This window comes from Lygodium microphyllum, chromosome 23, assembly GCF_053477565.2.
Source record: "Lygodium microphyllum isolate KBCC chromosome 23, Lygodium_microphyllum_v1.1.10, whole genome shotgun sequence".
NCBI lineage: Eukaryota > Viridiplantae > Streptophyta > Polypodiopsida > Schizaeales > Lygodiaceae > Lygodium > Lygodium microphyllum.
Window position 1 is genome coordinate 127700662 of NC_141157.1, and position 144179 is coordinate 127844840.

At 43.5% G+C, this 144179-nt stretch overlaps 1 protein-coding gene across 6 annotated transcripts; it reads right to left on the minus strand.

Annotated features, from left to right (window-relative positions):
* Positions 1-52447: 52447 nt before the first annotated feature.
* LOC148016730 (nudix hydrolase 11-like) lies at positions 52448-116894 on the minus strand. 6 transcript variants are annotated; one of them, XM_087664184.1, is made up of 4 exons: positions 116477-116893; positions 93592-93734; positions 93385-93464; positions 52448-53002 (listed from the first exon to the last, which is right to left on the minus strand). In XM_087664184.1, the coding sequence occupies exons 1-4, from the start codon at positions 116775-116777 to the stop codon at positions 52750-52752; spliced, it is 777 nt and encodes a 258-aa protein (XP_087520310.1). In that variant the 5' UTR covers positions 116778-116893; the 3' UTR covers positions 52448-52749. The 6 variants fall into 6 exon arrangements, with proteins under 6 accessions (XP_087520310.1, XP_087520312.1, XP_087520311.1 ...); XM_087664186.1 differs by having other exon boundaries at positions 52450-52947; positions 93385-93504; positions 93631-93734; positions 116477-116889; XM_087664185.1 differs by having other exon boundaries at positions 52454-52947; positions 93385-93504; positions 116477-116879.
* Positions 116895-144179: the final 27285 nt, after the last annotated feature.

Below are 144179 nucleotides of genomic sequence, written 5' to 3' on the forward strand. Positions count from 1 at the left end.
TGGACTTGCTAGAGTCAAAAGGATTTGTCAGCCTTGGATTGGTAGGAAGATATTCTCTCTTCTCTAAGTGTGCTTTCTCTCTCAAAGGTCTCATAGCACAGTTTGTTGATGGCAAGGTCCAACTTTAATTTACATGTGTGAGGATACAACCACCTGAAGTGTCACCAACACACATAGAAGTTTATTTACATGTGTGGCATGGCCCTTAATAGCCTTTTAAGCTGGAGTGCTTGAGCACACAAGTGACTAGGAGCTCTCCTCTCGAGTCACATGCATGTGGGTCCACAACAATTAATGCCTCAAGAAGTGCACATGGTAGCAAATATGGTGTCAAGCTATCAAGTCAATCATTTCAAATTATTCCATGTCTTGTTGATAATTTAAATCTCCCATCACATCCCCACTTGTGCATCTTAAATGGATACTTTAATGTAGCTCTCTCTTTCTTTTCTCTCCTGTCTCAAGTGATCTTTCTATTTTCCCTTTCCTCCCCTCCTTTGTTTTTTCTCTACTTTTTTCTTTGTGCTTCACACTCAAGCTTCGAGTGCTCGAGTTCATTACACACTCAAGTGCTCAACTCAGCCCATAGGATGGGTTATACACAGAGAGCAAATTTCTACTCTATCTACCTCTGTTCAAGCTTCATTTTTTCCCTATTTCTCTAATGTACTTAAAACTTGAATGCCTTACACAATATCTCTATACCCAAATGTTATCAAACCTCCTTTTCTAACTTAAATTCCAATAAAATGAAATGCAATAATCGGCACAATACACACTTTTTCATCAAACAAGCATTATCCACATTGTTTCATTTCCAAATCTAACCATGCTTGTTTCATACCTCACAAACTCCTATTCCTACACATGGTGGTGGAGAAGCAAGTGACTTGGTCTAATGATTCTACTTGGGTCCTAACACTTGAACTAGAATTGTCAAGCTACCTATGTACTCAAAAATGGGACAACAATAGAGCTCATATTCTTTCAATAGTTCAATCTTCTTTAGTGGACTAGCTCTCACCTATTCGTGTTCCTCTCTAATCCAAACCAAAAAGTTCGCAAGCAAGCAAGGACATTACCAATTTCGAGATTGTAATAGGCATACATTTATGTTGTATGCAATCATAATCAATGCAACCCAAAGTGGAGATGGTCTCATAATCGTTTTATGTTCACTTCCACCTAAAGTACTTGATCAATGCTTACTTTAAGGCCCAACCATCACCATAATAAGGGATGAAGAGAAGATGTTGATGATGCCAATGATGATAGTGATAGAGACGGAGAAGTAGATGAATGATTCACCCTTGTTGGCTCAAACAATATTTTGAATATCTACTTCACCTTCCTAGTATTGACATACAAATTTTTGGTTTCTCCTTCTAAGCATGCTTCTCATAGCACAAAGCATCATGAAGTTCTCATACATTTACTTGTAAACTAGTTCAAATAATCTAGCTAGTAAGTTAATCATTGTGGTTTTCATACATGTAAAGATTGAGCAACTATAATGTCATGTATTCTCCTTTGCTAGTCTTTTATGGAGACCTAACATGTGTAAGATGAGTATAGCATTGGTTTGCAAACAGGGTTACTGATGCTAATATGCTACTTTCATAGTTTTTATTGAGACATTTTTAAAGTATTTGAGGATTTTAGTGATTCTAAAAACTAGCCCGAATTTTGTAAGTGTGCTATTGAAATTTTGGAAATATTAATGGACAAGTCATAAGGGTTAACTCAATAGTGTCCAACGAAGAGAGGATTATGATCAAAGTCACAGAGAGAGAGAGAGTGTGTGTGTGTGTGTGTGTGTCTGTGTGTGTGTGTGTGTGTGTGTGTGCGTGCATGCGTGCGTGCGTGCGTGCGTGCGTGCGTGCGTGTGTGCGTGTGTGTGTGTGTGTGTGTGTGCATGCTTAGGTGTGCAATGTATGCATGCACATGCATGTGTGTTAGAATGCTTTATTGTTGTTTTCACTTTGAAAGTCACAACTTTGAATGGTGGAAAGAGAAGCCACACTCCATGAGTAAAGATTTCACAAAATTACACTAGAAGAGTGAGATGTTCACATCTCACCATATTTCTTTTGCACCTATATGGCAGTTGGAAAGAGATTGTGGGCAAGTTTTTTCACAAATTGCCATTCTCACTTCCAAGTTTAAATGAATTCAACTCAAAAAGACCAAAAAACATAGATCATAACATCAATACAAAACCATTACAATATATATGTAAATATATATGAATATCTAGTGTGATCAAAACACATAATAAACCATTATACCACCATGTTTCTTTTGAACCTACATAGTAGTTGGAAAGAGATTATCGATTTTTTTTTTGACAAACTTCCATTTTCACTTCCAAGTTTAAATGATAAGATGATTCCAACAAGCTAATTTATCAAAGAATACGTAAACGAGACTAGATCTTTATAAGTGTGGTTCAACATAAAGGCCTTTCAGACATCAATGTCCTAATAACATTGCATAATCTTTCTTCTTTAGGCCCATTTGTTCCTCTCTCTCTCTCTCTCTCTCTCTCTCTCTCTCTCTCTCTCTCTCTCTCTCTCTCTCTCTCTCTCTCTCTCTCTCTCTCTCTCTCACATCAAAATCATCATTGAGGTCACACAACCAGCACTATGTTTTTTATAAGTTAATCTCTCACAAATGATAAGGGGAAGGAAAAATCTATTTGATGGCAAGTCATCCCCCCTTTTGTCTAGCTCCAAGTCCTATCATCAGGTGAACCTTTCTTATGTCTCTTGTAGATAGGCATGCATTGGAGACAAGTCTCACAACAAGGATAAGTGGCAAAGGGATGGCACAATGGCAAGGAAGAATATCAATGATGGGTGTGGCACTACAACATATAGAGCCAATACTGATGTTTAAAGCAACGGAATTATTCATGCAAAAAATTACCTCCATCATCTCGCTATAAACATCGATACATGCATCACTAGAAAATTTTCGTCATTAACATCGGTATTTACATCAATATCTACATACAGTAATACAAATACCAATGTTAATAGCCATGGTTATAGTTTTTAATCTTCATAGTACAAACAAGTATGATGACAAGATGGCATTCTACAGTACTAACTACATTGACTTATAGGGAGGAGGAATAACACTAGGAAAAACTATCTATAAAAGTTACTAATGCAAGCCACATACAATGAAGGAGAAATGTATATAGAGAAAGCTAGATACAATCAATGGAAAAATCATATATGGAGTAAAAGGTAAAAACGAGCGTCCCATCATCATCCAATAGCTCTCGTCCCGAGGATACAATGGATTGTCAAAAGGAGTCTCCAACATAACCAAAGATCAATCCAAAGTACACAATGCATCAGAAAAACTAAAAATTGGAACCATGAAAGAGGCATGACTTATCGAACCATCACGTGCATATAGCTTGTTGATAAGTACAGTAATACCATATCCTTTTGCATATCAAGGATCGTGATTTATGATATCCCAAAACCCCCTATATGTGGAGATATCCCCTAGAACCATTCCTAAAACAAGGAGAGGAAGCCCGCAGCTCCCAAAGCATCCACCAGTCTAGTAAGGCGTCCATGACCCGCCTCCCTCCGCGGCCACAACCTAGAGCCTTGCCTCTGCATGCTAGAGATAAAAGCATCAAAGTGTGCTGAGGCAAAACACCCAAACACTGATTGAGAAAACTCCGCATCAGTTATCTCCGTGAAGCATGACATCTACTGATCTAAAGATGTATGTGTGAAATACTCATACAGCTCCTCATCTGTGAACTGTCGACTCATTTTGCTCTCTAGACCATTTATAGTGACATGCACAACATATAGAATTGATATTAGCACATTCAATATAAGGGTAAAAGTGAAGCACAATAACATATATTTGCAAATCAATATCTCCATGCAAGTAAGTTGTTTTTACATCCGTTTGATACAACTCTAAGTCCAATATAACAATGAGAGCAAAAAGCACATGTAGAGTGGTCATCTTCACAACAGGTGAGAAGACCTCTTGGAAGTCAATCCCTTCCTTCTATGCATACCCTTTGGCAACCAGTCTTGCCTTATACTTGGGTTTCCCATCAACTATCTTTACTTTGTACACCCATTTGTTTGGAAGCGGCTTCCTTCCCTTGGGCAATGACACAAGATCCCAAGTATCATTTGCATATAGAGATTTAATCTCTTCTTCCATAGCTAGCTCCCACTTACTGTTGATTTCGCATGATTTGGTCTCTTTGTATGTAAAAGGCTCACCCTCATGTGTAAGCATCACATAATGCAAGGAGGGGCTAAACCTATGTGGCTGCCTTCTTACGCATGTAGAACTGCCTACCCAATGATCAACATTTTCAGGAATTTGGTCTACATTTGGAGGTATATTATTTTTAGCATTTATTGGCTATTGTAAGCCATTTTTAGCATGTTGTTCATGCTATATAGCACCTTCATTTTCATTACCAACACCTGCACTTTCATAATCAGTAAGTCTATCTTGATGTCCATGACCTCCTTGTGCTCCTATTTGCTGTCCATCATCATCTGGCTCAAAAATAACCAGATGAAAGTACCTTTTAGCAATTTTGCCTCATTAAACACAACATTACGGCTACGAATAATTTTCTGCGACTAAGGTAACCACACTCTGTAGCCAAATTCACCCTTATCACCATAGCCCATGAAGATGCCTTTAGTGGATTCTGGGTCTAGTTTATTTCTCAGCTCATCTCGAACATGCACAAAAGCATCACGGCCAAATATGTGTAAATGGTCATATGAGACTGATTTGCCACACAAAACCTCTTCAAGGATGCCATTATTTAAGGACCTGTTTGGAGAGCAGTTGCAAATGTGAACTGCAGTTTTGAGTGCCTTTCCCCAAAATTCATTAAGGAGATTAGCAATGGACAGCATGGACTACACTCTTTCACATAAAGTCCTATTATATCTTTCAACCACCCCATTTGAAGAAGGGTTATAAGGGGTTGTAAGCTCCCTCTTAATTCCATGCAAGTCACAAAAGGACTTGAATTCAGTTTGATGTGAACTCACCCCCATTATTAGTTCTCAAGCATTTCATCTTTCTACCTATTTGAGTGGTCACAAATGCATGAAAAGTTTTAAAAATAGTAAACACTTCACTTTTCTTTTTCAATAAGTATACCCAAAACTTTTTGTAAGTCTAAGACATTGGACTTACGAGAGATGCCAGAGTAAAAGGGAATTTTTAATTTGCTTTCCAAACTGACACTCATTACAAAAGTCAAGTTTAGAGCCTTTTCCAAAGAGGTAAGGACATCAAGTCCTTTCTGGCTCATATGGCCTAATCTCTTATGCCATAACTCCAAGTAACTGCAAATTTTAGCAACTACAAGAAACTTTCCATTCAAGGCTTTACAGTGCAAACAATACAAAGTGCCCTTCTTGGTTCCTTTTGCAAGCAGCATGGAACCCTTTTTCACTTTCCACAAACCACCACCAAGCAGTGTAGTGTAACCATGCAAGTGAAGCTAACCAACAGATAGTAAACTCTTTTTAATACCAGGCACATATCTGACATCTTTCAACACAAGCTCTTGACCATTGTCTAAAGACAAGTGTACAATGCCAATCCCACAATCTCACTATGCCTAACGTGTGAAACATGTGACAGACATGCGATATGAATAAAAAGTGTCTAAGAACCTTTTGGGACACCATTTGACCATGCAGGTCTTATAGATATCTGTAAGCACTACACTCTAGATATATTTCCATGGACTCCTATTCTCCTCAAAAGAGCACACAATCATTAACACATGTATGAGTGCTATTGTAATCCATACCTAGCTTTCACAACACTTGTCACGTATCACATGAGACTGGGATATCATATTTTCAAAAGACACGATGTGCTATTTTAGTAATCTTTAAAAAATCCCAAAATATTGAAAAGATCAAAACATTTTCTTATATAGTTTTTTTAAAAAGTGTATTATATACCTGAACAACTCAATCACACTTGCATCGCTCCATGTATACTTTGCCTATATACTCAAGAGCACAAGGAGCATCTTTAAGCAAGATACCGGATACCCATCGTATAATGGTATGGATGCCTCCTCTCTCAATGGATTAGATGACTCAACATCCATGGATAGATGTATCTATAATTGCTTCCATCTCAAACTCCAAGATTTGAGTAAAAGGTCTGATAAGTCCCCAATATCATCTCCAACAGAGGGTGCACTAGACAAAGTGTCCTTTAGTAGGTTTATCGACTCGAATACTCCCTCTATTGCACACCTATGGACTCTTCTTATCGGTCAGACTACATTCATTACTTGTAATGCTCTATGAAGATTTTTCATAGACGATTAATATTATTGAAAATGCAATCAATTGAGCTTTGATTTTAAAGCATAATTAGTGCATACTTTGCTCATCACTAATGCAAAGTCCAAGATCACTTGATTAATGATTTTCAACTAAAACTAGCTGTAGTGGAACACATAGTCTATAAACAAGTGATGTTTTCATTGCATTACAATCTTGCACTGAGTGCAAGGACATGGGACACACTAATTGAGATATGTCTCTTGATCTCCAACATCGTAGCCCTTGTCATTGGTCATTTTTTCTATATAACGAGCAATACATTATTTGAATTGTCATGATCTCCAACATCATGGCCCTCCTCTCTCTCTCTCTCTCTCTCTCTCTCTCTCTCTCTCTCTCTCTCTCTCTCTCTCTCTCTCTCTCTCTCTCTCTCTCTCTCTCTCTCTCTCTCTCTCTCTCTCTCTCTCTCTCTCTCTCTCTCTCTCTCTCTCTCTCTCTCTCTCTCTCTCTCTCTCTCTCTCTCTCTCTCTCTCTCTCTCTCTCTCTCTCTCTCTCTCTCTCTCTCTCTCTCTCTCTCTCTCTCTCTCTCAGATACCCAACCAAGAGCCTACATAAAAAGATATCATCAAAGACATTCATGGTGTGCATTTCTTTAAAATTTCTAAAGCAATGGATCTTTTCAAAGCAAATCTCACTGCCTGCTAGGCCAATGATGTTGAGATTTTGGACAATTGAATGCCTAACCATCAAATAAAGAAGGCTTGACTTTGTCATCTCATAATAAAAGTGCAACCATACTAACTTATCAATAGACATTTGTATAAGTTAGGCCAACATGGCCTGCTAAGACCATGCGTCTACAAGTATGGGATGCACAAAGTTTTGACTAAAGTGCATGTAAGAATTGCGCCTGGGGGGGAGATGGGAGTCATTTTGATAGAGACTCTATGGCTTGGAAGATCTTGCAATCTCAATATTATGGAGTCTCTATTATTTCAACACAAACTCCACAACTCAAAAGATCTTACAATCTCAATTGTGGTGTCCCATCCTATTACTTAATGCTACAAAGTTTGTGAAACACAGTGATGAATGCCAACGTACAAAAGTCTCGAACAGAAAAAGGACAAGATAGAGCTAACTCAAATAATTGCATAACAACCCTTTGAGAAGTAGGAGATAGATTTCGTCAGAGTTATAAGTTCTACAACTCAATATTCACAACATAGATACATTATTATTGCAATTGATTACATGACCAAGTGGGCTAAGGCTAGAGTCATGTGAAAGAACAATGCAAGAATGACAGTTAAATTCTTATGGAAACAAGTAATCTCTCGATTCGGTTGTACCATTGAGATCGTATTGGAAAGCAAGATGTAGTGTTTGTCTTAGTACATTGTATGATAAGGTAATGAGGTACTCTAAACATTTTTAGAGAAACAAATCAACATTGTGAGCCTTCTCCATTGACTTTCAATCTGCCAAAGATTCTAACTAATATGCTGGTTGGGATTTTCCTACCCAACCACATTGTTTTTGTTCTTTGCAAATCTATTCCTTGAAACATTAATCCAAAAACATGAATGATGATGAACCAAGATAAACTAAATCTCCTTGATATTCTCCCAATCTTCATTATAACTTTGATTATCTTCAATTACCTTTAACTTGAAGACCTGGATGGTTCCATCGTTAGGATTATCTCAATTTATCAACCCATTGAGATTAGGTGATGGAAGCTACCCTCCTACCCACAAGCAAATAGTCAAGCTAAAGCTACCAAGAAAATCATGATCTATGTGTTGACCAAAATAGTTTGGACCTCTCAAAGCGATTGGGATAATAAACTCAGAGTAGTGCTGTGGGCATACCAAATAGCCTACAAGGCCAAACTCCCTTTAAATTGATATATGGCACTAATGCGATTATGCCAAGTGAATTCTTTATCCCAAGCTTTCAAGTAGCTATGCAAGAAAGGTAGAAAGCTCAAGAGGCTTAGACCAACCACTTGCTAGAATTGAAACAATTATCCAAAACCTAATTATTGGCAACACACACTATTATCAATGAGAAAGCACAATGAACGATTGGGTTTGATAAGCACGTCAAACAAAAAGATCTTAAGAAGAGTGACCTTCTATTGCTTTACTCTATCAAAGGGCATAAGAAGAAGATGAAATTCAGAGGCCTAGGTGCTTTTCATATACATGCAATTAGTAGGACCACCAATATTGAGCTTGAGACACTTGACACAACGAAGACATAGGCTTTTTCGTTGCACCTAAATCAAAAGACACTACCCACCAGTGCACCCACTACAAACCCCCAATGGCACTATTGTCTATTTCCATAAGGGCTATTAGAATCACTAAGCTTAACCCCGGAGATGAAGACCTGATACCCACCGCTTATCTTAAGATCATGCCAATGGAAAAGAAATCACACACAATCAATGCCCTAATTGATGAAGTTACTGATTATAATGTTATGACATCTAATGATTGGACGACAAGCATTAGGCAACCCCCACTAACTCCGAACCAAGGTGAATCTATATGGATAAACCTCTTACCCATTGTTGGAAAAATGTCAAATCATGTTGACTGTCGAGATTGAAAGTCTATCAATGATCTTCTATATGTTTTCTAACACTGAAAGAGTTGGAAATGAAGTATTGTTGGGATGCCTATTTAAACAACTAACCAAGTGTGTGGTCAATTTCAAAATGCAACACATTCACTTAAAGTTACCCAATGTCAAGGTTGGGATGCCTATTTAAACAATGAACCAATGTGTGGTCAATTTGAAACTGCAACACATTCACTTAAAGTTACCCAACATCAAGATTATCACAACTTTCAACAAGGGTGCTAGGGCTTCAACCATGAAAGTTGTGCCACCGACACCTTCAACATCTTTCACTACACCTCTCATGAAGGATAGCAATGCTCTCCTCAAATATCTACTCAAAGCTCAAGCAACCCACAACAAGCCAATCAGTTGTACACCTAAACAAAACTACAAACCACCAAAAGTGGATTGCGAAGTGCCATACCAAGCATAATCAAGATGGATGGGTCCCTAAGGACCTACTCAAGTCACATGGTTATACTAGAAACAAGCATAATCAAGATGGATGGGTCCCTAAGGACCTACTCAAGTCACATGGTTATACTAGCAACAACAAACGGATATGGTTGACCAAGATTTCATGTGTCACTTCTATAGTATCCCAACCGCCTAAAGTCAAAATAATCTGATTTGCATGGCCAAAAAAAGCACCACCACAACTACCAGTTCCGCATGATATACCTCATCTAGTCTACAAGAGAAAAGAATTACACCTATCAACAATTTGTCATAAGTGGAGCAGCAATGGAAGCATAAACATCAATTGTAATAAACTGCTAAAACACAAGACAAAAAAGAAAGGGAAAGAAAGAACACAATACAGATGAAAACTCAAATGTATGCTCGGGAAATGGAATCCATATATCTAACATGAGATAATTGCATACAATAGTGAGTCATTGGCTACATGGGCATCGGCACTGGCTCCTCTCTCCATGGAATCTCCATGTGTAATGGTGGTTGATGAGTAACTGAGTGAGGAGGAGGAGCTTGAATATATAGGACAATAATATGTCCTCGACATGATTAGGTCAACCAGCATTTAATGCTAGTCAGTCGGCAATAAATGCTAAATATGACCAAAATGAAGACCATAAAAATGCCTAATGTGCCAGCCTCTATATGCACAAACTCACAGATGAGCTGACATATCGGCTAACCCAATTGACCCCACACAGAGTCCACACTTCAAACAAACTGCAAAGAGACGTAGATCACTCATCTGTCAAATTCAAATGTTCCCATCATCGCACCAACCACTCCTAACAAAGAGGCAAAGCCTCAGCAAAGCTTACTACTAGCATTGTGCCCCAACCTTAACATCAAGCCCAGCACCAATTAGTAATTATCGAAAATCATTATAACTCTAACGATACCCTAGAACCATGGATCCTTAAGCAAGGTTCAACTATGGAGGGTGACCTAAACATGCTGCTCTTGCAGCAGTATGGCAAAATAATGATGACAAAGCCCAAGCAATCATCAAGCCCAACCAATAATGATGGCATCGTTTGAATAGTGGGAATAGAAGGCCTTTCGTCAATAAGTCGATTTGAATAGTGGAAATAGAAGGACTGATGAGGCCTGTCGTTCTACTCTTGAGTGTCTTCTTCTTCTTCTTCTTCTTAATGGTCTTCTTCGTCTTTGACAATTGCAAGGTAGGCCTTTTGTGATCTTTTCCTGGCATAACAAAATGTTTCATATGCCGAGTTCTTTTACAAGAGTCACAAACAATGTCTTTCTTCCCTTTGTACTTGTTATTGACATAGAGAACCTATTCTTCCTTTGAAGTGCTTGCTTCTTCTTTACCTTTGAGCTTCTTCTCTTCCTTAAGGAGTGATTCTTTGATGTCTACTAGCTTTGTATTTGGCATATTAATTAGTGTGGTGGAGACATTACCAAATTCTAGAGAAAGACTCTTGAGCAAGATTCCAATGCATATGTCTTCTTTCATTTTTAAGTTAATCCCTACAAGTTGAGTTAGCAGACTTTCCATATAATTAAGGTGAGTTGCAAGGGATGTAATAGCCTTTATATCCAACCTAAAAAATTCAATCAACAATCCATATTTTGAGGATTTAGATTGGGCACCAAACAGCGTGTCCAGTTGTTTCCCAAGTGGTATAAGATGTATCACATGTGTCTACATGGTGGATATAACTATCATCAAGCTGAAGCTTGATGATTGCTTGGGCTTTGTCATCATTATTTTGACATACTATTGCAAGAGCCGCATCTCTAGGCCTCTTCTCTTAGCCACTAGTTATTGACCAAAGGCCCTTCTTCATCAGGATCAAGGATCAACTTAATCCTTATCTGCCAAGTGTGGAAGCCCATTCCTTTTAAAGTGACATGACAGTGAATCTTTCCCCATACTACAAATCAACACCAAAAATCTCAGATCAGACTAGCAAATGATTTGCTTGGATGTGTCAAGAAACACAAGTGCTAAGAATCACTAATGAGCATCAAAAGATACTATGCTTGTTGAGCTTGATGTTAAACTTTGATGGTTGAATCTTCTCGTCCTTGGCTGATTTGATGTGGCAATCTTGTTGGAAACTGAGTGGTACATTAGACCAAAGTGGCAATGGGTTGGTTGAATTGAGAGGAGTGAGAAAATAGAGTGAAAATGGAGTGGAGAGATTAAGTCATTAGCTAGAGTTGAGCGGACCAAAGGTTGTGGGAAGCTGGAAGAGTAGTGAGCTGAGCTGAATCATGTTCACCACGGCTCTGATACCATGTTGACAACCACCGATCCTTGAGCAATGTTTAGCTATGGAGGGTGAAAGTAACTGACAAGAGACATGATGACTAAGACAAGATACATTGACTGTTACTCAAGTAAATTAGGTTTCAAGATAGATTAGCTTGGACTCATAAACACAATCTTAAGTAGAGAGAGACAAGATTGAAAGTACAAAGTATAATAGCATTGCATTCAAATGATATTCAAGTACATTACTTTATAGTTCCATGATGATAGCACTTTCCCACACTATGCCTATGGGATACAAGCAGCTTCTCTTAGGCTGTTGCATGTCCCTTGCCCTACTGCTCCATACAAATAGGCTATCTTAGGAGTGTGATTGCATAAATCTCAACAATCCCAGCTCCAACCATGGACAAGACTCAACCAATCATACTATCAGTTAAGCTAGCCCAATAAAATCGAATCTACCCTTAGGCCATGACCTTCTTATCAGCATCTCAGTTTTGTGAAATACCAAGCCTTGGTTTAGGGTTTGCCCCATTTTTTCTTTTACATGTCATTTTCTCTCCCAAGATTAGTCTTCTTAGGATGGAACACTGGACGCGATGATTTGCAGAACGTAATACTTCTTCGCAGACAATCTCTCTTAGAACTAGCTACATGTATGGTTGCAAATACCTATGATGACATAGTCGCATATGTTTGAAGGTTGGATAATGCCTTCACTTTGTTTGCACACAGCTATGAACAACTTCACCTAGGCCTTCTTGGTGAGAACACCGCAAATGATGTGGTCTCGACCTTGCTCATGCAAAGGAATTTGAATTAACATTTACTAAGACCTCCTTGATCGCTAATGAGCTCATTGCAACCCAAATAAATCCAAGCAAAGCTTAAAAGGATACCTAATTACCTCCTTCAAATGTAGTTATGTCGAGACAATACCTCAGGATCTCGCCAACCTTGATCGACTAGCACAATTGGAGTCCTTGTTTTTACAACGATGGTTTACATTATGAGCATAGTGGAAACGAGTGGGTTTGCCAAATCATGACCAATGCCGAGAAATGTTGTGCCATAAGGATGCCTAAATATGATCCCACTTATGTCACTTCCACTTCATTTTCGATACTTATATTACCGTGTACCAACTTTTAGAATATAATGTAATGATGCATCTATACATGGACTGAATCCTTAGCAAGGAAAAGCTCCACATTGCCAGTCGAATAGATTCAGGTGATCTCCTCACCAATGTCCTAACCTATATCACCCATGTCAATATTCAACCACATGATATGGATCATTATGTTGCATTACAATACAATCCTCACTTCTACGATTGGTTGTTGAAAAAGCAGCTAGACATCTCTCTATATATAAATAAGTACTCTTGCACAGCAAGGTTATAGTCAAAACACACACTACACCTCTCCCATCATCTCATTCATGCAATCTTGAAGAATATTGTAATTGATTAGAAGGGGGAAGAGACTTTGTAAGACTTTGCAAAGTTGCTTCTCTTATATGCAAATTTTTAAGTATAGTAGAGGAAGTATTCATAGTGATATATAAATATATTTTTTCTTACATGTACTTTTCTTAATGAATTCTTCTTAAATCCCACCATAAGGTGTTGTTAGATTTCGGACATGGCAGACCAAGAAAAAAAAAGCTACAGAGGAAAATATCACCAAATTACTGATACCATTTGTCGAGAAATAGCAAATGGATTACAAGCTGAGAATGGAGGTCAACGGATATTACAACTTGCAATAGGTAGATTCATAATCTAAAAGAAGTGCTAATCAAGATTCCAAATGCTAGAGAGATAGTGGATCAATGTGGGTTAAATATCTACATGGTAAAATCAGAAGGAGGGGTAAATTATGAAAAGCACATGAATTTTCTCATGACCTAGGATCTGAAGGGGATGCAATGGCAGTGGAGAAGAAGAAGTGGAAGATGTGGGAGAGAATAGCACACACAATGTAGGTGTTGTGCAACTGAACTGACAGCCTTATTGCACTATCATATTATATATGAATAAAGAATGGGCGGTCACCGTGTACACGGGCATGCCCAGAGGCCTTTTACCCCAACAACCTCCCACTAAAAGGCCAATGTGGCTGGGGAGTGAAAACAAAGAAAAGAAGAAAAAGAATAGACAAGGTGAGAAATCATGACATCTCACCCAACACCCAATCGGAAAGCGAGATGTGCAAGATGTGTCGAGAACCTCTATAGAAGAAGAGTCAAGCATCCCCGAGTCCATGACATCTAGGAGATAAGCGATCCCGCAGCTCCATACAATGGAGCAATCCAAGAATGCTTCTCATGAAGCAAGCACAACTCATCAGTGCATGGCTGTAAAGTATCAGAGTTGTGCATAGCATCACCATAGCGCATACAAGACAGCGGAGAGCAGTCAAACTCTCCAAAGTCAATCACTGAAAGAGAGCCAACATCCCGGACACTTGTCCACCAACGAGGTCTCAAGACTACATGTGGCCTCAGCGAAGCGGAAGACTAACATATGGCTGGCTATTCGGCCTACAAAACTACAAGAAAACGGTTCTCATGAGCCTGCAACGGGTCTAGTAACTGACCACCAATATCCTGACCTTGACTGCTATGCATAGCTATGTCATCTAGGCCAATGGAGCCCCAAGAGGAACACCAAGGAAAAGGGAATTATCTTGCAAGAAAATCTATCTTGTAACATCAACAAGCTTATTTATTATGTTTTATATGATCACAATGAAGAAAAGAACACCAGGCACAACAAATCTTCATGCAGCATCATGTAGATCTCCCACGGATTTGATAGAATCAACCATATTCTTCAATATCTTCACAAAATCCATCCATATAACAAAGAAAGCAAAGGAATACACCATCTTTGAATGGAAATACATCACATAGTATTCATCTTCAATATCTTCATAATCTTCTCTCTCAATCTCTCATATACAATCACTCTGTTTTAGTAGAATTGGCTATCTCTAGCTCTCTCTCTCTCTCCATCAATAGTACATCATATCCTCACTACAATCTCTCATAATCACTCACAATAATCCTTCTTATGTCATGGATACCCCTCCCAAGAGGTATGTCTGACATAAAGAGTCACCAGAGCCACTACAGTGTCCTTTCATAGCTCACTACTGTCACTTCACTCCAGTCTTTACTTGAATCTTCAGCAGCTACTTCTTTCAGCTCTTTTGCACTTGTATTCACCTCTTTCCAAGGCTAGAAAACTTTCCCAAGCTACACTCTCATCCAACAAAACACATACAGAAGCATACAGAACAGTCACATTACAGTACCAGAACAGCTACAGTACAGAACAAAACAGAGACAGAAGCTCTACAGAAGACCTACAGAAGGTTACAGAAGGTCATCAAAACCTCATAATTCATACTCAAACCATTCCAAACTCTCACAAACCATTCAATAAGCTTTCACAAGATCTCAATCTTCATCAATCAATACTCCATCCCTCCTTACAGAAGACAATCAGAACAAAACAGACAAAACAAAAGCTATACAGAAGGTATACAAAACCAATCAGAACCTATCAGAACATCATTGAACCTCATATCTCCACTGATAAAAATCATGAACTTCCAAAACACAATCAATATCATCCAAAACACTCTCAAACCACTTCCAAACCAATCAATCATCTCATAAAATCATCCATTCAGCTCTCAAAAACAACAAAAATCAGCCAAAAAACAAGTCATTTCAACACTCAACATATCCCCACACTTAATAAGGAAGCGTCCTCGCGACCCAGGAAAAAGGGAATACAAGTTCAGTTAAAAGCTCAACTTTGATCTTCAATATCTCTTCAAAAAAAGTCCATCCAACCACGACCCCAACTTATCACCTGTATCTGATATATAAAAATACAACGAAAGGAAAACCCTTTATACATTAACACTTCTTAGCAAACTAGAAATCACAACAAACTTATAAAGGATATAAGAGGTTTCTTCGTTTTCTTCTTCATCAGCATCAACTTCTCCAACCACGACCCCATCACCACAATTCTCCAAAATGTAACTCGCACGAAAGCCAATCCAATAGGAAACCACCACGTTCTTTTTACATAAATTAACCCACAACACAAATACTACATACAACACAACCATCTGAATGACTCCTCCAAAAAGAGAGATTTTCATTAAAAATCATCCACCATACATTGGAAAAGGTATCAATGAAGATGATCTCTCTTGAAAGATTGATGATTTCGGAAACGATCCATAGACAAGGATTCATCTACAAATGTTTTGGGAGGATTCTGAAAAAACTGAAGACAGCACATCCTTTCCAACAGGACAAGGTATCTGCTAGGCAAACAAAGGGCATGAAAATACAATATATCCAGCTGCTGGGAATCAATGCTCACATTGACATTCATGCACAACTTTGGAATAGGCTTGGAATCATTATGAGAGTGCCTATGCATATACGCCAGGTACCAAGCAAAGTGAGCAGTTAATCTCACTGAAGGATCTGCAGACTGTGAATACTGTTGAGCAAAATGAATATAGTTCTGATAAGCTTGACTGGCAGCTGTCCATTCTCCTGGAATTACTGGCCAGTTTATCTGAGGTCCTGTAAGGGAATCATTCGAGCTCCATCCCCTTCTTCTGGAAATCTGATGATCAAACCCGTCATAGCCACTAACCAACTGAGGTGGTTGAGATATAGAAGTGTTAGGAGACGGAAGTGGAATAAGGAAAAGTGGATGAAGTGAGGGATAGGCAAAATCATAAAAGGAAGAAGAGTTTAAAGAAGGAGTGGTTGAAATTTGTAGGAAATCACTTAAGAAGGGTGTTAACTGATAAATAGGAAAGGTGAAAGGTACATGAATGGATGGAGAAGGACATGGTGGAGAAGGGGAAAATACTCTATCCTCAATAAAGGAACAGTATATAAAAATGGGAATTTGAGGGAAAGAGGAAGGTTGGAAAAGAAGGGGTAAAATAGTTGTGGAATTGGATTGACAAAGGGAAAGATATATATCATATCGGTGAGCCATTTGTTGGTAATACAAGAGGGTAGGAACAGAAGGTCCTAAGAGAGATCTTCTATGATAGGCATAAAAAAAGATAGAATCAAACGGATTATGTTTTGAAAGATAAGCTAAGAGATCCACCCTCAGTTGATTAGTACTCTGGGCATAGGTAGGGGCTGTGTTCTGTCTTTGATTCAGGACCACAGAATCAATCATGGTATGCCAGGAATTATCAGGACAATTAGACACTTTGGAGGAGTAACTCTGGAACATGTCAGCTATGCGCAACTCCAAATGGTTGACATACAAAATAGCTTGTAGAACCACGTCTCCCACATACCATGCCATATCCACTTCATCTGGAATTAACAAGTCTCCTCGGAGATACATGTAGGACATCAACACGGTATCTGTCGTGACAGAATCTTCAAACACCATCCTTACCACCTCTGTCAGCAACTCAACAGACCAAGCCCCACTCTATCCATCCTCAGGAAGAGGTAAATCCATCGTGTAAAGCTTCATGTAGAAGGCCAACTTCTGTAATTGGTAGTGGACAAAGAAAGAATAGTCTGGTGGAACATATTCCTGAAACTGCTCAAATGTAGACCATAACAAATCCATTCTGGATTGCAATCTTTCCACTTTATCTTGGAAGAGAGGACACAAGGTAGCCTGTCTCTGAAGAGCAGCCAAGTCCTGCTGTGAGAGAGAATGAATCAAGGGAACATGAGGGCTTGGAGGAATAGACCGGGACTCTGCCAGTTGATCTTGCAACTGCTTGATTTGGGAAGCTTGTGATTCCACTGTGTCATTAGTAGTCTGTAAGGCTGAAAGTTTGTCATCTAAAAGAGTTTGAAACTCCTGCGCTTCTTGGGACATCCTCTCCTTCTCCTCTGAAAGGCTAGTAACCTCTGATTGAGCCTCTGTTAATTGAATCTTCAAAGAAGAGATCTCATCTCTTTGGGTTGCAACCAGTTGGGTTTGTTGCTCCATCTGCTTAAACAAATCTGCTAGGGTATCCTTAGCAGAGGCTAACTCGGATGTTGCCTTATGCAATTGGTCCTTAGACTGCATCAGCTCTTCATAAAAGGAAGCGTACAGCTGTTGAACACAGGCTGTCACTGATAATTCAATGGAACTCTGAATGTTTTTACAGAGGAAAGGAATTGCATCTCCCGAGACTAGACTGTGTAGTGAGGGAACTGATATATCCAATGAACCTTCTCGATGTGCTCTGAATAGGTTATTACAAGTGAGATACCCAGGGAGATCACTGCCAGAGGTAGCAAGAATGGGAACTGAAGGAAGAACTGAAGGAGCTTTATCCGCTACCCGCTTCAAGCGTTTGCGCTGTATGACCAGGGGAGGCGGAGAATCATCATCCTCTATATCAATGGGTGCTGACTCATCTGAAGGTGGAGGAGGAGGTACTGGATCTGATGGAGGAGGTGGAGGCACACTCTTCTGTAAACCTGAGTAGGTCAAGAAGGCAGACAAGTACGATCCATAGGTGACATTGGTAACATTACCCCTGGTGACTTTGACGAAATGTTGATCCATTTTAGTAAGGAGGTAAGTGCTCCAGTCAATAGCGACTCCTTTCAACACCATCCTTGAAGCTGTGAAAAGCTCTTTGGACAAGTACTGGGATGGCGTTTTGGCAGACATAAACCTGTCCTGGAGAAACTGACAGACCATCTTCCACACAGGATTAGTGATCATGGAAAAGGAAACTCCTGAAGAGTTGATCACCTTCTTAACATCCAGCATTTCCCTTGTCTGCTTTTGTAACAGCTTCAAAATCTCTTCATTAGAGAAAAGCTGACGAGTGGTAACAAAAGGTTCACCTTTGGAGGGAAGAGACAGAGCCTTCCCTAGGCCTCGAGGTGTCAAAGTCATAGAAATACCCTGGACCAGTCCCGACTTCTTGCTGTAGGAGGCCAAAACTCGTCACACAACGATGGATCCTCTGGAAGCAATGGAAAGGAGGTAGCCACAAAAGCAGCGAGTCCCGCCTTCGTGAGAGGCTCAAAAGTGAGTAGGGAAGAGTAATCCCTACTGACTAGTGGGACATACTGGATAGGGGGAGGAGCGTAAGAAGGTGCCATTCAGATGATTACACACACACCACAAATACAGACAATCAAGGAGAATGCCTGCAAAGCAACAAACAAAAAAACCAAGGATAAGAGAACAACCAAAACGATAAAACGTGACTCGACCAACTATCCCCAAGCAAACCACAGCCTAGAAAAAATTCGACATGACCTCTAGACATATGCGACCGAAAGCTTCATGCTATGCAACATACAAACACCCAAAACCCCGTATCAGGCAATAAAGAAAAAAAACTACACACCGTACCCTTAACCGTAACAAAGACACTAAACCAAAACATCACCACAACCTACACACATCAAGACCACAACTTGTGATAAATCGGTGTTTGACCATGGAAATAACTCCAAAGAATGCGCATACCCATCCCACGAAATGGGTTCATTAAAAAAAGGAATTTAAGTGCAGTGAGGGGGAATTAATTTAATGAAAGGTTCATTGTAATAAATTATTAAGAAATGGGTGAATTTTTATTAAGTGATAAACCTTAGCAAGAAAACGGTTGTTCCTTCTTAAAAATTTTAATTACGCGTAAAATCGAAAACGGGCACGTTCACCCGTGGGACGGGGCGTGCGAAAATACATAAAAATAAAGAAAATTTAATATCTCCCAATCCGGACGTCAAAACGAAATGACGTAAAAAAAAAGTGGGCAGGACGGCAGGGGGAAGACAGGGAAAATGTGCAACGGGAGTTCCAGGGGAAAGACAGGGCGTTCACGTGCAAAAAACAGGAAAAACGGATCCAAAAATGCAATTAAAAATTAATATCAGAAGATCCGTGCATCGGAACGAGGTATAGAAAAAATAAAAAATGCGCAGAAAGACGTGCCCGACAATCCTATCACATCAAAACATAGTTCCGACTAAGGTAAGACGTGTTCACGTGGAAAAAACCCTAAAAACAAACCCGAAAATGGGATCGAAAATTAATATTGGACGAACCGTTCACCGGAATGACATATAATAAGAAGGAAAAATGTCCGCAGAAAGGGGTGGCACAGGGTTGTCATGTTAAAACGTAGTTCCGGTGGAAGTAGGAGGGGTTCATATGCGAAAAACACCAAAAATACATCCGAAAACACATTTAAAATTTGATAATAAAAAATCCAGAAGGCGAAAGAGGGTGGAGGAAAAAGGAAAAAGGTGGGGGAAGGCACGAAGGACACGGCTGTCAAATCAAATTGGAATTCCGATGCAAACAGGGCAGGTTCACATGGAAAAATGTCAAAAAGACGTACGAAAAAGTCCTGAAAAATCTGAAAATTAATATTGGACAAACTGGGCATTGGAATGACTCGAAGTAAAAAGAAAAAATGTCAGGGAGAAATTTTTTGTCAGGGCTATGACGTCAGATCACGGTTCCGAAGCAAGCAAAGCGTGTTCATATGGAAAACCGCCTAACTGGCGTAAAATGCTTCAAAAATTAATAACTCGAAAACCGTGCACCGGAACAGGGGTAGCTAAAAAGGAAAAATGGTCAGTTCAGAGGGAGGAACATGGCTATAAGGTTGGATTTGGACTTCGGTGAACGTAGGATGCGTTCACATGGCAGGACCGCAAAATCAGGGAAGGAAGAGAAACTGTAAGGGAACAGCCCCAAGGGTGGGTGCAACATAGACGGATGGATTGGAAGGGACCCCATTAGGGTAAAAGCAAGGCATGGCAGAGAGGCACTGGCAGGTTGAAGCATATGCAGAAGGGTATACAATGTAGACGCGCAGGGACGCGTCCCCATACTTAAAACCTTAACGGATAGGGTTAACCGAGCAACAGGGACCTAAGACCACGCCACAGACCATCCACGAACGTCCCCACACTTGAAACATGAACGTCACTGAGAAACAAAAGTGGTAGGGTTAGAAAACTTGGCCCATGTTGTAGAGAATCAAGGTTGATTGTCGATGGCACGTCCTGTGTCTTTGTCGGCTGCAGAAGGTACCAAGGCATCTTCTCGGCACACGTCCTTCATAGCAAGGACCATGCAGTAGCACCCAGGGAGGTAGCTGGTTGAAGGGATCGCAGGAAATTTGTCGATGATAAGAAATGTTGCACTCAACTCACAGTCACTCAAATGAAATGAAAGAACTGTCACTTGCCCCATGACTAATATCACTCGAGGAATAAGGATTGAAACCCATATCGCATACCCGATTTAGGAATCGACAAGGGGATGGTGCAGAAGGAGTATGCCAGGGTGCACAGTTGATGGTGCATTAGTGCGTCCAACCCATCGTAGAGACCCATCTCGTGGGTGCATAGGAAAACGGAAACATACCTGACTCCAAGTGTCGTAACGTCCCTCAATCTCATCTCTCAGTAATTGATTGAAGAAACTCCAGTCACACTCAGTCCACCCTCTGTCTCACACTCTGTTGATAGATACAGGAGGGCAGCCCTGTCCTGAAACCCATTAATGTAATCCTCACAGTCACTTGTGCAAAGGTTGTATGCCTTGTGCGCATTTGATGGTGCAACTGTGCATCCCGCCCTGTGCCGGCATACTGTGCGAGAAGGAAGGCCAGGGAGCCTTATAATGTAGTGCACAGAAACAAATGGTGCTTTGTGCATTGAGAGGCCCATCCCGTGCGTGCAACACTTCATTCACACTTCTCACCTCTCATTTGATTTGAAGGAAAAAGACTGGTCTCTCGCCCCACCCTCTGTCTCACTCGTTGTTGATAGTTACAGAGGGCAACCATACTCACGTCCCCATCTGGTTAGGATGAAAGTTCACGTCACTCGATTATTTGTCGATGAAGATCGCGTCGTCAGTTGTTGAAGAGGCATACCCAGGGAGGTAGCCATCAAATCGAACGTTGTGTTGGATAGAACATGTCGTCTGCTAGAGGACAGTTAGACGTTCTGCAAAAAGACCCAGGACATAGCGTACCAAGGGAGGTAGCTTCGGAACTGGATCCTAGAAATTTCAATTGATGAATCCACTTTCTGGACTGCTGGGTGTTGCCATCTTTTCCACAGCCAGCTTCTCGCCCAAGGGTGTTTGCCACCTTTTCTTGGAACGAGGCCTGCTATGACAGGGAATTGCTTCCTTTTCTCCCATAACAGATTTTTTTTTCTTTTCTTTTTTTTCTTTTTCTCCTACTCCCGAGGGTGTTTCCACCTTTTCTCGAATAATATGTCGGTATGACAGGGACCTAAGTCCTTTTCTCCCATGACCGATATGTATATTTTTTCTCTTTTTGTTTTTGTTTTTTTTTTTTGAATTAAGCAAGGGAATGGTAGAAATACCACTTGTCAGAACCCATCTCGCCACTGTCGCTGGTGGAAAATAGAGGATAAGAGATCAAGGCTGGAAGGTGGGGTTGAGGGGACAGAGGGTTGCGTCCACCTCATCAGGAGTGGCTGAAGAACGGCTATCAGAAGTAGCATCATAAGAATGATAGTGCCACGCCAACGAGGGAAAGGATCAAGTGACCATGATTGTCAAGATCCCCAAGGAGGGAAGTACTTCTTCAGGCGATATCCATTGATCAGAAAGGGATCATCAGAGGCATCAACGGTCTGCACTTGGACAGAGCCATTAGGGTTGACGGCAAATACCTTATATGGGCCCATCCACCGCTGTTGGAGCTTGCCAGGAAACTTGCCAAATCATGAATCATAGGCTAGAACCAAATCACCTTCTTTAAACTCCTTGTGCTTGATGAAGCTGTCATGATAAGCCTTGCGTCGAGCTTGCGTGGCTTCCATGCACTGTAGAGCCATCCTACGAGTTTCGTCCAGACATTCCAAGTGCAGAAGACGGCGTTGTAGTGAATCATCGTCCCCCAGACGCTTTTTGATAGCCACTCTCAAAGAGGGTAATTCCAGTTCAACAGGGAAAACAACTTCTGTACCATACACCATCTGAAAGGGTGTCTATCCTGTTGTTGCTTTGTGGGAGGTTCTGTACGCCCAGAGGGCCTCTGTAAGTCGATCATCCCAATCACGACGATGTGCGGCAATTGTTCTTGTCAGAATCGAGCAAAGGATGCGATTGGTGACTTCGACTTGGCCGTTAGCTCTGGGGTAATAAGGAGTGGACTTGCGATGGCGGATCTTATACAGCTCTGTCAACTCTTCCATGACTTTATTAATGAAATGAGTGCCTCTGTCACTTACCAGCTCTAAGGGACTGCCAAAACGGGTGATGATATTCTCATACATGAACAGGGCCACGCTGTTACCATCGTCCCGCTTTAGGGCTTTAGCCTCACACCACTTTGTGACATAATCCGTACATACGAGGATGTATCAGTTCTGCTTCCTTCTGGTGGGAGGATCGATTGGGCCTATAAAGTCGATGCCCCACTTCTCAAACGGCTTCAAAGGAAGGATAGGTTGCAGTGGCATGGCACTTGTCTTCGTAGGTTTTCCCATTCTCTGACAAGCATCACATCTTTTACAGTAATCATAGGCATCCTTATGAATGGTAGGCCACCAATATCCTACTAGCAGAGCCTTCTTGGCTGTAGCTTCTCCTGCAAAGTGGCCTCCATATGGCTCATCATGGCAAGCCTTCAGAAAAATCCCAATCTCATCTCCTGCAGCACACCTTCGGAGCACTTCATCTTTGCCTTTCTTGTACAATGCACCACCTAGCAAGGTGTAGGGGGCTGATTCTAACATAAGCTTCTTTCTCTCTCGACTAGAAATGCCGGGAGGGTATTGTTGGGTTGCCAACAGATTGGCAATGTCTGCATACCAGGGAGTTACAGTTTCTACCAGGAATAGGGAAGCATCAAGGAGGTCTGGATCATCCTGCTCCTCTTCTGCAGTTTGTGGGATACGCGACAGATGATCAACCAGAACATGGGAATGACCAGGCTTAGTAATTACCTCAAAGTCGAACTCCTGGAATAGAAGGAGCCATCTCATCATTCATCCTTTCACATTCGCTTTGTTCATCAGGAAGGATAGGGCCTCATGATCCACATAAAATTTAAAGTGGATGGATAGGAGATAGTGGCGGAACTTTCCAGGGCAAACACCATTGCCAAGCACTCCAGCTCTGTCACTGTATAGTTTCGTTCCCTATCAGTGACTTTTCGGCTTGCATAATAGATGGGTTGATCCAGCTTTGAGGAGCCCTTCTGGTAGAGGACAGCACCTAAGCCTTCAATAGATGCATCAGTATGTACATGGAACTCCTTCGTCCAATCAGGAGGCTACAGAATGGGTGCCTCAATCAGACACTGCTTCAGAGTGTTGAAGGCTTTGTCACATTCTTCCGTCCAAACAAACTCTGCATCTTTCCTCAGAAGCTTGTGCAAGGAGGTTGCCTTTGTTGCAAAATGGGCTATGAATCTTCTGTAGTAACCCACATGGCCTAGGAATCCCCTCAATTGTTTGAGGTTGGTGGGTACTGTCAGAGCTGCGATCTTTTCGATCTTTGCAGGGTCTGTTGATATCCCTTGTGCAGAGACAATGTGGCCCAACAGAACTCCAGAAGAGACCCCAAAGATGCATTTGTCGGGGTTGAGGGAAATCCCATACTCCCCGCATCGGTCAAAGCATTGTTCCAAATGTCCCTAGTGTTCACGGATCAAACTATAGACACAGAAGTCGTCCAAATATACCTTAATAAAGTCATGCAGATGATTTTGGAAGGCGGCCATCATGACTCGCTGAAAAGTAGCAGGGGCATTACACAGTCCAAATGGCATCACTCGGTAAGCATAGGTCCCCCATTCTGTGGTGAAGGTTGTTTTGGACTGGTCTTCTTCTACTATCTGGACTTGGTTATATCCACTGAATCCATCCAGAAGGGAATAAAGCTCATGTCCTGCCACTGTGTCCAACAGTTGGTCTGTGAAAGGAATCGGAAAGTGATCCTTCTTCGTCTTGGAATTGAGCTTGCGGAAATCCACACATATTCGCAATTTGCCATTCTTCTTGGGTACAACCACGATGGGTGAAACCCATTCACTATTTGCCACTGGATAGATGAACTCGGCTTCCAGAAGCTTCAGCAGCTCTGCTTTCACCAATGTGGAATAATTCGGGTTCATTCGCCTCTGTCGTTGCTGTACTGGCTTGGCATCAGGCTCCAAGTCAATATGATGTTGACATATTGTGGGATCAATCCCCTTTAGGTCTTTGTAGGACCATGCAAACACGTCCAAATTTTCTTTCAACAAGTTGTACAAGGTTGATAACTCCTCTTCTGGGAGGTTGCTACCCATCTTCAAGTGGCGTTCAATGCCTTCTGCATCCACAAAGGTTAACTGCCTTTCATCTTCTACTTCACGGATGAAGGTCCCACGGACTGCTTCTGGATACAGATCCGACTCCTTCAAGGAAGTGATGTCCTCTTCTGATGTCCCACTAGACCCAACTCTTCTTCTTTTGGTGGAGACTTAGGTTGCTTCTTGAGATGTTGAAATGGGATTAGAGCCGTTTTGGGTTTGGTTTCAAGATTAATTACCTCTTGGATCGAAGACTCATCTTCTGATGACACATCCAGGAATGTCACATAACAGGGATCCTCTAATACCCGTTGGGTTTGTGAGACTGGTGCTTGTTGGCACGGTGCATCATCATCATCTTTCTTTGGCAAGGATAGGTGAGGACGGTAAGAGCCACTGCTGAAAGACGGCTTAGTCTTCTTAATCCATTTCTTATAAAGATTTTGCATATAAGAAGATCCATTTACCAGACCAAATGGTACCATCGCCATTCTGTCCCATAGCATGAGCTCGTCTACTTCTGATGCTTCTGAAACTTCTTCTTCATATGTAACCTCTTCAGGTGGGATAGATTCTTCTGGCTCACTTTCATAACCTTCTTCGTCCATATCATCTCCACCCTCTTCTGTTTCTGTCTCTGCTTCTGCTTCTGCCTCTGCTTCTGTCTCTGTCTCTGTCTCTGTCTCTGTCTCCGTGGGAGCTCTGTAAGAGAAGAACATGTTCTCTGTTTCATCTTCTACCTCTGTCTCTGGCTCTGCTTTGGCCATGTAACAGGGAGAGCAGTACATCCATGCTTCTATCTCACTGTCAGAAGTGATTTCAGAAATCGTTCCTGGTTCAGGCAGAAAGTATTCACCCATTGATAATGGCTTTGCATCTCTTGGGAGTTGGCTTACAGTATCCACTGTTAAGAAATGTGCCACTATTTTCTTGGGAAGGATTTGTTTGACAGCATCTTCATCTACTGATGTTCCATCTGTAGCCTCATTAGGCGAGTCAGAAGATAATTCCAAGGAGGTGGATCCATGTCCCTTTTGAGCACCATATAGCTTCAGCACCACTTTGTTGGGTCCTCTACCCAAGGTCAAGGTTCCTTTGAACCAATCCGTCCTTGCTCGGGCTTCAAAAAGCCATGGTCTATCCAGTAACAGAGGGTAGGATATACCATAAGAGTTTGGCCTCACCACCAGATAGGTTAGCCAATAATCTTTTCCAGCCACTGTAGTCTTCACATATGGGAGAATGCCCAAAGGCTTGATTCTGCTCTGATCCGCCAGTCTGATGAGCCATTGGGTGGGTTGCACACCTTGTAGGCCTAGATCCTTCATTGTTACATCCGTCATAATGTTCACTGATGAACCTCCATCAATCAGTGCATTTGCAATGAAGCAGCCTTCTATCCACACGCCAGTCTCTGGGGTACCCGGATCTAGGAAGGCGTTAGCCACATCCACTTCTTTGACACGCTCTGGAGCTTTGTTGGACTTTGCTGCTGCTGTTGAGGGAGCAATCCTTAAGCCACATCTTCTTGTCAGTATACTTTTAAACCTTTTTCGGCAACTGGGAGACAACATCAATAATTATCGGAATGTGAGGTTTGGTTTAAAGGTATCTAGATCTCTGACCAGATCGTATTCCTTAATAGGATCCACTGGCTTCTCTAATCGGTTAGGGAATGGGGCAACACCCATTTTTATTTTCCCTCTTTCTTCCAACAGAGGCATCATGGGAACTTCTTCTGCCACTTGTGGCACTTCCTCCTCTTCTATCTCCTGGACCTCTGGTCCTGTCTCTGAATCTGTCTCTATAACTCTCTGTGGCACTGTAATGCTCTGTATGGCACTGTCAGGATCTGTTCTGTTCTGTGCTTCTGGTGGAAGATCGAACTTCACTGTTCTGGCAGGAGGATTGTTTTCTTTTTGGATAGGTGGTTCCTTCTTCTTTGCACGTGTGATGGCAGCAACTTCCAATTCCACTAAATTGGAGGTAGGCTCTTGGGCCTTGGCCAGACTATCAGTAGCACTGTTTTTCACTGGCTGGACTTGGACAGTCTTTTGCAGTGTAGCCTTCTCCTTTGCAACGACTGCATAAGGGCTTGTAATCAACTGACCTTCTAGGATTTGGACAATTTGGTGAAATGTGTCCCTTTTCTCCGCATCTGTAACACTCCACTTCTAATCTCTGACCACCCCCAGACTGTCTTCCTCTGTAACTTTGTGAGGGAAACCTCCTTGGACCGAAATTAGGACCAAACTCTCGAGGCTTGGGTCCAATATCATGTGTTGTCATTTTGGATTCCAGCAAGTTGAATCTTGCATCTTCTTCCTTTCTTCTCCTATCATGCATCTCTTTCAGAGAGCAAATGTCCTCTGTATGGTTCTTCCGCAAACAGTAGGAACAGAAGGCTCCAGGAATGGTGGGTTTTCGTGTACATTCAGTGGCTAAATGGCCTGCTTGATGACACTTACCACACCAAGTATTTGACCGCATCGCATCTCTTCCTGCTCCTGCCACATTGGATATGCTAGCGGTATTCACTTTCAGCGTCTGTAGCTGCTCTGTAATCACATCCATCAACTCCTTTTTTATATTTGCAACTGAGTTGGATAAGTAATCCTTCAAGCTTTCTCCTCCTGAGGTACTGGCATTAGGGTTTTGAGGAGTCTCTGTAATCACTGCATAAACAGATTGGGCTGGTGCAGAGGGATCTCTGTTCTGATTCTGATTCAGAGCTCCTGTTTGAACTGTTGGCTGTTGGCTCCAGTTGGTAGGGTTCCACTGTTGCTGCTGATTTGGCATTGAGGAAATTGGTTGGGACCATTGTTTTTGTGGTTGAACCATCATTTGAGGCATTGATTGTGGCCACTGTGGATTTGGTGCACTGTACTGTGATACTGGGGGCATCTGTGGGTAAGGGTAGGGGACTGTCCCTGAAACTACATTTGGTGGGTACACATTCCTGGCATCATAGGAGGTAGGACTCCTCTTCCTGGATTCATCGCCAATCTAGCTTCCACTTCATCGTACAGTCTTGCACCTTCTGTTGCAGCTTGCAGTGTGGCTGGTCTTTGCAGCTCCACAAACTTACGGACTTCTGGTTGTAATCCTCTGAGAAACACCCCCTTCTGAATACCATCATCTAGATTATGGTTAGTCCATCTCTTCAGGATGGATTCTATTCGTGAGACATAAGCTTCTACTCTTTCTCCAGAGGACTGACTTAGGTTCATAAATTCCTCTCGCATCCGCTCTTCAAAACCTTCACGCCTGAATTTAGTGAGGAATACCAACTTCAGGTCGTCCCATGTGCCAAAAGTTCCTGCTGCTTGTCTCTCATACCACTGAAACACCGCGCCCTTGAAAGTGGCGGGGAATATTGCTAGCCAATGCTCAGGGTTTCTGGCATTATTAGCCACACATGCTACTATAAACTCTGCTACATGAAGATCGGGGTCTTCATTGTACTCTCCCTTAAAAACTGGCAATGGAACTACATTGGCTGGCCTGTCATCAATATTTCCAGGACGGATCTGGCTTGGAAGTGGACCTCCAGCAGGAGGAGGAAGGGCTTAATGTGTCATTGGGACTTTTGTAAAGAGTTCTGCAAGGGCGTCAAAGGCGGCTTCTGCTGCGAGCTCGTTCTCGGCTCTGATTTTTGCTTTCTCTCTTCTCACGTACCTCTGGACTCGTTCTAACGCTTGCCTCTTTATTGTGTCATTCATCAGGGGGTTGGCTCCACTATGTTGTTAGTGCTCCACAGAGGGTTAACAGAAGGCTTCAGTCTCTGGAGGACTCTCTTGCCAACATTTCTTCTACTTCTTCCTTTTCAACGTCTCTGAATTCTGCTTTCATGCCACTGCACAGAGGAAGGTATTCAGTTCTGAAGATGTCAAAATGCATACGTCTGAGCATTGTGGTGGTGCCATCATCATAGTAATGCCAACTTCTTATGGTTTCAACAGTGTATATTGTGAAGAACACTCTGTCTACCAACTTCCAATGGGTTGCTAATTCAACAAACAGAAGATTATCAGTGCACCAAGCATCCCACGTATCTTGCTGTTGAGCATCCACGAACAAATTCCAACTCTTTTCCTTCTTGTCCTTGTGAACCTCCACAGACCAAGACTCCTGAAGCTTCTTCACAATCTCCCACTTGATGATGTCAGGAAACTTCTCAATGAATGTCAAATCTTCCATGTATGGTCATTCTCTCTGTTTCTGCTCTTCAGTTTATTTCCAAACAGTTTGCCACCAAGATGCAAGTTTCTGCTGCTTCAACAGGAAGAGGAAACTGTCCACCACATAGAGCATGCATCATGATGGTGATGTGTTTCCGCCATTATGGGATGAACTTCTTGTGGAAAGTGGCTTTGATTATGATAAATTCCAAATCTTCAGTGGAAAAAGGAACTTTACAAACATCCATTGAATTCTTCTCTTCTTGGCAATGCCATTTCCTTCATTTTCAGCCTCTTCTGGTACTTGTTGATGGCAAGGTTCCCCGGCTGCGCACCAAAAACATGGAACCCCAAGAGTAACACCAAGGAAAAGGGAATTCTCTTGCAAGAAAATCTATCTTGTAACATCAACAAGCTTGTTTATTATGTTTTATATGATCACAATGAAGAAAAGAACACCAGGCACAACAAATCTTCATGCAGCATCATGTAGATCTCCCACGGATTTGATAGAATCAACCATATTCTTCAATATCTTCACAAAATCCATCCATATAACAAAGAAAGCAAAGGAATACACCATCTTTGAATGGAAATACATCACATAGTATTCATCTTCAATATCTTCATAATCTTCTCTCTCAATCTCTCATATACAATCACTGTGTTTTAGTAAAATTGGTTATCTCTGGCTCTCTCTTTCTCTCTCCATCAATAGTACATCATATCCTCACTACAATCTCTCATAATCACTCACAATAATCCTTCTTAGGTCATGGATACCCCTCCCAAGAGGTATGTCTGACATGAAGAGTCACCAGAGCCACTACAGTGTCCTTTCATAGCTCACTACTGTCACTTCACTCTAGTCTTTACTTGAATCTTCAGCAGCTACTTCTTTCAGCTCATTTGCACTTGTATTCACCTCTTTCCAAGGCTAGAAAACTTTCCCAAGCTACACTCTCATCCAACAGAACGCATAAGAAGCATACAGAATAGTCACAGTACAGTACCAGAACAGCTACAGTACAGAACAGAACAGAGACGGAAGCTCTACAGAAGACCTACAGAAGGTTACAGAAGGTCATCAAAACCTCATAATTCATACTCAAACCATTCCAAAATCTCACAAACCATTCAATAAGCTTTCACAAGATCTCAATCTTCATCAATCAATACTCCATCTCTCCTTACAGAAGACAATCAGAATAAAACAGAACAAAACAGAAGCTATACAGAAGGTATACAGAACCAATCAGAACCTATCAGAACATCACAGAACCTCATATCTCCACTGATAAACATCATGAACTTCCAAAACACAATCAATATCATCCAAAACACTCTCAAACCACTTCCAAACCAATCAATCATCTCATAAAATCATCCATTCAGCTCTCAAAAACAAAAAAAATCAGCCAAAAAACAAGTCATTTCAACACTCAACAGCCAATAAGTGCCTCATTTTCAGCATAAACAGCTTGCTGTAATGGCACTATAGCTGCTATAAAATTAGCTAAAGTGTACTGAATGCTCGTGAAGAGGCCTGAGAAGTGTCTGCGTCTCATAGAAGACAGCATGACGGCTACGTATGACCTACTGGGCATCCAAATCCCATAATCTGTAGGCCTTAAAGTCACCATCTCCATAACCAAGAAGGATACATCTACGTGATATAGGCTCACGTGGCATGCGTACAGATGCCTGGCAGCCAAACATCCTCAAGTAATCATAGAAGGGATGCATGCCATGCCATGCCTCATGGGGTGTAATACCATCCAAGGTGAAGTACGACATCCTATTAACCAAATAAACTGCCGTCATAAGGGCCTCAGCCCAAAAGCCACAAGACAACCCAGCTGTGGTAAGCATAGAAGCAACCTTTGCCTATAAGGTTAGGCACATGCCATGAGCAATCCCATAATACCGTGGGCACAATAAATCAATGCATTACTACTAACAAGAGGTCTGAAATCTGGGAGAGAGAGCATGACTATCATAATCCATCTGCAAGCACCTAGGCCTACTACCAGCAGAATCCATAAACTTGTCAAGCATAACTGCAGCATCCTTAATATGTACCAAGGGAAAATCCCAAACACAGTGGGTAGCATGATCAACAAAGGTCACAAAGTACGGCGCTCCACCAAGTGACTGGGAAGGCATAGGTCCATATACTGCACAATGTACAAGATCTAGAGGAGCATGCCTCGTACGATTGGCATAAGCTAAGGGGGCTTTGCAAGGACCAAGAGTACAATCAGGGAAAGCTTCAAGATCTGTAAGTGACATAGGAGGCAACAATGAGTCTAAACAAGACAAGATCTCCATCTCTCTGTGGTGCATACGGTCTAGGCGATAATGCCATAACAATGCATGTGGTATCCGGATAACTGCAACCATAGAATCTCCCACATAAGAGACATGCACTGGATAATGAGAACCAACTCTAGAACCTCTAGCCAAAACCAAGCAACCACGACAGATCTTCCATGACCTATCCTGAAGAGAAATAGTATATCCTACATTATGCAACTAACTAACTAACATCAAGCTCTTAGTGAGCATGGAAACATGTAAAACATCCATGTGTATAAGAGAAGTTCCATAAGGCAAAGCCAGGTGTATATCGCCTATATCAACAATAGCATAAGATTGCTCAAGGCCCAAATCAATACATCCATCAACCTTCATGTAAGAAGAGAACCATGTTTTATGAGGAGTAACATGACAATATGCCATAAAGTCCAAAAGCCAATCAAACGCATAGGTCTGGTCACTGAGCAAGTAAGCTGTAGGGAAACAAGATGATAGGAGTACATGTTCAACTGCATCATCATGGGTAACTACATGTACCTCACTACTAGTAAGAATGGTAACACCTGCTCCATCTGTTGTATCTCTGACTCTCTGCTCATGTCAAGTCTATCTCTGTCTCTGCTGCTCTCTAATCCGTTTAAAACATTTTCTTTTAACATGCCCAAGCTTTCCACAATGGAAGCATACAACATCTATAACTGCAGAACCTATAGAAGACGATGAGGAATCCAAGTCATCATGAATAGGGCTATCCATAGCATCCACGGAGCTCAAGGAGTCGAGGGTTATCCCTCCCAATGGAGAAAACCTACTCATAAAGACAATCATCTGCAAGTACATCAGCGGTAGAAGCATGCTGCAAAGGCTCATGAAACCTCAATGGATAGGAGGACAAAAAGGCATCAACCAAGGATACAAAAGCTTCCACATGAAGAAGAGTTGTAGCCAATTGCATGACATAACCAACCACAGTATGGTAAACCATAAGATATCTGTCATAAGACCATATGGTATTTAGCCATGAAATCAGCCCATAACCATACGCGTATGCATAGCTCTATAGTACATCATGCCACCTAGGAACATCCAAGTCAAGTAAAGACCAACAAGTGGCAAAGCATCCTACAAGAGTCAAGCTCCAAGCCCAAACACATGTACAACATCATCCATATAAGTGGCTTTGTAAGGTATACAACAGTAGACCATATGCATAGATGGGTAAACATCAAGAGCAACTGCTCTCTGACTTATATGGGCAAAAGCAACCCAAATAGCATAGAAGATAGGCAACACAGAAGCAACAAAGCCATAATTGCTAAACCCAAGCACTGTCAAGAAGTTCACTGATCAAAGAGTAACCCGCAAAGAACCAAGCATCAATGAGCAATGAAAGCTCAATAACCAACTGCCAAGATAATGGAGCAATATGTATCTGCATCCAAGTAAATCCAAGATTCATAATCGGGGCATTAAGGGCCAAATAGTATCCAAGCTGCATAAGTGATAAGCCAATCAAATGCAAACTACTTCACAAAATTCTCAAATGCAAGTCGATTCAAGCCCAAACATCTGCCATATTGTAGCCATAAACCTTGTCAAGTGAAATGTCAGTTCCAAAGAAAATGATAGTGAACCAAGAATTGAGCTCTACTCTTTGCTCAAGAAGCATTCGGGAGCATAAACATCAAAGTGGCATCATCCAAATACATCAGCATATCATCTCGAGTAGTCGGGAGCACCCGTAAACCATTGGCATAACCAAACTGGAGGTAAAATAACTTGTCAACCAAGGTACCATAAATCCCAACCAACAACGAAGTGTCTGTATCCAAATCAATGCTCAATAGCTCTCAAATAGCATATCCGAGCATAAACCATGATGACCAAGTATCAATGCATCCAACACGACACCCGAATGTTAACAAAGAGCATTATGCATAAGCCATCCCTAATAAAACCTTGCTGCCCAAACAATATACAGCAGTAAATCCCTGCATAAATCAAGCTATGGAAGCTCAAACCAAGTCCCAAAGTATCTCAAAACATTGGGCAAACATCCCCAAAGCATTTGGACATCAAATACCAAGCCTCAGGAGCATCACATAAGCTAAGAGCATGACATTTTCTTGCTATAAATCAACTCAGATCTATTATAGAAAATTTTGTTATTAGAATTTGGCAAATCTGACATCGCCATTGCGTCCGGAGCATGCCAAAACCCCAAGTTAGAGTCTTACCTTGCCTAAATCAGGTTCCGAATACCCGAGATATGAGAAAAAATAGAATTTTTGAGCCAGATTTTGAAACAAGCGCAAAAAAATGTGAGTTGCTACTATGAGGCCTGCTGGTTATGCTAAGGATAAGGGGGCAAATGGGGGCATACAAGGTGCCCAATGAAGCCAAGGAACACCTACAAAGAGTCTATGAGGGCCAAGAAGAGGCGGGAGATGAAATATTACCTCGAGGGAAGAAGCCATCGATGGCATTGAAGCCAAGGAACACCTGCAAAGAGTCTATGAGGGCCTAGAAGAGGTGGGAGATGAAATCTTACCTCGAGGGAAAGAAGCCATCGATGGCATTGAAGCTCCAAGCTCTAGGTCTTCAATCCGGGCTGAAGTAATATCGGGCCAAGCTCCACGATCAAGCTCTGATACCAGTTGAAGGGGATGCAATGGCAGTGGAGAAGGAGAAGAGGAAGATGCAGGAGAGAAGAGCACACACAATGTAGGTGCTGTCCAACTGAACTGACAACCTTATTGTACTATCATATTATATATGAATAAAGAATGGGCAGTCATAGTGTACACGGGCAGGCCCGGAGACCTTTTACCCCAACAGGATCTTGACAAGCACAGTGGATCAGTCAAAGGTGAGTGATGGCAATGGACAAAAATTTGTGAAGATCCCTCTTATTCTAGCAATGGTCCATAAATCCCTATGCTTGCCAAACAAGGAGAATAGCCCAAAAAGAGATGTATTTGCAATGCTTGGGATGGACAAACACAAGCTATTTACCAATGACAGTGCAAGCTTGGTGGACATTCCACACCAAGTTGTAAGAATTCAAGTAAATATATGCTCACTTCTCAAGTAAGTCTATACAAAGTCTATGAGGAGCAAGATCCAAGTAGCAATGCTAGAAAGTGTGGGTACATGTACAATGGATAATAAAAACCTCAACGATTTTATTATAAAAACCTTGACAAGATCAACAGACTTGTCCTCAACGACCCTACGTATGAAGTGATACCTCACCTCAACCTGTTTCGTCTTCGCATGGAAGACCGGATTCTTGGCTAACTGAATAGCACTCATAGAATCAGAATGCAGTGTAGGGATAGCATCAATACCAAGGTCAGCAACCAAACGACCCAACCAAATGGCCTCCTTGCAAGCCTCAGTGGCTGCAACATACTCGGCCTCTGTAGTAGAAAGGGCCGTGCATTTCTGCACCCTGAACATCCAAGAAACAGCACCTCCAACATAGGTGAATACATAACCGGAAGTGGACTTCCTACTATCTGCATGTCCTGCATAATCAGAGTTAGTGTACCCCACGACTCCTGTATCCTGGCTGCCATAGCATATACACATATCTGCAGTGCCCTTCAAGTACCTCATGATACCCTTCACGGCATCCCAATACTTCTTGCCAGGTGTAGCTATATAGCGTGCCACAACACCAACTGCAAAGGAAATATCTGGACGAGTGGCGATCATGGTATACATAAGACTACCCACTATGGATGCATAGGGAATCTTGGCCATCTCGGCCCTCTGCTCATCTATCTGCGGACAATCAACATGTGATACCTTCACATAAGAAGGCAATGGACAGCAAATAGGCTTTACGTCCTGCATGCAGAAGCACTCAAGGACTTTATGAATGTACTTCCTCTGTGACAAGTAGATGAGTCCCTAATGCATGTCGCGTCTAATGTGCATACCAAGTATGTGAGAGGCCTCTCCCAGATCTTTTATCTCAAAGCTCTTCTTGAGCTGAGCCTTAAGAGCATCTAGCTCATCATGAGCTTTCCTTGCTATCAGCATATTATCCACATAGAGTACTAAAATCAATAAATAACCATCACGAGCTTTTTTCGTGTAAAGACACGGATCCATAGCACTCCTGCTGTAGCCCTGTGACTATATAAAGGCATCAAACTTATGATACCACTCCTTAGGTCCCTGCTTCAAGCCATAAAGACTTTTCTTCAATTTGCACACTAGGTGCTCCCTGCCAGGTTCTGCAAAGCCCTTAGGCTACTCCATATAAATCTCATCATACAAGTCCCCATGTAAGAAAGCCGTCTTGACATCCATCTCGTATAAATCCAAGTCAAGCTGAGCAACCAAAGCCAAGCCTAAGCGCAGGTAGTCATCTTAACCACATGATAAAAGACCTCATCAAAGTCCACACCATGCTCCTGCTTAAAACCCTTTGCTACCAATCTAGCCTTGTATGCCGGCTTGGGGTGTCCAGGGATACTTTTCAGCTTGTACACCCACTTGCATGGCAAATCCTTCTTGCCCTTATGCAAGGAAACCAAATCTCAAGTGTTATTCTTATGCAAGGAGTCTATCTCAGACTGCATAGCCCTCTCCCAAGAGTGACTGTCACCTCTGTGCATAGCCTCATCATAAGTGAAAGGCTCTCCTGCATCTGTAACCAAGACATAATGCATCGAGGGCTGAAATCTATCAGGTGGATGTCTGTCTCTAGTAGACCGTCTCACGATAGGCTCTAATACTTGCCCAGATGCATGTCCAATACCCTGACCATGAGCATCTACTACAGGTGTCAACTGGCAGTGCAGGAGCTCTCGGCTCCTCTTGAAATATGACCCTGCGGATCTCAATAACTCTCTCACGCTGCCTATGCATCTTGTCTTTATGGAAGACTACATCATGACTGCGGATGACTTTCCACGCCTACGGATCCCAGAGACAGTAACCCATCTCTCCTGCATTCCCATAACCAAGGAAAATGCATTTGATACTCTTAGGATCCATCTTACACCTCTTGTCCCTCGGCACATGGCAAAATGCCTCACATCCAAAGACACAGAGACGCGCGTAAGAGGGAGGTTTTCCAGTCCATACCTCCTCTGCAACCTGGAAATCCAAACCACTAGAAGGTGATCTGTTTATGACATACACAATTGTATTAACTGTCTCAGTCCAAAAGCTCTGTGGTAGGCCTACATGGCTAAGCATACTACGTACACGCTCCTGGATGGTTCTATTCATCCACTCAGCCAAACCATTCTAGGGGAGGGGGGTGTAGGGGGCGGTCAACTGACACTTAATACCCCTCTCATCACATAACCAGCTAGAAGGTGATCTATTTATGACATGCACAACTGTACTAACTGTCTCAGCCAAAAAGCTCTGTGGTAGGCCTGCATGGCTAAGCATACTGTCAAGATTGTGGGAGAGAAGGAAGGAGTCTCACTTGTAGCTTTCCTGCTTGCACAATGGGGGAATACGCACAAGGTGGAGGCTCAAAACAGTTTTCCTCTTCTTAGTTGTGTAAGCCAAAAGAACTCAAGTACATAGAAATAGAAGAACCCTATATATGGGTCTCAAACCAAACTCAACTAACTAAGGTGGCATACTAACTGAGCCACGAACTAGAGTAGATAAGGATAGCTGTCATCTAGCTATTATTCATGGGCGGTGTACCAATCGCATCTGCAACTGACAAGTCGGTGACATAAATGCACAACGGTCACCCTGGCATATCACGAGTGGAGCTCGATATCTCAATACTCCCCCTCGAGCTCAATCCCAATTCCTGCACACCAAGCAGGTCTCTGAACTTGCGCAGCTTCTCTGCGCCCAATGCCTTCATGAATATGTCAACTACATGATCCTCTGTGCTGACATAAACTAGATCAATAAGACCTAGTAAAACCCTCTCCCGCACATAGTGATAATGTACCTCAATGTGCTTTGTTCTAGCATGATAGACTGGGTTATTTGCCAAGTGTATACTACTCATGTTGTCACAATAAATGACAACTGGCCCATCTGTAGGCTGATGCATATCATAAAGTAGCTTATGCAACCAAGCTACCTCACATGCAGCCATTGCTGCGCCCTTGTACTCAGCCTCTGTGCTCGACAAGGCAACTGTAGGTTGTTTCTTGCTGCTCCAAGTGACTGCAGCACTCCCAAAAGAGAACACATATCCACTGGTAGATCGTCTATCAGAAATACTACCAGCCCAATCAGCATCAGTGTATCCATGCAACTGTATCTGAACCCCAGTCTCATAAAATAGTCCATACTGCAATGTGGACTTCACATACCTGAGTATGTGTCTAGCCGCATCCAAATGCGGTTTCCTTGGAGCCTACATAAACTGACTTACCATTCCAACAGCATAGCTCAAATCTGGCTTGGTAATAGTCATATAAATCAAACTTCCTACTATGCGTCTGTACATAGTAGGGTCTTCCAGAAGCTCACCTGCATCTGCGCTCAGCTTCACATTCTGCTCCAAAGGAACTGAAATAGGCTTACAGCCTGTCATCCCATATTTGGACAGCATGTCCAATCCATACTGCCTCTGTAAGAGCCATATCCCACTTGGTGATCTAATCACCTCAATGCCCAAGAAATAACGCAGCTCTCCCAAATCCTTCATCTCAAACTTCTGCTTCAATAGCATTTTCACATGAAGGATATCTTCATCACTGTCACCTGTCATAATCAAATCATCAACATAAATGACAAGTAGCATAATACCTTTCTCCATTTTTCTCACATAAAGTGAGAAATCTGCCTTGGAAATCTGAAAGCCAATAGTGACAAGATACTGTCCTATCTTGTCAGACCATGCTCTAGGTGCTTGCTTCAAGCCGTACAATGCTTTCTTCAACCTGCAAATAAACTCGGGATGAACAGCATGCACATAACCTGGTGGCTGCTCCATATATACCTCTTCTTGCAAATCACCATACAAGAAGGCATTCTTTACATCCATCTGATGTAAAGACCATTCCTTTGATGCAGCCATAGCAATGACTGCTCTTACAGTTGCCATCCTTGCAACCGGACCGAATGTTTCTTCATAATCAATGCCATATGTTTGTGCATACCCCTTGACTACTAATCTTGCCTTGTATCTGTTCACAGAACCATCTACATTGTGCTTCACCTTATAAACCCACTTACAGCCAATTGCATTCTTACCTTTAGGCAAAGGTACCGATTCCCATGTAGCATTTGCTTCCAAGGCATCCATTTCTTCATCCATGGCTTTTTCCCATTTTTCTTTTCCCATGGCTTGCTCAAAAGAAGTGGGTTCTGGTTCCTGTATCACTTTGACCATATATGCATAGTGAATGGCTGTAAATCCATCATATTTCAGCCTATCCACAGGATACCTAGCTCTGGTAGACCTGCGCAAAGTAGGTTCACTCCCAGGTGCTCTCAAAACATCCCTGGTCTTCCTTACTCCATGTGTAACAATAGAAGGAATACCCAACTCATCATCAATGCTCTGTTCTGAGCCACTGGATTCACCATCCACATAAGAGTAACCTGCATTCACATCAAACATGGGCTGATCTACCTTCTCTTTTCCTTTTCGTGATACTTGCATACCACTATCTGCATTGCTTTGAGAAGATTCTCTTGATCTGAATCTGCCTGTCCATGGCGAAGAATGTGAACCACTGCTAGAGGACGCTCCAGGTCCACTAATATTTTGTGACTGCTGCTGTGAATTCTGTGCAGCATTACCATTTTGTGCATCTACATCATCAATCACATTTACTGGTTTATACCAGCTACTCATCTCATCAAAAACAACATCTCTGCTCACTGTAAACTTACGAGTAGAAGGGTTATAGCATCTATACCCTTTCTACTGCAAGGAGTAACCAATAAAGATGCACTTCTCAGCTTTTAAAACCAACTTGGATCTCAACTTATCTGGCACATGAACATAGGCAATGCAACCAAAAATTTTCAAATGAGAAATATCTGGTTTCCTACCAATATACCTCTCCTCTGGAGTCATTCCATGTATTGCTGCAGTGGGAGTCATGTTCATTATGTAGACTGCTGTAGCAACTGCTTCAGTCCAATAAAAATCTGGCAGGTCTTTTTCATTGAGCATGGCACGAGATACCTCTCCAATATGCCTGTTTTTTCTTTCTGCAATTCCATTTTGCTGTGGGGTATGACTGCATGAATATTGCTACTTTATGCCATGCTCCTACAAGAACCTTGCAAACTCATTTGAGAGGTACTCTCCCCCTCCATCTGACCTTAGGCATTTTATTTGCAGGCATGTTTCTTTTTCAACCACAACTTTAAGAGTTTTGAAATGCCCAAAAACTTCACTTTTCTTTTTCATAAAATACACCCAAGCTTTTCTGCTATAGTCATCAATAAAAGTGACAAAATAATGACAGCTTCCAAGAGATGCAGCTTTAGTAGTCCACACATCAGAGTGGATTAATTCCAATGGCTTCTTACTCTCTTGAACATGTTTAGGAAATGGTTTCCTTGCCTGTTTTCCAAACTGACAAGCTTCACATATCTTATGCATTTCTGCAACCTTGAATTTTGGCAATCCTGCAATAATATTTTGGGTCTGCATTGATGTAAGTCATTGTACATTAACATGACCAATGCGTTTATGCCAGATATCAATATCTGCAACTACACCGGTCCCATGTGCAAACATTGCTGCACTCAATTCAGGCATGTCTGCATCCAATGTAAATATTCTGCCCTTCTTCTTTCCTTTTGCTATCAAGCGACCTTTATTTTTCATATCCTCAACAAAGCATCCGTGGAAATTAAATCTGACTTGCAAGCCCTACTCAACCATTTGACCAACAGAAACCAGGTTCTTGGTGATATTCGGAACATGAAATACATCCAACACGTATTTCTTGTTCCCATCCTGCATAGACAAAGGAATATTTCCAATCTGCACAATAGGATGTGCAATATCATCACCAATCTCCATAAATCCTGATTTTTCCATTTTTCTTGCATCCTGCATCCATTCTGCATGACCTGTCATGTGGTTTGATGCACCTGAGTCAACATACCACACATCGTTACTTTCTTCTGCACTTGTTACAGAATTGGTCGTGCTGCACCATAAACAAATGCTCATTTCTGTCATCACCCTGTCTACTAGAAGATACATAATTTCCTTGTTGCAGTTTTTCATTCATGATGTCATTCTGCTTTTTATAGCAGTCTTTAGCCATATGACCCATTTTACCACAGTAGTAGCATTCAACATTGCTGTTTGCATTTTGCCCTCTTTGCCATCCACCACGACCTCTTTGGCTCCCCCTGCCTCTAGAGTTACCACGTCCTCCTCCATAGGACTGGTTTTCTTGAGTTTGCTGCATATTCTGATTTCTACCATGGCCTCCAGATAGGCCTCCTCTACCTCTGCCTCTACCTCTTCCAGCATTTGAGTATAAGACAGCTTCTTTTGAAGTTCCTCTTGAAGAAGATGCACCACCATTTCTCTGCTCCTCAGAAATTAGAAGAGCAATCAACTCCTCAAAATCAGAAAATCTTTCACGGACGGAAATGGATGTTCGGAACTGTGCATAATCCTTTCCTAGACCATTCAAGGTCACAGAAACTAAATCATCATCTTCCACTAGCGACCCAATGGAAGCAAGTGCATCTGCAATCTTCTTCACCTTCATGTGGTAGTCATTGATGCTCATATTTTCTCTTTGCACATTATGCAACTCTTGCTTGAGCTGCATTTTTCTGGCTTGCATATTTGTGCTATACATTTTTGACAAAGTATCACATGCCTCCTTTGGCGTACTTGCATCCTGAATTTGCACAATCATAGAGTCTGAAATACTGATAGACAACCAGTACATAACTTTCCTGGCTCTCTCATGCCATGCTTTAAATGCCTGCATTTGCTGTTAATTGGGAACATCAGGAAGAACTGGTTCTTCTTCATTTCCTGCAACAAATTCCCAATATCCTTTTCCCATAAGGAAATTCGTCATTCTAAACTTCCATGCTTGGAAGTTGTTCTTGTCAAGCTTTTCAGTGACAATCTGTGAAAGAGAATCAGACGCCATTACAGAACACTCCAAAAAATTCTGTCACTGTAAAGAACACACCTTCAGCCTCACAAGGGCAAATCTGCAAAATTGACGAAAGTGGTATTTGACCACACAGTCACTTCCTAGTGACGATTTTGCATCAACAGGCAACAAGGATGATTCTGTAACTCCCAATGTCTCTGCGCACAAGCATACGATGCAATTTTTACAGTAACTTTTCACCGATCTGTAGAACAGTGGTCGCACAGCATAAAATAGGGTCTTTTCCTGAGTGCGTGCAAAAAACTTCCGCCTCCAAAACAGGCCCCGAAATGGCCTCAAATCAAAAAAACAGGGTCGCCGAGGGCTAAAGCCTGCACCCGCAGCATACACTGCCCTCTTCCTTCACCGCAAAGGGCGTCTCAACTTGAGACAATGCACTCTTGCAATTTTCGGCTATGCTACCTGCAGAGATCTGCTCCCAAAACAAAAAATGAAAGCAACACTGCTCCTCTTACCAGAACACCGCGAACTTGGTTTGCTTTCTTGAGCTCCTTACCACGAACAAGGCTCTGATACCATGTCAAGATTGTGGGAGAGAAGGAAGGAGTCTCACTTGTAGCTTTCGTGCTTGCACAATGGGGGAATACGCACAAGATGGAGGCTCAAAACAGTTTTCCTCTTCTTAGTTGTGTAAGCCAAAAGAACTCAAGTACATAGAAATAGAAGAACCCTATATATGGGTCTCAAACCAAACTCAACTAACTAAGGTGGCATACTAACTGAGCCACGAACTAGAGTAGATAAGGATAGCTGTCATCTAGCTATTATTCATGGGCGGTGTACCAACCGCATCTGCAACTGACAAGTCGGTGACATAAATGCACAACGGTCACCCTGGCATATCACGAGTGGAGCTCGATATCTCAACACATACTGCGTACACGCTCCTGGATAGTTCTATTCATCTGCTCAGCCAAACCATTCTAGGGGAGGGGGGTGTAGGGGGCGGTCAACTGACACTTTATACCCCTCTCATCACATAATTGTTTAAAAGCACGTGAGACATACTCACCCCCATTATCTGTTCTTAGGCATTTTAGCCTATACCCAGACTGGTTCTCAACCAATGCAAGCCATCTCTGAAACACAGTCAAGACATCGGATTTCAGCTTTTTCGTGAAAAATCATCTATGAACGTAACAAAATACTTTGCACCACCCATAGACTGACAAGGCATGGGCCCACAAACATCCGAATGTACCAATGCCAAGGGCTCACTCATGCATGGCCTACCAGACTTATTATGCGTAGACCTAGTCTATCTGCCATAAAGACAATGCTCACATGAATCAAAACATGCATAATCAAGGGGCTGTAAGTACTGCAAACTAGAAAGCATTTTCATTCCCTTCAAAGACATATGGCCCAAACGGGCATGCCAAAGAGATACATGTGGGATAGAACCCACAGAAAAAACATGATCAAAGGAAGAAGCGAATACAATCAAGGGATAGAGGCTGCCAACCTTGGCACCTCTCGCAATCACAAGTTTGCCACGAGTGATCTTCCATGCAGAGTCTCCAAAAGATACATGATAACATGCGTCATCAAGCTGTCCAACTGACATGAGACTGTGTGTCAAAGTAGGTATATGACGTGCATCCTGCATAATAAAACTGCTGCCAAAAGGAAATTGCAGTCTAACATCACCAATGCCCACAATATCAAGAGAGCTGTCATCACCCAAGCGCACAGAACCCGAAACAATACGGTATGAATGAAAACACTCTCGGCAAGATGTCACATGAAAGGACGCACTTGAGTCCAAGAGCCAACATTGTACATACATAGTGTATCTCTGTCATCTGTGAAGCACTAAAAGAAGCTGCAAGGATACAATCATCATCAACATCCTCAGGCTGCATAACATTGATCTCTTCAATTTTAACACTGGACTTTGCAAGCACTATGCTGTGATCAGAAGACCTATCCTGCACTTTGTCTTTCCCCTTATCTTTGCGCCTTTCATTGCGCATTTCATGGCATTGTGGCCTAATATGGCCCTTTTTCCCACAATGGTGACAAGTAACAGCTGCATTCCTGCCACGGGATTTGCTACGTGACTTCTCACGAGACTTGGACCGAGATTTCTGAGAATCCCGTCCACGGCCACCACTGCCACTGCCATGCTTTCCATATCCATGATTCCTGCCTCTAACTGTCATAGCATGCGACACACGAGAGGCATCCAAATTCTTACGGTTAACCTCTTCCTGCAAAAGAGCACTCTCAACATCAAATAATTTCAAGGTAGTAGTAGAGGCACATAATGCAGTGTGGAATACATCCCATGACTCATTAAGAGTACCAAGCAAGAAAAGAGTGACATCCTTTGCAAAAGTGATGTCCTGCAAAGTCAAGTTCTTGAGTATAGCATGGAACTAGCTCAAGTGAGCAGACATAGTCACATTCTCCTTCATGCGCAGATCCATAAGCTGCTTCAGCCAATACATCTGACTCGCTGGACTTTTCTTGTCATAGAGATTCTTGATTTTATCCCACAACTGCCATGCACTCTGTTCCTTCTCAAATACATTGTAATGAACCTGTTCTGTGAGAGATAATACAATAGTAGACTTGCATAACTCATCAAGCTCAAGCCATTCCTCATCTGACATAGTTGCAGGAGGATGCCTGCTCAACCTCAAAGGTTTGATCTACGATTTCTGCACCAACGCCTGTCAAATCTGGCTCTTCCAATAAGAGTAATTCATACCATCAAGCTTAGTGATGTTGAAAATAGCATGATTAGTGGACAAACTCGCCATAATGCAGGCTGGAAGACTGTAGACAGTTCAAAACTGCTTGTTGTTTACTTCAGAAAATGACCAAAAAATCACCAAAATTGAGAGAAAATGACGAGAAAAGTGTAACCAAAGCTGCTGCCCACCAAGTACTAGTGAAAGTACAATATTTCAGAAATCACCAAAATCGAGAGAAAATGACGAGAAAAGTGTAACCAAAGCTGCTGCCCACCAAGTACTAGTGAAAGTACAATATTTCAGAATATTTCAGCATGAAAAATCCATGTCAGTCCAGGGTTATATGCTTGCTGTAATAAATGACAGCAGGGTACTGTGAGAAGCAATTGCTGACCAAATCACTGCACCAAGTCAAGAAATGACAGCCAAGACATAACCAACCATAAACGGGCATAAATCAGCACCAAACAGTCATCAAGACCCTGAGCAAACATCCAAACATGTCACCAAAGCATCCGTCAGTGATGAGTAGGTATACCCCCTGGACAATAGGGCAAAGTATACATAACACTGGCAAGACCTGACACCAGTAGGTGTATACTCACAAGAGTGCAAAGCCCAAGCTCAGTTCAAAAGAAACTCCAAGATATCAGTGCATGAACCATGCAACATTTAAGTGTAAGAGATCCCAAAGTCTCAAGTATCTGCAAAATGCTCAAAATAGCATAAACCTCCTCCTCAATGTCAGTCAAGCATACAAGATGCTCCCACTGGCACAAAAGGCAGATAAACGAGCTCAACAGCTCAAGCAAACCAAGTCAAAGTACCAAAGACAGGTAACCAAGACAATGCCTCAATAGCATCCCAAGTGCATGATGGCTACAAAGCAACTGTAGGTAGCATCCATGAGCAAGACATACATCCCAATAAATATCTCTGACAACCAAAATAACAGCCAATACAAAATTTCGGAATAGCAAATGAGAATCCAAGCCAAGTCTTCAAAGAGCACTAAAGCTCAACAAGTACATGGTACACTGTGCCAAGACAAATGCATCAAGCCATATGCGTCGGGTAAGCATGTACCCAAATAGCATATAACTGTTAAAGCACTGACTACTGTCAAGCATAGACCAATGTCAATAAGTACAGGCTGAAACAAGCTCAAGCTTCCAAAAGCATCTGGATCCAATGACAAGCTCGAAGTCGTCCATCGATGATCAATACACCATAGTATAACCCAAGACATACATCCGGAACCAATAGGCATATGTCAAAGCATGAAAGATAGCTTCAGTCCAAGAGTATTCATCATGCATTTACTATTATTTCTAGCCCTACAATTAGGCCAAAATCATAGCATTACATGTAGCTTAAATCCCCCAATCAATCGACATCAGTAGAAGCATCACATAAGCCATAGGCATACAAATACATGCTGTCTCAGACCTGAAATGTGTTGTAGAATATTTTGTCATCAGAATTTGGAAAATCCGACATCACCATCGCGTCCTGAGCATGCCAAAACCCCAACTTAGACTCTTATCTTGCCTGAATTGGGTTCCGAATGCCCGAGATATGACAAAAAAGAGTGATTTTTGGGCCATATTTTGAAACAGGCGCAAAAAAAACGTGAGCTGGCTGGGGGGGTCTGTTGTCCCACGTGTCAACAATGGGGCCCAAATGGGGAACAAATGGGGGCCAAAGAAGGCCTACACCAAGCCTCAGCAAGCCTTGATAGGCTGGAAGCAAGATCCAGGTGAAGGAAGCTCCAAGAGATATGCGATATGGCTGCCCACAACCTGTGAAAACCCTGTTTACCTAGACCTGTGGACTAAAGTAAAACTGTGAAATAATGAAGCAATACCTCAATGTCAATGCCCTAATGGTGTCTCAATAGGCCGGGAAGAAGCTCGAGAAGCCGGGAGTGACAGGAGCTCAAGAGAATGAGCTATGGCTGCCAGGAAGGAGACCCAATGCGAGTGGGGAGTCGATGGGAAGCTGACAATGCCATGAGCCAAGCTCCAGAGTCGGAAGCCGTGCTCTGATACCAATTGAAAGGTGAGAATGATCGAAGCTTGCACTCGAGAGCTATGGCGGGAGAGCAAGAGCAAGAAAGAGAGAGACAAGAAATGGGAACTCCAACAGTCACAATGTGTGACCGGGCCCTCCTTTATTCAAACTGTCACTAAAAGAATAAAGAATAAAGTGACGGTGAGGGGCGCCCGCCACCTGGAGTGTGCAGTGGCAGTGACTATTAGTGTAGTAATACACGGGCGGCTAGGCAAAGATGCCTTTACCCCCAACACTCAAGAGATCTAGAAGAACAAGAAATCAAGAAGCAATAGCTCGAAGTGGAGAAAACTATCAGAAGGCTTGCAACAACAAGACAAATGTTTAAGACTAACCAAGAACCCAATAGGAGAGCAACAACTGAAGTTCCCATGACAAGTTCAACTAGAGAACAGGAAGCAAATCAACTTGAGCTCACAACTACTATTCAAGATTAGGTTCAGTGCTGGAGTGACCTCCATAGCTAAGAAGCAAGAGATTCCGTGATCCACAACACGAGAGCCTAGAGACCTAACAACAACAACCAGAAATATAGCTAGCAAAGCCTAAATCAGCCACATCCAAAAATGAAGAAAGGGAAAATGCTATCAGTAGCGTCGACCAACAAACAATGAAATGGCATGTTGAAGAAGAGAAATTTTTAGAAAGAGCCAAAGAATAATCTAGGAAGAAAGAAGAGGAATGAAGGCTGAAGCATCAAGAGGAGAAGGAGCAATTCAAAAAATAAGAAGAGGAGGACATAACCCTAACCATCAAGAGGTCAATGAGTTCAACCCTTAAGAGTACAAGATTTGGTATCAATGAGCCTCAACTTGGTAAGCTCATCAGAATCAGGTACTAGTACTGCAAGTCCTTTCAAAAGGTCGTTAGTCATAGGCAAAGGCCAAGCTCCCCTTGAAACACCCCTTTCATCAATTGTGGTAATCACATCTCTCATCTGTCCCCATAGCAAAAGACCTAGCTAGAAGCAAACTAGAGAGCATGGTTTATGAGATCACTATACAAGTTGTTACATTATCTTAGGCGAGACCAGAAGAAGCTACAGACATAGGCATGAAAAGATCAATATTTGCGAGTGCAGAGTGTGGTTAGAGAGCACCAAAGATGCCAAGAGTGAAAGGATCATCAACTTTCCTACCTACAGCACAAGGTTTTGAAGACTACAATAGAGGAAACTATTGGATGAGGAGAGAAAGACAACATTAGCCACACTAGAAAGAGAAAAGAAAGCTCATGTAGCACATCGACAATAGAAGATGAGAAATCTTTGGTCTAAAGAGAGAAGTGACCATGATAAAAGAAATCAATGACAAGGAGAAGTCATATGAAGAGTTATAAGAACAATGTGAAGTCGAACAAGAAAACTGTGTGCAACTTGAAAGTCAGTATACCCGAGCAATCAAGGAGAAATCCAAGGTAGAAGGAGAGCTAGAAGAGCTAAAGCAACTACAAGGGCAACTGGTGAAAGAAAAGAAGGAAACAAAGCAAACAAGAGAGGAGGCCCAACATAAAACTAGATAGCTTGTGGAGTTAGAAAATGAAATAGAAAAAATCATACATAACTATACTTAGCTCTAAAAACAACTAGACTACGAAATGCAACAAAGAAAAATCCTGAGCCAAACTTGGAGGGAATAATAAACCACGCTCAAAGTTCTCACAAAGTGGAAAATAAAAGGGCTAGAGCAGGCAAAGGAGAAGATGAATTGATGGGAGGAAAGAAATATCAACACCTTGCAAACCCTAGCCACCTGCTTATCTCAAACTAAGTGTGAAAAGAACTTGGCAGTTGAGAGGGCTGGAGTAATAAAGGAAGTAATACTGGGTCAATAACAAAGCTTCAGCAACACGCTGCTTGTTCCCCAATTGGAATACATGATGAAAGAAAAGAGCAGGTGCTACAACTCACGAAATCTAGACTGTCAACAAAAGATCTAAGGTTGATTGGGTTGGTAGCCAGTGAAGAACCCATTCCAACTCCACAGAAGAGCCACCACCATCACCCCTTGCAACCAAGTTAGACTAGGAGCAAGGAGAACCTAAGGAATGGCTATCCCCATAACTACAAACCACCACAAAAACTAAAAAGGCACCTGCTCCTTTGAAAGGAATTACAAAATCCATAAAAAGAACAAGGGAGAGGGTGGAGATAGGTAGAAGAAGGCACACTGCCACACCCCAACTAGTATCAAAGATACCCTTTCCACAGAGAAGGGAGTATATCTAAGTCAATTGGGATAGGGAACTCAACATGTGGGAGATGTGGAAGGCTCAAGAATTTCCAATACAATTCTCCTTCAACTTTTTTCGTGAGCGTAAAAATGTGCTATCACTTACACTGTGATGAAAAAGGTAATTCAAGTATCCTCAAGTCTAGGAAAGAAATGGCTGGAGCAAAATACTCAAGATCCTAGAATGTGGAAGCAAGGATCCGCCAACCATTGGCAAGACAAAGTATTTGAAGTACCAAAGACTATGAAGGGCTAAGAATCCCAATCGACACAAACAAGAAATATCATGGATGGCACTATGGAAGCATGGGTGGCCTTATGTAGTTCACTATCCTTTGAATAAGGAAATCCCAACTACATGCATTATCCTAGAAGGCACGAAGTTGACTACGACTCTGCAAAGCATGGCAAGTTTGATTTTCCCCTAGTTTTCAATGCCAATACATAAGCCAAAAGACAAGGCTTAGGTTCCACAAGAAGGACTCGATTCCCTCTTTCAAACGGTTCATATAGGACTTCTCAACTTATTCGGACCCTATTTTATCACCATGTGTAACTACTGAAGGTTACTTCTCCAACTTCTTAATCAAAAGAAGGCAGCAAAAAAATAAGGTCTATATTCACTCTTATTTTATATAAATGTAGGAATATGTAGATATTCCATGGTAAGATTGCTTCTTCGAGCTACACTGCTACCGGCATATTACTTTGAATTGCTAGAGGATATGAATGTTAGTCGATTCACCACTTGCAACCACCTCTTCCTCCCACCAACATCCCTAGATGCAAGGGCAACACTAAAGACCTATATGATGAGTAGATCATGCTTGGAAAGATCACCACGGCCACTTCCTCGACCAACACGAAGGAACCAAAGGGAGCCACATTGAAGTTATTATCATTTATTTAAAATTTTTAAAGAGAAAAAAAGATAAAGATAAAGATAAAAGTAAATAAAAGTCTCACTCATAGTCACAACACCTAGGGAGGTTCCAACCCCCTAGTCCTTCCCTAACTCATAGACTCAATACACCGCAAGAGCAAGATATCCCGAGAGCATTGGTAGACTTGTCACCCTGAGCTTTGCACATCACCTCCCCTAGCATCAACTAGGTCCTCAAGTGTGGAACAACACTAAGCTTTCTTAAGGTTCTACCCATCTCCTAATTGTACTCACATGTGCACAACTGTCATAATGCAAACAATGTAAATATACACCCTTAAGAAGTGCACAAATTCTTCTATAATGAGAACTCCGCTTGAAGATCGGCTTGACTAAACCAACGATATCAATGGTCCCGTCATCCTACTCTCTCTCCTTTACCTCAATAGTAAGCCAACCCCTAAAGAACCAATCAAGAGCCAATTCCATCCACACCAACAATGGTCTAAAATTGCAACATTAATAGTGGTTACCCTCTACATGACCAACCAACACCGGCCACACATTGATACCGACCAAACTATAGAGTGCCATGGGACTGGCACAAGTCTATGAGGGGGATAATATTAACACCTTCTAAGAAGACAAGACAAAGAAACACTGAGCTTTGCAACGTGCCTCCTCCAACACCAATTGGATCCTCAAGTGTGGAACAACACTCTAAGCTTACTTAGGGTTCAACCTATCTCCCAATTGCACTCACATATGCACAACAGTCACAGCACAAACAAGGTAGACACACATCCTTAGAAAGTGCACAAATTCTTTTGTAATGAGAACTAAGGTTGAAGATCGACTCAACTAAAATGACGACATCGGTGGCCCACATCATCCTGCTCTCTCTCCTTTACCTCAACAACAAGCCAACCCCTAAAGAATGAAGCAAGAGCTAATCCTATCCATACCAACAATGGCCTAAAATTGCAGCATTGATAGTGATTACCCTCTACATGACCAACCAGTACCAGCCACACATTGATACCTACTAGACTACAAAGTAACATAGGACTGGCGCAAGTCTAGGAGAGGGATAATATTAACCTCTTTTGGGAAGACAACAAACGAAGTGCAAAACTGAAATTATTTTGTAAAAGAAAGCCGTACTTCCGTGTAAATTGTAAATCTCGAGTGAGGCATAAACGCAAGAGATCTTAGCCTAACAAGTCAAAGAAGAGTTGTAAAAATAAAAAAATGCATGCAAGATAAGAGAATACCAGTCTAAGCCAATGCAATGAGAGGGTACCCAAGAAAACTAAGGCCATGTATAAAAGCTAAAAAGTGAATAGATAAGCTCATTCTTGTGGTTCGCAATCTTGTGAGTTCTCTTCTTGCTTCTTGCATGCAACTTGCTTATGTGAGAGTGAGAGAGAGATTGAGAGAGAGGGAGTACGAGATAGAGTGAGGGATCAATGCAAAAGAAGCTCTTGCTTCCTCTTCTTATTCTCTACGGAGCTTGCACGACGATTGAAGCTATGGCGATGGAGCTCGCTTGAGGTGTGTTGCTTGGATCATGGAGCCATCAACTATCCTTTGGCGGAAAGACTACAACAAGAAGGTAAATTAGTGAGTTCACAACATTTGTTTAGAGAGCTTACAATGGTTATGTGAGGTGGAAATAACCACATTGTTCGAAACAATTGCAACAATAAGCGTTCCATTAAGTCAAGCATGAATGGCTTGTGAAAGCGACACCAATTATCTTTACATCCATGGAGATGTGTGCTTTAAGATTTGTACTAAGTTCGAAGAATCATGCCTCCTTACATAATGCGTGAACTTTGGTACCTTCTAAGGGTTATGAAACCCCTCTATTTCTTTTTCCATCTTCACAAAAACCTCACGTAGCATATTCATTATATGTGGAGGAGTTGGTAGACCGTTGAGTATTGTAAGATAAAGGCAAGGTGCAAAATTCTCTTAGATCCATGTCACTTGTTGGGAAATCATGGAGTGTTGTTAAAATAAGGTAATGGCTAGGTGCAACATTTACTTAAATCCTCAAAAATAACTCGATAAGTTTTGCAACAATATTGCACACGTGAGCAAGCATATCCAACACTAAAACAATTAGACAAGGATAACATTGCAAAAGTGCATGATTAAAGCAAACACTCAATACTATGCTACAAAAGAGTTGATTCATATATACATTTAACCACTATGGCGTTTCATCATATGTTCATCCACCATTTCAAGGGTTACTCATAAACATTAACTTTTGAGTTACTCATATCGTCACTTTATTTAAGCGATACTTTATTAGAATGTAAAAAGATAGGCCTTCGTGATAATCCTTGTATTCTAAAAAGAATGTAAAGAAGTTATCCTTTCTCATCTTGCGAAGTTGGGCGCAATAGCACTAATAAGCATGAAAAGTAGTGTCAAATCCGCCCACTTGGGCTCCTAACGCTAGGAGGAAGGCTTTTCTCCCCTCACAAACTATTCAAGTCACACGGTGGGGTGAGGGAAGAGAATGCAAGGTGAAATGTAGGATCTTCATAAATCAATTTACGTTGAATGGCCGTGAGATTCCAACAGTGAATAAGGAAGTAAAATGATTCGATAATGTTGTAAGCGCTGTGTTAGAGCTTGGAATTCCGGTGAAGTTGGGGGCAAGGAAGCCCCATCAACCCGCCTGGCATCGTGAGCTAATTAATAAGGGGAGTGGGGTTTCGGGTGTGACCTAGCTCTTGAGTACACCGGTGTTGACATGCACCAATCACATCGCGCTGCACTCTTCATCATCTTCTTTCTTTTTAGATTAACTAAACGACATGCATCGCGCTGCACTCTTCATCATCTTTTTTCTTTTTAGATTAATTAAACGAGCATGTCGCGAAAGACCTCGCAAGCAGATTCATTTCTTTTGTGCTATAGGACATCGACTTTTCTGTCAAGCCTACACGCGACTTATGTCCATTCGAAGTAAAGCAAGATCAGAGAAACTTTGCTTTACATACTCACATACCATAAAATATGGTTCAGAACTTCAGCTACATATTGACTGTACAATCTGGTTCAGAACAGCAAGCATGCTGTAGAGTAAGCACGTGCTGTCCAATGGAGTAGATAAGCTTGTACCATTCAACAGATACTAATAAAAACCTTTAAAACTCAATGTCATAAATTACATGCAGAGGAGGCATATTTGAAGAACTCAAAGTCGAGGACCTGGAAGATATGGATGCAGCTTACTGAAGATGGATGGCTGTTGATATACAACTGAAGCACACCTTATCAAGATTGCAGCAGTCATTGCATAAACTACAAATCTCTCGCCACTTGATTCAATGTCAAAGTAATGCACCTCATACGTGAAGCCCAACCACTTTATCTCCTCAATACGGTGCTTGTCCTGCACGCCATTTCCAAAAACTTCGGACCTTGAGTTTGGTCTTATTGAGGACCACCTTGATGAAGATTCATGGTCCACATTGATTCAGTAAGAGCAGGAAAAAAATGGCTACACAGCATCATCTGATTTGGCAACAAAAAAATCAACTGATTGGGAAACAAAATGCTCAAAATCACTTGACTCGTATTTTGGCGGCTACTTTCTTCCAGCTTTTCAACAAGCTGGTCACACAATCCTGACCCTAGCATAGAGCTCTCAGCTCGGTAGCTATTGCATCTACATACTGACACATGCAATGATGCATCTAAAAAGGATGGCCTTTTATGTATGTGGTAGAGGCCTCACAACAATACTGCATCGCGAATCTTGCTCACAATTCCACACAGGGGATATAAACTAAACTTTACTGTATATGCTACATGGCTCCAAGTTGAAGAGACCAAGTATCCTTCCATTGGTTTCCCATGGGGTTTACCCCAGCATAGAGCTCTCAGCTCTGTAGCTATTGCATCTACATACTGACACATGCAATGATGCATTCTAAAAGGATGGCCTTTTATGTATGTGGTAGAGGCCTTACAACAATACAACATCACGAGGCTTGCTCACAATTCCACACAGGGGATACAAACTAAACTTTACTGTATATGCTACATGGCTCCAAGTCGAAGAGACCAAGTATCCCTCCATTGGTTTCACATAAGGTTTTAACCCCAAATTGGAAGTTGAATCTTAATATCCATGATCAGGACACACAAATACTTGTTTACATGACTTTCTCTCTTAATTTGTCCATCATGACTTCTCTTCGTAGAGACATTTGGATATATGAGCATATAGTGCATCTCATTGAAGGACTAATTAACAAAACTAGGGGGTACATGTACTTGCTGTAACATTGTTGACTAGTATAAGACAGAAATACAAGGGTGTGTTAGAATCCGATTGGGTGCACTAAGATGCCTCTCACACTAGAACTACATATAAAAGCCCATGATATGTTATGAGGGCATATTCACCAAAGTCAAGTGCTCAGTTTTTGCCACATGTCATCGTTAGGTCAGCAGACCATTGTCCACCATGAGGTCGTCCACCTTTTTTCAGTTTGAATGCCTTAATATGCGCCCACACTTCTACATACTTCAGTTCACTCTTCAATATCTTGTGCCTAGGTTCACACTGGACAGCTTGGGAGCCTTGGTCATTTCTACCATTCTCTTGCATTCATTCACCTTCCATTGTTCACTCCTTTGTTTCCATCATGGTAACAAAGTGGCGAAGTGCAGAGTTCATCCTCGCCTTTGAAGCTTCTGTGAACATGTTTGCCAATTGTTAGTGGAAGCATTGCCATTCAGATGTGCCTCATTCTTGTATCAGGAGGCCTCATAGTTGATAAATTGATCATGTACACTGGTGCAGCTACTGCTGCTGCTACAGAAAACACAGCAGTTCACTGCCTTGAAATGGACAGACCAGGTCAAATAGGGATGGTTGTCAGTCACATCGAAATGCTACCACAGTCAGGGCAGGTCTGAAATCTGCTGCCACAAACAGTTGTTGGGGTTGACAGAAGCACTTAACACTGGTGATGTTATCTAAACCCTTCTTTTGTGTAGTTTTCATCTCCTTCTACCTTTTGTGTAGTTTTCATCTCCTTCTACACTTTATTTTTTAACAGAAATCCCCCTTTTCTCTCACTGATCACCCTCTCTCCAGCTATTTTCAGCCCTCCCAGCCTTCCCTCACTGCTGCAACTGCAACAGCAGTGCTGATTTTTACTGCAGCAGCCCCATGCATCATCACGAATGCAGCATTTCACTACAACAGCCTGGATGACATCACTAGTGCTGTGTTTTCTAATAGCACGACAGCAGCACCACTCCAGCACCTGCATTTTGTAGACCAAGCTTGCATTTTGCAAGCATTATGTTATCCACCTCTTTCAGATTTGCATTTTGACTGATATGATGACATTTCCCTTTTCTTCCCAATATCAAGTTGACTCAAAAACATTGAGATTTGTGAAAAGTTTCCATCACCATGCATTTTGAGGATCATTCACACTGGGAGTTTATCAAAGGCTCCACCCCACTGTCAAACAAGGATGACCAGTAAGCGGCTAAAAAATTTCAGTGTTGTTGAGCAAGTGACCTTGGCTGCCTCATCTCTGAGGATGTCTTTGCTAGAACAAGTAAATACAAGAATACTCAATCTCTTTGGAACTATTTGAAGGATAGATATGTTGGAATAGACAGCCTCACTGTTACCAACTAGGGGAGATTCTTGTCAATTTCAAGCTACGACCGCGAACCTTACATAGCAGATGCAACATTTGATTAATTTGATGGTTCAACTAGACCAGTAGAACCTTCAAGGATGAGAATTATGTGATGCGACTAAGACTAAATGATGTTGAGAATCAAGCTCGTATCTACTCTACTGACATTAGACAGCTCTAGCTTAGCTAGACTAGACATGTGTGGCCTCATTAATAAGTTGGGTAGGCTTAACTCTAGTTAGTCACCGTGGTCGGTTAGACCTCTCTCTTTTATCACTATTGTCGACTTAGTGTGATGCGACTGATGAAGAATAATGGAAGAAGATGACTGACAGAGCACACTACCCTGCTCTTGCTCCAACCCTTTGCCTCCCTTTCTCTCCTATCTTTTAACATGGTATCAAAGCGTGGCCTTGCGGGAGCTGGAGTGTAGCTGGGAGCTGAATGTGGACTACAGCCTGTGAAGGAAAATTTCCTGCAAATGGACAGCCATAGTCTCAGGTAAAAGGCATGCATTTGATGTGTCTCTTGGTCAAGGCCCATTGAGGCATTCAAAGTGGATTTAGTGGCATGTATTGATGCCTTGGGAAGTAATCATTCTGGTCAGAAAGCACACCAACAGATCAGTGTAATCTAAGAAGAGCTGCGCCTGTTTTCAGATTGTATGTTTGGGCAGCATCATAGCTCTGAGAGATTGCTTTATTGGTGATTAATGTATGGTAGATGTTGTCTACCTTGTGGAGCTTCCATTGGCTGCATTGAGTGCTCATTAGAGCTCATCAGTGTGATCAGTTTCAGCTTCAGGGATCAGCGTGAACAGGAAGACTGCTCCTGTTTTTTTGCCTGCTCAAACAGTTAGATTACAACTCCTATATGGTGCTCAAGACATAGGTAATTGATGTTGACTATGGGCCAATGTTTGAAGCAACTTTGGCACTATTGAGTAACCATTATAATCTTCATTATAAGCAGCAGACAGTCCTCTGAAATCAGCATGAACAGCAGTATAAATCCGCCTATTTTCCTGGAGACCTTCTGAAATATTCAGCTTTCTATGCTTGATGGGAAGCACACTTAGACATTGTGCAAATGGTTGGCATTGACCTGGCACCATTTTCATGTGTTTGAGCACTTTTGGAAGTGGTCTGAAGGTATATGTTAAAGACTGTGCTGTCATTTTGAGACAGACTCTCTGGGTTTTGAATGCCTTTACCCCTGTCACAGTTTGGGGCAGACTTGAGAGTGAATTGCACTCATTGTGGTAGACAGTTTGGCTTATTTTCGTGGTCATATTGCTGCAGAAATCTTACTCAGTTTTGGGGCTGGTTGTGCACTCATCAATCGGGGCTGTAATGTCCTGCTTGACAAAGATTTATACCTGATGTACTTGACTGAAGACTTGAGTACTCTGACTGAAGTACTGATGTATGTAACTACTGTTTTGAGCTGCCAATGTATGTGAAACACTGCAGAGGTTGCAAGTAAACAAGTAGTTGTGTGACTAAGCAACAACAGAGATATGAATGCTCGTGTTTTTGAGTCACTGAATGTGATCTTTATAACCAGCATTGATCAGTTCTGACATACAGTAAATTGCAGCTGAAAGCAGTAGAAAACATGGACAGCAAAGTCATCTGCATTGGGAACTAAAGACAGTAGGTATGTCATATGATTAAACTGAACTGGATACAGAGAAACTGCCTATGTACATGTGTTGCTTGAATGTTATGCAAGTTTTTTGTTAGTGAAAAGACATCTTGGTCTGGAGGGAATCAGACATTGACAACTTGAATATTGCAAGAAAATACATAAGAGTTGCAAACATGGCAAATGTAGATAGGACAAATAATATCACACAGATAGGGGGTGAAAAGCTGGATAACAACAACTATGCAATATGAAAATTTCGCATGGAGAATTTCCTGATTGGAAAAGGATATTGGGATCTTGTTACAGGTGGTGAAGCTAAACCCAAGCTTCCAGAAAAGAATCCGACTGCTGATCAGCAAAGAGCACATCGTGCTTGGCTTGAACGAGCTCGTAGAGTCTTGCATTGGCTCTCATTGTGTACTTTAGATGCAATGGTCATGCGAGTCATGAACTGCAGTTCACTGAAAGATGCATGGGACATATTGATGCGGTACTATGGCACTACCACTAGTGCTTTAAAAATCCAACTGAAACAAAAATTTAATACTATGGATAGGAAAGGACAATCAATACAAGACTATGTTACAGAGATAAAGACCATTGCTGATCAGGTAGCATCTATTGGAGCTGATGTAGAGAATGAAGACTTGGTTGCACTAACCCTGAATGGCCTTGGACCAAAGTACAAGTTATTTGATACATCTTTTTTTGCAAATAAAGTATGGCTAATTATATTACTTCAGAAAAAAACCTTGAATACAAAGAATTGCTCATGCTCAACAGACCAAGCTAGAGCTGGTGAAAGTCACAGATACATCATATATACAAGCCTCTCAAGGCGGTCTGGGGGGGATAGGGGCAAGAAGCCATGGAGGGGAGTGTATCGCCATCTGGAGCTACCTGCCTGCATCACGAAGAACAGGTCCTGGCCGCCCCAAGTGTGCATGAAATGACCTCGGAGCTCCCGACAAGCCCTAGACTCGCCCTGCACCTGATCCCATCAACCTTAAAGGGAGTGGATAATGGAGATCTAGAGCTCTGCTAAGGTCGCCTGTACTAAAAGTCTCGTTCCGCCGAAAGCCACCTGACACCGAGCCTTCCAGATATGCCAACCAGTAAGACTCCCTATGATTTCCCATACCTCAGAGCAGTCTGCTGTGGGCTCCACTACTTGGCGGATGGGTAGAGCCTCTAAACCCACCACTGCACACGACCCTACCTCGATAATGAATATCGTATCTTGCATCCCGGCCTCATACAAAAGGTGACAGCCCTGGCTGACCGCCTGCCAGCAAAAAGCACCCCAAGAGATACATCCAAGGCTAGGTGCTATGCGGCGCAAGATGCGGTATACTCCTCTCCATACGAGCTGTGCCGCCTCACACGACCAAAGGCAGTGCTTTGGGGTTTCCATCGACTGCTGTGTGCAGCACTCTCCCTCCTTCTGCATCTGGGCAAGCCAGCTCCCCACTGCCAAGCCTTCATGTGCCACCAGCCATAAAAAATACGATACCCTCCTCGGCCTTCAGCTGTCCCATAGGCGGTGCCAGAAGGTCCGTCGGAACAGCTCCGTGATGTCCATGTCCTCCTGCATCAGTACGTGTCTGCTAATCCTGGCGGTGTACTCCAAGAACCTTGGTGGCTTCTTGGCGACCGTAGTGGCCAGCCAAAGCCACTCTCCCGGATCCCACTCCAGCTCATCAAGTGGCCTTTCTTCCCAAATCCACAGGCGCCACTCCCTAAGCTCCTGCCAAAAGACCAAAGGGTCCAACTGCCATGTCTTCCCCTGAAGGCCAACCACCCGGATCCTCTTCCATGAAAGGACAACTATCCCCTCGTCCTGCTGCCCTCTGTCAAGAGCCAGACCCCCCCCCTCCTGTACTGTGAAAAAGGTCCCAGGTGGAGCGCCACCCACTCTTCCTGCCACCTGTAGGGGGATGCCTATTGGTGAAAACCTAGCGGCCCATACCTACCCAGGCTCTATGGGCTCTCAGATCGAGGGAGCAAGCCACTCCTGAGGTATCGTTGCGTCTATCTCCCTTCTCCTCAGCTCCACTCCTCACTGGCAGCCTGACACTTGCTTCAGCACCTCCTCGTCCACCATCTTGTACACCTCCCGCCATGTCCTGACGGTACGAGCCAGGCCACCCTCCCAACCAGCCCACTAAATGTGGGGGCGCTCGCCAATCTGTGCCCCTTCCCGGTCCCTGACCTAGGGGTTCCAAATCACCGGCTGATGGTCTATCTCCTCCTGGCAGCCTAGGGGGCTCTGGATAAGGGCCTTACGGAGGCCCTGCCACACACGGAGCAAGCTGCATAGGAAGGGTGATCTAGGGGGGGTTGATCTAGGCCAACGTGAAGATCCATCTCAAGGACGGCCTCCACTCACCGCCAAGCCTCGGTCTACAGTCCTGAAGACCCTCCTGGAATAGGACCTTCCAGGTCTATCCTCCCTGTGTGGGGCCGCAGACAAACTAGCTTGCCTAGGAGGGCCATACTCTGATACTCTGGGTCTATGATCCCAAGCCCTCCCTCTGACCGATGTCGTATAATGGTCGCCCACGCCACCTTGGCCCTGGAATCCCTAGAGCCATCTTACCCAGACCAAAGGAAATTCCGCACTAGGCGGCGAAGCTGCATTACGCAGGAGGAAGAGAAGCACCAACACGAGGCGATGTACCACGCTGTCGCTAGGAGGACCTGGTTGACTACCAAGGCTTGGCCGGCTAGTGAGAGGCGATCCGTGCTCCAGTAGGTCAGCTTTCTCCGAATAGAATCGAGGACTGGAAGAAACTGCTGGGCGGGAGTAATGTCAAGTCCCACCTGGAACCCTAGGTACTGAACGGTCTGTCCTCTGCTCACCCATCTAAATCCCAGGTAGACGCCCCACTCCGTGCTAGAGCTTGGGTCTGTGAGGAAACCAACCGACTTTTGCCATCACTCCCGCTGCAGAACAGAACACCTCAAGAGCCAACCTCACTCTCTCAAGCATCAACTCGTCGTCTTCTATGTAGAGCATTGTATCATCTATATACTCTGAGTCTAACAACTCGGTCTCCTCTCTTATTGGAAGTTGGAGACCACGTAAACCGCTCACACGTGACCTAAGGAAGTGAGACATCGCCTCTACAAAGAGAAGGAACACGTACGGGGCCAAGGGGCAGCCTTGTCGGACCGATCTCTCCAGCCGAAACTCCTCCCCTCGCCTCCCTCCTATGAGAATCCTGCTGGTGGCTGATCTGTAAAGTGCGGAGACCCCGAAAATCCAAGCCTGGGGGAAACCCAACATCACCATGGTGCACTCTAGGAAATCCCAGTCCACCCTGTCATAGGCTTTCTCAAAATCCAAGAGTAGTACGGCCAATCTCTGCCCACTGTACTGGGCCCACTCTGTCGCCTCAAAGAAGGTGAATACATTGTCCAGGATGCTCCTATCCTGGACAAAGCCTGTCTGTGTGTCATGGATGATGTCTGGAAGCAAGGGGCGTAGTCGCCTACCAATCATCTTTGCCAGTGCCTTACAGGCCACTAACAATAAGGTGATCGGTCTCCACTGGGAAAGCTCCAACCGGTCTCCCCCTTTGGGAAGAAGACTAATAAGGCCTACCGATAGACTCCCTCGCATCTGTCCTGAAGTGAAAATCTCCTGAAAGGCCAACAATAGGGGTTCCTTCACCACTTCCAAAAAGGTAGTGAAGAAAGCCTTAGAGAGGCCATCCTCTCCCGGGCATTTCTGCCTTCCTGTGTATGGAAAGCCTCCTCTAGTGCCTTCTCTGTGAAGGGGGCTAGGAGGGAGCGTCCCATCTCCTCTGTGACGAGGGACGAGATATTATCCCAGACCTGCTGTCTACATCGATGTCCTCTAGCTAAGGCTGTCTCCTACTGGAAGAGGTGACTATAGTAGTCGGTGGCAATCTCCATCACCTCGTTTGGGCTAGAACGGGTCCTCCCATACTGATCTTGGAGGCTGCATATTTGCTCTCCTGAGGTGCGAGGCTGGGGCACCTGAAAAAACTCCCTACACATCGTGTCCCCCTTCCGCGCCCAGGAAGCTACTGAGGTGCGGAAAGAGAACTCAGAGCGCCTATCCTCTAGGCCAGCAATGGCTACTCGCGCACGCATCTCCTGTGCATGGAGAGTGGGATCCCCTGGTGCCTCCTATAATAATCTCTGTGTGGCTGCAAGGTCCCGCCGGAGTGCTCTCTCCTCCTCCCAGCTCTGCTGCCTGGCCTGTATGGCTGCCTCTTGGCAGATTCTGCTCAACTCAGCTAGGGCCTCTGCAACCTCCTCTGCGATCTGGCCCCTCCTGCCCCACTCTCTGGTCCAAATCTGCCCTATCTGTCTGGTCACCTCCTCCCTCCTGTAGATCAAGTCAGAGATCCGACAAGATCGTGTATCTAGGGCAGATGCTGGGGGATCTAGTGTCAGGAGAACCAGGCAATGATCGGACAACGTGGGACCCGCCAACTGCTCAATCTGGCCTCCCCAAGAGGCTCCCCACTCTCCCACATAAAACCTGTCCAACCGCTCCAGTAGGACTCCACCTAGCCGCCTATATCCCCAAGAGAAGTCCAGTGACCTCTCCCTCTTGTGAAAGGCAAGGTCTCTCCAAGCATCGCGTGCTCCTACTGCCAATAGAAACACCTCCCATGCCTCCTACTCCTCCCCAGCCATGCCCTGGTAGTTTCTCCCTCTGCCCTGCTAGTCCTCCAAAGCCTCTAGGTTGTTGAAGTCTCCTCCAACAATCCAGGAGTCCACCTCTGGGAGTCCTTCCGCGATCTCCACCCAGAACCTACTGCATGCCCTAACCTCCGTAGGGGCATAGATATTAAGGACTCCAAGGCACGAGTCCCCAATATCCAATCTGATCCATAGCACCCTCCCTGCCACTATCGTCCCGTGGTCTCGAACACAAGCGATAAGACTCGGACCAATAGAGGTGCATACGCCTCCACTCCTACCGTGGGCACCTATGGCGTGCTCCCAATAAGTATGCGAGCTGCCTGGAAGTACCTTCCCTACCCGCAAGGCCTGGGTGGGGGTGAGCTTGTGCTCCTGTAGAAGTAAGATGCCAATCCGTCCGGCAAGGGCAAGCTGCAACTCCTGTCCAACAATCAATTTCCTGGAACCACGTGTCCCACTGTAGTGGAGGCTATTCACATTCCAGGATGCAAGGTGTAAGCTTATGGGGAAACCTGTGACTGCCCGAACAGGCATCTATTCGGTGTGGAGGCTGCTGATGACGAGGAGAAGCTATAAGGCATGCAGGTGCACTTAGCCGCCAGTCTAGACGGTGAGCTCCATTCCCCCATGGTGGCCCTCGGCCGGACCATAGGGGTGATAGAAGTTCCAGGTGGTACTATCAATGCATCTATCCACCATGCGGAGAGTCAATACTCTGTGCACTGGTAGAAACGGGCCGCCTGTGCCAAGGGCCACTCCATCACATCCCTCGGAGCTCTCCACTGTGGAGAGGCTCAAAAGATAATGCTCAGGTGAGGGACCTTAGCACCAACCCACCAGTTAATGTCCATCATGCAACCAGCCCACTGCTGTGCAAACAATGCTAGTCCTTCTCCCATCCACTGGGAGGTGTGGTCCGCCACCTGACTCTTCAACTCTTCCTCTATCTGTGTTGTCGCCCACTCCCCTGAGTGAGAGGACTGAAGAAAAAAAGTGTAGTTTGGTCCATCCGGTGGTGCTAGTAGATGGACCTTGCCCCTCCTTGACTTACGAACCATGAAGATCCCCACCTCTAGAGGTAGTGGGAACTCTCCGCGCTCCGCAACTCTCAAGTAGGACCATGGGCCACTGTGGAAGAACTCCTATGGCAACAAATGTGTCTGTCTTGAGAAAGTGTGACGGGCGGAAAGGGTGGATGAGTTGGTGGTTGTATGGGAGGGGGGGGACTGCTGGTGCGAAGAGGATGTAGGTGTATGTGACTCATCACCTCCCGTGGGAGAAGGGGGGCTGGGTCTGGGGGGGATCGCCTGAACCAGGTGCGGATCAAGGGGGGTGCTCGGTACGGGAGGTGGTGGGGGAGAGGATGATCAAGGGATGGTGGGATGGACGGAAGTACATGGCGGGTGTGTGTGTGTGTTGGGGGGGGGGGGGGCTAGTGGTCCTCGAAGTGGAAGGCTGTGGGCCAGGGTCAGTGGGGGGGAGGGGGTGCATGGGATGTGGAGGGAGATGGGTGTGGGGGCTGTGGGGACTCCGGAGAGGTAGTCTATGGCACGGGTGGTGGATGTGGAGAGCTGCAGTCCTGCCGGGTGGGGCGGGCAGGGGGGGCTGTGAAGTGCTCTGCCGAGGGGGCGTCACAAGCCCACCTGCTCCCTACTGCCGAGGCTGGGTCTGAGACGCTGGCTGCGCCCCCTTGCCGTCTCCCTCTCTGTCGCCTTTGGACCCGTGTGAAGCCATCAACGTCCACCTGCGGCCCTGTCGGCGAAGCCACCTTGGCTCCGAAACGCGTGCAACCTGCTGCCCGATGCTCAAAGTCGTGGCAGCACAGGCATTACCCTGGCTGGCCCGTCACAATGACCTGCTGCCTAAAGGAGTGCCCGCCCGCCTCAATCTCTAGAAACTATGGGATATTCTTGACCTCTTTCACTGCCACCCGTACCTTTGGGACTCCTGCAGCTGTCACTGCATCCGCAAAGGACGCAGAAAGGATAGTGCCGAAAAGCCGTCCAAAGTCTTCCACCAACTGGCGATACTCAATCGCCATGCCGGGAAAAAGAAGGGGGGGGGGGGGGGGGGGATATGGTAGGATGGGCAGAGCGGGGGATGGTAGTGCCACGGGAGAGGGAGATGGCGGGGGGCAATGTTTCACAGGACGACAAGCGGGGGAGGGGCACGATGGCGGTGGGCAGGTAAGGTAGGGTGGCGCAAGGGAGAGGCGGGGGGCTGGCGCGCTGGAATAGTCGTGGGCAGGGGGGAGCTCGCGACAGGGCGAGGCAGGGGGCTGGCACGATCACAAGGGAGAGACGAGGGGCTGGCTCGATGGCGCAGTTGGGGCGGGTGGCGGCAGCGCGACGTGATGGAAGGGGAGTTATTTGATACATCTATATCAATGCGATCAAAAATGCCTAATTTTAATGAGTTGGTCTCATTGCTTGTTCATGAAGAGGTTAAGCTTGGATTAACTACTGGTTCTAGTAGTTCAAAGGGTAGAGATGCAGTCTTCTACTCAAATCAAAGAGGCCGTGGCAGCCATGGCAAAGGGTCCTCTCATGATTGGGGGATTAACCAAAATGCATATCAAAATGTGAATAATCAATAGGTGCAAAATGCTAGAGATTGTGGAGACTTCTGAGCAAGGGGGAGGTCCAACTCTAGAGGTAGAGGTTTATGGCAATCACAGAATACACATGAGAATGCAAATAAGAATAAGGACTGCCACTACTGTGGGAAGTATGGACATATTGCTAAGGAATGCTAGAAGAAGCAAGCAAATCAAAGAGGCAAGCAACAAGGTCATTATGCTTCATCTAGTCATGCTGAGGATGCTACTACTAACAAGTTGTTTGCTATGATCTATGTTGGGAATCGTGTTGCTAAAGAAAATAAGTCGGATGATGTATAGTGCACTAATTCAAGAGCTTCTAATCACATGACTTCGCATGGTGAATGGTTCACTGGCATGGTTCCTAATGAGCATGGTTGTATAGGTGACGATACTCAACATAACATTGAGCATAAGGGTGTAGTCCCCTTGGTTATACATGATGGTCAAAAGAAGAATTTGCATGATGCATTGCATGTTCCTTCCATTACTGAATCTGCTATCAATTCGGTAGATGACAAAGAAAAATTTGCAAGTTCGGTTCAATAAACATGGCTATTTTATTGAGGAGTTTGAAAATGGTTATAAGCCGATTGCTTGGGGCAATATTCCGCAACTGAAATCAGCTATGTTTGCACATGAACAAGGTCCAGTTAGAGATCTTGAGATATGGCACAAGCAGATTGGACATGTTAATATTCAAAGGCTGAGTACTATGCAATAGAAACCGTTGGTAACAAGCTTGCTAAAGTTGACCTACACAGATTTAGGTCATGTTTGTGATGCATGTCTGTTTGGCAAGCAATCTCAGTTTCCGTTTGTGAAGCATGTTCGAAACAACTCTAGACCATTGCAATTGATTCATTCTGTGTTTAGGGACCAACCCATAATGCTACTCTTGGTGGATCCAAATATTATGTAACATTTATTGATGATTTCAGCAAATATATATAGGTGTATATCTTGAAACATAAAGATGAGGGGCTTGTTGTTTTTAAAGACTTTAAGTGACAGGTTGAGAAGGAATTTAATTGCTCTATCTCTTGTCTGAGATCTGACACTAGCGGTGAGTATGTATCCACTAAGTTTGATAGATACTTGGCAAAGAATGGCATCCATTGGTAGCTTACTTGCACTTACACTCCATAGCAAAATGGAGTAGCAAAAAGAAAGAATAGGGCTCTTATGGAGACTGCTTGTGCAATGCTTAATGAGAAGAATATGCCACTGTATTATTGGGCTGAAGCTATTATGACAGCTATGTATATGCCGAATCGTACTCCTAGAGCAGGGCTTCATGACATGATACCATATTAGAAGTTGTATGGACATAAGCCCGATATCAACCATTTGAAAGTCTTTGGCTGCATTGCATATGTACACATTCCAAATGAGAAGAGAAAGAAATTGGATCCTAAAGCACAGAAGTGTGTGTTCATTGGCTATACTCAGGAGTGGAAGGCTTATAAATGCTTTGATCTGTCTACATGGGAAATAGTCATCAACAGAGACGTTATCTTCGATGAGTTGGCTTTGTGGTATGCTTCATCTGCTATTGTTTCCCATGATACATCTTCAGATCATGTATCTACTGCTATTCCGCAACAGATTACTACTATATCTGGGCCTACAAGTGATGTATCTCTGAGTGTTTCTCCTTGGACTGGCAGGTTACGCAATCATGCATCACCATCTACCGACAGTGCTATGTCAGTGAGGTGGAGAAATGAAGCAAAAGGCAAAGACAAAGAGAAAGTTCTTGATGATGCTTCTGGGGTTTTGACTTTTGGATATGACTCGACTGACAACTTGGATAGTGAGCTTTGAATTCCATCTATTTATACTCCTAGAGTTAGGCAAACTAGATATGTACCGCCTCATAAAAGAGGGGAATCAACCAATCCACCACAGCTGAGACAATCACAGAGGGTGAGATACCTAGTTGACAAGCTTACATACAATGGATTTTCAACAAAGCATTATACATATATGACAAAGGTCATTAAACATAGAGAGCCTGCTACATTCAGTGAAGCTCTCATGGACAAAAATTGGTGTAAAGCAATAGATCAGGAGATGAATGCAGTAGCTGAAAATCAAACTTGGAAATTAGTTGTATTGTTTGATGGAAAGAAGCCAATTGGCTATAAATGGGTTTACAAAGTTAAGTGCAAGTCTGATGGCAACATTGAAAGGTATAAAGCCAGGTTAGTGGCAAAAGGGTATGCACAACAGTATGGTTTGTGGATTATGAAGAGACTTTCATACCTGTTGCCAAAATGGCAACTATCAGACAGTGATTGCATTGGTTGCAACAAAGGGTTGGAAATTACAGCAAATGGATGTTAAGAATGCATTTCTAAATAGAAACTTAGCAGAGTAAGTGTTTATGGATCAGCCGCAAGAGTATGTGCACCCTCAGTATCCGAATTATGTCTACAAGCTGAAAAAAACACTGCATAGGCTGAAACACACTCCAAGAGCTTGGCATGCACAAATTAGTACCTACTTGCAGAGACTTGGATTTGCAATTGGAAAGACTGATCATAGTCTCTTTACGAAGAAAACAGATGCAAGACCGTTGAGAAACCCTTCACCTGCAATTTGCATTTTGAGTTTTGCGTTTAGGGTTTCATAGTGGACATCCCCAAAAAGGGTCTTGGCGCCCACAGTGGGGCACCACCCTAGACAACTGGGACCCTCCCTCCAAGTGCCACCCTACACAGTCTCTTGCCTATTTATAGACTGCCTCTGTCACTCATTCCTTACGGCCAATTCATTCAGTCCCACCTGTTCTCTCCCAATCTATCCACTGCCCTCATACCCCTTCAAGAGGACATTGCGGTTCATGGTTTGTGGCTGTCTTCATCATCTTCCTTGTGCTATGGCACCCTTATTCCCTTGTATCACATTCACTCCATGATTCAAATCTTCATCATTCCATTCATCAAAGATTCTTCTCTCTCCTCTTCTCTTCTCAGTGTTTGCTGAGTTCACTCTGTGTTCCTCCTCGCAAACCCTATTGTCTCACTGGTACGTTGTCTTTTGACAAAGACTTGTGATACTAGTCATCTATGTAGGTGATATTATCATTACAAGAGATGACGATACTAGGACACAAAATGTTATGGCCATGCTGAAAAATGAATTTGATATGAAGGATTTAGGAGAATTGAAGTTTTTTCTAGGCATTGAGGTTATGAATTCAACCAATGGACTTTGGCTAATACAAAGATAGTATGCACTTGAGATGCTAAAGAAATATGGTATGATAGATTACAAACCTTGGATACTCCACTAGATCAAAATACTAAGTTGAATGTAAACACTGGAGCTGAAATTTCAGATGTTACTATGTATAAGTAGATGGTAGGAAGTCTCATCTACCTTACCATCACTAGGCATGATCTTAGCTACTCAGTTGGACTTATCAATCAATTCATGCAAAAGCCTAGAAAACCTCATTTGGATGCAATGAGAAGGATTGTGTGTTATGTCAAGGCTACAATAGACTATGGACTCTTCTATAAGAGTGGTAAGCACTTGAAGCTCATGGTGTATACTGATACAGATTGAGCAGGTTGTCCATATGATAGACGGTCCACTAGTGGATATGCTTTCAACCTTGGCAATGGAATGATTAGCTAGAGTAGCAAGAAGTAACCAACAGTTGTACTCTCTAGTACTAAGGCAGAGTATAGAGACACCGCATTAGCAACTTGTGAGATTCCTTGGTTACTGAAGTTATTGTTCAATCGCTTTAGAGAGCTGCTTGGGATACAATGTCTTTCTTGAGCTTGAGGTGGAGTGTTGAGAATCAAGCTCGTATCTACTCTACTAACATCAAACGCATGTAGCTTAGCTAGACTAGACATGTGTGACCTCTTTAATAAGTCGGGTAGGCTTATTTTAACTCTAGTTAGTCACTATGGTCAGTTAGACTATCTCTTTTATCACTATTGTAGACTTAGTGTGATGAGACTGATGAAGAATAATGGAAAAAGATGACTGACAGAGCACACTCCTCTACTTGCTCCAACCCTTTGCCTCCCTTTCTCTCCTATCTTTTAACAAATGATACAAGAGACTGATCTCTATCAACCCCAACACACAATTCTAGGCATTACTGTGGGCACCAATCAGAGCCCGAAGATGAAAATAATCACAATGATGGCTAGCTAAGAGGATGAGCTGACGGATGAATGAAGTGAGGGGTCAGTCTGCCTATTAATAAGCAAATTGAGGCCACAATTGGCATACAAACTAGCCATGCCCAAAATGTGGGTGCCCAAGTCAGCCTACCCAACTAACCAAAACGATCACCATGCCGAAAACAAAATGTATCGGTATCACCTCCATCTGAAGTGTCTAAAACACATAAAATGACAAACAATCATTAATGTCAAAGCTCCTAATGTCCTCATCTGACTCTTATTAAAGCTCACATGAAGGAGATGACTATACATGACACATGACTGCTAACACCCCCTCTCAAATCTTGGATGTGGCGAAGGTCAAAGGAGATGAAACAGATCCAAGGGTGGCTGGAGAAGTGCCACTATCGATGAAGTCCATTGATAAAGAGTGTCGGCCTAGGAGTAAGACCCCCTCTCCAAATGAAAACCCGAGCAAAGCAGAGAGGCCTCAAACGGATCACTCCAAAAAACTCCAATGAAAAATGGGTAAGCCAAGCTTCTAATTGAACTAGGAGATGATAGCAAGGAGCTATCGAAGGCACCGTAACCTACCAAAGAAGAACAATAGGAACCAAGGGCCATGGGATGGGTATGCAAGCGGCAAGGGATGGTGGCTCAATGACAAGAAAAGAGGCTGCCACATGAAAGAAAGGCAGGCCCGTAGAGGATTGCAATCCCTAAAGAATCTCCTCATGATCTTAGGAATCCCACTCTGAGACACAAAGGGCCAGGGAATCCACAACTGCATCACCAATATTGTCCCTCCCTGAAAAGGATTGGGGGTGCAAGGGAACCACCAAAGTAGATGGTGGGGGATGGGATAGAACCTATGAGATAGGTAGTGTACAAATGAAAATGGATGCAGCAATAGAAATCTGCCTTGGAGGGTCCACACAATGGAAGGGGAACAGAGCCTGTATAGCCCCCTCTCCTACCAATTTGTCACAAGAATGGCTCGGGGTGCAAGATTCTCCAATAGTGTGGACACTTGGGATATCCTTTGTGCTTCCCCTCTAAATCTATATCGTAATCTAAAGATGACTCCCATTCCTTGGACTTCTTCTTCCATTTCTTCTACTTGGCTTGTCCTTTACCTAAAGATGATGCTGTAAAGGCATAGCTCTATCCTCTAGCTCTACCCAAATCTGTCTCCTTGTGAACGAGCTCTAGCATTGAGCTGATCCTGTAAAGCTATCGGGTATAAGGTAACTCCAACATGGGGATCCACATAAGGTTGAGGAACAAGGACAATCGCAAATTTCCATAGCTCAAAGGTATCGAGGATGCACTTGCCAAAGGTATCGAGGATGCACTTGCATGACCATAAAGGGTAGTTTGTCCCATTCAACTTTTCTGATGCGGGCAAAAAAGGGTAGGACAAGCACTTACGTAGAGGGTGACATGATAGCCAATCAAGGACTCGTAGCCTTGGAAGATTGAGAAGGGAGAGAATGATACGATGGTCATCAGGATGGAACCCAAGCATGGTCCCTCCTCTAATCCGTGTCATGGTCACGGTGTTGATCTCAGCATGGTCTATCCTCCGATCAGCATCATGATCATTGTGTCAATCACAATGGTCTGAATGACAATCCTCACAGTCATGGCTTTGTGAACACTGGTCCTCACAGTCTTGGTCATCACTTCAATGGTCCTTGCAGTCCCAATTCACACAATCCCACCTATCATCATGATCCGCCATAGAAGTTCTGAGAAAAACCTGCAAGAAAACACTACTATTCTAGTTGAAAACAACCTGAACATTGATGTCCTCCACCTATTCTGGACCGGTGTCCACTGTGCAGCAAGATTTGATGTGCAATACTGGAAAACAACGAGTATCCAAGGCTGGAAGGGCCAAATGCTACTGTGGATCGAGGCTGCTCTACAAACACAGGTTGCACATGGCTGAAACCTGAAAACACAGCCTATTACAGGCTGTAAACTGATCATGAGGGCCACTTGCAGTTTGTTTTCAGTCTGGTCATTTTTCCATGTGCTTAGTTGTGTTATGCCAGACACTTATAGTTCCCCCAGACAATTTTTTGTTTGCACTTCAGATCTTATATATACAGGACCCTAGTGCTCTAGCCTATCACTTTCTTGCCTTTTGGCCTAGACACCACATTGTTGGTCTCTCCGTGTCTCTCAAAAATTCCTCACTTCTTGTCTTCATTCCTTATGCTATTGTCATTCTAATATGGTGTCAACACTTGCATGCCAGCCATTACATCGAGCTGAAGGTTCATTGCCAATCACTCATGAGACAATTGCACAACCCATTTTTTAGCCTATCTTCCTGCCCACCAGCCTTGCATTTGCAGCAGTGGCTTGCTTTTCACGCCAACTCCATCATATCACGCTGTGGCAGCCTGTGTTTTGTTGTGTCACACTCCTTTCTCAGCTGATAACATTGTTTACAGCCTATGCGACAGCTCCTGCTTCATGACCTTGGTCTAGGTGGCCCTTTTCTAGAGGTTGTGAGATATGGAGGATCGAAGCTCAGCTGAGAGTGCACAGTTGACAGTGAAGAGTGAAAAAGAAAGAAAGAAAGAAAGATATATTACCGTCTACATAAGGCCAATGTGGCCTATGAGACAAAATCCAAAGTACATCCATGTCTAATGTCATCTCATTAGTAAGGTAAAGATAACATTACAAATAAGTGGGTGGCCTATGAAACAATACTGAAAATAACTATACGATGGGACTATACTAGGGTTGAACCATGTGTAGTATTGTTCCATCGATAGAAAAGAAAAGGAAAGGAAAGGAGAACCAGATCTGATAGAACCATGTACAAAAGTGTGGTGGAGACTATGGGCTATGGCTGATCTCAAGATCTACACATGATCTCATCTATGATGCGGTCCCTAGCAGCTTCACTGATATGCCTGGTGGTGAGTCTTCGGTGTCTTGTGATAATGGATCTAATCCGGCCATGGTGTGGCCTCCTCAAACATGGTCCCGGTAGACGGGGTCGTCGTGCTCGACGAAGGGAAATGGCTCTATCCAATGTGACTCCATGGTGTGGCCTGTAAAGTGTCTGGCAAGGCGGCTCTGTCTTTGCTAGGCTGGTAGTATCAATAGGGTTGGCTCTGTAGAAGAAGTCTGTCACTGCTCTCTGTGTGTGTCCCTCTAGGTGAGATGGCCTCCTGTCTCGCAATAGTGCAGTTCGGCGCCTCTTGAGCTCCAGGAGGAAAAGACCTAGGCATCTCTAGTCCTCGTACTCCATGACGCAACAAAGGGGTCCAAATCCATCACGAAAGAGGCTGTGGTACCGTCCTCATATGTCATAGTATACTGTGCATCTGCATATGTAGTGCTTCTCCGTCTCAAGCTCTCAACCACAAAGCTGGCAAATCCTATCCTCTGCTAGGGTATTTGTCCATCTGTCTGTCTCCATCTGAAGCCTATGTAAGGAGGTGCGAATCTGTCCAATAGCAACCCGTATGCTATGGAAGAGATGGGTGTCCATATATGCTGGTCGAATAGTGAAACCATCATTAGAGAGACACAAGAAATGATTCTTGTAGAACTCCATCCTCAATCCTAGAGGGAGTTGTGGATGGATCCATGTCCTTGTTGTCTCAATCCTCAAGATATCAGCTCTGATCACCTAGTTCAACTCGCCTGAGAGAAAGTATAGGGCAGTCAAGGCTACAATCCAAAGGTGGAAGACGCTCAATATCCAAACCATATAGGCTCATCCAAATAGCCATTCGTAAAAACCAACAATTCTTCTCACCTCCTCCTGCTAGTTGTCTAGATGAGGTTAGTGCCAATCTAGAGTATCTATGGCGTGGAAGTTTCCATAGTCTATGCCAAAAGGTCATGCCCTGAAGAGTGCCTCCGTAACTATTGATGTTGCTCCTAGCTCTACGCTGACAATGGGATGTGGGGTGGAGAGCTCACTCCTAATTATGCGTGCTATCATCATGATCAATGGCCTTTCCATGCTATCCCAACCATCATAATAATCCCTCTCTACTCCAATCTGATCAGTGAGTGGGCTAAGATGCCTGTGGTACAAGCTGCAGCCCCATGCCTCTACTCCATATAGTAATATAGATGTGACTAGGGTATCAAACAACTAGAGTTTGGTGCGGAGCTCCTGAAACTGTATGTGAGCACATTGACTCTCGAGTGCCCCTAGTGTTGCATATCCACATGCCAGACGTGCCTTTGATGCCCCTCTCAACGAAAAACGTGGGCCAGAGAAGGTGACTCCCAAATAGAGATATTCCCTCACATGCTCCAGTATCTCTCCCCCAAATGTGAACTGGTACATAGATCTAGTCACCCATGCTGCTGAAGTATTGAAAACCATGGTTTTGGTCTTCCCAAGGTTCACTGTGAGGTCTTTGTCTCTACAGAAGATGTGCAAAGCATTTAGATGGCACTGTAATCCCTCCGGTGAATCTGAAATGAGAACAATATCATCTGCATACAGTAATATCGGTATCAACACCCCTGCTAGGCTGGCTCCACCTCCTCCTCCTCGGTCTATGTAATCAGACACTTCATCTATGTATAGACCAAACAATGTGGGTGAAAGTGAACATCCTTGTTTCACTCCTATGGTACTGTTAATCCTCTCTGATAGCGGTTTTAGGGCTTTACTCTAAAAGAGCATTTTTAGTGTGTTTTGGGGCTGTTTAAGAGGCTAATCAGCAAGTAATGCATATTTTAGCTCAACAGATACTGCCTCACGACAGGTATGGCATCACAATAGGTTCCTCTCGAAAGGTTTGACACCACGACAGGTTTGACAACACGCCAAGTACGTTGCGTCAAGTTGCTTGTTCGGACAGGTCTGACATCACGCCAGGTACGTCGCATTAGATACGACAAGTCCCTCCAGCCAGAGAGAGAGAGAGAGATGGTTGCACTCTCTTGGTCACTTTTTCAAGCAATGTGTGTTGATCAACACCCTTGGGCCTTTCATCAACCACCCCGATTGCACAAGAGAGACTAAGTCCTGAAGGTGAATCTTTTACAAGTCAAAGTTGTCATCAAGAGTCCCACAAAAGTAAGAAGCAGCATGAAAGATTCACACAAACAGTGAAGACACAGCACGACTCCCAATGCATTTACCAAGAGTGTAATGAAAGTACAAAGTACAACCCTTAAACCTTAGGATTGTTAATGTGTGTTTACACCCGAAAGGTGTAAAACACGATAAATGACCGAACTATGTAACATAAGCACATAAAATAAAAGCTAATATAAGTGGGGGGGCAAACCTCTCATAAGGAGAGTAAAAAGTGCCCCAGTGTCCTACTTTGGATCACCAACACTCGTCTGTGAGCGTAGGCGTGAGTCAAACCCAACAAACCCCCCTAGAGTGAAAAGACATCAGCATACAAGGATCATCCACCAAAGGAGATCAAATTTAAAGCATTGCGAAAAGCTTCAAATTTGTCGCGAGTAAGAGCTTTGGTGGAGATGTCTGCCACATTAGTGGTGGTAGGACAATAGACAAGGCTGATATCTCCTACATGTAGCCTCTCTCTGACAAAGTAATAGTGGATCTCTATATGTTTCGTGCATGCATGAAACACTGGGTTCCGTGCCACCGCAATGGCACTCTAACTGCACTAAACAAAGAAGTAGGCTCAGTGATAGATACATTAAGATCAGCGACTAAACATCTCAACCATACACATTCAACTCTGGTAGTGAAAGCTGCCTTGTATTTAGCTTCACAAGACGATGTGGCAACAATGGATTGTTTCTTGCTAAGCCAAGAGATGCAAGATAAGCCAAGAAAGAAACAATTTCCACTCGTAGAATGACGTGAATCAAAATTACCAGCCCAATCTGAATCACTGTAAACATATAGTTGCAATGGTCTCCCCTTGGTATAAAGCAGTCCAGGAGTCCCACTACCCTGCAAGTAACGAAAAACACGCTTCACAACTAGCCAATGTGACTAGCGTGGACTGTGCATATATCTGCTCAAGGCTGAAACTGCAAAATTGAATATCTGGCCTTGTATTGCACAAATAAATGAGACACCCAACTACTAGAGCATATGTATGGATGTCAAACAAATCACTATCATCATGCAAGAATAGCTTGAGTCCAGTCTCCATCAGTGTGCTAACTAGCTTGCAATCCTGCCAGCCAAACCTCTCAAGGAGTCTACTGATATATCTAGACTGCGACAATCCAATGCCTCTAGCATCATGAATGAACCGAATGCCCAAGTAGTAATGCAAAGGCCCCAAATCTAACATTTCAAAAGTTTACCGCAAATTTTTCTTGAATGTTGAAATCTGATCAACATGTCTCCCTATGAGCAGAAGATTATCTACATAAAGACATGACCAGCAAGGATCCCCCCTCTTTGCATACATAAAGAGTAGACTTTGATGGGTTGTTAATGAACCCTTGGCTTAGTAAAAAGGCATCAATTTTTGCATACCAAGCTCGGGGAGCTTGCTTTAAAATCGTACAAAGCCTTTTTCAGCTTATATACCAAGTGTTCGGATCCCTCAACTGCAAAACCAATGGGCTGCTATACATACACTTCTTCTTGAAGTTTTCCATGTAAAAATGCAATCTTAATATCAAGTTGGTGCACAATCCAACCATGATGGGCAGCCATAGCAACCATAGACTGAATGGTAGTCATATGGGATGTAGAAGCAAACGTCTCCTCGTAGTCAATGCCCTTTTTTTGTGCGTAGCCTTTGGCCACAAGCCTGGCTTTATACTTATCAATGGATCCATCTGCTTGTCTTTTTAGCTTATAGACCCACTTTGTACCAATGGCTTTCTTTCTAACAAGCAATATCACTAAATCCATGTTTGATTCTTTATGATAGAATCAAATTCAGCTTGCATTGCTATCATCCAAAGCACACTTTGTTGTGCATCCTCAAAACATTCAAGCTCCTCATCATCAAGTGTGTGTGCTACCATAACAAGCTCCATAGTATTAGCATGATCATACAGATGAGCTTGTCTTCTAGTACGACCAACAATAGGAGCATCCAAATGACTATCTTTCATAGTCTGCAAGTACCATCTAGGCATCTGCCTTGCTTCCTGATTGTGTACAAGCTCCTGCTGAATCTCAAATTCAGCATCTTGCGAATATTCAAATCAGCCGTAGGCTGAATTTCTGCATTGCTCAATGGAGCAGCTAGCTGAACATTATGTTCATTCTGTTCACTTGTTGAAGCTCCAACTGTATCACCAAAAGAAATGGGCAGCAACCCTTCAAAGACATCATTGGCAGCCTGATACATATCAAAACCAGCAAGGGATAATTCTGATTTTTCATCAAAAACCACATCCCTACTAACAAATACTTGCTTGGAAACAAGATCATACAGTCTATATCCTTTGCTCGCATTGCTGTACCCTACAAAAATGCATTTAACAGCTTTGTTGTCCAACTTTTTTCTAAGTACCTTGGGAATATGAGCATACGCAAGATACCCAAAAGTACGAAAATGGCCAACATAAGGTTTTCGGCTGTTCCAAGCCTCAAAAGGCATAATATTCTTTAATGCCTTGATAGGGCACCTATTCAAAACATAGCAAGCACACATAACTGCTTCCATCCAAAAACCATGTGGCAAACTCTTTGCTTTCAACATACATCTGGCCATCTCCATGAGTGACCGATTCTTCCTCTCTGCAACTCCATTCTCTTGTGGAGTATATGCAGTAGTATATTGATGGACAATGCCTTTCTGCTTCAAAATTTTATTCAGCATGGAAGACATGTATTCCCCCCCTCGGTCCGAACAGAGAGTCTTGATCTTGCAACCCGATTGATTTTCAGCAAGTGCAACAAAAGCCAAAAATGCATCATAGACCTACGACTTTTTCACGAATAAGTAGACCCAACAAAAACGAGTAAAGTCATCAATGAAGGTGACAAAATAATAACAACCACCCAATGACTTTGTTTGCATAGATCCACATACATCCGAATGCACAATCTACAATCTGACAATTGCCTTAAAAGCAACATCACAAGGAAATGAGAATCAATGCATTTTTCCCAAAATGCATCCCTCACATATATGCTCAGAAGGTCTCTCCAAGAGAGGTAAGCCATCTAGCATCTATGTACGCTGCATAAGCATTAAACTGCCATAGTTAACATGCCCCATGCGAGCATGCCATAACTCTGCCTGTGACATAGCAAGAATAAGAGTAGATGCTAAATAGACCGACTGATCAACCAAATAAACATCTAACTCATAGAGTCCATGACATAATGTGCTAGTCAAAACCAAAGTCATGAATTATTTATCCCATATCATACATTTGTCATCATCAAATGTGACTTCCACACCATACTTTGCCAAAGAAAAAATGAACAACAAGTTCTTCTTTATGCCTGGCAAAAATAATGCATCCTGTAAATGGAGAGTAGAGCCATCAATGGATGTCAACACAATCTCCCCAATAGCTCTAACAGGGTAAGATGCATTGTTGGCGCACTGCACAGACTTGCCAATAGGAGCTACAATAGCAGAGAAAAACAAATCCCTACGGGATATAATGTGCCTAGAAGCACCATTGTCAAAGAACCAAGTGCTAGCATCCTCAGTAGAATTAAATGCTCTATCAGCCCAAGAAGAGTCATAACTGCAAGTGTAAAAACAGTAGTCATGGTCTACAATAAAAGATGCTGACTTTGTAATAGTAGAAGATGCATCAGAAACAGACATCCCTGACTCCTCCTTGGCAATGCGCTTCTTACATTCCGTGATGTAATGATGTGACTTCTTACAACAGTGGCACTTGCTCTTCTTGGCTTGAATGCCCCCCTATTTCTTGTTGCTCTGTGAAGTACCTAAACTACCAGAACTCTACAGAGCATTTTTTGACTAGCTGCCCTTGCCCTTCTGCCTCGCCATAAAAGCATGTTCAAAGGCTATAACATCCATCCCACTTTTCTTTCTTGTTTGCTCTTCTTCTAGGAGCAAACTAACCAATTGAAGAAAAGTAAGTGGTTGTAAAGAAATTCTCATGGTGAGATTTAGGGCCGTATAAAAGGCCAAATAAGAGGGTAGCAAAGAATTCAGAGTAGTAGAGATCAACCGTGCATCCGAATAATACTCATCTGCATTCATTAATTGCTCACGTAAGTCCTGAATTTTGTTAAGATGATTCTGCATGAAATCACCTTCATCCATCTTCACATTCTCAAGCTCTTTCTTCAAGAGAGATGTGTGTCTCATTTTTATCAACAAACATCTGCTCAAGTGTGAGACATGCTTCTTGTAAAGAAGCTGCAAACTATATATGCGGGATTATAGACCGCTGAACTGCCAATGCAATCGGTGACAATGCTTGAGCATCCCATGTATCCCAAGTCTTTTGTGCTGCTGATCTTTGGGAAAGTGGCTAAGCTGGAGCGGGCCTTTGACCACATCCTCCTAGAGGAGATGTTGCGAGAGCCACAACTCCAAGACGAACTTCTTCACCACTAACATAATCCCAAAGATTTTTTGCAATCAACATATTCTTCATCATGAAAGACCATAGAGAATAATTATTGCCGTCCAATCTATCCTCCTTGGATACATATGTGAATACATCACTCTGTCCCTGATTGGCCATAGTAAATGTCACTGTTTCAAAGAGCATAAGAGTAAGAGCTAAAGCTGGAACAACCTGGAAATCCGGAAATTTCCAAAAACTACAACATACACCACATTGTAATTGACAAATCTGTGTCACACTCTGTCAAAACTGTCCAATGTACACGTTGATCAATGCACAAACAGTGCTCAGCAACACAACAAATGCAAAAGCCCCAAAATTTTGCTGTCCAAAATGCACAATTTCAGTCTATTTCAAACTGAACCTATAGTACATGTGCCAATCTGCATTAAACCTTAAAGCCCCAAAATTTCTGGCCTGAATCCCAAGAAATTTTTGCAATAAGCATGTCCAAGCCAGGTCTAGGAGCAGAAATGGACTGCCTGAGCAAAATCCCTCTGCTATGATTCAGATTTTTAAATAAAAACTGAATAAATGCCTTCTTTACCTCTAATCTTGGCTGTGACAGCTGTCAAGCCTAGAGGAGCTGGCTGAGAAACAGTCAGAGGCGAGCAGGTTGTTCAGATGGTGGTTGCTGGGCGGCGCCACTAGACCACAGCGGAGCTGGCATGCACTGGAGAACAGGTGGTGGACAGGGTGAGAGGCCGAGCTAATACCAAATATGAGATATGGAGGATCGAAGCTCAGCTGAGAGTACACAATTGACAGTGAAGAGTGATAGAGTGAAGACACAGCATGACTCCCAATGTAATTACCAAGAGTGTATTGAAGAAAGTACAAAGTATAACCCTTAAACCTTAGGGTTGTTAATGTGCATTCACACCCGAAAGGTGTAAAATACAATAAATGACCGAACTGTGTAACATAAGCACATAAAATAAAAGATAATATAACTAGGAGGGAAAACCTCTCATAAGGAGAGTAAAAAGTGCCCTAGTGTCCTACTGCGGATCACCGACACTCCTCTGTGAGCGTAGGCATGAGTCAAACCCAACAGAGGTTTCAAAGCATTACCAACCTATAACCCAATTCTCCCAGCAAAGGGATGAATCGTGGTGTACACACTCAATCCCTTTTGTAGAACATGTTGGAGCCAAAAGAAGTCTCATTTCTTGTACAAAATGGCGAAAATACTTTTTGGGGGCTGTTTTAATGACCCAACAAATGCCCCCAAAAAAAGACAATTTAAGAGATACATTTTTGTTGCTCGACAATATGCACATTTAATGTCGTCAAAAGAGTTCCAATTGCTGTTATAGTCATGATTTCTTCCCACACCCACCCCCCCTCCCCACCTTGTCTCTAGCGAGCCGAGCCCTGGTAGTCAACCAAGTCCTTCTAGCGACGGCTTGGTAGATCGCCTCATGTTAGTGCTTCTCATCCTGTGTCGTTCAACTTCACCACCTAGAGCGGAACTTCCTCTGGGCCAAGTCAGACGATTTCAGGGACTCTCAGGCCAAGGTGGCATGGGCAACCATCATCCGGTATCGGTCAGAGAGAGGGCTTGGGATCCTTGACCCAAAGGAAGGTCCTACTGCAGGAGGATCTCCAGGAGTGCAAACTGAGGCTAGGCGGGGATTGGAGACTGTCCTTGAGATGGATCTTCACGACGACCCAGATCACACCCCCCAGATCTCCCTTCCTACGTAGCTTACTTCGGGTGTGGCAAGGCCTTCATAAGGCCCTAATTCAACGTCCCCCCACGTTGCCAGGAGGAGATAGATCGCCAACCGGTGATCTGGAACCCCCAAGTCAGAGATCAAGCGGTACGAGAGACGATAGAGCTCGGGGAGGTATGGGCCGCTAAGTTTTCACCGACTGGTATCCCCCTACAGGTGGTAGGTAGAGTGGTCAGCGCCCCGCATGGGACTTTCTTCACCATTCAGGAGGGGGGGCGTCTGGCCCTTGACAGAGGGTAGCACGATAAGGGGATAGCTGTCCTTGCGTGGAGGAGGATTCGGGTGGTAGACTTTCAAGGGAAGACTTGGCGTTTGGACCCCTATGTTTTCTGGGAGAAGCTCCGAGAGTGACACCTCTAGATTTGGGAGGGCAGACCACTTGATGAGCTGGAGTGGGATCCAAGAGAGTGGCTATGGCCGGCCACTGCGGTCGCCAAGAAGCCACCGAGGTTCTTGGAGTATACAGCTAGGATTGACAAACACGTGCTGATGTATGAGGACATGGACTGAGTGCCGTCGCGTAGTAGGTACTGGGCGGAGAACAGCATCATGGATGCTTTCCGATGGACTTTTTGGCACCGCCTATGGGATAGTTGGAGGTCGAGGAGGGTATTGTAGGGAGTTGGTAAGCCCAAATGCAGAAGGATGGAGGATGTAAACACTGCACACAGTAGTTTCTGGAAACTCCAAAGCACTGCCTTTGGTCATGTGAGGTAGCGCAACTAGTGTGGAGAGGAGCATGCCGCATCCTCCGCTGCATAGCACCCAGCCTTGGATGTATCTCATGGAGAGCTTTTTGCTGGCAAGCAGGCAGTCAGCCAAGGTCGTCACCTTCTATATGAGGCTGGGATGCAGGACACAATCTTTCTTATTGAGGCTAGGTCGTGCACAGTAATCGGTTGGAGGCTCTACCCATCCGCCAAGTACTAGAGCCCACAGCAGACCGCTTTGAGATATGGGAGATCATTGGGAGTCTTACTGGATGGCATATCTGGAAGGCGCTGTGTTAGGAGGTTTTTGGCAGGGAGAGACTTTCAGTACAGTCGACTTTAGCAGAGCTCTGGACCTCCATCATCCACTCCCTCCGCAGTCGATGGGACCAAGTACAGGGCGAGTCTCGAGCTCAGCAGGAGCTTTGATTTCATTTCATGCGCACTTGGGGCAGCCAGGACCTGTTTTTCGTGATACAGGCAGGCAGCACCAGATGGCGATACAGCCCCCCTCCATGGCTTCTTGTCCCCATCTCCCCTAGACCGCCCTGAGAGGCTTGTATACTTGATATATTTGTGACTCTGATCAGCTCCAACTAGTCAGTTGAGCATGAGCACTTCCTTGTACTCAAGTTTTTTCTAAAGTAATATAATTAGCCACACTTTATTTGTAAAAAGAAAAAAGACCTCAACTTCCTAGGATCTTGTGTTACAGGTTTGAGGGGTATGTTCTACATGCAAGACAACTCTACACCATGGTGTCTCATGTGTTAGCAAACATGTCATTCATTGTCTTTTTATGTGTATATCTTCTACTTTTGAGCCTTATCTAAGTAAGATAATGACATAAAAGCCCTGCCATTGTCATGGTCTATTAGTCATTCTTTTGTGTCAATCTTCTCTATTTCAAGCACATTAGGTGGAGATTAGGGTTTCTTCTCCATTTCATCCACTAGTGGTTCATTTAACATATTCACATTGCACATGATCACCTAGTGGATTGCATTTGTGGCTTATACCATACGACCAACTAGGCGGCCATTTTTAACACTTCGCGTCATATTGGCCTATTCTTGGTCTTATGCCTAGGCAAAGTAAATTGATTATCTTAATCAAGGAAATTCCATACCTCAAGGATACAATTTGTTACATTCCACTCAGCCAAATCGGTTCTTTGCCATAGGATTAAGCAATCCCATCAAGCCATTTATCCTGTATGTTTTATCAATCAGAAGAACTACCCAAGAGAGAGGAACATGGGAGTCAGTTTGCTCACTCCAATCGCTTCGACTTTGTTTCCTCAGGATATTGCTAAGGACAACAATCGTTCGTAAGGGGGGAGGGATGCTCCTAGCATTGGCCACTAGTAACCTTGTCATAAGAATGACAAATCAGCTTAATGATTTAGTTAAAATTAACTCTAACTTTGGTACCTCTAGCTCTTTGCACAATGACCATTGCACTAGCAATGAAAGATTTACACCATCGCATGCAATGGACAAGTGTATAAGCTATGTGGCACAAGGACAAGGCAAAAGGAACAAGGTGCAATGTAAAACTTTTATTAAATTGAAAGTTTACACCTTAGAATTGAGTTACATTGAAAATTTCGACCAATGAGCAGCTCACTCACGGAACTTAAGTGATAAAGTAGGCCTTGACTTAAGTTTGGTCCAATGAGCAGCTCACTTATGATTAATGATTAAATCATTAACTATCCCTTATTCAAAAATGTGATTTGAGCAATGAATTATTCATTTGGAAACTTGATCTTGGCTATTTGGCGCTCTCTTTCTCTCTCATTTCTTAAGCTACAACAACAAAAGGAGATTATGCTTGCTAATATTTCACGATGAATACTAAGAGGAAGAGTGTTTTGCAATGTCATGAGGACATGTATTTTTGAAACCTTACTTAACATGTGGATTAATTTTTAATCACATAGTAAGTAAATGTTGCACATGTGAGGTGTAACTAGGGTTAGAGTAAATTTATGAGCCTGGGACCCGAGAAAATCACTAGATGTCAAAGGCAAAAGTTGCTATAAGTTATATCGCACAAGTACTTGGTGGTATCTAGCGCCAATTGTTGGCCTAGGTCATTCATTTGGTCATAAGTGTCAATTGGTGACACTAGAGAAGTGGCGTTTAATGGTACCTACATACTTTGTGGTATCTAGTGTCAGTTGTTGGCCTAGGTCATTCATTTGGCCATAAGTGTCAGTTGGTGACACTAGAGAAGTGGTGTTTGATAATACCTAACGCCAACCTGATGGCCAAAGATGGCATAGAGACACTCGGGAATGGAAGTTGCCTAGCCAATTTTAATTATTGGCCAGTCATTATTTTTCAAGGCACCGAAATGATTATTAGATTAATTTTCAGTCTTTAACAACCATTCCCACATGTTGAACAGTGGGATCAGAATTCGGTTTTGCTTTCATGCTGTGCAAGTATTGTTTTATAACATATCCGATTTGGGTTTTACTGTTTACAACCAATCAATGGCTAGGGTTTGTAGAAATCGGTCATTTTGGGTATGGAATTGCTTGCTAAAGATATTCCAACCAAAACCCCGAATTCACCCTTTGTTTTGGGTCACCAAATCATTGAAGATTCGGAGCAAACATTAGGGAAAATGTATTTAGACATGCAATCTGATTTTTCAACCAAAACCCCTCATTTGCCCCTTGTTTTGGATTGCCAATCTTTGAAAATTCATGGTAAACACTAGGGAAAATGTATTCAGACATGCAATCTGATTTTCCAGCCACTGAAAGCATTAAATTTAGCATCCAATCTCAAGGCAAATGCATGCCAAAGATTAGGGTTTATGGACAGCAAGTTCACAAGTCTAAGTTAACTTCAATTTGAGAGTGAATTGAAGGTGCATTGGTTAGGGCAAAGCTCTAATATTATTGGACAATCATAGCTGAGGCCTCATTCAACGAATCAGATTAGTCTGGACTCAGATTCGTTTGAATTTCTCATCGATTGCAGTGTGGCAGCAATGTGAGACCATGGATGCAATTTTCAATGTCATGTTGGTCACTCAATGCAATTGGAGGAAATTTGATCCATTGAAGATGTTGGTCACTCAAATTTGGAGTGATTACATCTCTATATGCTTGAAGGCACACTAGTTTGAGTGTGTGATTGGGACAGATTCAAACCTCGTTGGTCAAAGTTAATGAGAGCAACTAAGGATATGGCAATTGGAGGAAATTTGATCCATTGAAGATGTGAGTGTGCAACAGAAAGAGGAAAGTGAACACGGAGAGAAGGAGACAAAGAAAACGCAAGAGAGAGAAGGAAAAATGTGACTGCAATGGCTGAAGATACAAGGCTGCAACAATTAGCCCCAACATTCAGCTCTACACGCCATTGTGGATGCTAGATAGTAGCAAGGGGATGAGAGAATGAGGAGGACTAGCTGATCATGAAGGATCAATGATGGATAATGGATAATGAGAGTGGGAGGGCACGCCGCCTATATATAGGCAAAAAAGAGGGAAAACCCTAGATGTAGCCAAACCCCTAAAAAATAGCCAAAAGTACACAAAAAGAAATGCACTAATGTGCCCTCCATCTAAAGTGTCTAAAACACATAAACTAACAGATAGAGATAATGTCACAGCTCCTAATGTCCCTATCTGACTTAGACTAAGGCTCACAAGCAGGAGATGACCACACCAAACACACAACTGCTAACACCCCCTCTCAGATCCTGGATGTGGCGTAAGACCAATGGAGATGTGGAGCCGAGGATAACAGGAAGAGTGCCAATGCTGATGAAGTCCATCGATGAAGAAAGCCAGCCAAGGAGCAAGACTCCCCTCCATAGAAAAATCCGATCAAATGGAAGGCCACCAAAAGGCAAAGGAAACAGAGAGGCCTCAAACAAATCACTCCTGAAAACTCCAGTCAAGGATGGGTGAGCCAAGCCTCAAACGCAACTATGAGACAATAGTGAGAAACTATCGAAGGTGCCATAAGCTGCATAGAAACAACAGGGACCAAGGACCAAGCGGCAAGAAATGGTGGCTTGATGACGAAGAAAAGGGGTAGCTATATAAAAGAAAGGCCCAAAGTAGACTCGAAACCCTGAAGAAACTCCTCACAATCCTGGGAAGCCCCCTCTAAAACACAAAGGGCCAAGAAACCCACATCCACATCACCAATATCGTCTCCCTCTAAAAGAGACCGAAGGTACAAGGGAACCACTAGAGGAGATGATGGAGGATGGGATGGAACCTATGGGAGAAATGGTACACAACCAGGAACGGGTTCGGCTATAGAAATCATTTGCCTTGGAGGGGCCTGCACAAGGAAAGGGGAATGGAGCATAAATAGCCCACTCTCCGGCAAACCTATCACAAAACTGGCTCCTATAGAAGAATCCCCAACAAAGATGGCTGGCTCAAGGAAGACAACGCGGGTCCACACTCTAGGAAGGCCATAAATTGAGAGGCGAGGGAAGCCCCAAGTCAGGTAAATGTAGGGCCTCAAAAATGGAGCTCGATGGATGGTCAGACGATAGAGGCAAGGCGCCAACACCACTAATACGCCCAAGTCAAGTAAATGTAGGGCCTCAGAAATGGAGCTCGATGGACAGTCAGACAATAGAGGCAAGGTGCCAACACCACTAATAAGCACCGAAGAAATGTCACCAACAATGACGATACCCTTTGACAAACGGAGATCTTGTAATATATCACCTCGGGGAGTCGTATGACTCAACGCACTATTGTCAATGAGCCAAGGCTACTCAGAAGACGAGACAGTCATAGAAGGCTCCTCCACCTGATAAATGTGTAGAAATACGAACTCGGTGGTAATAGCCGGTGACAAAGTAGAGGTAAATGAAGGCTCCGTTGTAGATCCACCCTTCGCTCCCGGACAAAGGTGAGGGTATATCCTCGAGCACTGCCCCTCAAGGTGTGAAGTCTTCCCACAATGAGGATACGTGGGATATCCTTTACACTTCCCCACAAAATTTGTATCAAAGTCAAAAGATGACTCCAACTTCCTCTTCCCTCACTTCTACTTGGCTTGTCCTATACCTATAGAGAAAGTCACATAAGCATGGCCATTTGCACAGACTCCGCAAGAATCTCGCTCTTTGTGACGTGCATCTTGCTCAAGCACCAATGGAACTAGCTCCTCCCAAGTGAAAGTCTCCCGGCTACGAGAAGTGAGAAGACTGGTGTAGAACACATCATATGTCGGTGATAGAAGATGTGAGAGAAGTGTCACAGCTAGGTCCTCCAAAGAAATGTTTGTACCAAGGAATGAAAGCTCATCCCGAATCTCCTCCATCCTGTCAATGTGATCCCTCATCGTAGGGAATCTGCGAGACAGAGAGATGTCGTAGCTTCAACTCAAGAGATAAGCGATGCCCAAATTTTATGGATCTAGAAGAGAGATGCCAATCTCCTCCAAATCCCTACAACAGTGCAGATACGTCTAACATGCACGAGCACAGAATCTCTACAACTCAATAAGAGAAAAGAGTGGGCTCTAGCATTCAACCGCCGATCCCATAAAGCTACCAAATCCGCAGTGACACCATCATGAGGATCCATGGTAGGTCGAGATATAGGGATAGTAACAAAATCCCAAAGGTCATAGTCGTCGAGTAGACACTCCATCCGGCTCGACCATAGAGGGGCAGGCTTTTCCAAGCAGTCAGTCCCTTTCTCAGCTGGGCGCAACCTATTGTGTGCTAGGCAGTCTGTTTACAAGCAATCAAAGTCTGCATTTTCTATCACAGGGTTGTCTTCTTCCGCCTACCGACACCTCCACATACTGGACAATCGAACTATCTCCATTTTTCTGCTGTGATTCTTATTGGGCACTCTCTCTTTGTTGCCAAGTGGCCTCTTTCTTGGTTGGACAATAGGTTTTTGACCTGTCCCTTCAGCTCGGCATCAAGTCATCCATCCAACCTCAGATACTCCCCGTCTCCATCAGTCTTTTTTGATTTACGTGTTGACAGACCTCATACAACTGGACGACGTCCCAGTTGTAGCGTCTTCTTTGTTTTCTTACAGGTACTTTATTGAAGGACATCTATGACAGACGTATGCTATGGGGGATGGTGTGGTTTGGGATCTTTCAAGCCGACCACCATACTATCACTCATTCCCATTATATTCTTCTGGGGTTTCTAGTCCCAATCGGCATTGATGGCATCTCTTGAGTAGGTGCTTGTCCTACCCTCTCTCTCTGCATCTGACAAGCTGGATGGGACGAACTATCCTCTATGGTCGTGCCGGATGCAGATAAGGCCACCCAGACTTGTAACAGGTTAGCCAATGTGGTAGACTGTGTTGGAAGAGAGGGAGAGAGACAGAGTGGACTGGAAGATGAGCCTCAGCTCATTGTTGTTCTTCTTCCATTATTCTTCCATCATACTAACTGAAAGAGACTTACACACATAGGTATGACTAACCAAGACTAACTGTGGTTAAGTCACTGACTACACCGACTTATTGAATGTCACACACGTGTACAACTGTATCCAGCTAATGTCGGTCACACACATAAAGATAGACTGATTGAAGAGTAAGGGGAGCTTGATATTCTAACACTCCCCCTCAAGCTCAAACCGTCTGATAAACTCCAAGTAGCTGTCTAAAGTATATTAACTTTTCTTTACCAAGAGACTTGGTAAATATGTCTGCTACCCTGGTCTTCAATCTTCACATGAATCAAATCAATCTACCCTGTAAGAACCATTTCTCTGATGAAATGGTAGTGAATCTCAATATGTTTGGACCTAGCACAGTAGACAAAATTACTAACCAACATAACACTAGTGAGGTTATGACAATGCAATCTCGCTCTGCTTTCCAGCTCTATTCCCAAGTCTTTCAGTAGTATCATTAACCAAAATGCTGCGCAAGCCGCTAAGGCAGCTCCTCTGTACTCAGCTTCTGTACTAGACAATGCAACAGTAGGCTGTTTCTTACTCTGCCAACTAATCATACTGTTGCCCAATCCAAATGCATAACCACTGGTTGACCTCCTGTCATAGGCACAACCAGCCCAATTAGCATCAGTAAACCCTATCAAGTCGAGGGATTTTCCATATGCATAAAACAGCCCATAATCTATAGTACCCTTTACGTATCTCATGTTCCTCTTGACTGTATCTTAATGTGGTTTACGAGGCTTCTACATGAACTAACTAATCAGCCCCACTGCATAACATAAGTCACGACGGGTAATAGTCAAGTATATCAAGCTGCCCACCATCTGTCGATACATGGTCGCATTCTCTATGTCATTCCCAAAATCAATCTGCAGCTTGACATTCTGATCAAGAGGTGTCTCCATAGGCTTGCATTCAGACATACCATACTTCTATAACATGTCATGAGCATATTGCTTCTGTAGCAGCCATATACCTTGAGACGTAGAGACTACCTCAATCCCAAGAAAATACTTAGTTCACCAAGGTCTTTGACTCTAAATTCAGCCTGTAAACATGATTTAATTTCAGCAATGCCCTCTTCATCATCTCCAGTGATGATAAAATCATCTACATAAACCACCACATCTCCATAATCTGTCTTCTTCGTGAACAAACTGTGATCTGCATCACCCAATCTAAATCCATGTTGCTGTAAATAATTGTTGATCTGAGCATTCCATGCTCTAGGTGCCTGTTTCGGTCCATATAAAGCCTTTTTCAACTTACATACATGTGTAGAAAAGTCCGGGTGAACATAGCCTTCAGGCTACTCCATATACTTCCTCAACCAAATCACCGTTCAAGAAAGCATTCTTGACATCCATTTGCCATAATTTCCAGCCTTTGCATGCTACCAAAGCAATGACAGTTTTGACTGTTGCCATTTTAGCCACCGGACTGAAAGTCTCCTCATAGTCAAGGCCATACTGTTGCGCATACCCTTTTGCAACCAGCTTGGCCTTATAGCCTTCTAACGAACCATCTGACTTGCACTTAACCTTGTACACCCATTTGCAGTCAATGGGGACTTTGCCTTCAGGCAACTCAACCAATTTCCATGTCTCATTTTCAGCCAGGGCTGCATACTCCTCATCCATGGTATCACAGTTATCATCTGTAATTGCATCATCAAACATTATAGGTTCTTTGTAACCTGTCACACTAGCCATATATGCATAATGGCGGGCTGAATAACCAATGTATGTAAACCTATCAACTGGTTTTCTGACTCTCTCACATCTCTATAACTATGGCTCACTCTGAGCTTGTTTCTCATGAGGCGGTACATAATGACTCTACCTTGCTCCAGGCGTCATAATAGATGGAATGTCCAACTCACTATCCAAACTGTCGTTGTTGGATGACTCATAGCCTACTGTAAGTGGACCTGTCACATCCTCGAGCATCTTTTCTTTTCCCTTATCCAATCTCCCCTCACTAACATATCCGTGTCAGTGGATGTAGGAGTACGACTCCGCAAGCGTCCTGACCAAGGACTTACTGTCGGTGACCCATCACCTATAGGGCCACTCATAGATGTACTCACTGTAGGTGTATTTTCAGCATTACTAGTGCTGATTGATCCATCAGTAGCCACTGCAGGATTACCATACCACAATGCCAGCTCATCAAAAACAACATCTCTGCTAATCAATGTCTCATGTGTAGACGGTACATAACACTTGTAAGCTTTCCGGTCTTGTGCATAACCAAGGAACACACTCTTGACAGCTTTAGGATCCAATTTCTTCCTCTTTTCATCAGGAACATGCACATATGCAATGCTGTCGAATACCTTGAAGTGTGAAATGTCAGGCTTATGACCATACAACCTCTTATATGGAGCTACATCACGAATCCCTGCTGTAGGAGTTCCATTCAGCACATAAACAGCAGTCACTACTGCTTCAGCCCAATAACCATTTGGCAAACTCTTCTCATTCAGCATAGCTCTTGTTGATTCCATCAATACTCTATTTTTCCTTTCCGCTACACCATTTTGCTACGGTGTATAACTGCAAGTTAACTATCTTCTGATCCCATGTTTAGCAAGGTACCTATCAAAGTAATTAGAGACATTCTCCACCTCCATCTGGTCTAAGACATGAAATTTTACAACTCAACTCATTTTCAGTATGCTTCTTGAAGTCCTTGAATGCATCAAGCATATCATCTTTATGTTTCAGTATGTAAAGCCAGGTATATCTTTACCAAGTTCATTCAATGTCAAGTCCATTCAATGTCACTGCAATCATATCATCCTCAAACACTGAAGATCCAATGATAGCAAGCTCATCCGCTATGTTCTTGATCTTTGTAGTGTAGACCTGAATGCTGCTGTCATTCCTAAACATATTATTGAACTGTTGCTTCAGTTGAATCTTTCTTACATATGCTACATTTCCATAATTCTTCATGAGTATGTCCCATGCATCCTTTGGAGTAATCTGTATAACCATAGCATCTGATATACATAAGAAAAACCAATGTAACACCTTACATGCTCTCTCAGTCCAGACTCCATAGCTTATGAGCCCTTTTCTAATCATTTGTCAGATTTCTTTCATGCATTTCAGGTTCAACCTCATCACCTGTACATAAGTCCCAATAACCTCTGCCAACCAAAAAATTCTTCATACGAAACTTCCATAAAGCAAATTTTTTTGTTGTTCAACTTTTCTCCCACAATTTGAGTAATATTGTCAGTACCTTGAGCATTTGCCTCGTATTACCAAAACTGAAACTCCTATACCCTAAAAGACTTGCCTACATTCACGCAATGTAGAGACATTGGAACATACTTGATAGAAGTGATCTAGGGTTTTTCCTAAGAATCTCTCGCTAAAAAGATGAGTTTTGGAACCCTAGGACCGACAATGTCGGCCTAATGCAATCAGGAACGAATTGTTATATCTAATCATGATACCGTAATTAGAAGACACCGTTGATGGGTAGAATAATCCCATAGTTTGATGCGATACTTGTGCAACAAGTTGCAGAGTCGCATGATCTTGTGATTTGATCACAAGGGAATGGCCAATTCCTCAGGACCAGTTTCCTACTATTCATGACAGTTTCTTGCAATTCGGGACAGTTTTCTTGACAACCTGCTTGCTGTAAACTGTATTCCAACAATGAAAAAACACAGTCAACTGAGCATAAACCAAGCTCAAATCCGTTCAAAACATTCTATGGTAGTGGCAAAACATCCCAGCAACAAACTATGTCCATACAAGTATCAATATTTGTACTCTATGCAAGTAGCAGTACCAAATACACCCAATCCACTACTATAACCAGCAATGTTTTCTCTTTTAAAACAAGAATATTCAAACCTCAAAACAGCCCCAAAATATCTCATTCAATTGCCACTCTATACAAGAGTTGATACATGTCCAGCCGGCCAAAATATATTGCATGTATGTCAAGTTAAGATGATAGATATCCTTCTTGTAGACAATAACCAGTCAATATCCTGGTATAACCAGCAACAAATCAGTCCAAACTTTAGACTTTCAACACTCACAATATCCCAAAAAGCATCTACCACTTAAGTAGTATGATCCAAGAATTTGTCAGTAGCAAATAAGCATCACAGATACATCAACCTTGTAGGTATATTGTTTCCAAATTCAGGACAGCAACCAGTTCACTGTTTCCAGTCTGCAAATAAGCTCCAAAACTGAGCATTTAACACTCCAATATCATGCTCAAATGCATGATAATAAGGGCATATGCATTGTTAGGATGAAAGCCACCAGTGCCCTCGAATCACCTACTGTTTATTGCAGTAAACAGCCAATCTGAACATGTCTATGCTGAATATCTCAAAATCTGTGAGGAATTAGAAAAAACTTTCTTCTGCAAAGTTGTAGACCACGTCGAAACAGTCAGGATGTAAGGCCGTTTCTCCAAAAACCATTTTTGTAGCAAAATATAGCTTCTACAAAAAAAAGGGCTGCAGGCAAAGTCTCCTTTTATGCCGTTTTCTTCAAATTTGATGTCTTGATGTCAAATGGCCACTGCCAAGCCTTCCATGTTCAAGCGTTCAAGCTCCGATACCATGTTGGAAGAGAGGGAGAGAGACAGAGTGGAGCGGAAGATGAGCCTCAGATCATTGTTGTTCTTCTTTCATTATTCTTCCATCATACTAACTGAAAGAGACTTACACACATAGGTATGACTAACCAAGACTAACTGTGGTTAAGTCACTGACTACACCGACTTATTGAATGTCACACACGTGTACAGCTGTATCCAGCTAATATCGGTCACACACATAAAGATAGACTAACTGAAGAGTAACGGGAGCTTGATATTCTAACAAACTGCCCAAAAGCCAAAAACGCAAAGCTGAGGCTGGTAACCTGCAGCAAACGCAGGTCAAAACCTGCAAACATAGTAATAAACTGCCACCCAGGTTGCAATCTGTCTCCCAGCTGTAAAACACAAGGTTGCTAGTGTTGATGCCTGAAAAACATGCTGCCCAGGACAAAGAAGAATAGCCAGTTGTCAAATGCACGTGTTGACACATGTTGTCTGCCTGAGAATGAACCGCTTGCACTTGAGATGAGTGTTGGACACTAGGGCTGCCTGGAACAGTGCTTCTCTTCAAGATCTCTGGCTCCCATGCATGGCTCTAATACCATGTGAGAGTGTGCAATGGAGGAAAGTGAACATGGAGACAAGGAGACAAAGAGAATGTAGGAGAGAGAAGGAACAATGTGATTGCAATGGCTGAAAGCACAAGGCTACAACAATTATCCCCAACATGCAGCTCTACGCATCAATGCGGGCACCAGAAGATAGCAAGGGGATGAGAGAATGAGGAGGGTTGGCTGATCATGAAGGATCAATGATGGATAATGGATAACGAGAGTGGGAGGGCACGCCGCCTATACATAGGCAAAAAAGAGGGAAAACCCTAAATGTGGTTAAACCCCTAAAAAATAGCCAAAAGTGCAAAAAAAGAAATGCACTAATGTGCCCTGCATCTAAAGTGTCTAAAACACATAAACTGATAGACAAAGACAGTGTCAGAGCTCCTATTGTCCCCGTCTGACTCAGACTAAGGCTCACAGGCAGTAGATGACCACACCAGACACACGACTACCAACAAAAGAGCCAAGCACTTGAGGAATCATTACCAAAGAGGGTGATGGTCTATGATAGTTGTATTGATCGCACAAGCAAGCCTCAAGTGGTTTGTGTAAAGGCTCTTCTTCAATATTGTCACAACATAACATAAAAAGAATTTGTATCCTTTCTATTAATTTACACATTTAATCATTTATTGAATTTGTTTTCTTTGCACTTGACAAACATATTGAAAAGTGCATTAGAGCTGGCCACTCATGAGTGGTCACAAGTTATGGTGGGCCCACACAGTGGGTTATAAGAGAGAGAGTACACACTTCCACCTATATGACCCGATTGGGTGCCTATGACCAGAGCATATATTTTGGCAGTGACTCCAAAAAGATGTAGCCAATCCCTTTTCTTCAAGGACCACTTGCATCATTCACTTCCGCAATGCATAGTTGTGCATAATGAAACTCTTAAGTCTAGTGGCAGTGTGGTGTGTCTTCCGATTTTAGTGTGACCTCTATTAGTGTGATGTGCAGGAGGAGATGAATCATGGGTATATACAAAGAGACATACACCTAGTCAACAGTAGCCAAAGATTGCATTGCAGCTTGATCATCAGTTGATTTCCATTGTGACTTATGTATCTTCTTGCCAAACGGCAAGCCAAGAACTCAAATCAATGTTGTTGATTTTTCCTTTTCGCTCTTTGCAAAGAGAGGTGTTTGTAAGGAAAATCAACAATCTTGTTTTTTTTTGTGTGTGTGAATTCTCTAGCTGTAATGTAAGCTTTAATTCCTGATGTGACTAATCTTAAGTATCTGTGATGTCCTCTCGCAATGGGGTCACTGCCACAAAAAAAGGCATTGCACTATGCAAGGGCACCTTCTACCCTTCACACATTGCATTTCTGAGCCCAGCCATGTGTGAATACCCTCATGTCATGTTAAAATGCAACTTGTGGCTTAAGTGGTACTTTAAATTGATCCATGGCAGCACCTATATTACCAATTCAAGACATGATATGTCATCCAGTACCTACAGTGAGAAACATCTTGAGTGGTGCATCAAAAATTGCATCAACTTCTGCAGCATTTGGAAGAGGCTTGAACTTGCTCCTCTCTGACAGCACAGCAACCACAGGAGCGACTCTCAAACGATTCTGTTACAATTTAATAAAAAATGTAACAAGTCACTGTAGGCTCTCCAAAAAGTGAGCTTGTTATCAGACATTAAGTTTAGAAAACACCTCTGAGACAAATGGTTCAAGAATGGTAAGAAGTTTCACAAGTGAAGGATCCAATCCAATTTCTTCCTTTGCTTCCCTAAGGGCAGTTGCAGCATCATCAGCATCTTCTTTGTCCCTTTTGCCTCCTGGTAGTGCAACTTGACCTGCAAGATTATAAGCTCAGGCCTCCCTCTAAAGAAAGTTAAATCCAGCTGTTGCTTGATTCAAAATGCATCAAAAACACATACACTCGCTTTTTATCAGGTTTAAAAGTTATAAATTGTTTCAAAGTGACCAGAGAGGAGGTTTTTGGATGCAGGGAAGACCCCTTTTCACCAGGAAAGCCTCTCTTGTCCAGCTTTCGTGTTGAAAACTGTGTCCCAATCATGGAAGCTCTTTAACCCAGCTTGTTAATGGTTCTTCAGTCCCACCTGTCAAATGATCTACAATACCACATCTTTTCATCTATTTATCATACATCTATTGTATTTACTCAGGTCTGATCCAATATTCGGTTGGTGTAGTGTGATCAGTCCAGTCTAGTCCTACTTACAGGGCAGTAGTCAGGCACATAGTTAGTTCAGTCAATCAGACTTATAGCCACCTGTCTGGCCTTTGTTTTAGTCACCAGCATGCACACAGCCCAAGACAGATCCATCTTCAGCAGTTCCAGTAGGCATGCAGGGTCCAGACAAAGACAATTGCATTGAAGACTGTTCACAGTTCCACTCATTGCAGGTGCCGAGTCACCTGCATTTTGGCTGATCTCAGCACCCACACATTGCTCAGGAGTCACAAATCCCAGAAATACTGCATGCATTTTTGTCCTTTGCTGCAACAGCAGCCTCCAGCTGTTCCTTTGAGTTTTCAGTTCTGGTCATGCCTGTGACTGCCATGTGCGCCCCAATTTTTGCTGGCAGTTAGTGATACCATTCATCCTTTGCGATCGGTTTCCTCTCCCCAAGTATCCCACCTAGTAGACCATCTTCTATTGGTGCTTGATCACTTCAACCAGCTCAATCTGTCTGGCAGAGTAGGAGCATTAGATCATCTTCAGCACATCCTGATTACAGTTCACAGCTGCAGCACAATTCCTTTCCTTAAACCCTTTGTCAATGGAGGACCCAGTTGATGGCACTGGCAGACAGCAGTAAAGTCTCCTACAAAGGAGGCAATTACAAGCTCAGAGGGATTCACGGGATTCACAAGGACAACAGCTAGCGCTGGACATGTTACAGGACTATTAGTGGTATTTGATGTACATGTCATGGATTGGGCACCTCTGTTAGTGGGCTTCCTGGATGGACACATTTCTTAGGCTGGGCGGCTCATTTATTGAGCCACAAGCCTGCTTTTATAATCAACTGCTGTCCTAGAGGACCACTGCCCTGCAAGCACCACTTCCACTGATAGTTATGTATAGCTGCCTCCTCCATCTGATCATCTTGGCATCGTCTTGCATCTGTGGAGAAAGGAACTGGGCATGCTAGAGAGGGCCACTAAGAGCTATGCCCCTTGAACTTGTACTTTGTTTTCATGTCACATATGGATTCCATTGCTCATTCTTGAGCATCTTGGAGTTCTCTGTTCTTGCGTTCAGGGTTCTTTCTTTCCTTTATTTCAAATGTTTCTGTGTTCATGCTTTCACTTCCATTGCACACTCTAACAAGGTATCAAACTTCTACAATCCTAGATTGTAGAGGTGGATTGTTTGCATTTTGTGCTATAGCAGGTTTTATGTGGCTGCTGTAGGAGATTTCGGAGAAGGGTGGCTTGCATTTTTGCCTTGCACTGCCTGCTCTCCACCTGGGCTGCCTGCTGGTTTGAGCACAACTGCATCACGTCAACTTTTCTTCTCTGTCTCAGCTGTGTCCTTTTGCTGGTTGGAGCTGTTGTCCCTGTGTTCTCTCTCTGCTCATCATCGTCTGCTGCTTGGCAGCCTGTTTCCTAGGTTGGGCAGACATTTCTAAGGCTGGCGACCTGTTTCCTACACTCAAACAGCCGCTAACATCCGCATTTTTGCTGACTGCACACGCATTTCACATTTCTATTTAGCATTTCGGGCTGAACTATTGTCGGCTGCTGCTCCTACCTCTCCTTCAACCTTCATTTTCCTTTTCTCAAATCTCCACTTTGTATTCTTACATCAGGTGCAGAGAGTGTACTATTGTGTTGGTTTTCATACTTGTACTAAACTCACTTCACTGTTGTTCCTATTCTTCACAATATTTTTGTCCTTGTAGTGCTCCTTGCCCTCAATGACCTCCACTGCCACCCTCTAGTTGGGACAAAGACAGCTTTGAAGAAGCAATCCTTGATTGGCACACGGATGATGCTAGGCATATGCAGTGCTTCTCTACTGCATCTCTAAAGAGGTCCTATGGGTGGTTAGCTCCTATGGGATGGCCTCAGAGGTGTGGACCAACCTCCTGCTCATGTATGAGGCAGAATCCATGTAGCCACTTCTTCTATGAAAATATCCAAGATTAGCTTCAGAACATGTCCACACCATTACCAAAGACACACTTGGTGTGCTATACAAGCTCCCTCCCGAGTATGATGGTGTGGCCAATGCATTGTGGGCTCATACTTCTAGCACACCAAACAGCTTTCAACATAGGACCTTCATGATGATTGAGGGGGAGTCTACTTTGAGACTGTAGGCGTTCTTCCTCTACTAGTGGCTACTCAATAGCACCTCTGCGTACAAAGAGAACAAGAAGAAGAAGGAGAAGTGCTACTTCTGCAAAGGATCTCCCACATACGTTCCACCTCCTCTGTATGCCTGCTTGTCAAAATGAGGTCACACAGATGATGATAAGGACGCACTCTTGACCATCCAATCGAAAGTAGAGATTGGGATCATGATCTAATCAGTGAAAGCCATTTGCAAGAAAGCAGTCAATCCATTGATACCGGACCCTTGGAGCTTGCTTCGGGTCATAGAGAGCCTTTTGCAAGCAATACACATAATCCTCCTTACTATGCACACTGAAACCTAGAGGTTGATCAACATAGATTTCCTCCTAAAAGATGTGTTTACGAGTGTGGACTTCATATCCATCTGATACATAGGCTAGGAATAGTGGACTGCAAGAGCTAGAATGGCCTAAATGGTGGGCATATGAACTGTCAAAGCAAAGACCTCCAAGTAGTCTAAACCTACCTTTTGTGCATAACCCTTGGTAACAAACCTTGCCTTATGCTTTTCCAAGGTGCCATCAGCCAAGCATTTGGTCTTGTAGACCCCCTTCACATGGATCACCTTCTACTTATCTGGATGTGGAACCAACTCCTAAGTCCAATTACACTCAATAGAATCAAGCTCATCTTGCATAGCATGACGCCAAGTATCCTATGTCAGAGCCTCTGCAAGAGTGGTAGGCTCTTTGTCTTCCAAGATATGAGTCACAAGGGCATAATTCACACAAAGCAAATCCCCTTGCCTCCGCTCCAATCTGGCTGAACAACATGGACCCTCGTGTTTGTGGAAAAAAAGTAGCTTCAAAATCCTGCATAAATTTCTAAAACCACCAAGGAATCACATAAGGCTGCTCATCCTAGGATCTATGGTGCACCACATCTGAAAGGGACTCCCTTGTTGAGAAACCCTTCACCCACGGTTTGCATTTTTGTGTTTCTGCGTTTTGCATTTAGGGTTTGCAGCCCCAAAAAGGGGCGCCATCCTAGTCTGACTATGCCTATTTATAGGCCACTCTCTCATTCATTCTTCACGGCTGATTTATTCAGTCCGTCACCTCTTCTCTCCAGCCTCTCCACTACCCTCACACCCCTTCAGGAGGACATTGCGGTTCGTGGTTCGTGGCTGTCTTCATCATCTTCCTTGTGCTACGACACCCTTATTCCCTTGTATCACATTCACTCCATGATTCAGATCATCATTCCATTCATCAGAGTTTCTTCTCTCTTCTCTTCTCTTCTCCATGTTTGCCGAGTTCACTCCGTGTTCCTCCCCGCCAACCCTACTGTCTCGCTGGTACGTCATCTTTTGACATGGTATCAGAGCTGGATCTGCTCACCTAACAACGAAGATCCTCCACTCCAGTGAAGGCAAAGACCGGTGGCGGGTTTGGCATCCACTTCTCTTCTTCTTCCGCTACATCAACATCTCGTTTTTGCAGATTTCAAGTGTTTCAGCTTGCTTCCCACACCCCGTTCGCGGAGGACATCTCAGTCGAAGCTGTCCATTATTGTCTCCATCAGTTGGCGCCTAATTTCCAGCCCTCTTCACGCAGTTTGGAGCTGATTTCAATCAGGCGACTGTTGTTCCTGTGCAGACTTACTGCCTTATAGCCTGCCACGTCATCACAGTCCTGCTGCCTATGTTTTTAGTATTTCTCTCTCCTACAGGCTGTCCTGCCTGCGTTTTTAGTCTTTCTCTCTCCTCACCTGCGTTTTTCTACTGGTTGCAACCTCTTACTGCTGGTCGCATCCTCCTCCCACTAGCAGCTCACTTCCAGTCCTTCCACTACCTTCCCACCCCTTGTGGCGGACATTGTGGCTTGTGGTTTGTGGCTGACCTCTTCCTTCTTCAGTTTGCCACACCGGTACTGTGGCGTCTCCACCGACAGATTGCCAGTCTACTAGGTGTTCCTACTGCGGCACGAACGGTCATCCCACCGAAGACTGTCAAAATCGACCTTTGCTCCCCACCCCTCCGGAGTACATGTGTCTTCCACCAGGCACTCCTTGTGCCAGCGGCACTTCCTTCGTCATCAGTGTTGAGAAACCCTTCACCCGCAGTCTATGTTTCTACGTTTTGCGTTTAGGGTTTGCAGCCCCAAAAAGGGGCGCCATCCTAGACTGACTGTGTCTATTTATAGGCCATTCTCTCATTCATTCTTCACGGCTGATTTATTCAATCCGTCACCTCTTCTCTCCAACTTCTCCACTACCCTCACACCCCTTCAGGAGGACATTGCGATTCGTGGTTCGTGGCTGTCTTCATCATCTTCCTTGTGCTACGGCACCCTTATTCCCTTGTATCACATTCACTCTATGATTCAGATCTTCATCATTCCATTCATCAGAGTTTCTTCTCTCTTCTCTTCTCTTCTCCATGTTTGTCGAGTTCACTCCGTGTTCCTCCCCGCCAACCCTACTGTCTCGCTGGTACGTCATCTTTTGGCATCCCTCTCATCAGCTAAAGAGGCTCCCCCTTTAGCAGGTCAATGTCCCTCAAAGAAGAACAAGGGGAAGAAGAAGAAGAAGAAGAAGGAGCCAATGGAGGAGGTGAAGGCAAAAGACAAGGAGATGGGGATACTGAATAAGAATAAGGGGACCCGATAGGTATCCTGGAAGGGAGTGTTGGTGCCAAAGGTGGAGGGGGTGGAGTTGTAGAAGACTAGAAGACCCACCTAAAGAAGCACCATCGAGAGGAGTATCCAAGGTAATATCCTCATCAAACACAACATCCTGACTCACCACCACTTTGCCAGTATTGAAATTACAGAGCCTATATCCTTTTGGTTATATGATTATAACCAACAAAAATATACCGCTTGTACTTGGCATTGATTTTGTGAGAGTGCGCAACGGAAGAAGAACACGAACACGGAGGAGAGGAGAGAGAAAGCAGAGAATGAAGGAAGAAAATCTGCTCTGACTGAAATGTTTTTTTAATTTTTTCAGTGAGTTGGAATCCAAAACATGGTTTTTTTGACAAAAACTATTGGGCAATGTTAAATATGATAATGACGATGTGTAATGACTCGCAAGGCTCAAGATTTTGGATGAGAGGCTGATTTTTTTGTGATTTTTTTTAGTTATTGGACTTTGTCAATCTAGTATCTATTCTTGTCTCTTGAGATTTGAATATTATACGACTTTAGTCTCATTTATGAGTTATTTATGATATATTAGGATTCCTTCTCGATTTTGACAATTTGTCAGTTTATTTTGAAATGAGAATCATGATGTTGCAATTTGACTTAGTCCATATTATAGATAGGCTATTTACATGTTAATTTCAATTTTCTTTGTATGATATGTATGAATCATAATGTTTGAGTTCTAAACCATAGTATAGCTTGTCGAAAGAACTTTGATATAAGTGACGAGTCAATAATGGATCATGGATATGTAACGTATAATATATTATTCTCAATTGACTCTATTATCACTAAAACTCAATTAGGCATTCTTTGTTTAAGAGAGAGTTCCATGGAAGTTTAGAACCTCTTTCCCCAGTCAAAACTATTAAAAATCCCTACATTAAAAAACCCGCGTTTCTTATTTTACCCCCTCTTGAAAGAAACTTACGAAACACGTTTCTGACGTTTCGTTTCTAAACGTTTCTGGCTGCTATGGCTCTAACTGTTTCAGCCCATTATTTCTATTTGCATTTCTTTTTCAATCTACTTAGGGAGTGTTTACATTGGCAATGGGCAGTTTACTACCTTTGCATTTCTTTTTTAGTGGCCAATTTGGACACCACACAGATTTGTGGTGGGGGGGGGGGGGGGGTTTTGTTGGTTGGTTGTTGGGGGGTTGGGGGGTTGGGGGGTTAATTTTTCATGGGCAGCTTGTTCTAAATTATCACCAACATTTTACACTCCAAGACTAGTGCCGACTGGCAAATTTTAACATATTTGGACTATTTATTAGCCCCCCATGATTATCACATTGTCTTGAAAACCTCGGTAGGTGGGACATACAAGAAGCTCCCGACCAACACGCCCCTGCCCATGCCCTCGCCATCGCAACCGTCGAACCCCCCTCCCCCGCTAACCGGTGTCATGCCCCCCCCTACTACCCCGCACCTGCCTTTGCCATCGCACTGCCCCCCCCCCCTTTCTCGGCACTACGCTGTCCACCCCCCTCCTCGCCACCACGCTGGGCCTGCGCCCCTCCTCCTAGCCAATACACTGCCCCCCCTGCCCTGTGGCCCCCCGCCACCTGCACCCCATTTGCAAGGTGACCCCCGCCCGCTTGCAACCGTCTACGCTGCCCCCTTCCCTCCCCACCCTGGTTTTTCTCTCGCACCGCCCCAGGCTGACGTTCCAGCCCCTCCACACTCAGCGACGCCACTCTGACCCCCAAGCACGCGTTGGCCTTCACCCTGTGGATCCAGGCCCCCCAACCGTGCGGCTCCAGCCTGACGCATTCAGCCATGATGCCCAATGCCTCCACCGCTGTCAAAATAGAACCCCCCCATCCTTGCCATCACATTTCCCCCCCCCCCCCCCCCCCGGTTGCTCCCTCCACTTGCAGCAACAACACCCCCTCCTCCAGCAGTACAGTAGTGTGTTTGGTAGGTTCTTAGAAGGGAAGCGCAATAGAAACCTTTGGTCAGGACGCCGGTGCATTCTACAAGTGCCCCCCAACCAAACATCTTGCGCGTAGTCCTCTCTAAAAAACCTTGCCCATAGTCCTCTCTACGGACTCTTAGCAGTCAGTGCCGCAGAGCTGGAGCTAAAAGAAACAGTAATCTTTGGTCAGGTCGTAGGACATTCCCCATCCAGGGCTCACCTTCGGGACTGGCTTCACTCCACACTATGCATCAGCACGGCGCAAATCGTGGAGGCAATTCTCATGGGGCAAGGGATCTTCATGCTACGACTCACCTCGGTAGACGCAGCCCAGGAGTTAGTGGCCAATTCACACTATGCCTCCACAAAGGGGATCATTTATATGGTCCCTTGGTACAGTGGTTTCACAGTCGACGCATTCGCACTCCACAACAGTTTCCTTAGACACCTGGTCATCCTACTCTTCCCCGAATTGGCAATAGAGTATCGTCAACTTGTGGAAGACTTTGGATGGCTCTTCGGCACTGTCCTTCCCGCCTCTTTTGTGGACACAGTGACGCAGGAGTCCCAAAGGTACGCGTGGCAGTGAGAGACAAAGAACATACCACAATTTCTGGAGATTGAGGCAGACACACACTCCTTTAGGTAGCAGGTTATTGTGATGGGGCAGCCCGGGCAGTGCCTACATTGCCATGACTTTGGGGAGCTGACAGCAGAGTGCACGCACTTAGGAGCCAAGGCAGCTTTGTCGACAGGCCCACGGGTGGATGCGGACGGCTTCACACAGGTCCAAAGACGACAAAGAGGGAGACAGCAGGGGGGGCCGCAGCCAACCCCTCAGACACAGCCACAGCAACAAGGAGTAGTAGGGCGAGCGTCGCCCCCCCGGCACAACACCACGCGGCCCCCCCCCCTCCTTGCCCCACCCAGCAAGACTACAGGCCTCCACACCCACCCCCCACAGAGGCGTCACAAGCGACCTCGCCTGAGGGCCCACATCCCCATCCTCACCCCCCCTCCCCACGGCTCCCCCCCCCCCCCCGACCCTAGTCCACAGCCCCCACCCTCCAGAGCTACCAACCCTTCCCCACACCCACCGTGTGCCTCCGACCATCCCACCACCCCTTGATCCTTCCCCTCTCCACCCACCCCCCCCCCCCCCCCCGGCGACCAATACCTCTGATCCCCACCCAGCACACGCAACCCCTCCCTCACCCATCCCCCCCCTCCCCACACAACGTGAGGACCCCCATACACCGACATCCTCCACTCACCAGCAGTCGAGCCCCCCTCCCTCCTCCCACATAGCCACCAACTCTTCCATCCATGCCGCCCGTCACACTTTCCCAAGACAAGTGTAGTTGCTACCACAGGAGTTATTTCGCAGTGGGCGGTGGTTTTACCTGAGAGTTGCGGAGTGCGGAGAGTTCCCACTACCCCTGGAGGTGGGAATCTTCGTGGTACGCAAGTCAAGAGAGGCAAGGTCCATCTACTGGCACCACCGAATGGACCAAATTACGCTTTTTTCCTTCAGACGTCTCACACAAGAGATTGGGCGTTGACCCAAATAGAGGAGGAGGTGAAGAGTTAGGTGGCACAGCACATCTCCCAGTGGATGGGAGAAGGTGGATTGGCACTCTTCTCCCAACAATGGCCAGATTGCATGATGGACATTAACTAGTGGGCTAGGGCTGAGGTCCCACATCTGAGCATTATCTTTCGAGCCCCTCTACACTGGAGAGCCCCAATGGATGTGATCGAGTGGCCCCTGGCACAGGCGGCCCGTTTCTACCAGTGCACAAAGTCTCGCCTCTCAGCTTGGCTAATAGATGCCCTAATGGTACCACCAGGCACATCCATCACCCCCAAGGTCCACCCGAGGGCTACCATGGGGGAATGGAGCTCACCATCCAGGCTGGCAGCGAAGCATTCCACATGCCTCATAGCTCCTCTTTCTCATCAGCAGATTCCACACCGAACAGAAGTTTGTTCGGTCAATCACAGATATCCCCATGAGTTTACATCTTACATCCTGGAATGTGAACAACCTCCACTATAGTGGAGCACGTGGTTCCAGGAAGCTGATTGTTCGGCAAGAGCTACAACCTCCCCTTGTTGGACGGATCGACATCTTACTTATACAGGAGCACAAGCTCACTCCCGCCCAAGCCCAGCGGGTAGGGAAGCTACTCGCGGGCAGCTCACACACTTACTCGGAGCACGCCATCAATGCCCACGGCAGGAGTGGAGGCGTATGCACCTCTATTGGCCCGAGCCTCACCGCTTGTGTACAAGACCACAAGACGATCTTGGCAGGGAGGGTTCTATGGATCAGATTGGATATTGGGGACTCGTGCCTTGGAGTCCTCAATGTCTATGCCCCTACTGAGGTTAGGGCACGCAGCAGGTTTTGGGTGGAGATCGCAGTAAAACTCCCAGAGGTGGATTTTTGGATTGTTGGAGGAGACTTCAACAACCTGGAGGCCTTAGAGGACCAACAGGGTAGAGGCAAAAACTACCAGGGCATGGCTGGGGAGGAGCAGGAGGCATGGGAGATCTTCCTACTGGTAGTAGGAGCACGCGATGCTTGCAGAGACCCAGCTTTCCACAAGAGGGAGAGATCGATGGACTTCTCTTGGGGATACAAGCAGCTAGGCGGAGTCCTGCTAGAGCGGCTGGACAGGTTCTATGTGGGAGAGTGGGATGCTCTCGCGGAGGCCAAGTAGGGCAGTTGGGGGGCACCACTTTGTCCGATCACTGCCCAGTTCTCTTAGCACTTTTGACCCCCCACCATCTACCCTAGACACATGATCATGTCGAATCCCTGACTCAATCTATAGAAGGGAGGAGGTGAAGAGACAGATTAAGCTGATTTGATCTAGGGATTGGGGCAGGAGGGATAGGATTGCAAAGGAAGTTACAAAGGTCCTAGCCGAGTCAAGCAGTATCTGCCAGGAGGCAGCCTTAAAGGCTAGGTAGCAGAGCTAGGAGGAGGAGAGAGCACTCCAACAGGACCTAGTAGCCATGCAGAGATTACTACAAGAGGCACCAGGGGATCCCATCCTCCACACACAGGAGGTGCACGCACAAGAAGCCATTGCCGGCCTAGAGGACAGGCGCTCAGAGTTCTCATTCCGTACCTCAGCAGCCTTCTGGGGGCGGAAAGGAGACACGATATGCAAGGAATTTTTCCAAGTGCATCAGCCCCGCACTTCACGAGAGCAGATACGCAATCTTCGAGATCAGTATGGGAGGACTCGTTCTAGCCCAGATGAGGTGATGGAGATTGCCACTAACTACTACAGGTGCCTTTTCCAACAGGAGAGAACTTCAACTAGAGGACAATGATGTAGACAGCACGTCTAGGATCACATCCGTCCCTCATCACAGAGGAGATGGGACGCTTCCTCCTAGCCCCCTTCATAGAGAAGAAACTAGAGGAGGCTTTCCATACACAGGACGAGCAGAAATGCCTGGGAGAGAATGGCCTCTCTAAGGCCTTTTTCACTACCTACTGGGAGGTGGTGAAGGACCCCTTACTGTTGGCCTTCCAGGAGATTTTCACTTTTGGACGGATGCTAGGGAGTCTTTCAGCAAGTCTTATCAGTCTCCTCCCCAAAGGGGAGACCGGTTGGAGCTATCTCAGTGGAGACCGATCACCTTGTTGTCAATGGCCTATAAGGCACTGGCAAAGATGATTCGTAGGTGACTCTGCCCTATGCTTCCAGACATCATTCATGACACACAAGCATGCTTTGTCTGGGATAGGAGCATCCTTAACAATGTCTTCACTTTCTTTGAGGCGACAGAGTGGACCCAACACAGTGGTCAGGGACTGGCTGTACTACTCCTGGATTTCGAGAAAGCCTATGACAGGGTGGACTGGGACTTCTTAGAGGGCACTATGGTGAGGTTGAGCTTCTCCCAAGCATGGATCCGTGGGGTCTCAGCACTTTATAGATCGGCCACCAGCAGGGTTCTCATAGGTGGTAAGCGAGGGGAGTAGTTTCGACTGGAGAGATCGATCCAGCAGGGCTGCCCCCTTGCCCCGTACCAATTCCTACTCTTTACAGAGGCGATGTCTCACTTTCTCAAGTCACATGTGAGCGGGTTATGCGGCCTCCAACTCCCAATGAGAGAGGAGACGAAGTTATTAGACTCAGAGTATGCAGATGATACAGCACTACGTAGAGGACGATGAGTTGATGCTCGAGAGAGTGAGACTGGCTCTTGAGGTGTTCCGTACTGCAGCGGGAGCGAAAATCAACTCGCGAAAGTCGGTTGGTTTCCTTACATACCCGGACTCTAGCACGGAGTGGGGCGTTCACTTAGAATTTAGATGGGTATGTAGAGGGCAAACCGTCCGTTACCTAGGGTTCCAGGTGGGACTCGACATCACTCCCGCCCAGCAGTTTCTCCCAGTCCTTGACTCTTTTCGGAGGAAGCTGAACTACTGGAGTACCGCTCGCCTTTCCCTAGCAGACCGAGCCCTAGTGATTAACCAAGTCCTCCTAGCGACAGCTTGGTACATCGCCCCATGCTGGTGCTTCGCCTCGTCCTGTGTAGTACAGCTTCGCCACCTAGTGCGGAACTTCCTCTGGGCTGGGTCAGACGGCTCTAGGGATTCCCGGGCCAAGGTAGCGTGGGCGACCATCATCTAGCATCAGTCAGAGGGAGGGCTGGGATCATAAATCCAGAGTATCAGAGTATGGCCCTCTTGGGCAAGCTAGTAGTTCGCGGCCTCACATCAGGAGGGTAGACCTGGAAGGAGAGTAGACCAAGGCTTAGCAGTGGTTGGAGACCGTCCCTGAGATGGATCTTCACTACAGCCCAAATCACCCCCCAGATCCCCCTTCCTACCCAGTTTGCTTCGTGTATAGCAGGGCCTCCATAAGGCCCTAATTTAGAGTCCCCCAAGCTACCAGGAGGAGATAGACCGCCAGCCAATGATTTGAAACCCCCAGGTTAGAGATTGGGAGGGGGTACAGATTGGTGAGCGCCCCCACATCCAATGGGTTGGGTGGGGACCCGCCCGGCTCATACCATCAAGACATAGCGGGAGGTGTACAGGATGATGGACGAAGGGGTGTTGCAGCAAGCATCAGGTTGCCGGAGAGGAGTGGAGCTAAGGAGAAGGGAGATAGACGCAACTATACCTCAAGACTGGCGAGACGAGAGCCGGTAGAGCCCGGGGAGGTATGGGCTACCAGGTTTTCACCAGCACGTATCCCCCTACAGGTGGCAGGTAGAGTGGGAGATGCCCCACATGGGACTTTCTTCACCGTACATGAGGAGGTCTGCCTAGCCCTTGACAGAGGGAAGCAGGATGAGGGGATAGTTGTCCTTCCATGGAGAAGGATTCGAGTGGTTGGCCTTTAGGGAAAGACATGGTGACTGGACCCTTATGTCTTTTGGAAGGAGCTCAGGGAGTGGCGCCTTTGGATTTGGGAGGGCATGCCACTTGATGAGCTAGAGTGGGATCCGGGAGAATGGCTATGGCCGGCCACTGCGGTCGCCAAGAAGCCACCGAGGTTCTTGGAGTACACAGCCACGAGTGGCAGACATACCAATGCAAGAGGACATGGATTGGGCGCCATCGCACAGCGCGCACTGGGCGGAGCACAACATCACAGAGGCTTTCCAACGGACCTTCTGGCGCCGCCTATGGGATAGCCAAGAAGGGTATCATATTTCCTATGGCCGGTGGCACATGGAGGCTTGGCGGTGGGGAGTTGGTTAGTCCAGATGCAGAAGGAGGGAGGTTATAAACGCTGCACACAGCAGCCTATGAAGTTCCCAAAGCACTGCCTTTGGTCATGTGAGGCGGCGCAGTTCATGTGGAGAGGAGCATGCAGCATCCTCCGTCGTATAGCACCCAGCCTTGGATATATCTCATGGGGAGCTTTCTACTGGCAGGCAGTGAGCCATGGTTGTCACCTTCTGTATGAACCTCGAATGCAGAACGCAATATTCATTATTAAGGTAGGGTTGTGCGTAGTGGTTGGTCTGAAGGCTCTACCCATCCACCAGGTACTAGAGCCCACAGCAGACCGCTCTGAGGTATGGGAGATCATTGGGAGTCTTGTTGTATGCCATATCTAGAAGGCACAGTGTCAGGAGGTTTTTGGCGGGGAGAGACTTTCACTACAGTCGACTTTAGTAGAGCTCTAGACTTCCATCATCCACTCCCTCCGCAGTGTCAGGAGGTTTTTAGCTGGGAGACTTTCGATACAATCGATTTTAGCAGAGCTCTAGACTTCCATCATCCACTCCCTCCGAGGTCGATGGGACCACATGCAGGGCGAGTCTCGAGCTCGGCAAGAGCTTCGATCTCATTTCATGAGCACTTGGGACGGCCAGGACCTGTTTTTTGTGATGTGGGCAGGCAATCCTAGATGGCGATACACCCTCCCTCCATGGCTTCTTGCCCCCATCCCCCCTAGACTGCCCTGAGAGGCTTGTATACTTGATATATCTATGACTCTGATCAGCTCCAGCTAGTCTGTTGAGTATGAGCACTTTCTTGTGCTCAAGGTTTTTTTTGAAGTAATATAATTAGCCACACTTTATTTGCAAAAAAAAAAATCACATTGTCTTGCAAGTGGACAACACACTTCATCTTCGGCCTCTCCTCCATCTCAGTGCTATCGTTGTCATCAACCTAATCCAATGCCCTCGTTGACACCTTAGGCTACGTGCAAGGACTAATCGATCCATCATTGTATTAGCTTTCCATTTAGATTCAATGTAGATTTATCACGTCATTCTCTTCTCTCTTGCAATCTCTCTCTTCTCTTTCCTCTCCATGTTTACGTTTCCTTTATGGTGCGCACTCTCGCACCAATGAAAAAAGGCTGAAACCACAGCCTTTTCTCCTTCACAAAAAACAAAAACCTGCACAAAATAGTAAATTTGCTCCTTTTCCACGCTTCACTTGTTCATCTCAACCTTGTGTCAATAAGCAGCCCTCCCGATCAGCCTCACACAATGAAAATACAAACTTTTGTCACGTTGAAATCTCCCTTTTAGGTCTACCCACGATCAATCAGCCCTTTAACACTACTCTAATACCATGTCAGAGTGCAGCATGTGTAAGTGTATAACCAGCCTTAAAGAAAACGAGGACAGAGAGAAGAGGGAGAGAGAAAGAGACCGTAGACCAAAAAAAACTGCAGCAAATGAACACTGAAATGAAGAAGGCAGATGTGTGCAAGGGTTGTCAAGTATATCTCCACCAGACAATCTCTCTCTCCACCCGAAAAACAAGTGAATATGACCGGAGGCTGGCCAACCTATAAATAGGTAATACAATAATCATGAAAATGATCAAGTCGGCCAATTAAAACTAGTCAAATGTCGCATAATGAACTCACAGGAATAAAATAATGAATAAAATGTTGCAAAATAAATGCCTATGCCATGTGGCATCCTACACAACATGAGTGGCCTACTTGACTGCCCAGAAATGCTGGAAACCATCTAACAACTGCGTGAAACTTGATGCAGCCTACCTGATCTGAGAGTGAATGCGACGCATAACACACACACAGAGTAGAGAGCAGTAGAAAGGAGAGAGTGAGCACGACACCTCTGATGTTCGGTACAAAAGACTAGTGTACCTCTTTAGGTTTTAGATAGATATATATGAAAGTACCAATGTGCTAAGGATGTGTTCACACTTGTGCACATATAAAAGACACGATGGCCCTTTATTCCCAACAACCTCCCATCTAAAGGCAATGTGCCTTAAGAGGAGAAAAGAATCAACTAAGTCTAGGTATGTGCCTTAAGAGGAGAAAAGAATCATTATGGGCAATGGCTGGCTGATCATTTCCAGCATTATTTTCTGCATTTTCAGGTTCATTTACAGCAAGTATTTGCTATTGTACAGCGGGTACATTTTGCTCTCCAAAAGGCTGATCAAGTGTACAGCTGTCATAACAGCCGCTACCCAAAAACCATGAGGTAAAGCAGCATGTGACAGCATTGTACGAATTTTATCATGTATGGTCCGATTCATACGCTCTGCAACTCTATTTTGGGGTGGATTATAAGGGGCAGTGAGCTTCCTCTTTATCCCTTTGCTGTCACAAAATGCCTGAAAGGCCTTGGACACATATTCCCTACCATTGTCAAAGCGAAGACACTTGAGTGTCTTATCAGCCTGATTTTCAACTAATGCCAAGAATTTTTGAAACTTGTCAAGTGCTTTGTCCTTGGTACGAATAGGGTAAACCCATACCTTCCGTGTAGCATCATCGACAAAGGTGACAAGGTATTTCTTTCCCTCTAAAGATAACTCTGGCATTAGACATACATTGGAATGTACTAACTCTAGAGGAGAAGATTTCAACGAAAGAGACTTCTTATGAGACGTCTGTTCGTGTTTACCATAAACACAATGATCACAATGCTCAAAATCAGCATAACGAAGACAAGGCAAGTAATCCAAACGAGAAAGCACTTTCATTCTAGTTTGACTCATGTGTCCCAACCAACCATGCCACAAAGAAACACTTGGCTGCTCGGTCACGGCAACAACATGGTCACGCACACTAGATACATGGAGAGTATACAAGGTATCACTTTTATAACCTCTAGCAATCACTCTAGATCCCTTACAGATCTTTCATTTCCCATCACCAAAGATGGTATGAAATCCATCATCATCTAGCTGCCCTATGCTAATCAAGCTCTTCTTGAGCTGAGGTACATGCCATACATGCTGAAGTGTGAAGACAGAACCATGCTGAAACTGCAACTGCACACTGCCAATATCTGCAATGTCACATGCATAGTTTTCCCCAAGATGGACAACACCATGTCGACCCCCTGTATAGTCAAAAAACCACTCACAATAAAGGGTGACATGAAAGGAAGCACCTGAATCTAGAATCCAAGAATACATACCATCATCTATATTTGCAAGTAAAGCATGTGTACTAAAGTGTGAAGAGACAAAGAGTACGTCATTCCCACTGTCACTGTCATGAATGACTACATTCACTTTTTCAATTTTGACACTGCTCTTCTTAGGCTAACTCTCTTTCTTCTCTTCCTTGCTGTCATCTGTCTTCTTGCCCTTTCCTTTCTCTTTCTTCCATTTGTAGCAGTCACGTTTAAAGTGACCCTTCTTGCCACAATGATGGCATTCAACATCCTTACCACGTGATTTATTGTGTCCCTTGCTATCAGATTTGCCTTTCTGCTATGATCTGCCCCTAGTATACAAAGCACTGGAAGACTTACTGGATGCATTGTTCTTTCAATTCATTTCTTCAATGAGTAGAGCACCCTCTACATCAGCATACAAAAGCATTGCATTAGAATTGCTCATAGCAGCTTTGAATGTATCCCAACTCTCTGGCAGAGTGCAAAGCAAGAGCGTAGTAAATTCTTCATCAATCATGAACTTCAAGGCAACCAGCTGGCTGAAAATGAAGTTAAACTCACTCAAGTGAGTAGACATTGCTGTAACCCCTTTCATATGCAAATCCATAAACTTTTTCAGCCAATAAACTTTGCTTGTGGCGCTCTTCTAGGCATACGGTTCTTCCAGTCGAGTGCAAATAGCATAGGTAGAATCCAAACCTTCAATGTTAAACAGCAAGGCATCAAAAATCAATAGCTCGATGGTTGAGTGTGCAAGCTCATTTAACTCATCCCAATCTTCCTATTCCATATCTGCGGGCTTTGCCCGTTTGGTCTTAATCGGCCTTGCCTACAATAAAACCCCCAAATTTTTTCAAGTGCTAGGTGTCCAAATTGCATGGAATTAAACACGCATGTACATAAAATAACCAAATGGCGCACAAATTTCACCCAAACAACAAAAGCCCCGAATTGCACGGGGTCCAATGTGCATCAATGTCAAGAATTTGGGTAAATTTCAGCCCAATTCTTGCACGTACATGAAAAGCCCCAAACGTCAAAGGCAAAATGTCACAAATTCCTGCAATTTCTGAGACAAATATCACTGTTGTGTCTTGCTCGCATCAAATCTGGACAAATCCCCAAATTTTTGGCACAAACCTGCCCAAAATTTTGAACTGTGCTTACACGCACGAACACCCGCCAAGGAGAAAAGAAAAAAATGATATTTCTGAGAGAAAAAAAATTTCGTTGACCTGCCCGTCATCACCTAGTCTCACATGGACGACTTCTGCCCGTTGTCGCTTGGCGTCGGGTAGACTGGTAGGCGCGTACCAGATTCTTGATGACTGGTCCTGGTCGCCGTTCTGTCCGCCACCAGGTTCGTGCGCTCCTCGACCCCTTGCTGCACATCGACTGTTGCTCTCCCGTCTGCCTGGCTCCGCATCAGCTGCCTGACTTCCCTATTAACCTGTCATGTGCCTGTCGCATGACCTGCAACCCTGCAACTCTTCCTTATCACCTGAGGCTCCTGCTGGCCTACACCTCCTGCTCGCCTGTCACGCGACCTAACGCCCGTCATAGGCTTTGGGAAGCGTGCACAACCTATGGCTCCGATACCAATTTGATGGAGCCTAACGGGGCTAAGAATAAACGCAACGGATAACACACATAGAGAGTAGAGAGCAGTAGAAAGGAGAGAGTGAGCACGACACCTCTGATGTTCGGTACAAAAGACTAGTGTACCTCTTTAGGTTTTAGATAGATATATATGAAAGTACAAATGTGCTAAGGATGTTCATACACGTGCACATATAAAAGGCACGATGGCCCTTTATTCACAACAAAACTGTCCTATCTATATCTAGGAAATGTGTGACTGTGCCCGAAAATGCTAGCTGTATAACAGTACACTGCCTGTGCCCGTCCAGGGGATAACGAAATCTCTAACAAAAACATGCCATTTTGCATCAGAATCAGGTCATCTGGGCAGCAAGGCAAAACATAATCAGGAACAGTATTACATGCAGGCAGACTCGAATTAAATTAATGCAGAAAATCAAAATGCAGGCAGCTGAAGTCAAAAGGCAGAATCAGGTCACCTGCGCAGCATTGCAAATTGCAGTTAGTAATAGCATTAAATGCAGATAGACAAATTTAATCATGCAAAAAATCAAACACAAGGAGCTCATGTCAAAACATAGGGAGCAAAGTGCTGGAAACATGCCATGTCACAACAAAATCAGGTTGCCTGGGCAGCGGCAACTTGCGCACCACTAAAGGCCTCAAACTTCATTCCTTTACCACCTTCATCATAGTCCAATGATGGCCCTTTTGAAGTCAAGTTATCATAAACTAGCGGCTACAAAAAAGTGTGCATTTGCTATATTTGCATTATAACCAACACCATATGAAGCATTTCCACAACCAACATTCATTCCTTGAGCCCTATACACACCAAGGGGTGTTAATGCATTACCATCATAGTTACCAGGAACGGGACCCCCCGGAACGGGAGGAACGCCCAAAGTTAGGGAACGGGAATGGAGGGAACGACATATTCCAAAGTTAGGGAATGGGAACGGAGGGAACGATATATATGCCCAAAGTTAGGGAATGGGAACGGAGGGAACGGCACATATATATATATAGAGAGAGAGAGAAAGAGAGAGAGAATCAACACTTAAGTCTTAGAATCTAGAGAGAGATCGTATCAACCATAGTTCGTGAAATTAGAGACATAATTCGTGAAATTATAGGCAGGCGGGAGTCGGGAGACGGGCTTGGCAGTCGGGCGGCCAGGCAATCGAGAGAGGCACGAGAGGCGGGAGGCGGTGAGTCAGGCAAGCAAGAAAGGCAGGAGAGGCGGGAGTCAGGCCAACTGGCATGAGGCGGGGCAAGAGTCACAACAGGCGAGCCACGACAATAATCGCGAGAGGTGGGAGTTGGGCCAGCTGGCACAAGGCGGGACAGGATAGGATCAACATTTTTTTTTTAAAATGCCCCACTGCTGGAACAGCAGTTCCAAACAGGGAACGGCCAAGGAACAGCTTGAAACGGGTGGGAACAGGACAAGGAATGGGATGGAACGTTCCGCCAACGTTCCCTGGGCTTGGACCTCCTGAAACGCGTTAATCCATTCCTAAGTGCCAGAACGGGCATTCCCTGTTTCTATGATTACCATACATGCCACTTTGTGCCCCAAGCATTTTACTTGCCATACCAGGATACATTGAGCCTTGCATTCCATTCATTGATTGCTACATACCATAAGGATTTGTACCACACATCCCCATATGCGATTCTTCACCAGCCATAGCATGGACCACCACCAAAGTACCCCGGGTGTCCCGTATTAGCACACATGCCTTCTTGTCCAAAATCCGTTGGTTTGGCAGCACTACCAATATAGCCTTTCATTTGCATATCTTGCCTCACTAGCACTAGTTGCTTTTGCTCATCACCAACTTTTAGTGCATGAGGCTACAATGGCTGTTCTTTGGGAGCTTCTTGCCATCCCAAAGTTTAAGAGGATGACATCTTCTTCTTACCCTTGTTGTCCTTCTTCGGAGAGTTCAAAAATCTTGTGTATTGAGTATCCTTGGCCAATTGGGCAAAGATGTCTGCTAATATCCTCAACCAAGCCTTAAACTAATCATCATACTCTTCATCTCCTTGCTTGTCATTGACATCTTATGGCCTAGGGGACCCACTTCTTGCTCAACACTAATGTGTGGTGGTAACAATACACCAAGAGGCTCAGCATCAACCATAGAAAACCTGTCAAGTAATTTACAGATGTACTTTTCTTGTGAGAGAAATAAGAGTTGTTGCTCTCTATCTCTCGTCACACGCATGCCCAAAATGTGTTCAGTTGCACCCAAATTCTTCATGGAGAAGGCTGAATTCAGTTGTCTTTTCAATGCATTAACCTAGCTCTTATGCTTACCAGCAATAAGCATATCATCCACATAAAGCACAAGAATAATAAGGCTTCTATCATCAATCTTCTTTGTATATAAGCAATGATCTACGTTGCTTCTCTTCAACCCATGTGAAAACATGAAGGCATCAAATTTCTTATACAACTGTCTAGGAGCCTACTTTAGACCATACAAGCTTCTCTTAAGCCTATGCACCAAATGCTCTTTTCTTGGCATAACAAAGCCTTCTAGTTGCTTTGTGTACAGCTCTTCTTCTAAATCACCATGCAGGAATGCAATTCTAACATCCATCTAATCAAGATCCAGATCCATAGATGCTACGATGGAAAACAATACACAAAGAGTGGTCATCTTGACAGCAGGTGAAAACATTTCCTGAAAGTCAATCCCCTCTTTCTATGTATAACCCTTAGCCACAAGCCTACCTTTGTATTTGTATTTGCCATCTAAACACTTGATTTTATAGATCCATTTGTTAGGAATGGATTTCCTATCTTTGGGCAATGGCAAATCTCAAGTATCATTCTAATATAAAGATTTCATTTCTTCCTGTATAGCTAGCTCCCACTTTTTCTTTAACTCACAAGATTGTGCCTCTTTATATATGAGAGGCTCACCCTCATCTGTGAGTAAAATGCAGTCAAAAGAGGAATCAAACCTCTGTATAGGTCTTCATGTAAACCTTCTCACCCAATGATCTGTATTCCGGGCAGTGGGTCTCTCCATATCTACTTCACACACCCTTAGTCTCTTCCTTCATTATCGACACCCAGTAGTAGTAGGAATAGATTGCTTATTTTGTGAAAGCCTTTGGGTCTCACTACTAATCTCCTATCCGTTACTTTATCAACCCCCATCTCTACTTTTTGAACCAAAACTTATCACCCAAAAAAATACACAATTCACTATGGTTCCATCCACCTTTATAGGACTTGGTAGGCCACTAGGCAAGCCAACGTGTACCCTTTGTCCAGTACCCTGGCCTCTTTGGGGTGACCACTTAGACTCCCTTGGTAAGATAGCCATCGCCTCTATAGTCTTGGGAGGGGCAACCACCATGCACCCTTTGTTCGATGCTCTTTGGGATGAAACGCCTTGGGGTAAAATCACATAAAAACAAAAACACTCAAAACTTTGAATTGGCCTTCCTTTCTTGCTCAATTTTTTGGCCTAAGAGGGGGTATTGAGCTAACATAAGTATTACATGCTGAATTAGTCACTTAAACAACCCCAAAATGCAAATTAATGAAAACCCTAAAATTGTGCACAATTTGAGAGAGTTTTAAAACAATGCACAGTACGAGGTCTTGAAACTTTCTATAAATAGGTAGGTTGCTCTCCATTCAACCCAATCTCGTTTTTACAAGTTTCAAGCCCTCTAGCTTCGCTACCCACACCTTGTTCGTGGAGGGCATCTCAGCCGAAGTTGCCCGTCGCTGTCTATATCCATCAGATGCCTCTTGACAGTCTCCATCACGGAATCTACATCAATTTTTGTTGTGTTTGCCAATCAACCACATCATCTACAACTAGTGACCTACTGAATTGCTGCATTTGTGATCATACCTGCGTTTTTACTGCCATCAGCCTACCACATCATCGTACTTGCGTTTTTGCTGCCATCAGCCTGCCACATCATCATCAACTTGCTGCATTTGTAGTTTTCTCTCTCCTCTACCTATCCCCAACACTGATCCGGTACCACACACTACTATGTTTGCTATTTTCTAACATTTGGAGACTGCCTTGCTACGTTCTAGGATCCATCAAGAGTACGACACACTCTTCCGCTCAACACCTCTGCCTTAGTTCTCAAGACACGAGAGTTCGGGGTACAGTTTTCATTCATGCACGGTTTGTTTGCTACATGGCATTGTAAATTTAGCATTAAGTCATTCATTCAATTTTCCATTGTATTCATTGTCTCTAAGTTACCCTAACCCTAACTGTGTTCTTTTGAGTTTATGCTTTGTCGTATGCTTTCATTTATGTTTCTGCGGTAGGGTATTTCTTCACACAATTGACTGCCAAAGTCTTTTGTCTCGGTCACACTCTAATGGAGTTCACAACTAGGAGATGAACATCATGAAATACATAAAATCCTAACACTTCTACCTTCTATTTTTCATATGTGGAGGCCAACCCCATCACATGCTACAAAGCAAATGGTCTTTGGGCTTCCATACCTATTGAAATAGTAGTATGTAACTTGTTCACCAACTTAGAGGCCCTATTATTGTTAGAGAGAGAGAGAGAGAGAGATTACAATAAGTAAAAATATATTCACAAGTCAAAAAGTATCCACATTGTCCTCTTGTATCCAATGAAAGAATTCCCACTCTTTCCTTGCTACAACCTGTAGTCCATTGAAGTGAATTATGAAGAATGGTAGACCAAGTGCACATAACATGTCTTAAAGTACTTCACAAAAGAGTCAATCCATCTATAAGACTCTTCTAAAGATGATGAATCTTAGATCCCTTCATTTGACACACGGAGGCAAAGATATTATCCACCTCCTTGACCTAAGTATAATCAAGGTTATTCCTCCCTATTGAACTTTAAGATGGTCAGTTTCTACACCATCGCCTTATTCCTTCTCAATAAGAGATCTATGAAGACCCATCGAATTGTTGTCATCGCGTCACTTGGTAGCAGTAGTGTAAAGCAAGTCGTGAGGGAGACTGAGCACTATTGCTTCACGTGTGGCAGTGGGTTAGCACTCAGAATTGGAGGCTACAGGTAAGCCTGTCTAAATTAGCTGTTTTTCTACCTCGAGAGCTTATGTACATTCGACTAGACACATTGTCGAACTGTTACCTGCATGGGAAGACAGGGCTTTGGTCCTTCTTGTGAGGATAACTCGGATTTCTCCTTCCTCGCTCTGGAACAAGCAAACAAGAACTGCGGCTTTCTCTCTTGCAAAAGTAAGCCACAAATCAGTTCGGGGAGGAGCGCTGTTGTCCGGGTGCTTGCCGTTGTCAGATGATTGTGAGGTGGATGGTGTGCATGAAAGAGAAGGTACAGTGCGCCGCCGCTCTTCTTCCGTGAGCTTCCAAGACTGCAGGGTGCTCCAGGCGTGGTCGTTGTCGGGAAGCAAGGGCTTGTTGTCTGTCGCCATAGCTAGCTGGCAGCTGCCTTGTTATTCTAGGGTTGTCTGACAATGACAATGTCCATACAACACAACGACAACAAAAACATCGACCAAACCATGATGGCTGCGTTTGTTGTACGTAAATGAAAAGGGAACTTGATGGCGGGGCCTCTTAATCTCCTCGAGTAATGAGGCTTGAAGTAGATTTTTCAAGATACCACGTCAGCAGGGCTGAAACTGTCAGTGTCGGATCGCGGCTGCTGGCGTCGAAAAACCTCCTCCTCGGGACTCCGGGAGTCGGCCGGTGCCCACCTTGCTTTCCCGGCTACTTAGTACTTACGGTTGGGTTCACAACTTACAAACGGCGGCGAACAACACAAGTTTTAATTTCTTCCAAGAGTCTCTCGTGTCTTGTTCAAATTCTCAGCAAAGCGAAGTCCAAAGAACCTTTCACCTACTATCGTCAAAAGTGAAATCCAATGAATCCATTCATTATAATTGCAATGTCGACTCGTGTCCCTTTTCTCGCGATTTTTCTTTTTATAATGCAAGATTCTGACAAGTTTAGCAAGGAACTCCAAAACTTGAAGCCCAAAATAGTTTGCTACACAAAGACTTTCTTCAGCTGAACCAAAGCCACTTTGAAAATGTGCTTTCTTTTCAAACATCTCAAGGAAGACAAGATGGTCACTCTGAGAGATGACCAATCCTCCACCATCTACTTCCATTTGGACACTCTCACACAAACACTCTTTCATTCCTTTCTCTCCATATCCATGCAATTGTGACTCCTCTAAGAAGACTCCAAAGCTTCAAATATTCCTAATTTAGACTCATTGCATCTCTAAACAAAATAGCTTTGTGTGGTATATTCGAGTCAAGACCAACTGCATGCTTCCATCTCTTTAACTTGTTCCAAACTTGTTTAGTCTGTATACACTCTTAGAATAGATGACATATAGTCTCAGATTCTCTTGTACATTGTACACAAATAGGAGACTTCCTAAATATTTTAGCAAGCCTCTCTTTTGTGGGAAGCTTATTGGTTAGGACTTTCTAAATAAACGAGTTTATTTTAGCTAAAGGGGTGGCCATCCAAACTTTCCTAATGCTCTTCTTCCAAGTCTTGAGCTTGGCCTTTGGAAACTTATCCTTCCATGTCATGGAGAGCTTAATGATAAGTTGCTTATTTTTTTGAGTAAAATCCTTCTCTTCCTTGCACCTAATTAAAGACTTCCTCACCTAAGATTTGAGTGCATTGATAAACTATGCATTATCTTCAATTACCATCATTGGCCAATCATCTCTTTTTTTTTAGACAATTCTTCCCAACCAATTGTGCTCTCGATTGTCCAAGTGGCACTATGTTTTTAGCTCATCAGGAGGTAGAAAGTCCATTTGGAAAGGGTCCAAATTGTCGTGCCACCTATTTATTCATTTTCCCATGAGTTTTTTGCAAAGTCTAGGATTCTCTTTCTAGGGGGAATCAAAGGCTTTCTGACAAAGAAATATAGATTGGTTCAAGTAGGAATCACCCCTACTTCCTTCAATTCATATCCATATTGCTTGTGAAAGAATGGCAGCCCATGAGTTGGCTAGAGCTTGAGTAACCTCTGATTGCGATATCCCAATATGCAAACTTGACAAGAGAGGGTCCATCCAATTCATCCCTCCTAATGCCTTCCCATTGAGTTTGGCTTTGCAAAGCCATTACTTCACTACAAGGAGTTGAGCTTATAACGACGGCGGGTAGCGGCGTCGCTATTTGCGTCGGTATAAGCGTCGGTATTTGTGTCGGTATTTGCGTCGACGCAAATAGCGACGGTCAACAGGGAAAAAAAACGGGCCGAAACCGAGCGCGGCTTTATTTCACGTTTTCGCGTTTTGTGTTTTGAGAGTGAGAGCGAGGGAGAGAGCGACCGTCGTGAGAGAAGGAGAGGAAGAAGACTTGCCGCCGCCGCCGCCGTTGTTTGCGAAGGAGAGGAGGAGCCTTCATCGCAAAGAGGAGCCGCCCCACACTCGCCATTTCTCATCGATGAGTATCCCTCTCTCCTTCTTTTGCTTGTTTAAGGTTTAAATCACTTTCTCTTTTGCTTGTTTAGGAGAGGAAATGAGAGAGAAAGAGAGGGAGAGAAAGAGAAAGAGAAAGAGAGGGAGAGGGAGAGAAAGAGAAAGAGAGGGAGAGTGAGAGGGAGAGGAAGAGGGAGAGGGAGGGAGAGGGAGAGTGCATTCTCTCTCTCCCTCTCCCTTTTGCTTTTGGAGAGTGTTAGGATATATTGTGAGAGGGAGAGGAAATGAGAGAGAAAGAGAGGGAGAGGGAGGGAGAGGGAGAGAAAGAGAAAGAGATGTATACTCAAATGGATAGCTTTATGGAGATGTATGTCTACTCAAATGGATAGCTTTTGTCTACTCAAGATGTAGTCCACCTGTGTGTGTATATATTGGAATGATAACATATCCATGATTATGATAATGATATGCACTTTGCTTTTTTCATGGGTACCATTACATCGACTCCTTAGGAGGGCTAAAAATTGGTCATACACTTTATAAAGTCTAATTAGGAGATTTAAGATGCACGATAATAGACGTATCGATAATGGTATGCAATGTGCTTTGCCATGGCCCACGTACATTGGTGACTCTTTAAGATGGCTTAAAATTGGCCATATCCTTCATAATGTCCAAGTAGGGGATCTAATTGTGATATGCATAATTCCTTGTTTTTGTATTAACTTTCTAGGCATAACAAATTAGTAATCATGCCAACTAGTCAACGGAAGGACTAAAAGAAAATGATACCCTAGCTAATGGTCATTATGGTACTTTATCAAAATGAACCCAAAAGTATTGCTATAGAAGAAGAATCCCTTAAATTGAGCATAGGATATTTTCTTCAAATGTTATGACTATGAGTAGAATTGATTGGAACAAATTTTATAACTATAGTTGATAAATTTCATAGATGGCATTAAATTTTATACATGGAGCTAGGACAAAAAAACCACATTACTAAGATGCTTTTTGTTGAGACTGATTTATTATTAGACTAAGAGATCCTCAATGATGCTCATAAATTTTGTTGACTAAGATTACTTATACTCAAAGCCCTCTAGTGTAGTTGTATAAATAATCCTAGTAGAGCCCCTCTAAGATACTCAAAGTACATAACCTAGAGACCGTAGCTAGGTATATAAGGTATAATGGCCATACAAGAAGACACCTCAATAATTGACTGATCACCACTAAATCCCAAAGAAGAATCATGTTCCATCCCCTTCAACTCTATATTCACCTCGTGAAGAACTTCATTAATCATAACATCCTTGTCACCAATCTTTTTGTTGCAATGATGAAGTAATATATTCATCACTTTTTCTTTGTACAATAATGAATAATTATCTACCGAGACAAACAAATCCTTGAGCATGGTATATGGCCGAGATATAACATCAATAAATCTCTCAACTACTATGTCCCATGCATTCTTTACATCAATCAGTAAAGCATTTCTTATATCTTGAAGTTTAGATTTCAACACCATGGATGCATCAATATCAACCTCAATGTTTTACAAAATTTGCTTCTCAATCTCTTACAGAGGCTAAAACCTCTCAAGCAAGAGCTTATGGTCAACTTGCAACTTGACATACATGGAGGAGCTATCCATTTGAGCCTCGTTTTCCCAAATTGTATTACAAGTCATTAAATTGTTTGTTGTAATGTAGATAAGATGAAAAACGAAGAAGGTCTTGTTGTTCAAGATCGCGAGGTGTATCTTAATCAGCGTGTCCCATGTCCTTGCTCTCAATGCAAGTTGGCAATTAGACGAAAACGCCGATTGTCTATAGAACACGTACGATGATTTGGCGAGTTTCAATCTGAGATCATTGATCAGGCGATTGCAGATTTTCAGCAAACGGTAATTTGAAGTTAATATCAATCATGCATTGTACTCGCAAGCTAATTGAAAACCATATACAATAAGATTAGGTCTTGCTGACAAATTTTCTATCCAGGGAGGTGATGTCTTTGAAAGGTGAGAAGGATCGAAGCTTGCACGCGAGCTATGGCGGGAGAGCAAGAGCAAGAAACAGAGAGACAAGAAATGGGAACTCCAACGGTCACAATGTGTGACCGGGCCTTCCTTTATTCAAACTGTCACTAAAAGAATAAAGAATAAAGTGACGTGACGGGCGCCCGCCACCTGCAGTGTGCAGTGGCGGGTACTGTCAGTGTAGTAATACACGGGGCGGCACGGCGGAGGCGCCTTTACCCCCAACAACCTCCCACTTAAAGGCGAATCTGCCCTAGTGAGAGAGAAAAGAAAAAGAAAAGACAGTACAAATGTACATAGGTACAAGGGATGAGGAAAGGTGACATCTCATCCAACGCCCATCAACCTCCTGAGGAAGGCAAAGCGCTCAGTAGTGAGGCTCTTCGTGAGCAAATCTGCAGGATTCTCGTCAGTGGAGATCTTGACAAGGTCAACAGACCTGTCCTCCACGACACCACGTATGAAGTGATACCTCACCTCAATGTGTTTCGTCTTCGCATGGAAGACCGGATTCTTAGCCAACTGAATGGCACTCATAGAATCCGAATGCAGTGTAGGTGTAGCATCAATCCCAAGGTCAGCAACTAGACGGCCTAACCATATGGCCTCCTTGCAAGCCTCAGTGGCTGCAACATACTCGGCCTCAGTGGTAGACAAAGCCGTACACTTCTGAACCCTGGACATCCAAGAGATAGCCCCTCCAGCATAGGTGAATACATAGCCAGAAGTGGACTTCCTACTATCTGCATGTCCTGCATAATCGGAGTCAGTGTACCCCATGACCCCTGTATCCTGGCTGCCATAGCAAATACACATATCTGCTGTGCCCTTCAGGTACCTCATGATACCCTTCACGGCATCCCAATGTCTGCTGCCAGGTGTAGCCATATAGCGTGCCACAACACCAACTGCATGTGCAATATCTGGACGAGTGGCTATCATGGCATACATCAAACTGCCCACGGCTGATGCATAAGGGATCTTGGCCATCTCGGCCCTCTGCTCATCTGTCTGCGGACAATCGGCCTGTGATACCTTCACATAAGAAGGTAATGGACAGCCAATAGGCTTTACGTCCTGCATGCGGAAGCGCTCAAGGACTTTATGAATGTACTCCCGCTGTGAGAGATACAAAAGTCCCTGATGCCTATCGCGCTTAATGCGCATCCCAAGTATATGTGAGGCCTGTCCCAAATCCTTCATCTCAAAGCTCTTCTTCAGCTGAGATTTAAGAGCATCTAGCTCATCATGAGCTTTCCCTACTATCAGCATATCATCAACATAGAGTACCAAGATAAGCAAACTGCCATCACGGGCTTTCTTCGTGTAAAGACACGGATCCATAGCACTCCTGCTGTAGCCCTGTGACTGCATAAAGGCATCAAACTTATGATACCATTCCCTAGGTGCCTGCTTCAAGCCATACAAGCTCTTCTTCAACTTGCACACTAGGTGCTCCCTGCCAGGTTCTGCAAAGCCCTTAGGCTGATCCATATAGATCTCATCATGCAAGTCCCCATGTAGAAAAGCCGTCTTGACATCCATCTGATATAGATCTAAGTCAAGCTGTGCAACCAAAGCCAAGACTAAGCGCAGGGTGGTCATCTTAACCACAGGAGAGAAGACCTCATCAAAGTCCACACCATGTTCCTGTTTAAAACCCTTTGCTACCAATCTAGCCTTGTATGCCGGCTTGGGGTGTCCAGGGGTACTTTTCAGCTTGTACACCCACTTGCATGGCAAAGCCTTCTTGCCCTTAGGCAAGGCAACCAAATCCCAAGTCTCATTCTTATGCAGGGAGTCTATCTCAGACTGCATAGCCCTCTCCCAGGAGTGACTGTCACCCCTGCGCATAGCCTCATCATAAGTGAAAGGCTCTCCTGCATCTGTAACCAAAACATAATGCATAGAGGGCTGAAATCTGTCAGGTGGACATCTATCTCTAGCAGACCGTCTCACCGCAGGCTCTGCTGCCTGTCTAACTACCTGTCCAACATCCTGGCCCTGTGGAGGAACTGCTGCAGGCTGTACTACTGGCTGTGCTGGAGCTTTAGGCTCCTCCTGAAAGATCACTCTGCGGATCTCAACCACCTTCTCAGGCTGCCTGTGCATCTTGTCTTCATGGAAGACGACATCATGGCTGCGTACTATTTTCCGCGCCTGCGGATCCCATAGGCGATAGCCCATCTCTCCTGACTCACCATAGCCAAGGAATATGCATTTAATGCTCTTTGGATCCAATTTACTCCTCTTGTCCTTGGGCACATGGCAGAATGCCTCACATCCAAAGACACGGAGATGCGCATAAGAGGGTGGCTTACCAGCCCAAACTTCCTCTGCAACCTGGAAATCCAATCCACTGGAAGGCGATCGGTTTATGACATGCACTGACGTACTAACTGCCTCAGCCCAAAAACTCGGGGGTAGGCCTGCATGGCTAAGCATAGAGCGCACACGCTCCTGAATAGTCCTGTTCATGCGCTCAGCCAAACCATTCTGGGGTGGGGTGTAAGGGGCGGTCAACTGACGCTTAATACCCCTGTCATCACAAAACTGCTCAAAAGTATGCGAGACATATTCTCCCCCATTATCTGTCCTAAGGCATTTCAGCCTATACCCAGTCTGGTTCTCAACAAGAGCAAGCCATCTCTGAAAAACTGCCAAGACATCGGACTTCTGCTTTATGGGATAAGCCCACACTTTCCTAGAAAAATCATCAATGAAGGTAACGAAGTACTTCGCGCCACCCATAGACATGCAAGGCATAGGCCCACAAACATCGGAATGCACCAATGCCAAGGGCTCACTCATGCGTGGCCTACCCGATTTCTTATGCGTAGACCTATTCTGCTTACCATAAAGACAATGATCACATGAGTCAAAACATGCATAATCCAAAGGCGGAAGATACTGCAAACTAGATAACATTTTCATTCCTTTCAAAGACATATGCCCCAAACGGGCATGCCAAAGTGATACATGTGGGATAGAGCCCACTGCCAAAACATGGTCTACAGAAGACCTAGATACAACAAGAGGATAGAGGCTGCCAGCCTTGGCGCCTCTAGCAAGCACAAGTCTGCCTTTGGTAATCTTCCAGGCAGAATCCCCAAAACAGACATGAAATCCTGCATCATCCAACTGTCCTGCAGACATAAGACTGCGCGTAAGCGCAGGTACATGACGTACATCCCTGAGCAAAAAGGAACTGCCAGTGGAAAACTGCAACTGAATATCTCCACAGCCCACAATATCAAGAGACCTGTCATCTCCAAGTCTGACTGATCCAGATACAGTACGGTAAGAGTGAAACCACTCACGGTAAGGCGTCACATGGAAGGACGCACCTGAATCCAATAACCAGCACTGTGCATACATACTAGGTGTCTCAGTCAAGTGTGAAGCATCAGAAGAACTAGCTGCAAGTATGAACTCATCACTACCATCGGAATCCTTGGTCTGCATGACATTAATTTCTTCAATCTTGACGCTGGACTTCGCAGGTACTATGCTGCGATCAGAGGACTTCTCCTGCACTTTCTCTTTGCCCTTATCCTTGCGCTTCTCATTGCGCAACTCATGACACTGTGGTCTGATATGGCCCTTTTTCCCACAATGATGACAAGTGACATTTGCTTTGCGCCCACGCGACGTACTACGCGACTTGCCACGAGATTTAGATCGACCCTTCTGCGAGTCACGGCCTCGGCCATTACCACGGTCATACTTGTCATTCCTGCCTCTAACTGTCAAAGCATGACTACCACGAGAGGCATCCAAGTTTTTGCGATTCACCTCTTCCTGAAGAAGAGCACTCTCAACATCTGCCAATTTTAGAGTAGCACTAGAGGCACAAAGAGCAGTACGGAAAACATCCCATGACTCATTTAAAGTCCCAAGCAAGAAAAGAGGAGTTACTTCCTCTCCAAAGGTGATATCCTGTGAAGTCAGGTTCTTTAGTATAGCATGGAACTGGCTCAAGTGAGCAGACATAGTCGCATTATCCTTCATGCGCAGATCCATAAGCTGCTTCAACCAGTACATCTGGCTCGCCGGACTTTTCTTATCATAAAGATTCTTGATCTTATTCCATAGATCCCATGCACTCTGTGCTTCCTCAAATACATTATAATGTACCTGTTCAGTGAGAGACAATACAATCGTGGACTTGCATAGCTCATCAAGTTCAAGCCAGTCGTCATTGTCCATAGTTTCAGGCTGCTCCCCACTCAACCGAAGTGGCTTAATCTGAGATTTCTGCACCAAAACCTGCCATATTTGACTCTTCCAGTAAGAGTAGTTGGTACCATCCAACTTTGTAATGTTAAAGATGGCACTATCATGCGAAGATGACGCCATTATGCAGGCTGGAAATGCCCAAACAGTCCAAAACTGCTTGCTGTTTTACTGCAGAAACTGCCCAAAAATGACCAAAACGGGGTCCAAAGGGCGAGCAAAGTGTGCCAAAAGTGGCTGCCCACTTAGTACTAGGTGCGGTACACCAAATCAGGATATTTCAGCATGAAAAGTACACCTCAGTCCACCAATAACTGCTTGCTGTAATAAATTGCAGGTATGCAGTCTAGAGAGCAAACTGTCCCAAAATAGGATCCAATGTCAAGCAAACAATGCTAGGTCCAAAGCCGGCATGAAATGGACATAAGCAAGGCCAATGACAGTGAAAAGAACATGAGCTCAACACCAAGCATGTAAAAATAACATCTGCCAGTGAAAGGCACACCCCCAGACACTCTAGGCAAAGTGTTCCTGTAACTGCCAAAACCTGGCACAAATAGGTATCTGCTCAAAGAGAAAGATCCAAATATGAGACTCAGCTCATAAGCATCCTGTGAACCAAGAGTACATCAATGCATATCCATAAAGATCGGAGTATGATCCCAAAGTCTCAATGTGTATGTAGCTGCTCAAGACATAAACTGCTCCAAATACATGTAAGTGCTCCAATAGCATGCAACTGTCAAAGGTCAAGAAAGCATGTAAAATGCTCCCACTGGCACAAAAGGCATACAAAGCGAGCTCAGAAGCTCAAACAACCCAAGAGAAAGCACCAGTGATAAGTGACCCTGTCAATGCATCAAGCGCATCCGAGAGAGCATGACATACATGAAGCACCGGTCGTATTAACCATGAAGCAATACATAAGCCCAAATAAGCTCTCGGTCAACTCAATGACATCCAAATAGCAACCAAGATCAGTGATCAAGTAAGCCGGGAATGCTCAAATACATCCAAATCCAAGCTCCAAATGTCGGTATGGCATACACGAACCAAATAGCATATGTCACGAACCAAAGCATGTAATGCAAAAGCCTAACTGTCAAGCAGAGACATGAGGCATAGGCGGTCCACGAGCATGCCGAGTCGGTCCAAATGCCAGTGAAGACGGAGCTAATGCGAAGCTCAAAAGCATCCCATAATCTCATACATATGCTCCAAGTCGTCCCCAAATGTCAGAGATATCATGCCAAAGCTCAAAGCATACATCCGGTATCGGTAGGTAAGTGCCAAAGCATGTAAAGTACCTTCAGCCCACTGTTATTCCAGCATGTATTTACTGTTCTAAACAGTAGATTTCAGCCCCAAATTCAAGCCAAAATCATGGTCAAACCAAATGCATACATCCCCAATACATCCGGGTAGGAAGTAGACCGCATACGGGCATCAAACAAGGTAACCGGAGTAGAGTATAAGCATTAAATGCCAATGCCAAGTGTGGCTGCCCTGTTTCCAGCACTCAAGGGCAAGGCCCTGATGAAGCTCAAGAAGGCCGGGATGGAGCTCGGGAAGCCGGGGAGAGTCGGGAGCTCAAGAGGTCGGCTATGGCTGCCGGGATGGAGACCCAATGCGTGAAGCGAGTCGATGCGAAGGTCGGGAAGCACTGAGTCGAGCTCAAGCAAGAGAATGCCAAGCTCTGATACCAGTTGAAAGGTGAGAAGGATCGAAGCTTGCACGCGAGCTATGGCGGGAGAGCAAGAGCAAGAAAGAGAGAGACAAGAAATGGGAACTCCAACGGTCACAATGTGTGACCGGGCCTTCCTTTATTCAAACTGTCACTAAAAGAATAAAGAATAAAGTGACGTGACGGGCGCCCGCCACCTGCAGTGTGCAGTGGCGGGTACTGTCAGTGTAGTAATACACGGGGCGGCACGGCGGAGGCGCCTTTACCCCCAACAGTCTTGTCCCAAGGGGGAGTGCACCCTTTGCGGCCAATTAGAAAAGTTCGTGGGCGTGCGATGGATGAAGTGCAGGAGCCAATCCACCACTCGCAAGGCCAATCTATACCGTCAATGCCAGAGGAGACAAACAACCTTCCAGACCTACCTACAATCTTGGAGCCTGAGATGGAGGCAATGATCGATGCATTGATTCCCATGGATGTCGAGACTTCTGATCCGCTTAGAGAGGAAGCATCCATGCCATTATATGATGGGTGCCGAGTATCTCGATTGAAGACATTGCTTGCACTCTTAAGTGTGCAAGCAAAATACGGGTGGAGCAATACGAGTGTGACCAAGTTATTCAGGTACCTTGCACATAGGCTTCATTGATTTATTTTTTTTGACACTATTATTACAAACATTTGTGCTTTTTCAAGGTGTTTTATGATTTTTTTAAGGTTATTGAAATATCATATATTACCACCTGCAAATACCATGCTTGAGTCTCGTGATGATGCACGACATGTTTTACGGAAGCTTGGCATGGACTACAATAACATCCATGCATGTATCAACGATTGCATACTGTTTCGAGGAGAATACGAGACTATGGAGACATGTCCAAAGTGTGGTGCTCACAGGTATCGACAGGACTTGCAAGGGCAAACCAGCCCTCAAAAAGTTCTTAGACACTTTCCGCTCATCCCCCGCATAAACCACATGTTTCGTACGTCGGGCATGGCGAGTTTGACAACGTGGCATGTGCAGAATAGGTCCACGGATGGAGTTCAACGAATATCAGCGGATTTGCACGCATGGAGCCACATTGACTCTACCTTCCCAGGCTTTGCATGAGAGCCAAGGAATCTTCGGCTTGGTCTCGCAATGGATGGCATAAACCCATTTGGTCTGCGCTCAACTTCTTACAGTGTGTGCCCTATAGTCCTTGTCAACTACAACATCCCTCCATGGATTTCTACGAAGAAAGGACATCTCATCCTTAGCTTGCTCATCCCAGGCCGCTACAAAGTAAAAAATATGGACGTGTATCTTCGTCCATTAGTCGATGAGCTTAAGATTTTGTGGGAGGAGGGGGTCATTGTGCAAGATATGAGCAGGAGCGATGGTCGGCGGTTAGCCAATATTCGAGCCATTCTCATGTGGACGATGTATGACTTTCCGGGATTGGGAGAGTGCTCAAGTGAGTAGGCATCTATTCTCGTTGGTAATATCTATATTTTATCTCATTCAATCAAGTATTCACTAGGTCGTGGTGTTGGAACAGGTCTGGTTACCTCAGGTTATCATGCATGTCCATTGTGCGGGCCACAGTTAGACTCCCGAAGGTCACGAACCATGAAGAAGATGGTATATCAAGGACACGCCACTTTCTTGCCGGAGAATCATGAACTCAGGGAAGGTTTCCTTGGACGACCTCCAACACGTATGAACGCCGCAAGCTGGTACAAGCTGAAAATGGTCCACGCGGAATCACATCCAAATGGAATGCGACGGTTCTCAGTTTTCTACGAGTTGCCATATTGGACCCACTTACAGGTTCATCACGATAGTCCACAGTTGTTGGGAGTCCATCTTATTTTAAACTTTCAATATCAAACACTTTGCTTTGAGTTTGAGATTTAGAAGCTCAAGTCCCCCTTGGCTCTTGGGAGTAACCAGGCCCATGCAATTAATTTTCAACCTTTGTGAGAGTCTAAGTTCCATTGAATTGTGTTGAGCTACTAATTCATTTTTTTCCAAAAGGCTGCATTCAAGCTAAGAATTATTAATAAATACACAAACGTTGCAACCAACATTACCTTCATCACAACCAATTTACCTCTGAAGAAAAGAGGCTTACTTTTGCATTTGACAAGCTTGTCATTGATCTTAGAGGCCAGTCATTCTTATTAGAATATCAAGCTCCCGTTACTCTTCAGTCAATCTATCTTTATGTGTGTGACCTGCATTAGTTGGATACAGTTGTACACGTGTGTGACATTCAATAAGTTAGTATAGTCAGTTACTTAACCACAGTTAGTCTTGGTTAGTCATACCTATGTATGTAAGTCTCTTTCAGTTAGTATGATGGAAGAATAATGGAAGAAGAACAATAATGAGCTGAGGCTCATCTTCCGCTCACTCTCTCTCCCTCTCTTCCAGCATGATATCAGAGCTTGAACGCCTGAAGCCTGAAGGCTTGGCAATGGCCATTTTACATAAAGACATCACATTTGAAGAAAACGTCATCAAAGGAGACTGTGCTTGTAGCTCGTTTTTTTGCAGAAGCTATATCTTGCTACAGAAATGGTTTTTGGAGAAAGGGCCTAGAATACTTAACTGTTTCGATGTGGTCTAGAACTTTGCAGAATAAAGTTTTTTTAAATTCCTCACAGATTTTGAGATATTCAGCACAGACCTATGCAGACTGGCTATTTACTACAGTAAACAATAGGTGATTCCAGGGCACTGGTAGCTTTCATCCTAACAATGTATATGCCCTTATTATCATGCATTTGAGCATGATATTGGAGTGTTAAATGCTCAGTTTTGGAGCTTATTTGTAGGCTGGAAACAATGAACTGATTGATGTCTTGAATTTGAAAATAATATACCTACAGGGTTGAAGTATCTGTGATGCTTATTTACTACTAACAAATACTTGGATCATACCACTTGAGTGGTAGATGCTTTTTGGGATATTGTGAATGCTAAAAGTCCAAAGTTTGGACTGATTTGTTGCTCGTTGTGGGAGCTCTCGCTCAACCGCCAAGACCCATGGAACGCATTGCTTCAAGCGTTCCAAGCCGAGCACTAATGGCTACCTCTCACATAGCCGACGCACCATCCACATCTACGGGTATAGTGAGCTTACCTCCATGCCGATCGAGTTACCTCCTCTCTCGCATACTTCGGTAGCTCCATGATCCAAGTGCAAGCTTCAAGCAAGGTCCATCCTCAAGCTCCACGCTCCAAGCTCCATAGCCGCGAGCAAGAGAAGAGAAGAGAAGAGAAGAGAAGAGAAGAGAAGAGAAGAGAAGAGAAGAGAAGAGAAGAGGAGAAGATGGAGAGCTTCTCCTCCCCGGTCCGTCACCCTCACACACTCACTCCCTCACACTCTCACACTCCCTCTCTCAAGCACAAGCTCAAGCAAGCAAGAATAAGAAGAAGAAGAAGAGGAGGAGACCCACTTTTGGCCACACACAAGAATGAGCTTCTCATTCACTTTTCAACTTTATAGACAAAACCCTAAATCACTTTTGGGCGGTCATCCCCTTATCCCCTTTTTTACATGGTCGGCCATGGCCTAGGCCCTTTTTCCCATTGTCCTTCTATTTTCTTAGCTTCCTTTCCACCGCTCGTCTATATTTACAAATTGCACGGGTGAGAGCCCAGTGCTCCTTAAATTAAATCATGATGCGCTTGCACTCTTTTTAAAAAGTATTGACTTGGGCTTTTCCTTGTGCATCTTTTTCCTTTATTTAGTACATTTCTACATTTCTTATGCTTCCATACTTTTCTTGGCGCGCCTTTGTCTTCTGTTTCACTTTTGCATTGGCCCTTGTCCTCCGCTTTAGATTTTCCAGATTTTCCACTTTGTTTGTCTTACGGTTAACATTACCCCCCTCCTAGACGAGTGCCAGTCCCATGGAACATGCACCGAAGACGTGGGTGGCAATGATGTCTATGGTTGCCATGGAGGAGTATTGGTAGCGGTGGGGAGGAAGGTCTAGGGGGAATCAAAGGCTTTCTGACAAATAAATATAGATTGGTTCAAGGAGGAATCACCCCTACTTCCTTCAATTCATATCCATATTGCTTGTGAAAGAATGGCAACCCATGAGTTGGCTAGAGCTTGAGTAACCTCTGATTGCAATATCCCAATGTGCAAACTTGACAAGAGAGGGTCCATCCAATTCATCCCTCCTAATGCCTTCCCATTGAATTTGGCTTTGCAAAGCCACTGCTTCATCACAATAGTCCACAGTTGTTGGGAGTGCATCTTATTTTAAACTTTCAACATCAAACACTTTGCTTTGAGTTTGAGATTCAGAAGCTCAAGTCCCCCTTGGCTCTTGGGAGTAACCAGGCCCAGGCAATTAATTTTCAACCTATGTGAGAGTCTAAGTTCCATTGAATTGTGTTGAGCTACTAATCCATTTTTTTCCAAAAGGCTACATTCAAGCTAAGAATTATTAATAAATACACAAACGTTGCAACCAACATTACCTTCATCACAACCAATTTACCTCTGAAGAAAAGAGGCTTACTTTTGCATTTGACAAGCTTGTCATTGATCTTAGAGGCCAGCCATTCTTATTAGAATATCAAGCTCCCGTTACTCTTCAGTCAATCTATCTTTATGTGTGTGACCTACATTAGCTGGATACAGTTGTACACGTGTGTGGCTTTCAATAAGTTAGTATAGTCAGTGACTTAACCACAGTTAGTCTTGGTTAGTCATACCTATGTATGTAAGTCTCTTTCAGTTAGTATGATGGAAGAATAATGGAAGAAGAACAATAATGAGCTGAGGCTCATCTTCCGCTCCACTCTGTCTCTCTCCCTCTCTTCCAACATGGTATCAGAGCTTGAACGTCTGAAGCCTGAAGGCTTGACAATGGCCATTTCACATAAAGACATCACATTTGAAGAAAACGTCATCAAAGGAGTCTGCGCTTGTAGCTCTTTTTTTTGCAGAAGCTATATCTTGCTATACAGAAATGGTTTTGGAGAAACGGCCTACAATTCTTAACTGTTTCGCTGTGGTTTAGAACTTTGCAGAATAAAGTTTTTTCAAATTCCTCACATATTTTGAGATATTCAGCACAGACCTGTGCAGACTGCTATTTACTACAGTAAACAATAGGTGATTCCAGGGCGTTGGTACCTTTCATCCTAACAATGTATATGCCCTTATTATCATGCATTTGAGCATGATATTGGAGTGTTAAATGCTCAGTTTTGGAGCTTATTTGTAGGCTAGAAACAATGAACTGATTGATGTCCTGAATTTGAAAATAATATACCTACAGGGTTGAAGTATCTGTGATGCTTATTTGCTACTAACAAATGCTTGGATCATACAACTTGAGTAGTAGATGCTTTTTGGGATATCGTGAATGCGGAAAGTCCAAAGTTTGGACTAATTTGTTGCTCGTTGTGGGAGCTCTCGCTCAACCGCCAAGACCCACAGATCGCTTATTGATTCAAGCATTCCAAGTGGAGTACTAATGGCTACCTCTCACATAGCCGACGTGCCATCCACATCTACGGGTGTAGTGAGCTTATCTCCATGCCGATCGAGTTACCTCCTCTCCCGCGCACTCCGGTAGCTCCACGATCCAAGTGCAAGCTTCAAGCAAGCTCCATCCTCAATCTCCACGCTCCAAGCTCCATAGCCGCGAGCAAGACAAGACAAGAGAAGAGAAGAGAAAAGAAGAAGAGAGGAGAAGATTGAGAGCTTCTCTTCCCCGGCCCCTCACCCTCACACACTCACTCCCTCGCACTCTCACACTCCCTCTCTCAAGCACAAGCTCAAGTAAGCAAGAACAAGAAGAAGAAGAAGAAGACGAGACCCACTTTTGGCCACATACAAGAATGAGATTCTCATTCACTTTTCAACTTTATATACAAAACTCTAAATCCCTTTTGGGCGGTCATCCCCTTATCCCCTTTTTTACATGGCTGGCCATGGCCTAGGCCCTTTTTCCCATTGTCCTTCTATCTTCCTAGCTTCCTTTTCACCGCCCATCTACATTTACAAATTGCATGGATGAGAGCCCGGCGCTCCTTAAATTAAATCATGATGCGCTTGCGCTCTTTTACAAAAGTATTGACTTGCGCTTTTCCTTGTGCGCCTTTTTCATTTATTTAGGACTTTTCTGCATTTCTTGTACTTCCATACTTTTCTTGGCGCGCCTTTGCCTTCCGTTTCACTTTTGCATTGGCCTTTGTCCTCTGCTTTAGATTTTCCAGATTTTCCATCTTGTTTGTCTGACGGTTAACACTCGTTATACTAGGATATTGACTGGTTATTGTCTGTAGAAAGGATACATATAATCTTCACTTGACATACATGCAATATATTCTAATCAGTTGGACACGTATCAACTTCCGCATAGAGTGGCAACTGAATGAGATGTTTTGGGGCTCTTTTGAGGTTTGAATACTCTTGTTTTAATAGAGAAAATACTGCTGGTTATAGCAGTGGGCTGGTTGTATTTGGTATTGCTACTTACATACAGTACAAACATTGATACTTGTATGGATAGTTTGTTGCTAGGATGTTTTGTCACTATCATAAAATGTTTTGACGTGATTTGAGCTTGATTTATGCTCAGTTGACTGTGTTTTTTCATTGTTGGAATACAATTTACAGCAAGTAGGTTGTCATGAAAATTGTCATGAATAGCAAGAAATTGGTCCTGAATTGTATGAAAAGTAGTCAGATACTTACAGATTGTATACATCATTGAATACCTAAACTGCAACTATGGCAAATACTCAAGGCACTGACAATATCACTCAAATTGTGGGAAGAAAGCTGGACAACAAAAATTTTGCTTTATGGAAGTTCTGTATGAAGAATTTTTTAGTTGGTAGAGGTTATTGGGACTTGTGTACAGGTGATGAGGATAAACCTAAAATACATGAAAGGAATCCGAAAAATAATCAGAAAGGGGCTCATAAGCTATGAAATGAGAGAGTATGCAAGGTGTTACATCGATTTTCCTTATGTATATTAGATGCTATGGTTATACAGATTACTGGATGCAGTTCCTCAAAGGATGGTGTTACATTGATTTTCCTTATGTATATCAGATGCTATGGTTATACAGATTACTGGATGCAGTTTCCCAAAGGATGATGGGACATACTCATGAAGAATTATGGAAATGTAACACATGTAAGAAAGATTCAGCTGAAGCAACAGTTCAATAACATGTATAGGAATGGCAAAAGCATTCAGGCCAACACTACAGAGATCAAAAACATAGTGGATCAGCTTGCCACCATTGGATCTTCAGTGTTTGAGGATGATATGATTGCAATGACATTGAATGGACTTGGCAAAGAGTATAAAGCATTTGATACATCTATTTCTGTGAGAATTCAATCCCCTGATTAGGATGAGCTGATTGCTTTGCTACTGCATGAGGAAGTTAAGCTTGGGCTGAATACAGGTTCTAGTACGTCTCAAAGCAGAGACATTGCTCTTTACTCTAGCGTGGTAGAGGCGGCAGAGGCCGTGGCTCTTCTCAAGGTTGAGGAGACCCTCGAAATGCTTATGGACAGCATCAGCAGAATGCCTGCCATGGCACAAATACACAGGGCCAGTGTGGATCTGGCAGATTTAGAGGCAGGGGGAGATCACCCCATGGTAGAGGTGGTGGATTTGGTTCATGGCAGTCAAATGATTGGTCAAACAGAGATAAGGACTGTCATTACTGCAGCAGATATAGACACATTACAATTGATTATTATAAGAAGAAGGGAGATATGAAGGCAAAGGGCAAACAGTATGGGCATTATGCATCTTCTAGCAGTGCTCATGATGAGCAGATTGATAGATTGTTTGCCATGTAGCATGTGTCTAAGAATGTATCTAGGTAGAACAGATATGAGAGATGGTACATTGATTCAGGGGCTTCAAATCGTATGACACCCCATGAAGAATGGTTTGATGAGATGGTTGCAAGTTCTCATGGGGATGACACCCATCATACTATTCAGCTTAAAGGAGTTGTACCGTTGTTGATGCTTGATGGCAAGAAAAAGAGCATGCATGATATACTACATGTACCTACAATAACCAAGAATATTTTGTCAGTTGGACAGATGGCAGAAGAGAATCAGGAGGTGAGATTTAATAGAGATGGATGCTTTGTTGAAGAATATAGTAATGGCTGCAAATTGATTGCTAGAAGCCAAAGAGATGGCAGAATGTTTACTCTTGATGGGTCCATTCCAGAGTTGAAAGGAGCCATATTTGCACATGATGATGGTGCTATACGGGATGTTGAGATATGGGATAAGCGGATTGGCCATGTGAATGTACAAAAGTTATAATCTATGCAGCAGAAGGAGATTGTGCTTTGACTGCCTAAGTTCAAGTATCATGACTTTGGACATGTATGTGATGCATGCCAGTTTGGAAAGCAAGCACGGTTTCCATTTATGAGACATGTACGGAATAGCTCATGACCCTTACAGTTGGTACATTCAGATGTATGGGGTCTGTCTCATAATGCTTTGTTTGGTGGTGCTCGTTACTATGTATCCTTCATTGATAATTTCAGCAAGTATACTTGGCTTTACATACTGAAACATAAGGATGATGTGTTTGATGCATTCAAGGACTTCAAGAAGCATGCTGAAAATGAGTTGAGATGTAAAATTTCATGTCTTAGATAAGATGGAGGTGGAGAATATGTCTCTAATTACTTTGACAGGTACCTTGCTAAACATGGGATCAGAAGACAATTAACTTGCAACTATACACCACAGCAAAATGGTGTAGCAGAAAGGAAAAATAGGGTACTGATGGAATCAGCAAGAGCTATGTTGAATGAGAAGAGTTTGCCAAATGTTTATTGGGCTGAAGCAATAGTGACTATTGTTTATGTGCTGAATAGAACCCCTACAGCAATGATTCATGATGTACCTCGATATGAGAAGTTGTATGGTCATAAACTCATTTCACACTTGAAGGTATTTGGCAGCATTGCATATATGCATGTTCTTGATGAAAATAGGAAGAAATTGGATCCTAAAGCTGTCAAGAGTGTGTTCCTTGGTTATGCACGAGACTGGAAAGCTTACAGGTGTTATGTACCGTCTACACATGAGACATTGATTAATAGAGATGTTTTTGATAAGTTGGCATCGTGGTATGGTAATCGGGTTGCAGTGGCTACTGATGGATCAGTCAGTACTAGTAATGCTAAAAATACACCTACAGTGAGTACATCTATGAGTGGTCCTACAGGTGATGGGTCACCTATAGAAGTCCTTGGTCAGGACGCTTGCGGAGTTGTACTCCTACGTCCACTAACACAAATATGTCAGTGAGGGGGAGATTGGATAAGGAAAAATAAAAGATGCTTGAGGATGTGACAGGTCTGCTTACAACAGGTTATGAGTCATCTAACAATGACAGTTTGGATAGTGAGTCGGGCATTCCGTCTGTTATGACGCCTGGAGCAAGGCAAAGTCGTTATGTACTGCCTCATGAGAGGCAAGCTCAGAGTGAGCCACAGTTACGGAGATCTGAGAGAGTCGGAGAACAAGTTGACAGGTTTACATACATTGGTTATTCGGCCCCCCATTATGCATATATGGCTAGCGTGACATGTTATAAAGAACCTACAAACTTTGATGATGCGGTTACAAATGATAATTGGTGTGCTGCCATGGATGAGGAGTATGCAGCCCTGGTTGAAAAATGAGACATGGGAATTGGTTGAGTTGTCTGAATGCAAAGTCCCCATTGGTTGCAAATGGGTACAAGGTTAAGTGCAAGTCAGATGGTTCGTTAGAAAGATATAAGGCCAGGCTGGTTGCAAAAGGGTATGCGTAACAATATGGCCTTGACTATGAGGAGACTTTCAGTCTGGTGGCTAAAATGACAACAGTCAAAACTGTCATTGCTTTGGTAGTTATGGCAAATGGACGTCAAGAATGCTTTCTTGAATGGTGATTTGGTTGAGGAAGTATATATGGAGCAACCTAAAGGCTATGTTCACTTGGACTTTCCTATACATGTATGTAAGCTGAAAAAGACTTTATATGGACTGAAACAAGCACCTAGAGCATGGAATGCTCGGATCATCAATTATTTACAGCAACGTGGATTTAGATTGGGTGATGCAGATCACAGTCTGTTCACGAAGAAGACATATCATGGATATATGGTGGTTTATGTAGATGATATTATCATCACTGGAGATGATGAAGATGGCATTGCTGAAATTAAATCATGTTTACAGGATAAATTTAGAGTCAAAGACCTTGGTGGACTAAAGTATTTTCTTGGGATTGAGGTAGTCTCTATGCCTCAAGATATATGGCTGCTATAGAAGCAGTATGCTCATGACATGTTACAAAACTATGGTATGGCTGAATGCAAGTCTATGGAGACACCTCTTGATCAGAATGTCAAGTTGTAGATTGATGTTGGGAATGACATAGAGAATGTGACCTTGTATCGATAGATGGTGGGCAACTTGATATCCTTGACTAATACCCGGCTGTCCTGACTTATGTTGTACAGTGGGGCTGATTAGTCAGTTCATGCAAAAGCCTCGCAAACCACATTTAGATGCTGCCAGGCGCATCATGAGATATATAAACGGTACTATAGATTATAGGTTGTTTTATGCATATGGAAAATCCCTTAACTTGATAGGGTTTACGGATGCTGATTGGGCTGGTTGTGCCTATGACAAGAGGCCAACCAGTGGTTATGCATTTGGATTGGGTAGCAGTATGATCAATTGGCAGAGTAAGAAACAAACTACTGTTGCATTGTCTAGTACAGAAGTTGAGTACAGAGGAGTTGCCTCAACGGCTTGCGAAGTAGTTTGGTTAATAAAATTGCTGAAAAACTTGGGAATAGAGTTGGAAAGTAGAGTGAGATTGCATTGTGATAACCTCAACAGTGTTATGTTGGCTAGCAATCCTGTCTACCATGCTAGGTCTAAACATATTGAGGTTCACTACCATTTAATCAGAGAAATGGTTCTTACAATGCAGATTGACTTGATTCATGTGAAGACTGAAGACCAGGTAGCAGACATATTTACCAAGTCTCTTAGTAAAGAAAAGTTAATATACTTCAGACAACTACTTGGAGTTTATCAGATGGTTTGAGCTTGAGGAGGAGTGTTAGAATATCAAGCTCTTGTTACTCTTCAGTCACTCTATCTTTATGTGTGTGACCGATATTGGCTGGATATAGCTGTACACGTTTGTGACATTCAATAAGTCGGTGTAGTCAGTGACTTAACCACAGTTAGTCTTGGTTAGTCATACCTATATGTGTAAGTCTCTTTCAGTTAGTATGATGGAATAATAATGGAATAAGAACAACAATGATCTGAGGCTCATCTTCCGCTCCACTCTGTCTCTCTCCCTCTCTTCCAACAATTCTACTCTTTGATTCATAGTGATAGCCATGCCCACAATGCAACCTAAGTATTTGAAGGTTTGACCATGACTTATTACTTTGAAACCCATGTTGTTAAGCCATGGTTCTAGATCCTTCTAACTAAGGGTTATTAGCTCAATTTTGTGCTTGCTAATTTTTGAGCCCGACATATCAAAGAAAGCATTGTAGGTTTCAAACAAATTAATCACTAATGCTTGCTCTTCCTAGATAATGTTTGAATTGTCATACGTGAAGAATTCAGCCACAAATGAGCTACAATGGGGGAACCTTGCCGAATAGACCTTGCAATGTCAAAGGGATGAGAAAGAATTATGTTGACACTCACTACAACTATAGAATTTGTGAACAACATACTGGTCATCTGCAGAAAACCATTACTGAATCCCATATGTTTCATCACTACAAGGATAAAATCCCAACCTATTTTCTCATAGACTTTCAAAATCCATACTTATGGGTAAAAAGTTAGAACCCTATGTTAATGCAAGATCCATAGAAAAGATGAGTTTTAGAATGGCATCATGAATCTTCTTTCCTTGGACAAAAGTATGTTGCATCACTTGAATCACCCTCCCATGGCACACCATTATCATTAGAAGATTGATTGCTTTGCCATTTGCTACCCAAGTTGTTGAGTAATGTAATCATTTGATCAAACTTTGCATTCAACGTATTCTTTTTGCAAGCTTAAACCTTATGGGAAGAATTATGCTACACATGACCTTGATCTTCTAACAATCATTCATGCCCTAAATTTATGGCATCACTATGTACTTAGGAGAAAATTCACTCTTGTGATAGACCACAAAAGTCTCATGTGGATTTTCACCCAAACATGACCTCAACATGAGATAGAGGAATGGATTGAGGTTTTCAGGAGTTTGACTTTGAAATAAATTTGTGGCCTAGTAAGGACAACATGGTTTTAACTAATGCCCTAAGTAGAAAATATTTCCTTAAAATTTTGCTAATGGAAGAGTCAGCCAGTAGAAGTCTGATTTCCATGCCTAGAAATCCCATTTTACAGGCTATACTTATTGAAATTCGTAAGGACTCTGATTACATTGAGCTAATGAGATCCATCCAATCTGGGAGAAATAGCCAAAATGCAAAGAATTACCACATTGAGGGAGAGCTTATATACTACTAGCATAGGTTGTGTGTGCCTAATAGTTGGGACCTCAAGAAGAAGATTCTATGGGAGGCCCATGAAAGTCCAATAGCCACTACGCAAAGACTATAAATGTAGTAAGAAGGAGTTATCATTGGTGAGAAGTGAAAGTGGATGTGCTAAGATATGTCGCTCAATGCTTGACCTATCAATGAATTAAGGCTAAAAGATCAAGCTACCAGGAGATTTGCATCCATTGCATATACCACTGATGAAGTGGGAGTGCATCTGTATGGATTTTATAGTAGGTCTTTCAATAGTGCAAGATGGATACAACTCAATTATAGCAGTTGCTGATATGCTGACAAAGGTTGCTCACATCATTTATCTGAAGACTACTTTCAAAGCATCTTACATTGCTAGGTTGTTCATCAAGGGGATTTTCAAGTTGCATGGATTGTTGAAAAGGATTGTTAGTGACATAGACTCATTGTTCACTTCTAAATTATGGACCTGTCTCTTTCAAGCCATCAACACGCAACTCAATTTCAGTACCACCTACCATTCTCAAGCTCATGGGTAGACTCAAAGAGTTAATCAAGTTTTGGAAGACATATGAAGAGAATATTATAGTAGGGATCCCAATAAGTGGATAGAATACTTGACTTTAATGGAGTTTGCCTACAACACCTCGTACCAACAAAGTATTGGAATGACTCCTTCCTAGGCATTGTTTGGGCAAGAATGCTTATCTGCACTCAATTTTTCTTATCCAACCTTGAGGATCGAAGCATTTAAAAAATTGCTGGAAGAGATGGGTAGAAGCACAATATCAGTAGAAGGCTTACGCTCACCCCAAGAGAACTCCTAGGACTTTCAAGAATGGAGATATGGTATTCACAAGAGTCCATCCAAGAAAGAGTTCTTTATCTCTTGGAAAATTCAAAAAACTCACCCTAGTTATTGTGGATCCTACAAGATTTTCAGATGTCTTGGTAGGAATGCCTATAGACTAGAACTTCTGCCTCATCTCAAAATTCATAATGTATTTCATGCAAGCCTTCTCAAACCCTATGTCCCCAACCCTGATCATATCCTAGATGATGGATAAATTGCGATGCCAACTTAGGGATTTCGAAAGTTTAACATAATAGAATCTTCAGAATTAGAGAAAAGCCTCTTAGGAATTATACTCTTTGCAAGTACCTTTGCAGTGGAAGGACTTCCCTAAAGAGGATGCCATATGGATCGAGGATTCCATCATTAGGAGTGACCCTCTCGAGTTTCTCTCAAAATGAGGACATCTCAATTTTTCTAAGGGGAAGAGGATGTCATATCCCCATTAACACACACACACACACACACACACACACACACACACACACACACACACACACACACACACACACACACACACACACACACACACACACACACACACACACACACACACACACACACACACACACACACACACACACACACACACACACACACACACACACACACACACACACACACGACTAATCTTGAGCACGATAAGATATTTTTTTCAGCTGCCCACATTTGTCACGACCTATCAAATTATGCCAAGCTACACATAATATCTCAGGCTTGTCAATTTCATTATGCCTTCACATGATGAATGTGTGACCGAGGGACAAGGGTTAAATTCCACAAACTACATGTGAACTAGGGTAAAGAAAAAACAAAATTATTAAGGTTTAAAAACCTTAATACATAGGAAGTAAGGGAAATACTAATGGGGGGGGACCTGAATAGACCATGGGATTAAAGGCACCCCCATAATTAGTTTTTTTAGAATTAAGTTTTATAAATTAACTAACCCCCCCTCAGCCCTCTGAATTGTCGACCTTTTGCCATCCCCCCCCCCCCAACATCATGTTGATAACACATCTCCCCTATTTTGAATTTCACACACAGGCATGCACGCGGGCACACACGCACGCACACGCACACGCACACACACACGCACACGCGCACGCACATGCACAAGCACATGCACACGCGTGCACACACGCACACACACACACACACACACACACACACACACACACACACACACACACACACACACACACACACACACACACACACACACACACACACATCCTGGCTCTATAAAAAAAATTAGGGTGAGGGATGGATGATATATATATATATATATCCTACCTCCTCACATTGGCTTTTTCCCTTCCCCAATATTGGTCTCCCCCCTCCAAATTTAAAATATATGTTAGGACTCTCCCCTCCCCTCCGCCCCTCCCCTAAATTTTTTACATAAACAAGAATGTATATATAAATATATACAAGGGTTAAAAACAAGTCCCCCCTTCTTCTCTCACACATAATTCCGCCCCCTTTTAATAGGTTTTAAAAGGGGAAAAGTGACACTCCCCCCTCCCCCTGATTTTAGGGTTTAAAAATAGGGAATATCAACATGGCCCTCTCCTCCTCTTCAATAAAACATTTATCCAAAAATATCTTAAGTTTTTTTGTAATCTTCCTCCCGCTTTAATAGATATGTCAATCTCTTCTCCAAATTTTGAATTAAAAAGATAGAAAAATCCAATGACTCCTTGTCTCCCTCTTGGATTTAAAAATCCTTGAAAATTCCTTGTGCTAACACACCCCATACCCCTCCTAAAAATATCATGATATTTTTCCACACATGGCAATTTACTAGTTAACCTCAAATTATAGAAATTCTAAATAAATGACACATCATTCCCTTCCTCTCCCCACCCCTTTCCTTCCAAAAAAGAAAATTTTTCCCTTTGCCTCCATGTGACACCTCAGTATTCCCATGACATAGGCATGTGATCGCCCTCCCCCTCCCCTTCACCTACAATATAAATATAGGGTAGTTTGTGAAGAGTCGTTGTAAGAGGTGGACAATGGAAAGCCCATGCCAATGCGAGAGGAACGAACAAAAAAACAAAGAGTGTAAGCGTATGAAGTGAGAGGGTGAAGACTTAACTCTTAGCACATTCCAATATGACAATTGTGATAGCATCCCAAGGTGATTGATTGCAACCTTCGTTAATCTGTTTTCTTCTCTTACCTGCCTTTTCTTTTCCTAATCCATAATGCCCTTGTGTAAGAAGCTTCACATGGTAGAACTCTCCAACAAAACGGGATCCTTGAATGTGGCTAGCCTATCAAATGAAGCAAGATCTTCCCACGTGGTGGCCCCTTCTTCAATGAATCTTAATGTAGGGTGAACATGTCAAATGATACCAATGTATCCAATGCTTATAACTAAGTATTTTTCATCATTACTTAGTTGACACATTATTTAAATTAGGAAAGATAAATGAATATATTAAAAATTCTTTTAAATCACGTATGTAGAGATTGGTATTGTATAAAAAATCAGTCCTAAATTCTTTTTTAAAGATATGTCTTCCATAAATTTAGTGATTAATCAATTAGGTAAAAGACATAGAATCTGCAAGTTTTAAGTTATAGTAACCATAAAATGTAGAACTAAATATTACATTATGTTTCATTAATTCATAGTTGATCTTACTCGTGGATGGTGAGACTGAGAAAAGGTAACCCATAGTATAGTGTTGCATAAATTATTTTTCTTAAATACGATTAGTTGCAATAGTTGGCCTCAATCAAGCCATTACTTTAAGGTTTATACATACACAAGGCCCTTTTGTTGTCATTGTTATTCTCAATTGTGCAAACATCTTAGTCTACAAATCGTAACTTTATGGTTGCCATAACTCTGTACTATACCTAAGACCATAGGATCATGAGTGTCAATAAAAATCTACCTAATTTCACAAGTAGACTTTTGTCGACAATGGATGCATGGTTTTGACCACTTGTTAGTTGAGTAAGCTAAGACCTAAACATCCTAGTTTTATTGTCTAATGTGTATAATAGGTGGAATTGACAAAAAATTTGGGATTACTTGCACATCACAAAGTGCACAAAATGGTAAAAGCATGTAATTCTACCTAGTGTTATGTTGTAAATTTTACCAAAGGATTGACTAGAGGAAAATGTGCTATGCTTAATGTGACCGCTAGAATTAGTAAAGCACGGTCATATAAATAGTATAAATCTCATTTTTCATTAAAATAATAAAATACTATTTGAGAAGGATTGATTGGTTACTACCTTGGATTTATACTTCATTTGTGAAATACATCCAAAAACTTATTAAAAATTGTTGCTTATGCCTAGATAACCAACATGATTGAGTGAGTAGTTGCATTCCCCTAAGGGCAACTGTTGAGGCTCAATTTAAGCCAATTTTGTTCCGCATATGAGTGCTTGACCAATGTCCAGGTAGGAAGGTCCCATAGGGAAGGTTCCCTTCTTTGGGAACATGTAACTAGGGGAGCTTTGGTTAGGAAGGGTAATCACATAGTTGATCCTAAGATGGAGAAGAAATTTATATTATGAGTATGATGTGGTAAGCGTTGGGAGCTTGGGAATTATGGGTTGCTTATTACTCTAAAGAAGAGAGTTGACTTTTGTATCTAGCTATACGAACAAGAATCCAATGTAAACAATTAATAAATAATAATACAAATGATTTAAATATATTTTCTTTGTTGCTTTCATATTGTGCTTAATGAACACATGAAACAAATCTAGTGTTAAGGTATAATTAAGGTAGTTGCTTGTAAGTGTCAAACAACGTGTTAGTATGTTATCTTTAGAAAACTAAAGAAAACCATGTGCGAATAGAAAGTGTGTGATCGCCTTTTCCCGATGAAAAATGATCGATGGTTGAGTGGTGTTGGGGGTAAAGGCGCCTCCGTCTAGCTGCCCGTGTATTACTACACTGACAGTCACTGCCACTTCACACTACAGGTGGCGGCGCCCGTTACCCACCGTCACTTTATTCTTTATTCTTTTAGTG

Excerpts from the sequence above, each read along its gene's own strand:
- LOC148016730 (XM_087664184.1), bottom strand. The coding sequence starts at position 116,777 with ATGGCGACAGACAACAAGCCCTTGCTTCCCGACAACGACCACGCCTGG. Across the intron at positions 93,465-93,591 it reads TTGAACCATTTGTCTCAGAG|AGAGGAGCAAGTTCAAGCCT; the intron begins GTGTTTTCTAAA and ends CTGTGCTGTCAG. Across the intron at positions 53,003-93,384 it reads CACTCAAGATGTTTCTCACT|GTGGTCCTCAATAAGACCAA; the intron begins GTAGGTACTGGA and ends ATCTTCATCAAG.